General features: G+C 40.7%; 13 protein-coding genes and 1 long non-coding RNA gene across 21 annotated transcripts in view; 3 read left to right on the forward strand and 11 right to left on the reverse strand.

Moving 5' to 3' along the window:
* Positions 1-10,379: 10,379 nt before the first annotated feature.
* eefsec (eukaryotic elongation factor, selenocysteine-tRNA-specific) lies at positions 10,380-21,504 on the reverse strand. The gene is made up of 7 exons (XM_061070337.1): positions 20,736-21,504; positions 18,650-18,857; positions 18,108-18,204; positions 17,379-17,543; positions 15,600-16,244; positions 13,546-13,702; positions 10,380-11,239 (listed from the first exon to the last, which is right to left on the reverse strand). The coding sequence occupies exons 1-7, from the start codon at positions 21,022-21,024 to the stop codon at positions 11,058-11,060; spliced, it is 1,743 nt and encodes a 580-aa protein (XP_060926320.1). The 5' UTR covers positions 21,025-21,504; the 3' UTR covers positions 10,380-11,057.
* A 124-nt stretch (positions 21,505-21,628) lies between these two features.
* On the forward strand, positions 21,629-27,474 carry ruvbl1 (RuvB-like AAA ATPase 1). The gene is made up of 12 exons (XM_061069572.1): positions 21,629-21,691; positions 21,788-21,949; positions 22,768-22,854; positions 22,951-23,083; positions 24,094-24,245; positions 24,612-24,701; positions 25,343-25,492; positions 25,605-25,668; positions 26,177-26,375; positions 26,475-26,577; positions 26,656-26,747; positions 27,133-27,474. The coding sequence occupies exons 2-12, from the start codon at positions 21,809-21,811 to the stop codon at positions 27,290-27,292; spliced, it is 1,371 nt and encodes a 456-aa protein (XP_060925555.1). The 5' UTR covers positions 21,629-21,691; positions 21,788-21,808; the 3' UTR covers positions 27,293-27,474.
* A 47-nt stretch (positions 27,475-27,521) lies between these two features.
* Positions 27,522-29,168, reverse strand: mustn1a (musculoskeletal, embryonic nuclear protein 1a). The gene is made up of 3 exons (XM_061069573.1): positions 28,939-29,168; positions 28,718-28,847; positions 27,522-28,414 (listed from the first exon to the last, which is right to left on the reverse strand). The coding sequence occupies exons 1-3, from the start codon at positions 28,945-28,947 to the stop codon at positions 28,317-28,319; spliced, it is 237 nt and encodes a 78-aa protein (XP_060925556.1). The 5' UTR covers positions 28,948-29,168; the 3' UTR covers positions 27,522-28,316.
* Positions 29,169-30,410: 1,242 nt separating this feature from the next.
* Positions 30,411-34,556, reverse strand: rft1 (RFT1 homolog). Its single transcript, XM_061069959.1, has 10 exons — positions 34,331-34,556; positions 34,154-34,239; positions 33,932-34,054; positions 32,728-33,019; positions 32,515-32,649; positions 32,152-32,412; positions 31,928-32,072; positions 31,279-31,384; positions 30,948-31,197; positions 30,411-30,836 (listed from the first exon to the last, which is right to left on the reverse strand). Exons 1-10 carry the CDS (start codon positions 34,391-34,393, stop codon positions 30,672-30,674), a joined length of 1,626 nt encoding a protein of 541 aa, XP_060925942.1. The 5' UTR covers positions 34,394-34,556; the 3' UTR covers positions 30,411-30,671.
* Positions 34,557-35,396: 840 nt separating this feature from the next.
* prkcda (protein kinase C, delta a) lies at positions 35,397-48,389 on the reverse strand. The gene is made up of 18 exons (XM_061069341.1): positions 48,277-48,389; positions 44,992-45,121; positions 44,618-44,817; positions 44,465-44,531; positions 43,556-43,712; positions 43,111-43,142; positions 42,862-42,947; positions 42,255-42,384; positions 42,066-42,166; positions 41,619-41,712; positions 41,346-41,476; positions 40,495-40,668; positions 40,318-40,409; positions 38,131-38,193; positions 37,168-37,306; positions 36,878-37,066; positions 36,541-36,669; positions 35,397-36,422 (listed from the first exon to the last, which is right to left on the reverse strand). The coding sequence occupies exons 2-18, from the start codon at positions 45,098-45,100 to the stop codon at positions 36,264-36,266; spliced, it is 2,052 nt and encodes a 683-aa protein (XP_060925324.1). The 5' UTR covers positions 45,101-45,121; positions 48,277-48,389; the 3' UTR covers positions 35,397-36,263.
* Positions 48,390-53,898: 5,509 nt separating this feature from the next.
* On the reverse strand, positions 53,899-74,848 carry LOC133000216 (FYVE, RhoGEF and PH domain-containing protein 5-like). 7 transcript variants are annotated; one of them, XM_061070089.1, is made up of 21 exons: positions 74,756-74,848; positions 71,275-73,837; positions 67,543-67,696; positions 66,702-66,760; positions 66,579-66,609; positions 65,818-65,969; positions 65,478-65,634; positions 63,191-63,281; positions 63,030-63,080; positions 62,517-62,575; positions 61,715-61,786; positions 61,417-61,485; positions 58,772-58,855; positions 58,392-58,471; positions 58,147-58,243; positions 57,618-57,755; positions 57,357-57,459; positions 56,663-56,799; positions 56,437-56,535; positions 55,591-55,739; positions 53,899-54,969 (listed from the first exon to the last, which is right to left on the reverse strand). In XM_061070089.1, exons 1-21 carry the CDS (start codon positions 74,823-74,825, stop codon positions 54,933-54,935), a joined length of 4,452 nt encoding a protein of 1,483 aa, XP_060926072.1. In that variant the 5' UTR covers positions 74,826-74,848; the 3' UTR covers positions 53,899-54,932. The 7 variants fall into 7 exon arrangements, 6 of the variants coding, with proteins under 6 accessions (XP_060926072.1, XP_060926071.1, XP_060926073.1 ...); XM_061070088.1 differs by having other exon boundaries at positions 56,410-56,535; XM_061070090.1 differs by lacking the exon at positions 53,899-54,969 and having other exon boundaries at positions 55,667-56,097.
* Positions 74,849-89,285: 14,437 nt separating this feature from the next.
* On the reverse strand, positions 89,286-93,311 carry ccdc174 (coiled-coil domain containing 174). 2 transcript variants are annotated; one of them, XM_061069848.1, is made up of 11 exons: positions 93,202-93,311; positions 92,927-93,034; positions 92,729-92,829; positions 92,583-92,641; positions 92,337-92,487; positions 92,021-92,116; positions 91,758-91,894; positions 91,554-91,648; positions 91,105-91,252; positions 90,858-91,007; positions 89,286-90,484 (listed from the first exon to the last, which is right to left on the reverse strand). In XM_061069848.1, the coding sequence occupies exons 1-11, from the start codon at positions 93,241-93,243 to the stop codon at positions 89,862-89,864; spliced, it is 1,710 nt and encodes a 569-aa protein (XP_060925831.1). In that variant the 5' UTR covers positions 93,244-93,311; the 3' UTR covers positions 89,286-89,861. The 2 variants fall into 2 exon arrangements, with proteins under 2 accessions (XP_060925831.1, XP_060925830.1); XM_061069847.1 differs by having other exon boundaries at positions 90,858-91,010.
* A 1,794-nt stretch (positions 93,312-95,105) lies between these two features.
* On the forward strand, positions 95,106-96,069 carry ghrl (ghrelin/obestatin prepropeptide). Its single transcript, XM_061069235.1, has 4 exons — positions 95,106-95,219; positions 95,679-95,756; positions 95,833-95,944; positions 96,056-96,069. The coding sequence occupies exons 1-4, from the start codon at positions 95,106-95,108 to the stop codon at positions 96,067-96,069; spliced, it is 318 nt and encodes a 105-aa protein (XP_060925218.1).
* A 1,759-nt stretch (positions 96,070-97,828) lies between these two features.
* tatdn2 (TatD DNase domain containing 2) lies at positions 97,829-102,451 on the reverse strand. Its single transcript, XM_061068963.1, has 6 exons — positions 102,152-102,451; positions 101,677-102,054; positions 100,504-101,439; positions 100,221-100,348; positions 99,824-100,007; positions 97,829-97,969 (listed from the first exon to the last, which is right to left on the reverse strand). The coding sequence occupies exons 1-6, from the start codon at positions 102,449-102,451 to the stop codon at positions 97,829-97,831; spliced, it is 2,067 nt and encodes a 688-aa protein (XP_060924946.1).
* A 4,587-nt stretch (positions 102,452-107,038) lies between these two features.
* On the reverse strand, positions 107,039-110,090 carry vhl (von Hippel-Lindau tumor suppressor). The gene is made up of 3 exons (XM_061069413.1): positions 109,654-110,090; positions 109,140-109,262; positions 107,039-108,387 (listed from the first exon to the last, which is right to left on the reverse strand). Exons 1-3 carry the CDS (start codon positions 109,838-109,840, stop codon positions 108,194-108,196), a joined length of 504 nt encoding a protein of 167 aa, XP_060925396.1. The 5' UTR covers positions 109,841-110,090; the 3' UTR covers positions 107,039-108,193.
* Positions 110,091-111,210: 1,120 nt separating this feature from the next.
* On the forward strand, positions 111,211-112,459 carry LOC132999672 (vasopressin V2 receptor-like). Its single transcript, XM_061069412.1, has 2 exons — positions 111,211-112,033; positions 112,254-112,459. Exons 1-2 carry the CDS (start codon positions 111,211-111,213, stop codon positions 112,457-112,459), a joined length of 1,029 nt encoding a protein of 342 aa, XP_060925395.1.
* Positions 112,460-117,233: 4,774 nt separating this feature from the next.
* Positions 117,234-127,686, reverse strand: crbn (cereblon). Its single transcript, XM_061069561.1, has 11 exons — positions 127,603-127,686; positions 127,213-127,325; positions 126,583-126,785; positions 126,074-126,223; positions 124,676-124,838; positions 123,857-123,919; positions 123,661-123,745; positions 123,382-123,497; positions 121,982-122,046; positions 120,332-120,463; positions 117,234-119,361 (listed from the first exon to the last, which is right to left on the reverse strand). The coding sequence occupies exons 1-11, from the start codon at positions 127,673-127,675 to the stop codon at positions 119,172-119,174; spliced, it is 1,353 nt and encodes a 450-aa protein (XP_060925544.1). The 5' UTR covers positions 127,676-127,686; the 3' UTR covers positions 117,234-119,171.
* Positions 127,687-131,544: 3,858 nt separating this feature from the next.
* LOC132999681 (uncharacterized) lies at positions 131,545-133,276 on the reverse strand. Its single transcript, XR_009678158.1, has 4 exons — positions 133,234-133,276; positions 133,107-133,133; positions 132,631-132,653; positions 131,545-131,859 (listed from the first exon to the last, which is right to left on the reverse strand). It is a non-coding gene; the product is annotated as an uncharacterized LOC132999681 (long non-coding RNA).
* A 2,154-nt stretch (positions 133,277-135,430) lies between these two features.
* The window catches only part of pa2g4a (proliferation-associated 2G4, a), a 7,691-nt gene continuing 2,030 nt past the window's right edge, over positions 135,431-141,091 (reverse strand). Inside the window, exons 4-13 of the mRNA XM_061069040.1 lie at positions 139,536-139,605; positions 139,348-139,440; positions 138,840-138,903; positions 138,551-138,629; positions 138,336-138,414; positions 138,077-138,210; positions 137,716-137,810; positions 137,495-137,622; positions 137,348-137,401; positions 135,431-136,852 (exon numbers count right to left, since the gene is read on the reverse strand). Of these exons, the coding sequence (XP_060925023.1) occupies positions 136,793-136,852; positions 137,348-137,401; positions 137,495-137,622; positions 137,716-137,810; positions 138,077-138,210; positions 138,336-138,414; positions 138,551-138,629; positions 138,840-138,903; positions 139,348-139,440; positions 139,536-139,605 (856 nt within the window). The 3' untranslated portion in view covers positions 135,431-136,792. The remainder of the gene's footprint in view (positions 136,853-137,347; positions 137,402-137,494; positions 137,623-137,715; positions 137,811-138,076; positions 138,211-138,335; positions 138,415-138,550; positions 138,630-138,839; positions 138,904-139,347; positions 139,441-139,535; positions 139,606-141,091) is intronic.

Here is a 141,091-nt window from a genome sequence, read left to right on the forward strand (position 1 = left end):
GAAACATAGAAAACTGGCAGAGAGTCAATAAGAGATGGTGCATTTGTAAAAGTAAAAGTTCAAACTCCAAATTGTATATCTAATTTCTGTCAGATTAATACTAGTGTAAGCACAATTGGACATAGAATTAAAAAGTTTAAAAATAACTTTGCACATTTGTTAACTGATTATTACTGAAATTACTAATAATAACAAATGATGAACCAATAAAGAATGGAGAGAGAAAAAGCTGAGAGTTTTGTAAACAAATAAATCTTCATTTCATGTTGACATATTTAATAGAACAGCTGATTACACTTCACAAAACAACTAATCACTGTATATCTGTCATCTCATTTCAAAGAGATGCAGAAAAAAATGAATGCTGCAGTTTTTCCCATTCATTCGTCAATTGTATCTTTAAATGAAAGTCTTTGTTGTTACAGCCTAAACAAATACTGTATTTATGAATCAGTTACTGAAACTCATAGTTGAGTTTGAAAAAATGTACCACCAGTAACATTAAATATACTTTTTTTATTGTGCTTCGGCACTGTTACTTAAATTCTGTTTTCTCTTATTTGCTGTAACAAGTGAATTTCCCCGTTGTGTGGATAAAATAAAGAAATCTAATCTAATCTAATAAGCTAAAATTGATTGATATATTGCTTTAGCCAGTTGATCAACTTAGCTCCTACTTTTGTCTTACTTTAATAATTTTTTTCTAGATAATAATACTCTGTCTTAAATGACCCTCGAAGGCCACAAGGTGCAGCCTAAATCTCATGAAAAACCTTGTAAGGGGACCTTGGGTTGAGAATCTTTAGTCAATGTACTGTTTCCAAAATCAACCACTTGTATAAATCATAAATAACAAAGGACGTGTTTGTGTGTAATGATGTATCATAAATATGATTGCTGTTACTGAGAATTGCATCAGTGCCTTTTGCATCAATGGTATTTGTGTATATAAGCCCATGAATCGACACGACTCAGGAGCACTGATACGTCCTATGGAGTTGTAGTATAATGAACTGGTAATTTAATGCCCCTAAATACAGATGTGACATCATAGGAGAAAGAGGAAAAGGCGATTTTTATGTTTTGCGTTATCAGTCACTGCATCTGCCATTCACTGGGTCACCCTCCACTGGTCCCTGCTCCTCTGTTGTCTCTTCGCCGCTCGGTGCCTCCAATGATCTTATGCACACACACCTGACGATTACTATGCAGCGATGAAGCCGTGAAAAAGAGAAGCAAGGGACAGAACAAAAACAGCAGGAGAGAAAGGGCTGATGGGAATCTTCTCGGCACAGTAAACACCACATGCAATAATCTATCAGACCTTTGACAACATGAGGCAAGAGCGGAAAACAAAGGAAGAGAGGGAGAGACGACAGAGAAGATATAACCTTAACTGATTATATTGTCGATGAAAACATGTTCATAAAAGCAATAAAGCTTTACATAAATTGTCCATTTTATTTTAAATTAATTTAACTGCAGGCGATTCTTTACTGTTACTGGTGTGGCACCAGCTAAAGGTGTAATATTGTTTCAGAGAATGCTTATGCATGCATGTGTGTATACGTCAGTCAAGCTGGTTTCTAATTAAGAGTTGCTGTGCAAGGTTAGCGATTGTTGCTAAGGAGGAAAATCACTATCAGCCTGCCCATTTTCATATGAATGAGCTCCTTTAATTAAACCGAAGAGCTAATGAGAGCCTATATCAAAATAATAGAATGTCTTACCAGCATTGTACGAAGTGAACAAAAAAAACTAAAAGATGACATATAGGACGAAAAAGAGCTGAGGAGAGTGAGAGAGACGAGCGCCGTGAAAGGCAGGGAGATTAACTGGTTCTTAGCAGAAAACAGATATCTGTAGTCTTTGAACCTGTAATGTTATTTCTGTGCCGACAGAAGTTCAAAGAATCTGAGGGCCGAGATTGAGTTAGACTTTGGTGCACAAAAGGAACGAGCGGGAGAAAGAGAGAATAAATGTCGACTTGCATGTTCTAAGTCTGGTGTGTGTGTGTGTGTGTGTGTGTGTGTAAGAGAGCGAGAGAGACGCAAGAAGTAGATCTCAGATGAAAAGCAGAAAAATAACTCCATTGTTGTGAGTCTGTGTATTTGTGCGTGTGTGTGTGTGTGTGTGTTTGTCAGACGTGCACCACATATCCTTGTGTGCTTGCTATAATTTCTCCATTTGAAGGTTAATTAACGCTTGGAGTGAAAGCTACAGGACTGCGAATCAAAGACAGTAAACAGTCTTCCAGCTGCCTCGGGGGATTATTAGAAAAATAAATGAAAGCTGCACAAAACAATTAAAAATTATTTGAAATGTGAACTTTGAGAAGTAGTTTTCCCTCCACTTTTCTGTGATAACGTTACAGCGATCTGGAACATGTGAAAAAAACTTTGAACAAAAGAGCGTGAGCGGACCACCGCGAAAAAATCACAGCCCACAAACATGGAAGCTTCAACTGCAGTAAAGTATAAATTATGTTTTGTTTGCGTTTACATGATGAATCCATATGGTTGGTACAAACAAAATGAAGATATAACATGAACTGCATTTGTCATTTAAGCAGCAAACAAAAGATTATTGCAGCAGCCAGTGGCAAACGACAATAACAGTTAAAGCTCCTTGAAAGAAGCAGAGGAAGTTGGAAAGGGTGTGTGTGTGTGTGTTTGAGTATGTGAGTATATGTGTGTGTGTGTGTGTGTGTGTGTGTGTTGTTAGTGGTTTGCGAGGGCTCTGTATGTATTTGATTTGGGGCTGTGCCGTGTGCATGTCTTCACCCTCAATCTGGCAAACCAGAGGGATATGAGCTAATTAAGGAGGAAGACAACCAAAGGGGTAAAGAGGGAAGAAATCAAATTAAAGGCAGGAGGGGATTAGAGGCAGAGGCAAAGTACTTTCTGCTTTCTGCTGGAGTTCAGCTCAAACATTTGGAAACAGAGAGGACGAGACAAAGTGAAGAGAATGAAAAGTTCGAGGGACATTTGCCAAAAGTGATTTGGTTATTTCAGACCGCGATTACACCAAATGACCCCCCCCCCCCACACTCACACACACCACCACCACATTTTCATGTGTTCATTTATTGTCTTTCCGTCCATTTCTCTGCGTCTTTGTCTCTTTTCCCTCTCCCTACAGTTCCCTCGGAGGACCTGTCCCTGTCCCAGCCCTGCAGTTCCTATCTGATGGGCATCGCGCCACTGTTTTCATAAACACAGTTTTTGGAGGGCCAGCATACATACATAAACAGCAGCACCACAGGCTGCAGTGTCAGATCTCCTCTAAACCTCCGTCACTCACTCTGCTCTTCTAAAAGCCCCATCAGCCAGTGTTTGGGCCAGTCTGACAGTGCTGGGCTTTTCAGACGTGTCCCAGACAGAACCAGAGCCATGTTTGGGTCCCTCCCCCCCACAGGCACACAGCTCCGTGGCCCGTCAGAACGCCATTGTCCCCGCCTGTCAGTCCAGGATTAACTCTGTATACACACTGACCCATTACAGAACACACAGAGTCGACCTCAGGGCACAATAAATATCCCTTTAATCTGATAACCTCTCGCTTGCTTAAAAAAGTAAGTTATTTAGAGGCTTTTGAGGGTTTGAAATGCTACGTTAGCGGATTATTAAATCTGTAAACAGTTTTCACTGAAAGTTCAAGAGCCGTTAGTGGTTTCCTCAAACTAAGATTATGAGTTTCTTAATGTGCTTTTGGTTTTTTCTTTCGTACCAAAAATCCTCCACATGGAAGAGTAGTAGCAGTCATTTAAAGACATTTAAAAACGTATCCACAGTCTTAACAATAACAGACTACAATTATAGCAGTTCAGACTCCAGGGATACATGTTGTCGGATGACTGGTCGATCAATGATGCACCTAATGGAGATTATTAAAGATGAATAAATAAATAAACTCTGAAGGCGGTCATTTTACATTTAAGTGTCTTTTTGTTTGTTATTTACAGCTAAACATTTACTCACCTCCTTCACACCTTCCTGCACTGCTGAGTAAATAACTGTCTTAAGGTTTGGCAGGACGTGTTTTACCAAAATTTTTGATTTTAAGATTTATTTGCACCAACAACAGAGTTAGAAAACTCAAATACTGTACTTTTATAGTAAATTACACTTTTTTTGGTTCTAAATTTTAGTATTTAAATGTTATGCTACTTGATCATTCTACTCAAAAAAAATTCTGTGGCACATAATACTTTTACTTCCCTTTTGCTTGACTGACACTTCTTTAAAAATGGAAATTGTGCATAAAAACAACTTGAAAAAAAACACAAATATTTTAAATAATAAGTAGAGCAGAAAACTTGACTACACCTTCACCAGCTTCAACATCAAAATGCTACTTTTATGCATTAGTAACAATAACCTAATGAAAAGTATATAATAATATAGTTAATAGAGTACTTTTAATTTCAATAGTTTTAAGTAACTTTTGTTCATACTACTTGTGTACCTGTATTCTTGCACATTTTCAGTGCTATCAATCAATCAATCAAATTACATTTGCATAGCCCATATTCACAAATCACAATTTGTCTCATAGGGAGTTTGACATGGTGCAAAAATATTACTTTTTAAGAATTTTTATCTATAATATATTTCACAGCATTTGATTGATACTTGTTTATTTGAAGTCATACAAAGACATAAAATATAAAAAAATATATATAAATATGATATGAAAAAAATAAAGACACAGATGATTCCCATTTCAGACTCTAAGACATGTTACTGTTACACAGCTCCAAATCATCATCAACACTTTTTGGGCTAATGTGGACCGAAAAATCGAAGGGCTTTCAGACTGTGTGACACATAAGGAGTGAGTTAGGACTGGTCTCTTTGTTTAGTCCCATCATGTTTGGTGACTAATACAATAAACATCACATCTACCTCTAGGTCTCAGCGGGTCAAACAGACTCCCCAAGGCCCCCCCTTTTAGACATTTCATGAGATGGTATAACAAGCATGACGTCCCAAGAATAGATGACATGTTTTTGACATCTTTCACAAGGTTATGCAGAGTGGAAGTGGGTTTTCACATGACCCCACACATCACGTGACCCCACTGGGCGAGACGTTAGCTGATGAACCGGACCACCAGCTTTCAACCCTCCTCCTTGAAGCTTCAAGTCTCCCCAGCAGTAACACAATGCTCAAAAGGGAACAGCTTCAGGCCTTTCCTTCAAATTCATTACTGTGTTGTTTTAACATAATCAATGGGGATATTTCTGTGCCTACACAAGAGCTCAAACCAAAAAACTGTGGTTTAAAAACAGTTTTGATGATGGCAACAGTGGTGGCACAATATATAATGAAAGTTTGATTGACAAAAATGCTGATTTGGAGAGAGAGGTACCCTGGTTCCATCCCCCTGGCACCCTCAAGGGATAAGTGATATCTTATTTATATTTTTATAAAGGATGTCAACAGGTCCAGTACACCATGCAATATGTTGTCATGGATGTGTTGTTTTTTGCTTATTCACCATCTTTCCTCCTGATCTTGAACTGTGAACCAGCAAATGGCCTTTTATATGAAAATACAGCACATACACAAACACTCAGATAAGCATCCCTTAATCATTTAACCCCATCATTTAAAAAACAAATGTACTTAAAGCTAGTTATGGTTGGTAATTGTTTCTGAAAAAACGTTTACCTTATTTGTTTAAATGCTCTTTATGTCCAGATAACAGGCAATAAATAAAGTCGTCTGAATAGAAAAAAGAAAAACAGTATCTGAGGCTCTCGCAGAACTGATATAAAAACATCATCATTTCATTTTACTGAATAAGAGAACATATTATAATAGTTGCAGTCTAATTCAAGCATATGGTTTATTTCTTTGCTTAAGTACATTAATTGTTTGTTGTTTGGCTCTAAACGGACATGAACAGCAGAGAGGAGAGAGTAATATCATTCAAAAAGATGCATGTAAGAAGAATGAATAATGAAGGGAGGGTATTGGAGAAAAGCTAGTTTTTTCCTGTATTTACTTGAGTATTAACTGCAGTCCAGATGTGTTGAAGTGCTACTCTGCCCCCCCTCCTCTGTATGTAAGGTGAATGAGAGACAACATGACATGGGCAGGTGCACAGACTACTGGCTGACATATTTCAAGGTGACGCTGCAGGTGACCTCTGACCCGGACGACTTGGACTATGCACAGCTCAGCTTTAAATATCGACTGTTATTCTTCTGCCGTCAACCTTTCAATAACGTCCCTTCGTCCTGAGGTGACGCAGGAGGAGAGACGAGAGGATGACAGCGGAAAAAACAGTGTCAGGGTATGGAAACAGTATATCAATAGGTTGCCTTGTTGAGGTGCCAGCCCTCATTTGCATGTTTTTTTGACTGTGTAAATTAGACAGGAATAGATATGCAAACAACGCAGTGGTGATGGGAGAACAATGGTGGTTTTAAAAGCTTGTCTTTCATTAGGAAGTTCTGCTTAACCCGTGCAAAAGGTTTCAGATGGATCAGCTCATGATCCTGATTTGCAAATAAAGAAATTGGGTCCAGTATTGATGAGTTTTTATCTGTGGAAGTAAAAAAGTCACTAAGACTGAACAGTACATCAATAAAAATGGCTTTTATCTTTACATAAATATACTCAAGGTCTATATGGATTAATTGGGAAACGTTAACAGGGACCTTGCAGAAGAGAAGTCAATGTGGACTATAAAACATAATAGTAAAGATGGCGCTTAGTAGAGCTTTACGTACCGACCACTGTTGCAGATGGAGCACAACCCCATCCGTCATTCCCTGACGGCAGAAGTGTCTTTCAGCAGTTGTGCCGCTGCCGCACAGCAAATATTGTTCAGGAATGGTTTTAGGAACATCGAAAAGAGTTCAAGGTGTTGACCTGGCCCCCAAATTCCCAAGATCTCAATCTGACCGAGCATCAGTGGGATGTGCTGGAATAAGAGTTTGATCCACCGAGGCCCCCACGTCGCAACTTACAGGACTTAAAAAGATCTGATACTAATGTCTTGTGCCTGATAACACAGGACACGTTCAGAGGTCTTGTGGAGTCCATGTCTACACAATATTAGACAGATGGTTTGAATGTTGTGGCTTATTGCTGCAACATAAAAGCTGTGAATATACTGTCTTCTTTTATGTTAAATAAAAGAAGCTTGCACACAAAAAACAGGTAACGAAAAACAGGTTAGAGGTACGAGTACTGATGCACAATCCTGCAAACTACCAGACAAGTTAACAACAAACCAACACAGACAAAACCCTAATGTCTTTGGCAGAGGTATTTCAAATAGTTTCTGGTATTGCTCTGAAAAGAGGACATTTTGTTCTTTCATATCACAATTACTTGTACCTTAATGGGTTTGCCTTATGATGATACCAAAATTCAAACTGTTGTAGGAGCAGTGAAAGTGTTTGTAACCATACATTTACAAAAGCAGGCATAAATCATTTACAAAGGTTTCGAGACAAAATCAAAACAACTGCAAAAGACGTCCGCAGCTGATGGGGGATGGGGGGGGGGGCTGAAAAGCTGCTTCGGAAATGGACACGTTTAATGAAAGCAGCTTCGGTTGTATTAATTAAACAATGCCCATTTTTAATCATGACTAATTATATTTGTAGGCAAGGTTTGAGAGGATGGAGGGGGGAGGGAGGGTGATGGTATCTGTGTCTGTGCTCATTAGTGCTGTGGAGCTGTCTGGTGGCAACATACGACTTCTGTCATCAAACAATCAGTAATAAACATAACCTCTGTCCGGGTGATACTGTAACTACTGCGATCGCAGGACAGGTTGAAGCAACCCCTGAAAAAAGCAGCTTCATAATTTTGAAAAATATAAATACATTGTCAAACAATTAGAAATGGTCTGAAGCGAGCTATGAATATATTTCACCACGATAGCAGTCTAACCACCTCCCCACTGGTTAAACAGTTAATTAATGTTGCAGCCATTTATCAGTCAAATGGCTGCTAATTAGTCTTTTCAATCTCTTCTGCTTTGAAGCACATTTTAAACTCCGCTCCCTCTCCCTCCTCTTTTCGCCTCGTCAATAATCCAGCCACCATATTCTCTTCCCTCTGTGCTGTCCCAGGAAGAAAAGTTGTTGTGACTGCTTTCCCATGTCCGGTATTATTCCTGGTTGTAGACTGATGATGATGATTTATGTGTGTGTGTGATAAGCTGAGGTGAGAACACACTCCCAGCTGCAGTCACATAGCCTCCCTGTCTCCTCTTCTTGCCACAATCAGCTATGGCCCTAAAAGCGGATAATTCAATCCATCGAACCCTGCTCACCTAAGCTCAGAGGGGACTCTACGCACGCACACACACACACAACAGGATTAGCATGCATGTTAAAACAGTAGGGGAAACGTCCTGCAGATACACTCCTGTCTCTGTATTAGTGGAACGTGAGACGATCTTTATCAAGACAAGGAGGATGGGGGAACAAAAAACTTCTAAAAAGAAATAAAATTGATTCAGCAGTTTACAATTATAATTGAGGCATAATGCATTGTATTTTTTTGAATGGTTTAAAAAGCTGAAAGAAAACAATGGATTTTGACTTAGGTTTAGTTATGTATTAGTTTATATGGTTTCTATTTTATTTATATGTATATATATTTTATTAGAAAATATACATACAAATTTAAAGATTATATGTATAAAAATGTAAATTATCTCTAAAATTTTAAAATAAGAAACTTGGTGTTTATTCTTTCCAAAAACCTCTCACATCCATCTCAGCAATGACACAAATCTGGGCTTCATCATAACCAGCCTGTGTAATTATAACATTATGGCAAATATTGAGAACTCTAAAAGATGATTTCCATTATTGTCTAATTAGGAGACATCCGCGCAGTAACGAGAAAAAGGTTTTCAATAAAAACTAGAATGGATGGGGAATGAAAGAGGGGGTGGAGCGAGAAAGAGAAACTGGAGAGACTCAGGAGTAAAAAGCGACAGAGATTTTTTTTCTTGTCTGGTTTTCTATAAGAGGAAGGAGAGGAGATAAGACTAAAAGGACTGTCACTCAGAGGAACAATCCCTCCAGTGTCCCCTCTTGCTCCTGCTGCTCCTCCCTCCCTTTCTCTGTCCAATTTCCACAGATTCCTGCTGAGATAGTCGCTGTTCACAGGGACAGTTTGCTGACATCATCTGCTACATACCGAGTATCCTAAACTCTCACTGCACCGCCCCACCACACGTCTGTGACAGGACGGACACTGACAAACCCTGTGCAGAGCTCGATTATTCTAAAACATTATATTTATCTATGCCATTATTACCCTCAGCTAATAGGGGGTTAAGTGTTCACCCCTGCCCATTTGTTTGTTGGTTTATTGACTGTCGGCAGCTTACACAAAAAACTATTGAGCAGATTTCCACAAAACTTGGTGGAAGGAAAATTAACGTATTTCATTTTGGGACAGATCCGGATGAGGGAGCAAATCCAGGAATTTTTCATCACTCTCTTGACATTGTGTGCTAGGGCATTTTGCGAGGGCATTTATCTTGAGAAAAACAAATCAGGTATATTTAAGGAACTGATATCTATGAGTGTGCGCAATTTGGTGCTTGATTGAATTTAAGGCGACTGTTGAGCCATGGCTAAGGTATGCTCTCTACTGAGTGTCATTTAAAATGTATTTAAAATACAATTTCTGTAACGTAAACCCTAAAGCAGTTGTTTTCTGATGAGGGTCTGCGGAACCCTGGGAATCAGTGGCACTCACCAGTTTGTCCGTGATAAGATTCTACCTACAGCAGAAGGACCACTTCTTATGGATATTAGTAACTGCTGGGAGCGTATCTTTATCAAATAGGTTTTGAGCAAAGCAAAAGGAAATTATATGGTATAATATGTCTATTATACTGTACAGAATAATTGTCACCAGAGCAAAACAACCAGAGAAACCATCAGTTAGGGTCAGTATGCAAATGAAATGTATAGTAATTGCAATATATGTTTTCAAGGTCTCTTTCAATAAATATCTGCAGCAGCATGTTCTTCTCTTATTCGCATCAGGCACAGATTGTAAGATAAAATGTTGTAAGCAACTAATTATATATTTATTCATCAGTTATGAAATCAAATGCATATTTTGTTCTGTGCAACATCTGAAGAGAGTTAAAATGTCTACCACAGTTTTGTACAGTTGAGGTCATCTGTACATTTCAGGTACTTAAATAAGACAATATTTGTTAAATTGTTTAATAACAGTTAAGTGATGATCAAAATGTTTAATTCTGTGTTAATCAATTAACTGATCACTCAACTAACTGTTGCCGTAAAAAAAACTAGGACATAATTTGTGATTCCTAAGGACACAACTAATTGTCAGAGATAGAACAGTCAGAACTGGAGGTTCAGGATAGATCTGTGTTTATTTGTCAATGATTAGGATTCAATTCAAATCAAGGAACCGCTGATGCTATTCTAGGCTAAAATGCCGCTCTACAAAATACGATGAAAGAAAATAAAGTTAGAAGAAAAAAAACATTGAAATATGGAAACATTCTGAAATCACAGAGCAGTAGCCAATGCATCCAAACCTGAAACAGGACATTATCTGGAGTGACGCAGGCACTGAGGATGTAGATTTGAACGAAGTTATGATGCCAGAAAATGTGTTTAGGCCAATTAGGACTCAGCTAAAGTGGAAACATCCAGGGAAAAAAGTTTGCTGCTAATGAAAGGAATCGATTCAGACTCGTTCAACAAAGGGGAAAAACATTTTTGTGATACAAATCAAAAGCATCAGGTACAGAAGCTTCCACCCTTGTGATGGAAGCAAACTGGATTAAGTCCATCTCCATAAAGGAAGATAAAAACAACCACTGTTTCAAATCATTCAGCATTCCACAATCATTGCATTTCAGCAGACTGTCGCCAACTGCAGAAAATAGGCTAATTGAAGAAAGTTACCCAGCCCTGATGTCAAGGCCAGTATTCCCATCACCTCTACGTGACCTCTGAGGCCGTCTCTTTCTCTCCGTCTCCAGCACTGTGACACTGAGTCAGGCCCAAGTGTTCGCAACTGAAATCAGGACTGCATCATCTTTTTGTGGGGATCAAAGATATAACGTTTAAAATGTAAGTGGATGCCAACAGGCTGAGAATCTGCTTTCGACTCCTCTTCATTTCCTGGACTACCTTTGCTTCCACCTTTTCCTTTCTTCTTAGAGGTGGAGGATAACAGCTGCTTGGTTTCCGGGTGAAGACCCTCTGAGGAAAGGATAAACAGACGGTTCAAACAAAAGGGTAAAACATCTAAAAGAGAAAGAAAAACATTATATAAATAGATCCCTTTATGTAATAAATCCAGAGTATACTGTATGCTGTCCTAGACTGTGTGCAGCACTTAATCATCTCAGGGTGGGTGTATCTGATGCATGATAGAGATCTTTTCTTCCCTGTTATGTGTACAGTATTAGTGCTGGAGCCTGTTTGCTGCTCTGACCTCGAGATCAACTGATGTCTTCATCCTCCTGATGTAACTGATCAAAATAGCTCAGTTGCTTGTTGAGTCTTTGTCTTGTGGCTCGTGGCTTCTTCTGGTTCATCCTGACACGTGCACACCAACATGGTGTCTCCTCTATCTGCTTAAACTTCATTCTCAGTCATACTGAGCTGCTTCCTGTGAATGCTGAGTTTCTGTTCAGTGCACTTCATGCATGCACTATAAATTCTTCTGTGCCGTCATATCTGCACCTCTTTTGTATGTGCATGTTTTCAAGGATGAAATACTGTCTGGCTTTCACACCCGGAAGGTAAGAAATGTTCTGCATTCACTGCTTTACATGCTGCCTGTCTGACCTCACGTACAGCGGCGCCAGCATTATTCTCGTTATCTCTATGCCAATGTGAGGGTTGTTATGGTTGCAGCGCAGCCAGAAATCTCCTTGTGTTATCTGCGATCAGCTGAAAAACTTCCATTTACCACCACAAAGCACATTCATACACCCGAACTTAAATATTTTGTGTTCGCATGCAAGCGGCACTTTTCTCATGTTTTTCTTCAAATACGTTTGTAGGTATTTGACTCTGAAAACATGAAAACATCTACCACATCTACCATACAATAAAAACCCTGCACAGACCTAATGGGACGGGACTATCACTGAGGTCTAAAAATCAAGATAAGTGCACGTGAAGCATTAGGGATTTGACTGGTGGCCTCCTTATCAGGCGAGGTGGAACATTTCACCAAACTAAAACCAAACGCGAGTTAAGGGGCAAAAGAAATTGGGTCAGCAGTTGGAGGGTATATATTTTTGGGGGTGAATTATAACACCAGGTTTCCGACCACTTTAGAGTTTTCAGTGCTTAGACCAGATAAGAGTTTGTAGTTATGATAATCTTGTTGCCTTCTGTGCCCACAGAAAGATTGAAATACACTGAATGCGGGTTAATACAATTCTAAACACAGTGACTGGCTGCAGTGCTGCAGAGTTTTTTAACATCAGTCACTATCACAAAAGCTGTGAGTAGTTACTTATATGATTGCACATACAGTGAGAGATACAGTATATGATGGGAATTGGTAAAAAATCATCACAATAGATTCACATTAGACAAATTGCAAATATCTTGATGATCAATTCATTGTGTACTCTTTTTTCTTTATAAAATACTGACTACTCAACAACTACAGCTTTGTAAATGTCAATATTTGTTCCGCCACAATATCAACATTGACCACAATGTACTCGTTTTCAATTTATTTAGAATTTACAATGGGTAAAATATTGTTTCACTATAGAGCTATCTGCATTGCAATGATTCACTCAGCCCCTACTTGCCCCATTCTCTCTCTCAATCTTACATGACAAATGACAACAGATCCAATGTCATACAACGCTGCAGTTGGATTAGCCATCAGTAACCCTGGGAGAAATCCATGTTTTCATGTAAGATGAAGAACTGCAGCTGAAACTAGGAGGTCTGACCATCAGCATGGACAGTAAAAACACTATGGACCATAGCGAAAGCGGTAGCTCGGAGTTGGGCAGAGACGTGGTGAGCATCTTGGCAAACAGTGCTGAAAAAGTGTTGCACACCAAATCAGACATCTCTTGTGGGAAATGTAAAAACTATTTGGTTCATTATGAAAATGTGGCAGGGAAATTTAGAATATGGCAACTGGCCACAGTCAAAATAATGAATGGGGAGCTCAGCGTGCGAGTTTGAGTGTGCAAGTGTGAGGCAGTGAAGAGGATGTAGGTGAGGTTCTCTTTCTAAATGTTTTTGTTTTCTCATTCCCTCCCGGTGTGGAGCCGTGGGTTTGGAGCAACAGAAGGTAAAATAAACAGAGAACAGACTTCCCCCGGAACACGGGCAATCCCCAGAGGAATCCTGGGAATGTGGCTCAGGATTACCACATCCTGAAAACTGTCTGTAGAACCCCGAAAGACAAGGAGACGTATTCTGTGTTCTGGATGTGTGTGCTGATGAAGAGCGATACTTTCTACACCTTCCAGTGTCAAGCTACGGTCAGTGTCTACTTTTGAGATGCACCTGGGACTCCTTACCTTGTATCCGAATCTTGTACTTCCCGCTCTGTCCAAACCCACCCTCGATAACGCCGCTCTCGCCCGTCGACAGTGTGACCTTCAACCCCACAAAGAGCTGGAGGTTGGTCTCCTTCTTGAACAGGTTGCGGCCAATCACAGTGTAGTCATCACTCACCTGAGCACAAGAGAGTGGGAAAGAGGCTTATGAGCAAGGGACTTAATAAAAGACACAATAAAAACTACTGATGTGACAGAGGTTATATGTCCCCTCTGTCCATTTGTTTGTTGGTTGGTTTGTTTTGATTTCACAAAAACTACAGAACAGAGTCCCACAAAACTTGGTGGAAGGATATGACAAAGGCCAAGGAAAAAACTGTTACATTTGGATTAAGGATTTTTGGACGCTGTAAACAAAATGTTTTGTATTTCAGAGTCTATAATCGAATGATTATTTTGCACAAGTATTCCAATTATTTCACACAATCATTGATGGATCTTGATGAAAAAAAGAAATTCTGGGTTTATTTAGGGAGCTGATATCCATGAGTATGGGCAATTTTGGTGGTTATCCCAACAAAAGAGGACAGCTTTGCCTTGGTGGCAGAATACACACCACTGAGTGTCATTCTAGTTGAGTGTAACCACATCCGGATTTCTTTTAATTTGATCAGCTGGCTCCTTTCTGTGATGTCTATGTGTTGTGGGTTGCCATGATTTCACTCTGCTATCTTGGCTGGTTGAAGGAGAAGAGTTGATCATCTGTCCTGTGCCACACTGTTCGTCGGCGGTCACGTTATTTAAGAATCTCCGTCTAGCTCTCGCGTACGCTCTCCTTCATCCTCCTGCACATTTTACGCCATGTTTGTTTGTATTTCTTGCTTATCATCCATCACTAAGTCGATCTAACCTGCCACTAATATGATAAGAGGAGGGCACCACTCTGTCTCCTGCTCACCCCCCCCCCCCCACCGCCAGCCCTTTCACTGTCTTCGTCCTTTCCCTCATTCATTCTTGAACGTTTGACCCTGACTTCCCTCAAGCGTGACTGATGCTCTGATAAAGACAAAAATTACAGTTGCTATACACATCCAATAGACCGTATGAATTGTGACTGGATGAGAATGTCATATCTTAGCAATGCCAGTAATGTATTCTTTTACCGAAGATAATTCTTAAGTCTTGAAACATAACTGCCTTTTTCTGGAAGACGACAAATGCAACGTCACATGACCATGATCAGACCTCTCGCACGCACTCTTTTACTCCTGCGGCAGCGACTGGAGCTGTCAACAGCCTGAGGTGCTAACAGCAGGAAACTAGTTCACACTCTTGACCCCTAACCCGAATCTAACCCTGCACGAGGGTGCACACAGTTTAACTGTAGCACGCCAAAGGACATGAGTCATAACATCTTCCGGGCACATACAACCTAAAATACATACCGCAAGAGTTTTGGGATGGTGGTAACCTAAAAAAATTATTTAATCTGATGTTGAAGTCAATAAGAGAATGTAAGATATCGGTTTGAACTGGAATTAGGGATTTAGGGAAGAACATAACAGTTATAACACAAATACTAAAATCAAGATGGCATGTAAGTGAAAGAGAGGAGTGGAGGTAGAGAGGGAAAGATGCTGAGCCAGAGAGAGAGAGACCGAGTCAGGTTAACACAGTCATGTGGGTATTCCTGTGCCACTCAGGTGTGTCCAAACAGCGCCAGCAACTGACAGCTAGACAGGGATACTGGCGTCAGGCGGCCACCCACACACCTCAGTGTCTCATCACATGCGAAGGCATGCGTATGCAGCCTGCCTCAAACGCTGCTCATCAGGGCTGCATCTACATGCTTGTTTGTGTGTACGTGTCTGTTTATGAATATACAATAGGGGCTCTGTCTGACAGGCACGCTCCAGTGCCACCAGCAATGAGAAACATCCAAAGAACCAGAGGCAGAAGAAGAACAAGGTGATAGAGAGGGCAGAGGGGCAAGAACAACAATCAAGGGTGAGAGGAGAGGTTGATAATCATGAAACAGAACATTTTAAATATCAAACCACAGAGGATCCCCTTACCCTCTCCACCTGTCCCTCCTTGTGTTTGGTCTTGTAGATGTGCAGATGAGGCAGGGCAGTCTCTGCAAAGCTTTTATCTTCAAACCCCTGTAACAGACGGCCTTGGAAGGCTAACCGACATGCATTGGCATTGATGTCTCTGTCCAGCTTGGAGCCAATCACAAGGCAGAGGGAGGGACATGTGACAGGCCGCTCAAACTCTAACAAGGCCCATTGCTCTGGGTCAGTTCCTGAACTCGACTCTCCCTGACCTGTGACATACTCATCCTGGTAGAGGTACTGCTTGTCACAGGTGAAAGGAGTTTCAAGAGAGTGGGGCAGTGATGGAGGTGGATTAGTGTCGGCTGGAGACTCGGAGGCTCCTACAGGTGGCAGGCCAAAAAAGGTAACCTTCGCCATGACTGTCTCGTGACCCATGGTGATGTGGAACTTGGCACGGGTGGCAAGAGATCCCTTGAAGTAGCCTATCTTCCTGACAGAGATGACAGCTGCATAGAGTGTGTGCAGGGACCCTTGGGTGCACACCACGCCCCGCTCCAACAGTTTAGGGTCAAACTGTGTCACACACACGCCCACACGATCCCCCTGCATCGCCCCCGACACTGGCTTCCGAAACATCTGCACCGATTTGATCTTCTTGGTCACCTGATATCAGAGAGTGTAGAAATACAGAAATAACAGTGTAAGAAAAATTGAGACAAATAACAAACATCAATTTAAAACTAAATTTAACTAAACTAAACTACACACAGATGCAAAAGGAAGTAAAAACTTTATAAATACAGGGATTGGGCTGCTTTAAGTTTGTATTTATATCTTTTCATGCAATAAAACATATTGGTGGATTTTTTTATTTCATATTTCTTCAGGTCTCTTACTTTCACATTTAAAAGATGGACACTGAACCTGGAATACAGCATGAGATTAAATACAGATTAAAACATCACTTATTATTTCCACAGACATAATATTTAGGAAATAAAGGCTTAGGTCTTCTCTATAAAATATGCACATAAGTAAACAGCTCATCAGCTTGCAGTTCTTATTGAAACATAACAGAGGCTCTTTGTCAAAATATTGCATTTGTCATTATTGATGAATACAATCCCCTTTGAGGAGTTCAATTACTTTAAATTAATCAATTAATAAAGATCTCAGGGAAATTAAAATTATTCTCAATGGATTATTTCTTGGGGATACAAATGTGAAGGGTTTCTTCAAGTGAAAACTCACATTTACATCTCTTTGTTTATTAAATAAAACAAGTTTTAACAAAGTTTTTACTTTTATTTTTGTTTTTAAATCATAGTTGTTTCAGTAACTTGTACTGTAAATTAAATAGTATCCATTTATCAGTCTGCCTAGTAGTCAATCTATCTTTCTTTATATTTACTTCATCCTAGTATCTGTGGTTTTCTTCAACCGCACACAGAGCTAATCAACAATATTAGACCAGGCTGAGTCTTTGTCTTCCAACATTAAGACATTTGCTGCCCCCAAGAGGTGAACAGGATAACTGCAGACAAAACTGCAGACAAAACTGCTGCGCGTTACTGAAAGTTTCCATCTGTTCTATATTACCTACCCCCGGTCTCCTCATCCTCCTCTCACATTAAACTGACACATCCTCTGGACCCGCTCAGCCGACCCTCCCTCCGTCTGCCCACTTCCACTCAACTGAACTTCCGAACTTCTGTGGTTTCTACAAAAGCATTACCGGCTCTCAGGAATTTTTCTTTGTAAATATCAGAAGTTCTGAATTCCTGCCCGTCTAGATACCTTCAGTGCTGGGATTTCCACAGTGTCGTTGATGGCCAACGACCCTTGCAGGATGGTGCCGGTCATGACGGTTCCCTGACCACGGATGGAGAAGCAGTGGTCCACAGCCATCAGAAGGTCACCTGCAGGGTCTCTCTTAGGGAGGTACGTCTGTTTCTTCAGGAGCTGAGACAAACAAAAAAAAGAGAAGCAGACATTTTCACACACAATAATATGACTGCTGTCATAATATTGTAAGGACACAATTACTAAAATGTGAAACCAAATAAAAGAGAAGAGGTGATAATCATATCCATATTTATCCAGTACCAAGTCTGACTTTATGGTGGCTTCACAAACAACACCTAGTACACATTTCCTCCTGTTATTCGTGCAGTCATTTGAACAACCAAGGCAAATAAGAACAATAATTCTTCTACAGCAGTATACTTTGCGATGACATCAGTTTATTTATGTTTTGTCTGTTCTTAATTAGCAGATATTGAAAAAATTGACAAGAAAACACTGACTGATAAATCAGCCAGGATTAATGTGCAAATATATTGACATCAGCAATTACAAAACATTGTTATGCCAAAGATAACTGAGACATTTTGTGTTTATTATCACATCCAACCGAGAAACTGACAAGTTTATGGTTTTAATCGCAAATGTGTTAGTCTCGTTTTTATCGATCAAAAAAGGTGATCAACAAATTGCATTATATTCAAGTGCGTTTCAAGCCCTTACCTCTATTAACTGGGGCAATCCCTGTGGCTCCTCTGTGTCAGGGGCCTCTGGACCCCCGGGCTTTGCTGCCACAGCAATCACTGGACATTCCTTAAATCTGGCCAACAACAAAAAAATACATGAAGCTCCAATTACTTCATTCTTTGATGTTGAAATAATGATTTAAGCTGCTTTAAGTAAAATAAATGCAGAAATATAAAAAAGATAAAGGTGTGCCTAACAGACAGAGAATGAGTCAGAGAGTGAGTTGAATGAGTTAATTTTGAAGCAGAATAGAACCTGTGGCTCAGAAGGTTGAGCGGGTCATACATTCATTTAAAGGTCAATAGTTTGATCCCTGGATGCTTATGTCTGAGTGTCCTGAGGCAAGAATGCCAAATTTCTACCAATGCACCACTGGTATGTGATTGTTTGTGTGTTAGGAAAGCACCATGTATAGAACAAGCGCTGTATGCCACAAACTTCTTACCTGTTATGACCCGAATTTCACATCTCTACACTTATTCAATTATTTTACTTATTATACTTGATCAAATGCAGACCTTGTGGTCTCCAGTGTTTTGTGCAGTCTCTTGGTCATCTTCTCAATGGCGCTCTGTCTTTTGTTGGGTGGCAGGAGGTCAACCTTGTTCAGGACGACCACCATGCGAGGGCAGGTCAGCTCTCCTATCAGGAGACATTCTGCCGTCTGAGTCTGTATCCCCTTCACCACATCCACCACCAGCAACATCAGGTCAATGATTTGGGCACCTGGAGAAGACAGATAATAATGGAGAATATACCTGATTTTACAGTGATCTGAAGCACAATTACACAGTGATTTGCTGTTACAGACATTCATGCTTTTCTGTTGTGCTTCTACAAAAAGACGTCAAAACTCTACATAGTTTTAGTGAAGAGGCCATGAAGACTGCAACAGCAACACAAACAGGAACGGACACAGGCGCCCAAGAATAACAGTAGAACAAGAAGAGAAAATCAGGAGAGGGTTGCATGGAGGCATAGAGAGAGTAAAGGGCTAGAGGGTTGAAACCCGAGCTGAAGCTCACTTGGTTGTCTTTCCTTTCCCTAACTTTGGCTGTCTCTCTTTCCTGTGCTCCCCACTTTTCTCTCCTTCTATTTGGCTCTCTCTCCTTCCTGTGCTCTCCCCACTTGAGACAGGAGGGGAAGTTTAACACATACCCCCATCCAAACACTTTCCTTCCTCCCTAATCTACAGCATGTGCCACCCCACTGGCTCATATTTAGTATGATGGTTAGATGACACAGCAGCATTTAGTCTGCTGTAATATCAGGACCATTACTCCGATCAAAGTCTGCCCCCTGCACAGACTTAAGTTTTGAAAAAAGTGGGATCTTTTCTTTTTTTTATTATTTGCTCTTGAACCCCGCAACTCTTAACTTGTCCATGACATTATAAGGAGGATGCCTTCAGAGAGAGGACGCCCTCTGCTGGAGAGGTCAAAGTTGTGTGTAGTAGTAGTGAAAATAATGTATAAAGCTCCTTGTCAATATCACAAGGTATCAATGTATCATTTTCATTCTGAAGTGTTATAAACATACTGCTACGACAGAAACTTGGACTCAAGTTTGGTTTAATCGTGGAGAGTTCAAAATGCTTCTGCTCTCTTCAGGAACGTTTTCTGCCGCTGATGTCATCAATAAAAAACATTGTTCGAAAACATTCTACAACTTTGTTTACGCTCAATCGTTGTCATAGTAACTTGACATATTTTATAATTCCTTTGATCGAACGAATAGATCTAAGGAAGAACAAAGTACGTCAATATTTACCTTTGATGCCATAGAACGGACATTTTATTATGTGGTGCGCTACATTACTTCAACTATCAGGATATCAGCTATTACTACTTGGGTACCTGGAGGAAACCTGCAAACACTATTTGTAACAGGTCAATATATTTATTCATATTAATTAATAGTAAGAATGTAATAAATGAAATAGGTGTGTGTGTGGGTCGGCTGTGCGTGAAACAAACCTACGAATAATAAGTACATTCTCATGCATACCCCAGTACGTATAGATAATGGACCAAGCATCCATAATCTATACTTACTATCTATACTTTTGAGGGTCACAGAGGGAATGGAGCCAATGCCGGCTGACATTGGGTCAATTTAGAGTCTTAAGTTTATCTAACCTTATTCTGCATGTCTTTGGAGCTCTGAATGGTCTAAAGTCCAAAGGTGACAGCGCTTTCTCTGAACTATTCCTGTCCACCCGAACTTGTCCTACTGATAATTGTAAATCTAATTCAAACCCCTTTCATCTTTCAATTCACCCTGATCCTGTTAATATCCCTCTTTTTTCTTTATCATGCTTTCTTTCTTCGTGTTTATTTTTTGCACTGTTCTCTTGCACAGTTTTTACTTTCCTAATATACACACTTTCTGTTGTTTACCATGTTTGTAAAGCACTTAGGCTAAACTGGTTTATTAATATATCTGACTTGGCCTCCTCCTGTATGATCATCAAGCGGGATAGTGATCACAGACCCTGCCCGTGTGTGTCCCCACTCCTCACAATTAGCTCCCGATCCTTTGATCTACTGTCATCACAGTGACATGTGGCATGGAACAAACTCACACACAATTCCCAGCGCTCACCTCCGATGATGGTGCGGATGAGAGAGGCGTGTCCCGGACAGTCCACCAGGGTGAACTGCAGGCTGTCGTACTGCCCCTCGCTGGCCCGCAGCTGCTCGGGCAGATCCACCGTGAAGCAGGAGAAGCCCAGGTCCAGAGTGATGCCCCTCTCCCGGGACTGCGGGTTCTTGTCGAAGGCGGCCGTGGACGCGGTGCTGCTCAGCGCCCGGGCCAGCGACGTCTTCCCGCTGTCCACATGTCCGAGCACCCCGACGTTAAAGTTCAGCGTTTTAACCCCGGACTCTGACATGTTAACCCGAGGCTCGCGATGTCAGCTGTTCTGGCGTGTTTGTGTTTTTTCCTGAACTCTGACCTGGACCTTGAACTCAGCTCGGACGGAAGCCGGAGGCGGTGCTGGCTAGCTGTCAGCTAACTTTCCCCTCGTCAGCACCCGTCAGTTCAAACAGAAAACACACCGAGCAGCAAGCTATGCTAACTAGCTTAACTAGTGAACGGCTCACTAAATAACTCGACTTTACTTTGATGTGAACTACTTCCCCGTCGTCCGTCACTTCATCCCCCAGGGCAGCATGCTGAGGCGGGTCCTGTTTTTAGCAGTTAGCATAAGTTTTAAAAGAAAAGGAGAAAAGCCGTGTCTGTCAAAATGTCTCCTAGGTTAAAACTTAACACCGACGTGATAAGTAAAAACATCCGTCTTTAGGTTCGTCATCCATTCAGCGACATGTCCTCGCTGTCAAGTTTCCAGCAGTTTCTACCACGACAAAACGATTCAAAGCACAACCGGAAGTGAGAACGCTGGTGTACATGATTGACACCAAGCCTTAGCCAATGAACGCGTTGTACGGCTTCGCATGGTCCAATCATTTTGTCGGACGCTCTAAGTGGGCGGTGCATCGGGGTATCACTTCCGTGTATCTTCCCTAGTAACCCCACATGGAAACCGACTTCCCTGTGTTGTGAGTTTCGGCGCCGAGGTGCTGCTGTGAGACGTGATCTGAGACACACGAGCATTTCACCCACTTTAACCCCGTGTTGCATTCTTAACCCCACAGCTTTGAACAAGTGACACCACCATGAAGATCGAGGAGGTGAAGAGCACCACGAAGACCCAGCGGATCGCCTCCCACAGTCATGTCAAAGGACTCGGTTTGGACGAGGCCGGAAACGCTAAACCGACCGCGTGTGGTCTGGTCGGCCAGGAAGCTGCCAGAGAGGTACGGTCCATCTTTCAATGCACATGTGCTACTCTTGTACTGGTTCAGAAATGTCTCAATGAGGTGATGCGGGTTTTGCGTGGAAGTTCTAGCTCCATTCAGGGAGCACGATGCTACAGCATGCTAGCTTAGTTAGCACTGTGGTGTCGCTGTTTCCTGCTGAGGTCGGATGGTGAGTTGAAAGGAAAAGTTCACCCGGAACAGAAATCACTTAAATTCAGTGTTTATCAATACACTGTATATACTGGATTTCTGAATTTCAACCAGTCTGGTTTAGAGGATAAAATGTAAAACTGAATACAGAGACCAATGGATCTGTTTTTAAACAAATACACCCGTTTTCATTTCATTTAAACATGGGAATATTAGAATGCTATTTTTTTCTCTCACAACTACTTAATATGTACTTTCCAAAGGGAAAAGGGCCAAATTAAAAATCATCTACTATCCTATACTGAGTAAATCTTATATATTTAAAAAAGAGATTAGATTTAGTGTTTGTTTTTTGTCAATACTTGACATCTAAATATTAGCCAGGGGTTGCTTTAGTCGTCAAGGCATTCAAATGTACTCTGAGTTTGGAGCTCCTGCCACTGTCAAGCTTATAGATAACTCACCAGAAATAATTTGTCAATTAATTGATTACTACAACAGCAGAAATGTAGCCGGCATAGCAACTATTTTAGTCAGCTCAGTTAAGTATCCCACCACTGTTTCCAGACTTCCTCAGCTACTTGAATTAAAATTAGTTCCTGATGACATTTGTGACTATATGTCAATATATATAATAGCAATACAATTGTTGTGTCCCTCCCCAGGCTTGTGGCATCATTGTTGACCTCATTCGCTCAAAAAAGATGGCAGGACGGGCAGTGTTACTGGCGGGCCCACCTGGTACAGGAAAGGTGAGTAATGATTAACTAACAGGACAGAGGTAAAAGCCTCTATTTGTGCCTCTGATTGTGCTGTTTAAATACATTTTCTTCCTCCCCTTCCTTCAGACTGCTCTGGCCCTGGCTATAGCGCAGGACCTGGGAAACAAGGTTCCCTTCTGTCCTATGGTCGGCAGTGAGGTCTACTCATTTGAAATTAAGAAAACAGAAGTACTGATGGAAAACTTCAGGAGGGCCATTGGTGAGTGTCTCTTAACTAATCAATTTGACAGCAAATTTTGATTCCTAGTCCCCAAATAATTCACTATAATTGAGCTTGATATGGTTTTGATGGGTCCGGATTCATTCAAGTTTTTGGTTCTATTAAGCTTGTCTACTAGGTACCATTTTTAATTACTGGTAGTTGACATGATACCAAATTGCAACTAGAGAGGGCAAATAATAAAACAAAAGGAATCAGAGATAAAGAAACTGACAAAATCGTATAGTTTCCTTATGAGACCCTTTCTTTTTCTAGTATCCATGAAAAGTGTAATAGGAACAGTGTCTATGAAAAACAAAACAAAAAATAAATGTTCTCCTTTATATTTTCTTTTGGCAGAATAAGTTTTAGCACATACGTTTTAGCACATAAGCTTCCTCTGAATTTCTTTGGTTCTTGTATCTTTTGGGTGTAAAACATCCTAATGTGTTCAACTCAGTCCCTGAGGAGAAGTCATTGAGCAGAAAGTTGTGTCCTGCTCGCACCATCCTCATGAGCAGAAGGGCAACACTATAGTGGATTTGAGAAGGAAGGAAATGGGGGAGGGCTTTGCTGATGGCACCTGTCGCAGGGGAGGAAATGGAGCTTAGTCAGAGGGAGACGTGGTCATCAGCACCTTCACTCCTCCCCTTGAACACGATCTGCAGGCGGAGTGGCTTTCATTTGAAGGTTGTCATCACCTTGTCGATGAAGAGCACCGTGACGGACAGACCTTGCCTTAAGCAGCGATGCCTGCTCCCCCAGCATACAAACGACCGTCCACCTGCGTGCTGCTGTTACTCGGGCTGCTCGAAAGAGGATAGAATGTGATCATGTTACACAGAACGATGCCCAGAAATTTCATGGGCACGCGCACACGTGTTCTCTCTCTTTTAATAAAATAGACAGAGGGATGTGGCGGCTTAGTCGACACAGGAATATAAAGGCCAGATTGAGTTCTCACTCGGTACACTGCTTGTGTGTGTGACTGTAATGTCGCCCGCCCTCAGGACTGCGTATCAAAGAGACCAAGGAGGTATATGAGGGGGAGGTGACGGAGCTGAGCCCCTGTGAGACTGAGAATCCCATGGGCGGCTACGGGAAAACCATCAGCCACGTCATCATCGGTCTGAAGACGGGCAAAGGCACAAAGCAGCTCAAGGTCAGATTGAGAAATATAATTTTTTTTAATCTGCTTCATTAGTCCATGTTTAACTGCTGTTTGTAAAGCACCTCGACCTATGTTGTGTATTTACACAGTGTAGTAAAAATATAATTATGTAAAAACCGGTAGCCATGTTCATTTACTATGAATCAAATAATCTAGGTGCAAAAACACATTGTCTCTTCTTCCTCTTGTGTGTCCCAACAACTAATTTTGTTTATCCCAAGTCCTGTTTCTCTACCACTTGTTTGATTAGCCTGTGCTTTATCACAGAATGAGTATAACAGCTGATTTCTAGCTTTGTTGTTTTTTTGTTGATGAGGATCTGTAAGTGCCTTAAAGTCTCTTGTCTTATTTCCTCAGCTGGATCCTAGTATTTATGAGAGTCTACAGAAAGAGCGTGTGGAAGTGGGAGACGTCATCTACATTGAATCAAACAGTGGAGCTGTCAAGGTATCACTATATCACTTCCACTTGTTACTATCGCACAGTTGTTTTTTTATCATCAATTTTAGTTCATAAATTAAATATTTCACTAGAAGACTTGAAAGTCTTGGTTATGCCAAGGTTGAGTGATTTCTGTCCTGCCTGTCCTCTTCTGTCCTTCACGGTCCCGTTCTTTCATCTCTCTCAGTTCTGCATGAAAGCTCTGTTGCATTTTCAGCTGTGCTCTGAAATTAGCGTCTCTCATTCCTACGGCCCCCCGTGCCCCCTCTATCTCATCATCTCCCACAATGCCCCTTTACCAGCGGCGGTGCTTGTGGGCTATGTTGACAGGCCGCGATGACGGTTCCTTTAATCAGTGCAGGTGGGCTGAGGGGAAGGGGGGGGGGGGGGGCGCAGGTCGGCTCTCCTCAGAGGCCGGAGGAGGCGGACGGGGCGACACATTTGTTACTGTTGACAGCATCTCATGACCCGCCGCCTCAAAAGCCTTTCATCCCTCAGCAGGCTCTCTGTGCTGGCACCAGGTTCTCTCATACACCTGCTCTCCCTCCTCTCGTGTGTTGTCTTTGTTTCACTGCTGTTGAACAGTGGGTAGTTTGTTTCACTTTAAATTATAAACATACTTTGCTATTGCACTTCTTTCTTCGCAGAGACAAGGTCGTTGTGACACATTTGCGACAGAGTTTGATCTGGAGGCAGAGGAGTACGTGCCGCTGCCCAAAGGTGACGTCCACAAAAAGAAGGAGATCGTCCAAGACGTGACTCTGCACGACCTGGACATCGCAAATGCCAGACCCCAGGTACATAAACAGTAATGTTGTGTAGCGTCAAGTTAAAATCAGTGCAGCTGTTTATGTCCCACTGAGTTATCCCTCTACATCTTGAAAATAATTGTTCGTTATTCGATCCAAGGGAGGACAGGACATTCTCTCCATGATGGGACAACTGATGAAGCCAAAAAAGACAGAAATCACAGGTAGGAAAAAAATACATTAGTCACACACAATAGTTGGCAGGATCACACGTAAACTAATTAACCAATTTCCACTGAACGAGGAAGAGAGATGGGGCCGAGGATAAAACCATTACATTTTCGATATTTTAAGACCAATTTAGATCCATTGGAACATGTGGAAAAGAGCCACTTCTCACAATGTTAAGAAAAGTGAATATAAATCCTGGATCCACAATAAAAAGTAATGGTTTCTTCCTTGGGTAATGTCCCACCCCTTCACAACATTACACGAAAAACAATTGACAAGTTTTCGCATAATCCTGCTAAGTGACAAACAAACGCAGAACAAAACATAACCTCCTTGGAGAAGGTCTGATAAATGTTATCAGACCATTTCATTATTTTTTTATATTTCTACTGTTAGAACTTGACGACCATGTGTAGAATTGTAAGGCCATGGTGGGGGTACGTGCTCTGAGTGCCTCTTTTTTTAAATGAATGCTCTTCTATCTATTTTCCTGTTTTTTAGATAAGCTGCGTACTGAGATCAACAAGGTGGTGAATCGCTACATTGACCAGGGCGTAGCTGAGCTCGTACCCGGTGTGCTGTTCGTGGACGAGGTTCACATGCTGGACATCGAATGCTTCACCTACCTCCATAAAGCGCTCGAGAGCACCATCGCGCCCATAGTTGTGTTTGCCTCGAACAGGGGAAACTGTTTAATCAGGTAAGATGATGAGAAATCTACCTTCAACAGGAGATGAGAAAAGAAAAGTTTAGTACGATGTTAGATTTGTAGTATTAACAACCACGTGTTGTTCACCAGAGGGACAGAGGACATCAGCTCTCCACATGGGATCCCTCTGGACTTACTGGACAGAGTCATGATAATCCGCACCATGCTGTACACACCACAGGAGTTGAAGCAGGTGAGTGTGAGAGTCAGAGTTTCTCCATGTGTGATATCATGTCTGTGCGTGTGTCACTAATGCTGCTGTGGTTTGTAGATCGTCAAGATCCGTGCGCAGACTGAGGGCATCACCATTAGTGAGGAAGCACTTTCACACCTGGCAGAGATCGGCACAAAGACCACGCTCAGGTACAGACCAACATGTTGTCTGTGTGTCAGTGAAGAAAGAAGCAGCCTTACATTCATTGTTCAGGTTTTTTCCCAAAAAATATCAAGACCCATGAATTATTCTCTGAGGAATAATGGGAATTTTTTATATATATATATATATAGTTTTTTTTTTTTTTAATAGTTCAAACCGATAAAAAGGTTCATTCCTGTTATTTTCCTCATATGAAAAGTTTTGTCTCTCAGGTACCACAACATTTATTCACAGTTGGTAACAAAGGGAGAAAACCATTTACTTTGTAACATTACCCTGTGCTTTGTAACTCACCAGTGTAACTGAGGTTTTTAATGTCCAGTACACAAATAATAATTTTAGGACCTGAACATACTGAGTGTTTCCATGCAGGTACGCTGTGCAGCTGCTGACACCAGCCAGTCTGCTGGGCCGTGTTCAGGGGAAAGAGAGTGTGGAGAGGGAGCAGGTGGAGGAGATCAACGAGCTGTTCTACGACGCCAAGTCCTCCGCCAAAATCCTCCAAGACCAACATCACAAGTTTATGAAATAAAACTGGATTTCTTCTTCTTTTTGTCCTCCTTCAACACAGAGCTGTTTCTATCATGGTTCACTTTATTATTTGTTTTCCCATCGATCTCCACGTTTCATTAACTGTAACATTAGTTCTGTTCTAATACAATTTATCCATTGTTTGTTGATGGAAACATTTTTTGAATAAAAAGTAAAAACACATGGACTTTCTTTCAGATTTACTTTAAGTGGTACCTTTTTTATTTTTTTGTATTAATATGAATGTTCAAACGGATCAATAATATAGCACATGGAAGGTGTTGGGTTATTATCTTGTACTCTTATACACTAGGTGAAAAACATAAGAAACTACAACAAATCATAAATTAAAAAAATTTGTGTATTTATAGAAATTAGTTGAACATTCTACAGCAAAACTGTTTTAGTCAGGCTTTCCGCAGGGTCTTAAAAAGTCTAAAATCCATTGAATTTAAGCCCAAAAGTTAAATAAGTTAAAATTATGTTTGACTTATTAAATACATATAGATAGGTCTTGATTATGTGTTGTTCTTTTTCAACATGACAGATATGAGCAAACTAGTGAAACTACAAACAAGACCTTTGTTTTTCTAATCTCTAGATTTCTTTAGCAGTTGATTGTGGAAAAAAGTTTTGAGAAACTTTTTCTATATTAAATATTAACACAATCAATCTGGAGTATGAATTTATCTGAGTATATTATTACATAGACCACGTCTCCCTCTGCCATAAATTATAGATATTCTTCATATCTGTCACACACAACACAAATCTTAAATTTCATTCATTTTGGTTTTAAAAGCTCTTGAAAGGTCTTAAAGTTTAACTACTTGTAACCTATAGAAACCAGATAATAGCCAAAACACAAGCAGGACAAAGATAAACAAAGCCAGGCCACTAAAAAGATCTTTTAACACTATTATTCACAGACTGAAATGTAAATACAGCTGTAAATCAACTTATACCACCCCCCCCCCCCTCACATGGAACAGGTGTTGTCATCTCATGGTCAGAAAGTCCCTTAGCTACTTTTTGACCGGTCGGGCTGAACGTGTGTTCAAAACCGTCTCTGCTCCGGACCTCGCGCCACTGAACACAGAGGGAGCAGCTTTACCCACTTTGGCTGTGAAGGAGAGAGAAATAAACAATCATCATACTTCACTGTTAATGAGGCAGAGAGAAGTTGAGTCAGAGTGAGGATATGCTCTTTCTAAACACACACACTTAATTTCTCATCCCACAGCGTGAGACAGTGTGTTCTCTGTATATGGAGTGGAAACATCGTGAGAAACGCCCCCACACACAAACACACTGACAAGATTTAAGCCTAAAGCTCAACCATACATGATATAAGTTAGTTTCCTTTGGCCTCCATCTACAATAGTAGTGTCAAATTATTTGTGTGTGTGAGTGTGTGTGTCCTCACCGCACTCGTCCATTACTTCAAACGTCTTGCTCTTTGCTAGCTCACCACCGCCCAGTCTGCCCTTTGCCTCAGTCAGATCGTCTTCACTCACTTCAGGACGCTGCATTTGTTCATCCTCTTCCTGTCCTGGCTGGAGAAACAAGTCGAGAACACATCAGAGATTTCCATGTCAATTTCTGCATCAAATCCACAAGGAGTTATCTCCTCAAACAGTGACTTACCTGAGACATGATGGTTGAGAAGGTGAGAATATCCTGTTAAGTAAGGTTCCTCTCTCGTGTGAGCCGTTGCTATTTTCCTCCTGCACGTCCAGCTCGCATATACACACACAACCAGGAAGAGATTCTCCAGAGGACAATAAATCTGTTCCTAACACTAACAAATGACGTAACGACTGTTCAGAGTCCTCCCTCTCTCATTCTCTCTGCTTTTTGTCCTGCTTTGCTGTCTCCCCTGCTGCTACATTAGAAAATGACGAGCTCAATGCTGAGACTGGTGGCCACACATCCCCCCCACCACCCCCCGAGAACATCCCAGGGATGCAACAACGTGACACACGTCTCAGTCTGTGTATCCTCGTCCTCCCTCCTGCTGTCAAACCACTTTCTAATTGCACTGGTGACCTGAAAGCGACCTAACCAGGACGCAATGTTTAAAAGATATGACTTTGTCCTAAAACTTCCTTAAAAGAGCAGAGAGAGGAAAAGTATTTCCTTAAAATAAAGCCGCTCCCATGCTTTCCTGCTTGTTTCCTATAATTATGTAATGATTTGCCCGTGGGAACGAACAGAACCGAGGAAAGAACAACAAATAACCAGTGTTTCTCAGCAACATGTCAGTAAAGTGGTCACATTCAAACCACTCAGGTTCACATAGACTAAAAAGTTAATCAAAAACAGTGTTAAACCTGTGCATCACAAATTGTGTTCCTGTGTGACAATATTTATATAAATGGGAACGTTTTTACCAGGAAAAATTAAATAATAATAGTGTTGGAATGAATTAAGTTTTTGTGAAGTCCTTTGTGGTTTTCTAAATACAAGTAATCAATATTTATCAAAGAGGTTGATTTAAGACTTTTGAAGTTTATGTCAAGTGCGACAGATATAAAGGAATATCTGAGTCCTAGAATTACGTAAAGTAGTTAAGAGAGAAGTACCCTTGAAATGCCACTTTGTCTCAGTGACAGTATCCATCGTCTTTCCCACATCCAAGTCGAGTGAACTGAGATACACTATGACCAAGGCCTTTATAGACTCCATGTTGGTCTTCTTTGTAGATTCATTACGACATAGGAATATCTGTATATTTGAGAAAGAGCTACAATACAGAGTCTTTACAAACTACGCAGGCCGCCAAAACATTTCTCTATGACTAAAACTCACTTTAACACACATCGCAGGTAGCATCAAATGAACATTAACATAATTAAAACCTACCTACACATATTTATGACCTAGTGCGCAAAATGTTTAAACTTTTTAAGGCCTAAAATTCACAATATAAAATTTGAGACCCTGTGGAAACCCTGATTTTAAGATTTATTGTCATGCTATTTCTATTCAGATTTTATTGAAACCTGAAATTTACTAAAATAACAACAGGAACCTTCAAAACTGTGAAATCAAATATGACAAATGGTCGTCATTTGGTGTTGCAAAATGTCATACTTTTTAATTATAACCTAAAAAATATGAAAGACATTCAGCAGTTATGTTTGTTGGGACAAACTATCCCTGTAACAAATTCACAGGTTCAGTTGTATTAAAATACATTCATTCACAACAGGTTTCTTCATACGACACAGGAATGTTGCAGAGAAAATATCTCACTCACACACAAAGAGGTCCGTTTCCTGGTTGGGTTTCATTCACACAACCCGTGAATGTCAGTTAGTAGCTTTTGATCCGCTGTTTTTATCCGTGCAGACCTTTTCTTCCATTTTCAGTCAAGTTTACGAGTGTTTTTTTCTGTACTGGGGAAACAGCTGAGTCCTCACAAACTGAATCATCCGACTCTCCGTGAGAAGAACAGCTACAATCACGCAGAGTAGACTCACTGCACCAACTCCAATGTGGACCATCCTCGGTAACCAGCCGCTGTCACAGCAGAAAACACTCTGGAACCAAAGAGGAAGAGACGCTCAAGTTAGGGCCACTGATATCGGATCAGATTTTACAGGAACATTTCAAAAAAAGAAAGAAACTAAATAAGCACGTCGCTCTGATACCTCAGAAAATGCTGTGACACCTCCACTGACTGCCAGCGCCAGCAGCAGGAGTGGGGAGGGCAGGAGGCCTCGCAGTGGTTTCCACTGACTGGACTGGAAGTAGCGGTGTATGTAAAGCACACTGTGTAAAATGCGGAGGCCCATGTTGAGGCAGTTTGCAAGGATGAATCCAACAGCGCCGGCCCACCAGGTCAGCCAGTAGGACAAGAGGAGGAAAGACACAGACAGAGCCAGCATCACCAGGTTGTACCTGAGAACAAAACAAACTGTGTTAACCGACAGGTGATAAACTCTGCGAAGCCTCTATCTCTGTGTATTTTTACAGTCTTACTTGTCAACCTCTTTTTGGCTCATGGCAGCAAATACAAAACACTCTGTTATGCCATTCACAGCCAGCAGGAGGACGTAGGAGCTGTAGCACCGCAGCAAAGTAGGCCCTTCAACAAAGTTACAGATGAGACCGTTTAGGATATCAAACAATATAGAGCTTCATATCTTGTTGTGGGTTGTATCTTATGGAAGGTTATTGCATACAATTCAGATAAAAAGAAAAAATTCTGCTCTGTTTTTCTAAAATAATGACAGAGCTCAAAATCTAGTTTTAATGACAACTGAAGCCACAGGTTCTCTTTCATGTTTGGGAGGAGAGAGTGAGGTGAGGGGTATTCAGCTGCAATATGAAACTCCACCACTAGATGTCACTAAATTCTACACACCGACTATTTAAAGGGGATGGTGATCCTCCTCATCTCATACAAATCCCCTCCTGGGTTTTAGACATTGAAAGATGCTTGTGTCTTTAAGAAATACAGATGGCATTGTTGTTAGTTAGTTGGCTTTGCCTTAGGAATTGCTCAGGTGGGAAGTACAAAGAATTTGAACTGTCCAGTTAATTCAGAAAAGCAGAGCAGAATAGTGTCTTGTGAATGCATTTCCATAATATTTGGTTTCTCCTGGGATCCCAGTGTTAGTTCACTGACCTGCTCCACTGCTCAGCAGAGAGCCGCCATAAATGTCCAGAGCCAAGTGAGAGAATGCGTAGCCAAACACTGTGATAATCAGACCGATCACCAACACCAGCTTCAGCAGACACTCCAGGACGTCTGCTGCTATGGCAACGTCTTCCTGAGGAGGCAAGATGGAGTCAAATTTAGCAACCAGTTTCTCAGAAGAAGATACTTTTGTTTATTTCCAAAATTCCAACCTGTTTCTGACTTCTGACATCACGACCTCTCTCCAGCACTTTGGCAAAGAAGATGTAGAAGCTTTCCTCTATGGGCAAGAAGATGAAGCGCGCCACCATGGAGCCCAGATTGTTGACGATATCATAAACACCCTGGTCACCGAAGCTGAGGACGTTTAAAAATGTCATGACGTAGCGCTCGCCCTCCGTCAGGATCTGCTTCAGGAAGGACTGTTTGAAGAAGCTCCATGTGAGCCGGGCTAGAGTCCAGTCAATCAGCGCCTGCAAAAACATAATCAGTCTGTTATGACCAAGAGAGCAGCTTGAAACTTTTTAAAATCTATTTCAATTTGAGGATTCTTTTGACTTTGTGTGATAAACTACCTCTCCCTCCGCTCTACAGGGCAAGAGATCTCCGACACAGCTCAAAGGAAAACTCTTCTTCTCTGCTTCTTTAGAGCCCAGGAAACGAATAAAGTAAACACCATAGCACAGCACCAGGAATCCTGTGTACACCAACTGACAAAAGATTGAAATGATTACATGTGAAAGATCAATTGACTGTAATAATGAGAGAAACTTCAGCTGATTCCTTACATGAGCAGCAGAGAAGATGTAAAGCCCCCACTCAGGGGCCGACACCACCAGCGCCACGGTTACGCTGCACTTAGCGATCATCGCCAAACTCTCGGCGACCACCTTCAGGCGGACAAACATGTGAGCTTGAGCCAGGACCCAGAGCGGCTCAGCCAGCAGCTCCTGCACGCCTGACAGGGCAAACAGCACCACAGCAGGGCCGTAGTACGGGACGCTCTGGGGATCTGGGACCTCCAGGAGCCAGAGCCACACGCAGACCAGCAGGGACGCCCACAGCACACCGAGCGGCAGCCTGAGCGGAGAGAGAGGGAAAGACACACAGACAAACATCCAAGCTGAATACACAAGATGAATCAACGTCCATAACAGATGAGGAATCTCGAGCTGAATGCATTAATGACCATTCCATAACATCAGGCGTGGTGGATTGAGGGAAAACAAAAAGTAATTTTAGGAACATTTAGGAAAAAGCACAAAAACCTGCACTCGCCTGAGTTCCATTCCTTCTGTATCCAACATCTTGATGAATAACCGTATTGTTTCTTAAGATACTATGAAACCTCGATGAATATCACACCGATGTAACAAACGATAGACTCATACTTTGACCACTACTCAATTAGCATTTGGTCCTCCATTTAAGAGACAACTTCCTCCAATAGAATATGTGCGTCTTTCTTCTTCTTTTCAAAGTCCCGATGCTTATAATAATGGGCAATTTTACAATTTTGTTCTCACAATGGTCCAACGTTATTATCATAATGTTCCAACTTCATTTTTGCAATATTCCAACTTCATTCTTGTAGGGCTAAGGATAAGTGTACGGTTTAGTTTTTGTAAGATGCTTTATAAACTGAACTCACGTCAGCCACATCTTGATGAATAACCGTATTGTTTCTTGAGATACTGTGAAACCTTGATGAATATCACACATATGTAACAAATGATAGACTCATACTTTGACCACTACTCAATTAGCATTTGGTCCTCCATTTAAGAGACAACTTCCTCCAATAGAATATGTGTGTCTTTCTTCTTCTAATCAATTATTCAAAGTCCTGATGCTTATCATAATGGGCATTATTACGATTTCGTTCTCATAATGGTCCAACTTCATTTTTGCAATATTCCAACTTCATTATTGTAGGGATAAGGATACGTTTACTGTTTAGTTCTTGTAAGATGCTTTATAACCTGAACTCACGTCAGCCACAGCAGGTTGATCACTTGTCTCCAGCTGTGGTTGGTTCCTGATCCTCCACTCAGACATGCTCTCCTGAAGGCTTCTCTGGACAGGAACACTAATGTGGAGTACAGCAGTGTCAGCCTACACACACAGAGACACACACACACAGACACACACACACGCGTTAGAACAGCGGAGGCAGTGGAATGTGTCTGTGCTTCTTGTCTGGTTTCTCTTCACCTGACATTAACGACCCCGATCAGCTCTTTGGACACGAAGCGCAGGGTGAACGCGTTCAGCAGGAAGGTGAGCACACGGAACATCACCTGAGACCAGAGGAACGAGAGAAGACAACGTCAGCCATCACCTGACAGAGCTGAGTCAGCACGGTGCTGCAGCCCGGGCTCCATCATGTACCTGCAGCAACACATTGTAAGAGGCCAGCCGCGACGCGTTCTGCAGCACGTCCTCGGAGCTCATCGTGGACCTTCTACTGGGACTCTTACAGAGAGGTAATCAGACAAGATGGCCGCTGCGTTCTACGAAGTAAAATCATCATGGAGACAAACTGAGAAAACTGTCTTATTCTACTTTAAAACTCTTCTTCTTCTTCCAGACAACCGTGTGACAGCAGTGCTTCCACTTCCGTACACACTGAATAGAGCCACGTCACTAGCTGACGTCACAGAGCGTTCTGGCTGTCCTGCGTGAAGCCGCTAGAGGTCGCAGTCATCCTTCTGATAAGATTAACTACTACTACTACTACAACTACTACTACTACTACAACTACTACTACTACTTCGACTACAACTAATAAAACTTATAATAATAATAATAAAAATGGCATAGTTATAATCATCAAAAGTTATATGTATCTATATATCATCTGTCTATCATCTATCTATCTATGTATCCAGGTTAGGGAATTTACATATTTTGTAGGATGCAATCATATCATATTCAATTTTATTCTTATTTCTTTGTGGTTATTTATTGATATAATTAAATTTTTTGGATGGATTTGCAACTTAATAACTCTCACTGCTGTAGAAATGTGAAGTGCAGACACTGTTTGCCTGGGCACTGAAAAGACCCTTAAGTACATGATGATAATAATATCAACAATGATGAGTCCGCTTCTGCGCAGGATTCATTTAATTTTTTCATTTTTTTTTCATTTTGATTTAATATTTTTTATTTATTTATATATTTTTTTAAATTTACATAGTTTAAAATATTGTGCAATTAATAGTTGGTTGAAGTCCTGCTAATTTTAGGAGTTCAATATCTTGCCAGAGTGGGAATTCAACCGCCAACCTTCTAGTTGGAGAATGACCACTCTACCAACTGGGCCAATCAATCAAATTAAAACTTCCACCACAATAAATCCTGGTTTCACCTTGAAATGTACAGTTCTTTCATGAATTCGAAAGAAGTAGAGACAAGTGCAGGAATTCTAGAAGAAATACATCAGAGTTGGGAGTTGATGATTTTGTTTTTAATCAGATGTAAAAGATGGAGACAGTAAAAAAAGTACATCCTCAATTAACCAATATACATGTTACAACAACATACTGTACATATACATTTTCTTTATATACAGCCTTTTTCGTGACTTCCTGCTCATTGTTTACAGTCACGTACCATTACAAAATGTTCTGCACCCACTCAGTCTCCATCCACAGATGAGACATTTCCAAACAACAGAGAGCAGATGAGGCTCTGTTTACATTTGATCTTTACATGGCACTGTCAACCAGACAACCACAAGCTCTTTATCAAGACACGATTCATCCAGCAAGAAGGTGTTTCGAAGACAGGTAACATTCATTATTCAGCTAAAACAAACATGGACAAGGTTTTTGTTGGTCTGAGATTTCTTTACATGCAGTCGCCTCATTCACACGTTCTACATTTGAAGTATACAGTACAATTTATTCGTATGCGTTTCTTTCCCTCTTCATTATTTTTCCATCCCAGTCGAGTTGAACTGAGCAGTACCAGAAGGGAAACAGAATGGCTGCAGATAGCAGTGATGTCAAGTGGAATGTAAGGATTTCCAGCCTCCCGCCCTAAAATTATTATTATCATTATTATTATTATTTTTCGCAGAGGCCTTCACAACCTAGACAAATAATAAGCATGCACACAAATACATTGACATCAACATATACAGTACGAGGGCCAATTTCTACTCTTGTTATTTCTAAATGTACCTAAGGAGAATAGTTCGTGCTTAAAATAAGGTCACACGCACACAGACTGTGGAACATCTGATTAATCTGTGACAGATTAAGTGAACTGTCCCAGAAACCAGGAGAGATGTGACCTGAGTCTGACTTTAAAAGGGTCACTTTTCTAAAAGGTGCTCCATCTCGGGGTTGATGAATGAAAACCCAGCGAACGCCGACTGGTCCATGGAGTCGATGAAGTTCTTATCGCTGTGAGAGAGACGAGGCTTCTCACTGAGGAACTCCCGGTCAAAGTTGCTGCAGTCATTCGGGGCTTTCTGTAATCAACCACGTACAAGTGTCAGTTAAAAGGGGAAACATGTCCTCACAGGATTGCAGACGTATGCAAACAGAACCCACAATGTTCATGACGTGATTTGTGTGTTAGAGACGTACTATTTTGGGTTTGAAGGGGGGTTCAATCTCCCTATTCTCCAATGCCTGCCAGGTAAAGGCCTTGAAGAAGGGGTGTAAACGAACATTACCCACAATTCCGAGTCTGCGGGTGGGGTCTCTCTCGAACAACTGCAAGGAAACAGCTACAGTAAGTAAGGCGTGCATGGGCACAATTACAAAACAAACACAGGACAGAATTAACCCTGTCCAAAAGAAAAAAGTTCAATTTAAGAATCACACCAAAGCATATGATTCTTAAATTTTAACCATAAAATTATCAAACATGGAAATATGAAAGAGTCAGTGTCATACGACAGATGGAAGAGATGGTACAGACCTGCTCCATTAGGTCCTTGGCCTCCTTGTCGATCCAGCGGGGATAGTGGGGAGTATCCATGCGGATGGACTCAAACAACTCATCCTCATCGTCTCCGTGGAAAGGCGACTGGCCGACCAGCATCTCATACAGCAGCACCCCGAATGACCACCAGTCAACAGAGAATGAGTATTTCTGTCCCAACAGAATCTGTTGAAACATAATATTATGAATGAGAATCATGATACTTTTTAGTTTTTTTGGCATTGTTTTATTTCAGAAGAGCATCTCTAAATTGTAAAAAACGGTACCTCTGGAGCGATGTAGTCAGGAGTGCCACAGAACGTTGTGGCGCGGTTCTCTCCGAACACATTCTCCTTGCACATCCCGAAGTCAGCGATCTTAATGTGTCCCTCATAGTCCAGCATCACATTGTCTAACTTCAGATCTCTGGAAAAAAAAACAATCTACTGTGATTAGCTAGAAGAGAAACACGGATGATTTTGAACACAATAATAATTTGTGTCTGATCGGACTATTTTGTGTTTATCACAATAATTCAAAAGCAAAAACGCATTTCTAGATAATTAAATGTCTTTCCAAACCTAAAAAGAAACAAACTCAAAAGTCATGACAAATAATTTTTTTGACCATATCAATTCATTTGCATGATTTTTGACATTCATTTAAAATATCTTCGACCTAATTTAATTAAGTTAATTTTTTTAATTCTGGTAAGCTTACCTACAATAAATCATAATCATCAAAGTAAATATTTATTCCCCTAGGTAGATTTTCCCAAAATGTTGAAAAGATTATATATACGTATCTTACACTTGGATATGCAACTACAAACACTGTTCCTGAGTTTTCAGAGACAGATATATTTAATGCAAGAAATTAACAATTTGCAATCGGTCTTTAAAGAATCCATGTTTCATGGATTGTTGGACTACATCCACAGGGTTTTCTAACAGTCGACTGCATTATGACACAATCATAATGGCATTTTCAGGAAAAAAGTGTTAAAATGTGTGGGATTATCTAAGATAGCAAGTTTAGAAGCTCTGTAGGTTTGTTTTCACATCGTGCTTGCAAATAAACTGAAATCACAGGTCTTGTTGAAGATAGAAAAACCATTCAAACTAGTCAGTTGTGATTTAAATAGGAAAAAGTATTTCTAGTGTGTGTTAAACATGAAGAATTAGTAGTAGTGTCAATTAAGTGTACTGTATGTACAGCCCATCCTGATGTAGTTAGTATTTTGCTCTGACCTGTAGATGATCCCTTTGGAGTGTAAGAACTGGAGACCACAAATGATCTCAGCCGAGTAGAACCTGGGAAAACAAAGATAGAGGGGACAGCATTGATATTAACTACCCATCATCTTCGGTGGAAAGACACACGTCCTGCTCTGCAGCTATCTCACAAAAGAGCTGGTCGCTAAACAATGGTGTCACTGCAGACTAATTTCAATGTAGAGCTGAATTATTGAGGAGGACATTTGTATGGAGTAGGAGACAGATGAATAACACTTTCATAATGTGAAACCTGAGAGCTGCTCAGGGCTGGAGGGTTAGCCTATCACTGCCCGGCTCCTCTGGTCATCTGTCTCAGGTGAAACAACAGAGTCCAAAGGGCAGATAAGAGAAACTTCCGCTCTAACCCACTCACTGGTTATTCTCTGTAAATGACCAACCGCCAAGGACCATATAGACTGTCAGGTTTTATCTACTCATCATCTCTCACACATATACATGAACATGTCTAAACTTGCTCTACAAACAACCCTACAAACACTTCAAAAATGTAAAATGAAGTCTAAATATTGATTGTGTAAGTGAAGAATAATACATTTGGTCCTGCTGCATGTATCTGCATGCAGTTTGTGAGAAAGTAAACTATGTTACAGGGTTAACAGGTTATCAGCAGCTACTGGGTGAACAAGGCCCAGTAGCTGTTAACAAAGAGCACAGAGGCCACTCGCCCAAGAAAAACTGAATTCAGCAGTGTTTCCATTCCTCTGCTGCAGCTCGTGCAGCAAAACACAAATGTATTCATTAGATTCAAACATGTAGAAAACAAACATCTGAGATGGTAAATCAGCCCACGCTCACGGAGGGTAAATTATCCATCCAGGCTGAATACAAGTCACTGGGTGCCAACACCAGATCAGGTGTCAGTCAGTGTTTGTCAGGTAGAGAATTACTCCTGTTATCTCATGGGTCCAGGAGGTGGACACCAGTTTAACTACAGGAGATGTAACTAGACAACAAGGTCAGTGCCTAACCATAACATACACTAAGCATTGGATAGAGCAATGTAGTCCCAGTCTCAATAATATACAATCATTTTTCACTTCACTTTCCGTTCACAGTCACAGTCACTCAAAAATAAATCTTGCTTTCAGATTTTCTGCTATGAGTGAGGGAGGTATGTGCACATAGCACAATAAAATACTAATTAAGTAGACTGTTCATAAAGATGGACGACATGATGGCTCCATAAAGTGGAGGAAAGTCATCTTGTTCACTCCCCTGGTGGCTGGCTGCAGTATATATCGTAAACCCGGCCTCCTCCATGTTAGTGGATGGAACATAGACAAAAAAAGTGCATGTCAAATACATTTTGCTCAAAGATGATTTCTGTCATTTTAGGGAGGTTTTATCACACTGTTGTTCATGAGCAAATTTTCTAGGTACATTTGGTTTTAATTAGTTATGAACATAGAGTAAAAATACCTGATTGACAGCTGAGAGAAGCTGCTGATTAGTCGAGCGCATTAGTCTGTATACAGTCTCTGACTAATACAATGTGACGAAGATATTTCATAAAATAGGGCAAATCAGCTTTTGTAAATTTTCTTTCAAAACTGGCTCATTTCCAAACAAAACTATTTTGATTCTGCTTATTGCCCTCAAGCATGATTTATGTATCTAAGAGCACCTGTCTAAGAAGTGTTCCTTAGCATTCACCTATGTGTTGGTAAACAAGGAGATTTTTTAAATTTCAGTTGGCGGTTACACAGGCGCCACCAAGATTTCTACATAATTACACTTTCTTCAACTAGTGTGGTATTGTCTTTTGGTTTTCCCACAGAGTGATGAGGCGATAACTGATACAGCTGCGCACAAAGAATACACTAAGAGCTGCTCAGTCCTTACAAGGCCAGTTGGCTAGTGAGCAGCGGCTAATGGACGACATCCCAGCTCGAAGCCATCAGGGCTTAGTATATAATGTAAAAGGAAAAAGAAACTTAATGGGAGAGAGACAAAGAGAGTGACAAAGGGAGAGAGTAAACATAGGGTCCTCTTTACGAGTTTCTGCTTTCCATCATTGATTCTGTATGTGAGTCTCTACATAGCAACATGGACATGTAAGTGTTGTAGAACGATGGCAGGTTGTGTGTGTTCTCCTCAGAGATTGTGTATCGTCAAATCTGTGGGACAGGTGTGACTCACGAGGCTCTGTAGAGCTCAAAGCGCCCTTTCTCCTGAATGTGAAACATCAAGTCTCCTCCGTTCAGGTACTCCATCACAAAGAACAGATGCTCCTGTGGACAAGTTTCACTTCAGTATTGATGACATGATCACAACTAATTATGTTGAGAGAAATTTGACCTAAGGAGTTAAGACTACCTTTGTCTGGAAGGTGGAGTAGAGGTGGGTGAGGAAGGGGTTGTCCCAGGCTAAAGCCAAGACTCTCTTCTCCACCATAGTGCACTCCACATCATCATCCATCAGCACTACGTCTTTCTTCAGGGCTTTCACAGCAAAGTACTCTCCACGACCCTTCAGCTCTGCTAGGAGAACCTGAGAGTAGAGTAAATAGTAAAGGATGTAATCATACTTGAGGCTTTACTGTTTTCTGCAGAAATATAAATTCATCTTTAAAGTACAGAAACAAATGATTGTATTTCATATGAATTTATATTGAATTTTAGTACATTATTATGATGTTGCTGCTCTTTCCAGTACAACTGCTTGTTGATTGATACGGTTAATTGATCGCTCGAAACTGCTGCTAACAGTGTTTATCTTTTCACTGTGTTAAGGTCTGTTCAGGTGAACAGCAATTTGGATTGGGTGTAATTACTGGGTAGCTGCTGTCCTCAAATGAAGTCTGTTTCAGGTGCCTGCAGCTCACAGTTTGATCAAACACTTAGGTACAATCTATGTAGTTGTTGTTATTGTTTCTATTTGTTATATACTACAAAACAAAAACCTTCAATTTAATCTACTTAGCAAAATAAGAGTACAATACAATACAAAACCTAAAGCAACAAACAATCAAATCAAATTCAATATGTTAAATGCAGCCATGACATGCAGCCAGTGTTCTCGCTGACAGGACTCACTTCTGTGTGACTCACTTACTCGCCCTGACTCACCATTCGTCTACATGATCTCACAATTACATTCACACTGCCATGGTACAATACAATGCCATAACAATAAAGGCTTCATATGTGTATTTCCATTTCCGGTACCTTGCCAAAGCTGCCTTTTCCCAAAACCTTGTGGAAGATGAAGTTGTCCACGTTGATTTGTGTCAGGTGGGTGATACGAGACTTAGAACGAGGACTAGACCCCTCCCACAGTCTGCCATAGGGGGATGGGTCTAATGGACAAACAAATGACCAAACATTGAATTTACTCATTCACATAATCATCCTAAAAATTTTACTTTTTCACATATTATTCTGTGAGTGTTATAATCCGGACCAAGCAAATAGTGCTTACATGCACATACACTCACTAACCATTGATATCCAGTCCAGAAAGTTTGTTAACTTCATCATAGATTCCAACATCTGTCTGATCAGTCTCTGGATCCGAACGACGAGTGGACGATTTCTGATGGAATACAGACAAAAAATAGGCATGAAACAGACTGACATTTTCCAACCATCCTTACTCATCTAGCTGTGTGTGTCGATACAATGAGAGCACATCCTGTCAGATTCTTCTTTTGAACATTAATTATGTGACTGTCCCACAAAACTATAGCCATTTGGTTTTTAAACCAGGGGCCTATAAACAGAGAGGAGAGCTGGAAGTTGCACAAAGAGCTGGTCCTTAAACACACCAGGACAGGAGGCTCAGGTTCCCGTCGTGGTCAGGTGTCACACCGAACAATTCGGGAGTGGGTGTTTTCAGGTGATACTCAGTTTGATGATTACAATGTGTGTCTGTCTCCAGGAACTTACCTGGCTGACTTGTGTTAGAGCTTCAGCTAGTAGTTTCTGGTTGATACCACAAAGGTTGGCAACTTTATCCTGACACTTGTGATGAACATTCATGCCACAATCTGCAAAAACAATTAAAAATAAAGTCAGTTAAAGACCAAACTAAACCGCTAACATCCCGATGATTACACAATCACATCTGCAATGTACCTTCACACTTCAGGCCTTGTTTGACGATACCCCACAGCAGACTTCCACAATGGTCGCAGAATGTGGGACTCATGTAGTTGTGATTCTTGAAACGGTGCGGCATGTCAATTTTGAAACGCTCCTTCTGGAACTGCGTGAAAAAACAGAAGTCATCCTCTCGATGAATGAACGATAATCCTTATATCTGGGAAAACCTCTCAGTTTTTCTCATCTTTTTTCCTTTTTGTCTTCTTCTTCCCTCTTTGAGTTTACACTGCCGCTGAATGTAAAGTTACTTGTTTTTTTTTCTCCCAGGTTCGACCCCACTCTGATTTAAACTGCCTCTCCCACTGTGTGGGTGTGTGTACTCAATCATTCAGTTGGTCTTTGATTGCTTTTATCCTCCAATATTGATGATCATTGAAAATAGAGTGGACCCTAACTGTTATTTTCCATCAGACTCTGACCGAGCAGCACATTCCATTTCATTTAAATAACCATCTTATATGTTGTTGAGGAAAGATTCTTTACAACATCACAGACTGGAGTGAGAAAAGCCCACACACTAAAGTGACATATGGACAACGCTAACAGAACATGGTGTGCTGCAGAAATGTGTGTTACGTACCACAGTGTCCCGACTGTTGGCAGCAGTGCCGGTACATCTGCCGATAATTTTATCTATGCATTTCTTGTGGATGGCTGCATTGCATTCTGATGAAGAAAAAAGATTTGTTGGATTCTGTATCTGAGCCTATCTTGTACACCGGCAATGATAATAAAAATAACCAAAAGGTATTTTTGAGGCAAATATTAGTTATATTACACTTCAATTACAGCACGATGCATCAGAGTTTATAAATTATTGCACACTTACGTCTGCATTTATAGCCTTGTTTGTTGAGTCCCCTGTGAGAGACAGAGAGACACAACTCATTCTTTGATCTTGTAAATGGTTTTCTGATTAATCCTTGTGATAATGAACAGCTGGAGGTCAACCATGCAGATTTGTGTATATGTTTCCTTTCCTGTGAGTTCTTCAAAGCACATTAGTGGAGATATGCAGCCCTCCAGGGAGAACTAACTATATCATTGGAACAGACAAACATTGCAACTTAAAGGAAAAGTTGACCTAGCTGGTCAAATAGGTCATCAAACACACTTTGAAAAATATCTGCCTTTTCAGAGAGTGTGCTGGAAAATTCTGAAACACCTTCTAATCTCTCATCTAATGGTTTAGCTTATCTGATCAGTAGTTTGTGATTTCTCCTTAAGCTGCCCTGAACATTTGTTTATGGGGCTGAAAGGTGGGACTCACTAACCAGACAAACTCTCTGCACACGGAGCAGAAAGTGGGCTGTCTGAAGAATGTGGCGATGAACTCGTGGTTCTTGATGAAGTGGATCTTGGCCTGCTTGATGGCCCCACGTCTGCGGTTAAGAGTAGGAGCGTCTTCCTCCTTCCCAGCCTGTTTACCCTCTTCAAGATACACAGAGAAACACAACTCATTAATCCCACGACACTGCAAAGGAAAAAAACGTGCTGTTTGTTTATGTAAGATATATAAATCAATAGTCTTAATGTTAATCTATGAGGGCAAACTATTGCTGATGTGAATGGCGGCAGTGATGGGAAGGAAAAACACTGGTTGGATAGCCTGTGAATCAATGTATGGAGTGAACTGAAAGGAAGGAAAACTACAGACTATAAATCAGACTAGTTGCGGACCAAGTTACAGCTCAAGAACATATTCTTCCCCATATGCACTCACACTTCTACTATTTTAACAATCACTGGTTGTGGTGGTGGTGGTGGTGGGGAATTACATCAACTCAAAGTTTCTCATTTAGGTTATTTCACATGACGTTTTCACTACACAAGTGGAGTTTCAGTCCCTGTGAAACAATCAGAATTAAGAGAAACACTTGGTGTGCGGTGTAGTGGTTTGACTGTTTCCATGAAACTGGCAATTTACCTTACACCCACAGAGAGCTGATAAAGTAGACCAGCTTATGTTAAACTCTTTAAGAGACTTTTTTTTTTCAAACTATAACTTCTAACCTCTTTGTCATGAATATCAATCGGTAGTGACTTGAAACCACAGTCTTTTTAACAGTATATAGTTAGTACATGACGGTAGTAGCTATGGAAAATCATATAGATATAGATTAAAGAAAGACGTCCAAGAAAGAAAGAGCGAAGAATAGAAGAAAGAGGATAGGTTATTTCACCTGATTCCATTCCCTCCAGAAAATACTGCACTGCCATCATCACTTTCCCAGAAGGATGGAGGTCCACCTGAGTTAAACACACAGACAGTTACAAACAGACAGTCTGAGATATTGATCTGTAAAAAAAACAGATCATAATTTGTAATGTCATACCCAGAATTCAGCACGGCCGTTGGCTTTCTTGCAGCGCTCGGCGAGGACGGACACGCCGACGGAGACCTCAGCCAGCGGCTCCTCTGCTGTCTTCATCAGCAGCACCTCCAGCACACGACCCTCGTAGATGTGCGCATCAAAACTGGCCTTCCAAGCCGGGTACATTGTGGGTTTCCGCTGAACCAGAGTCTTACCTCGCTCTAGGAAAAGAGAGAGAGAGAGAGAGACAAAAAGAAAAATGTTTAGTCCAGTGGATTATTATTTTTATTAAGATTAGAATTCATACAGTGCAGGAAATATTGCAGGAGGTAAAGTTTAGGAAGGAAAACGTGTGTGAAACACAGAGCAGTGTAGACTGTGAAGGAGTTTCTCACCAGTTGTTACGGCTTCCTTCATCTTGATTGCACAGAACAGAGGGTCTGCCAGAGGGGGCAGGACGCCCAAATCGTACGAGTTAAAGGTGACCCTCAAGAAAGGAGCCATGGTGACAGGTCCTAGGATCACCTGCTCCCAGAGACAGACAAACCCAGTGTTACCATGGGGACTTTTGTCTATTATAATATGTAATTTGCACACATAGATATAGATATCCATTGTTATATTAAATACATATACACAGTTGTATATTCTCACGCAGGTGGCTCATATTCAAGCGGAACGAAATTTGACCCCGGCTCCACCATGACACTGTGTGTTTACTTTCATACTTTGGCCCTGTTCATAACTGACATGAACATGCGTGATCTGAGCACAAGAGCAGCCACTATACACCTGACATTAGATAGAATCTCAAGTGGCCACTTAAAATCTCACTGCGCTGCTCGAAATGGAGAGAGGGAGAGAGAGAGAGAGAGAGAGAGAGAGAGAGAGAGAGAGAGAGAGAGAGAGAGAGAGAGAGAGAGGAGAGCGAGAGAGAGGAAGGAGAGAGAAACCAAATCAATGCATTGTGCACAGCTCTACACTGCCACACGGTTTTACTCTTTCGAGATAACAAAAAAAAAAAATAAAGAAAAGCAATAGCCTGACAGGCACTCAGTGTTAATATTGTGGCGGGCTGCTAATAAAAAATCAATACATCGGAAACTTAGAGATGTTTAAAAATATTTTTGGTCCATTATGAAACATTATGATCCAGGACACACGAGTGTTCAACCAGCTAAAATAATGAAGCCGCATTCGTCCCAAACCACCTCCAAATGTGCCGGATCTGAAAAGTGTCCTTGGTGCATTCACACATGTGCTCAAAGCTGTCCACTTGTGATCAGGTCCAAGTGACAGACTTTAATATCAGGTATGAACAGGACATTTAAATAAGTCACACCCACATGGAGCATTTGTACAGATCTGACAACAACACCTGTTTTTGTATGGAGGGCGGGTTTCTTGTCTCTGATTCCAAAGCTGGTTGTTTGGAGTAAAAGATAGTATCTTTTGAATTTTCCGTATGTATTTTGTATTTCATGACAAATTACATAACTGTGTTGTGTTCATGCAGCGTACTGGTTTTCTGTGAGTTAGTGCCAGCGAGCTTATGTACAGGCAGAGCCACAATCTTAACACCAGTTTCTACATAGTATGCAAGAGGTGACGCCCGTCAGTCCATGAGTTGGCAGGAGCTTCAGTCACACCCATGCTGCTCTTCAAGTTCCTCACCTCTAGGTATAAAATACCAACAGAAATGTGCCAACGTCATACTTGTGGCTCGCTAACTTGCTTGGTTCCTGGTTAGTGTGTATTTCTTTTTTCACGGTGTAGATTCTGTGAGGTTGCAGCAGCAGCAGCAGAGGTGTTTGTCTGTACCTACGAGAGCAGAGCGAGTCTCGACATGTCTCTCATCCAGATACAAGCATGAAGCGCTCTGCAGAAGGCCCGGCTGCTTTTTACAATCCTTAACCCATTATCCACACTGAGGCCATAAGAGTAAAACACAGAGAAAACAAACATGGAGGGAGAAAAAGATTAATAATAATGTTCCCACGGTTGATGCTTGTGGGAACTGTGGTCCAGGGTTTTAGGAGTTAATCAATAGCAAGCACACTGTGTGATAGAGGGCGGTGGTGATTGATTTCCTAGCAAACTGCTCATGTGCAGTTTCGATTAGTCCCAACTGTAAATTCAGTGGATACATCTCTTGCACCAGTACTAACAGACTTCATTTTTATACCCCACTTCCTGTATTAATGAGCAACACATTGTGTGTTTGTTATCTGTAGTAGCAAGTATATTTACTAAGGCTAATTAAATATACTATACTATTACACCTGCAATCTGGGCGAAGACAAGGTACAATGACCAAAAAAGCTCTGTATCTGCATGTTTGAGATTGTGTTTGAATACCACATTAAAAAAAAGGAGATAAGTCACTGAAATAGCAGTAGCTTGAGTGCAATTTAAAATCATAATAAAATGAGGAGAGTGAGACCTCACACCAAGACAGGAAGAAAAAGAGTGGAAATGTTCAGATCAGATCCTAATTTCTGCCGATACTGCTGAAAATTCAGGGTTGACTACCGACAAGTACGCAAGTCTATGGACCAATTTGACACTACCTCTTAGTGTCACCCGGATAAAACTGCAAGTTCCTTTTTACGAAATCACTTCTTCTTTGCCAAGTTTAGTTTTTTAAAATAAGATGTTTCCGGTTGTGCAGCATTAGCCAGAGCTAGTCGACAAGTCAGCAATCAGGCAATTCTGATTGCTGACTTCCAATTGGAGCTATACAAAAGGAAGTAATTGTTCTGTATATTTTGATTTATATACTTGTGTTCCTTTTTCCATTGTGATTGTCCAACTATTTAACAAATCAAATGCATGTAAAACCACTTCAGAGTCCTCACACGAAGCTGTCTGAGTTACACACACACACACACACATGGTCACAGCTCTTAACACTCTAACTAGCTTTGACAGGATCAGTCAGTGCATTTGATTTCTCTTTCTCTCTCTGAAGGATGTGGTCGACTGTCAGTTGGCAGAGGAGCAGATGTCACAGACTCACACCACAGTGAGCAGTCACACTCTCTCTCACACACACACACGCACATACAGTATGTCTAACGCTTTACCATTAATATCAGAAAACACGACTCCCCTCTGTTAGCTGCCCGGACCTGCCCACATTCCTGCCGCTGCCGCCTCTTTCCTCTCGGTGGAACAACTCACTACGTGACCCGGGAGATTCTGGGACCTGAGCAGGAATTCCCCCCCCACACACACACACAGCTGCTGTCACACACCCGCAGTGATCACACAGGATCCTCGGTGGCTGTCGTTGCATAAAGCTGGTGGCCATTACAAATCCTCTGTCCTCCCGCAGTGGTGACAGGTCACAGATTCCGACTCACCATTTTTAATTCAAGTGCCTTTAAAAACGAGCCAGCGGTGTTTTCAAAAAAAGTTGTTTTAATGTAAAGCGACGAATGTGGCTTTAATTAACACGTAAAAGTTGCTAATGTAAGTCAACGCTCATGTTTGAGTAATATTTAGCTCACGTTAGCGCCGCTGGTGGCGTAAAACAACACACAAGTTACAGTGTGTTCATCACAGAAGAAGAAGATGGTTTGACGGAAACCTTCACAACCTTTTTTAGCAACTTTTTGCAAACTCCAACGTGAGAATCCAGCTTTCAGACACAGATAGAAACAGTAATGGCAGCTCACCTCGTCCAGCAGCTGCGGTGCGAGGTGTGTGATCACCGCAGCTCGAAGGAAAAGTTGCTCTTTAGCTTCCTCTCCTTCTCTTCGCTCATTTATTCCGACGATTGAGGAAGTGAGGTGCCTCTCTCTCTCTCTCTCTCTCTCTCTCTCTCTCTCTCTCTCTCTCTCTCTGTCGCTGAGGTTCTCTCTCTCTCACACACACACACACACACACACTGAGCCTCGCTTCTCTATTTCTCTCTCTCTCTCTCTCTCTCTCTGAGGATCTTTCTCTGTCGCTGAGGTTCTTTCTCACTCACATACACATTACACACACACACACACACACACACACACACTGAGCCTTGCTCTCTCTCTCTCTCTCTCTCTCTCTCTGAGGATCTCACTCACACACACACACACACTGAGCCTCGCTCTCTCTCTATTTTTCTCTCTCTCGTTCTTGCTGAGGCTCTCTCTCTTTCACATACACACTGAGTCTCTCTCTCTCTCTCTCTCTCTCTCTCTCTCTCTCTCTCTCTCTCTCTCTCTCTCTCTCTCTCTCTCTCTCCCTCTCTCTCTCTCTTTACAGGCGTGACGTTTACCAGGTGTACACACACTTACTCACACACAAATACACACACACCAGCTGTCCTATTTTGAATAGAGAGCCTGCCAATTATCATAATGCACGATCTGGACAGTTGTCCACTTGTTATGCACACACACGCACACACGCACACACACACACACACATACACACACACACACGCACGCGCACACGCACACACACACACGCTGCAGCCTAATACGTCTTTTTCCATTCACATGTCAGTGTGTGTTAATCACTGCAGACCTGTTTATCACCTGAGCTGGAGGGAAACTACCGACATGGTTGAATGAATACAAGTGTTACAATGACAATCATACAGCAGTGTTGTGAGTCACAGAAACTGGATTTATTTCTTTTTTTTACCTCTGACAATTTCTTTTTCCTCATGAATACAATTACTCCTTTTGTTCTCAAATACTGTGATATCAGATCAGACACCATTGCTAGTTCCTCTCATCAGGGGTCAGGGGTGAATCTACACCTCTGATGCTCAAAATTAACTTGGGGTGGCCACTTCGATTCCAGGGGTGGCCTGATCCTGTGAAACATTTTCTGTCATTCAAGTTTTGGTATTTTAGCCTCTCTGTTAAGTTTCCCTGTTAGCTGAAAGTCATAGCGACATATGGTGATGACCTATATTTCTGGGGTTTGCTTTGTGTATCTGGGCTCCACAAATGTCCAAACTGACAGGAGTTGTTTTGTCAGAAGACACAGCGATCGTCTCCAAAGCGATTCACGGTCTCTCCATCATATATATCCCAACGCAGACATCACTGGACTCCGCCGGTAACACATGTATATCTGCATTGCTGCTGAGAGTGCCCTAGATTGCTGTAGCTTAGTCTCATATGTGGGGGAAGATTTTCTTTTTTCTTTTTTTTTTTTCCACATTTGTGTGGAATGGGGGTGGGGTCACGTGGCTGGAAGGCTGCGGGGGCAGTTTTGAGGTTTGAGCTAAGGTTTGCTGCCGGTGAGGAGGTGGCAGATTTTTCCTCCTGCAGCCAAGAGGATCTGTTCTTGTTCTAAACTAAGAACAAGCACCTTAAACTTGTCCTTATAATGCATGCCTGTATTCACACACCCCCATACCCCGCCCCCTCACTCACACACGTGCACACACACTCACACAGTCGTGTCTCCATGACTTTGGAGGATTTAACATTGATTTCCTGGAGACTCACTCTAACCTTAACCTTAACTTAACCTAATAAGGAAGACAAGTCCCCATAATTGACTGTGTTTAAACCAATTTGGTCCCCACAACATGAGTAATACCTGAACAATAGGTTTGCACAGATATCCTCATTAGGACTTTACACTGATTTCCATTCGTTTTCAACAGCCAAAGAAAGCCTTATCCCTAACCTAAACCTTACCACGATTCACATCTCACCCCTAAACTTATCCAGGACCTCAGGAATGATGATTTGCCTCATTAGAGCCGAGCTTTGGTCCCCATGTGGTCTAAGGGTCCTGACAAGGTCAGTGTTTATGCTAGAAAAGGTCTTTAAAAGGTAGAAAGAACAAGTATACACACACACACACACACACACACACACACACACACACATACAGACATCTGTGTGCAAACCTCATTCATGCCAACTGAGCTATTCTCATCTTGATGACACAAATGAAATATTGACTGAAGTGAACAAAGCTCTAAATAAAGAAAGCAGCAGAGAATTGCAGGGTGAGTCATAATTTAGTGTTTAGTTGAAGTTTACAAGTCTCTGAAACTGCATGTGCTGCTGTGAGTTCAAGTTAAGTGAAACTTGCCGGGAGCAGACGGAAGGGCACAGGTGTGTCAGTGTTCTCCCTCTCTGCCGAGGACTTATATAACAGGCAGATTTTGACTCACGGCAGACACAGGAAGTCTATAGCATAGACCAGCCTCATGTGAGCATGTGGGTCTATGTGTGTGCGTACTAGAGACCTCATTGCTCACTGACTCCTCTCTGACTCTGACAGACACTCATTCAAGGTCCAAGCAAGCCTCCCCTTCTGTTCTTCCTGGAGCAAACACCCACACCCACACACATTTATCCTGTCATTTTCCACCTGAGGGATGTATAGGTTGTAGAACAGGCGGATGTTAAATTTAGCAAGAAGTGAGAGGGCAATGCAGAAACCTATTTGCATGGAGTCGAAGCATTCAGCTGTATGTCTTTGCCATGCACGGTCGGGGATATTGAAAACATTTGAAGGTCAAATTGTAGTGAATTGATACAATCTGTGAATTTTATGAAGGTTGTGACCACGCCCAAGTTTCCCAAGATAAATCAAAAACATAGCAATGATTAAAATCTAAGAAAAATACACTTAAATGTGAAATATTGATTTTTTTAAATATTATCTGGGCCCCTAGATAATGTTAATTAGCCGATAAGGAGAGATCACTTGTTTGTTGACTAAAGACCCAACTAATTATATCAGCACTATGTTCCTAACCTGTGATTAAGGGTCATACAAGTACACATTGCTTCATTGTAGAGGGTTTCAAGCCTAAAATAGGGATGAAAATTCCACAAAATTCAAAACTGTCCTTTGTTTATACTTTATAGCACTAAGGCTTCAAACGTAAAAGCAAAATATGCTAAAATAGGCAGATTAAGGAACATGAATCTTACTGAACACAAGCAGCTATGGAGGAGGGTAAGATACAGGTGGGAAGATTGATGTTGCTCTACCAGCATGTTAGCTCAAAGGCATAAAAATCCACCATCACGTTTTAACCTAATTGTAAAGTTATATCTGTATACAAAAACAGCAGTGTTAAAACCAGAAATGCATATTTAATGTGTTTATATGTTTGGTTTAAGTTAATTTCCTATACTGGAGTCTTCACTGGTTGCTTGGCAACTGCTACCAGAAAAAAGAATGAGGCCTTCGAACCATAATGCGCTATATATAAATGAAGGCCTTCTTTTTTTACTTCAATTTATGTCTGGATTATGTATTTTACTTTGAAGTACTGTAGTGGGGGGGTGCATGTTGTCAATGATTGCTGTTTATCCACTTTTTCATGCTAAGCTAAGCTAACTGGCTGCTGGCTACAGGTTTAATGTAATCGTCATATTTTAAGTTTGGCAGGATAACAAAAAAACATATTCTATACTTTTCCATTCTATTCTTTACCTTTAAGTATATAAGGACAAATAAAACAACATTCTGACTGTTTTGGCAAAAAGAGTTTGACAGAGTTTGACTCCCCCGGTGACAAGTACCAGACCTGCGGACCTACATTTCTCCTTGTTCCTCTGCAGACATGTGTTGCAGGAGAATGGAAAACACGATGCAGACTCCATGTTAAGGCAAGGGAGATAATAAATGTTCAGTCAGGTGCAGGGTGTGCTGAAGGCTGTGTTTTTTTCCTTCCCGCTGAGGGAGAGTGGGCTATTTAAAGCTTTAGGGGAGGTGGAATAGGTGTAACATTGACTTGGCAGTGTGGGCTGCAAAGAGTTTGCAAAGTGGGACATTAGAGTGTGACCTGCTATTCTTCCACCCTCTCCACAACATATTTTTCCGTCTCCCTCTCCCCATCTCCGAGGGGTGCAGGGAATCAGGAGGAAAGGCGCAGACCCAGAACTGTCGAGCCAATGTCAAGTTGACACACCTGTTTTCACAGCGCTCTCTCTCTCTCTCTCTCTCTCTCTCTCTCTCTCTCTCTCTCTCTCTCTCTCTCTCTCTCTCTCTCTCTCTCATGTTTTTTGGTATGTTTATTTAAATCTCCAGGTATTATGTAATGAAATCTTCCCATTTGTCTTGAGGATCTGCTGCCCACACAACACTGCAAAAAGATGAGAAGCCTCACTGTTGTTACTCACGACATCGTGCATTGGCTTCTCGTGCTGAAAGTGTGAGTCAGTCATTAAAAAGTTCACACAACTCTGCTGTCAGAGCATCTTGGGTTAAAGAAAAAGAAAAGGCCATAGGTGAGCTCAGGTAATGCTTCACCTCCTCAGTCGTTAATGAGTCTCGAGGCTGTGCACATGTAACAGTGCTGAATGCATTCGACCTTATTGAGTAGGCTGGGTGTTTATGATTGATTATTTGCTTCTCTCTGCATTGTTCCTGCCCGCGGCAATATGGAAGTAAGCTCTGATTATGACACTGTTGCTGCCCCACTGTAAAGGAGAAAAAAAAGCCTCCACCATTCGTCCCACTGCAATTGCTCATTGCATTTCATTACTTGTTGTTTTAATTAATTAGCACAGAGCATCAATAAAAGTGTGACTGGATATTCTTGTTTTAGCCCGGTTTATTCTTTAGCGATCCCGTTTCTTGCTTCATTGGTGAAAGGGAATAACAAGCACAAGAAAATACCATTTGAAATAAATATAAACTTACAGGTACTTGAAGTGATTGAAGACAAAATTAAGTCATAAAATAAGGTTAATCCAGTGGAAGTTTGCAGTATATACAGGAAGTTCGTGGTGATAAATGCTGTAATTGTGTTTTAAGCAACAGCAGTAAAGGCAAAAAAAACACGACATAGATGGTAAACTCAACAGAGGGAGAGAGAGCAGAGAATTGGGGCTAGAGCGGGAGAAGAGAGTGATGGATGTTCTGGCCTCTATGTAGGACGAAACGTCTGCAACTTTTCAGGAGCCCCAGAAAGAAAACTTCCCTGCCTGATATTATTCTGGGTCAGGACGCCCCAGGGGGAGATGAGAAGCAGAACAGTCCTGGCCTTTCTCTGGCCACACTGGGCTGCGTATCACTGCATCCCTGGTGTCTTCCAGAGCAGCTCAGAGTGTGCTCTAATACGCTCGCCAGCAGTTTCATCTGCACGGGCCACACATGCACTACATGCCAACACAGACAGCATGCGCTCACATAGCAGGAGCTACAAGCAGAGTGCAAACAGTTTGGCAGCATAGTGGGGGAGTGTTTCCTATTTTAATGTATAAGCACCGAGCTCCATCAGCAAGGACACATGCTACAGGAAGTCAATTACAGCCTCCTGTACAGCCATTTGTCCCGTCTAGAGGACACGAGGAGGATCAAGAGGAAACACAGACACAGACGGCTTCCATCAGTACAGCTTCCTTTACTTGATTTTGAAATAATAGTGTTAGAAATATACAGTACAAAGTCCAGGACAGAGATTCTGCACGTCAGTGAAATCAGTGATCAGGGCAACAAATCTTTGCACAACAGGACACAGCATCTTTATACAAATATGAATTTATGATATACTTGTCATAGGTTGTTAAATCTAAAAAGATATATGTAACCCGTGTAATACTGTACTACCCAACAGAAGAGCATGTTATGTAAATTAAGTAATTTAAGTACAGTGGCTCTAGTTTCTGGCCTCTATCACTTTTCCAGGTTCATTCCTCTTTATGTAAGTGCAAAAAAAGCAGAGAAACTATTCACTGGCAGCACCGTCTCCAACAATACAGAGATACACACACTTCTATACATATAAAAACATAGTAGTTCTTTGATTCAGCCTGTGCTTCAAAGAATTAGTCATAGAAATGCATACAATAACGAAAAAAATGAAACGAAGGCATAACTAATACATTTTTGAAACTGAAAATCAGGGTGTTCCAGATTCAGGCATTTCTGAGTGAGGTTGAAAATATTTGTGTTTTTTTATACACATCCCTGAAAACAACAGTAAATTGACTGTGAATCTTACTGAAAACATTTGTTTGTACAATGTCTTGAAATATTGGATATCTTGAAAAACAGTGGAGATCATAGAATATATATAATTTATTTTCCAAAAATCCCCAATCCATTGATTTGGGGGAATGTTGGTGATGACGTACAGGTCCCATGGATGTAATGTTCCACACTGGCAGGTATCTGGGCCATCGGCTCTCGTGGCTCTCAGCATCGCACCTGCTGTAACAGCAGCTGACAAAGTAGGTGAACGTGTACCCGCACAAAGAACAAAATGTCTTCCATTCATCAGTCAAGCCAAGAAAGTTACAGCTTCCAGACATAATCAAATACAGTTTTTTTAATCCCCTATCCAGCAATTTTGATGACAGGAGTATGTAGCAGAAGAAAGATGTTTTTTTCCAGTGACTTGCGAGAGTAGCTGATCCTATAAAACTGTGGCCTCCTCCATGGCATTGACCCACCTGTATGAGGAGCAGAGTTTAAATTAGGAACAAGTTACAGCAGCAGCCTCAAGTTTTATAAACGTGTCATTTCAGACTGGGTCACCTTGAAACTACCAATCCTGTTGCCTGTTACCACAGCATACAACATCATTCTCAGGCATGTGGCCTTTATTGACAGGTCATTAAGTGGGAAATGGGGAGAGAGGATTTGGGACTAACAGATGGTGCCAGGTGAACTATAGCAGGTGTACCACCATCATCAACTGAGCTATTATTATATATTACTCCCAAAAAATTTTTTAATGAGTATATCATGTGCAGTGGTTAGCACTGACGCCTCACAGCAAGATTGTTAGCGGGTCGAATCCTGGTTCACTGTCTTTCTGTGTGGAATTTGCATGCTCCCCATTATCTCCACCTCACCATATGTGTGTGAGTGATGGAGTCTGTGCCTGGATGTCAAACTCTATCTATTTTCTGCTGCTGTAATAAACATTTAAAACATAAGTTATATGACTACACTGCAACAATCATACTGTTAGAGTGAGACAGTGTTTCCCAAATGAAGTTCCACTAATGCCTTTAAATTGTCATTGATAGACATGTTGTAATGAGCTCTCAGTCAGGCATGCGTCTCACCTCTCTGCTGTGTAGTTGTCCTCAGCCTTAAAGGTGTAGTACAAAGTGTGTTTGTGGTAAAGCTGAAAGACGTTGGCCTCCTCTTCGTGTCTGTCCGGCAGCTTCACTGTAAAACCTAACAGAGGCAAACTCTCTGATGCTACTTTCTCCTGCAGATACAAAAAATCAATTAGGAAAAATGAAGTGTATTAAAAGATATAAGGATGTAACTGTTTTTGCTGTTTTACTTATTTTTTGTTGAGTGGTGGCTACAACTAAAACTACAGCTGATGTCTCCTCACTATGTTTAGTGCGTTTGAGTGACCTAGAATGAACTGGTATGAACTGAATTTCAGAAAATCCCAGAAAAACTGAGTCCTGACATTTTCCAGAGTTTGCCTTTCACATATGAAGAACACAGCAGGACACTGTTTGGGTCAGATGCCTTCACAATGACAGGAGCATTTCCGGAACTTAGGGCTGGCGTCGTGGTCGAGCCAGTAGGAGGCAGGACATGACGTTTGAATTCTGCTGCAGAAAGCAAGTGTTACTAAAAAAATAATTAGTAACAGCTCTAGGATCTCATTGTTTTTCTAAAGATGCAAACCTGTATGCCTCCTCTTTTTAATACTGAGATATTTGTTTTCTTCCAGTTTTGCAATTGCCACACGTTAGAAACATCAACACATCAAATGGAATTTCCAGACATTTTCCTGCTATATTCTCACATGGGCTCTCCTGGACATTTGCGGTCTCCCATACAGTTTCAGGAAAATGTCCAGATTTCAGTGCATGTGTGAAAGCAGAGTAGGTTAAAGGGGAGTGCATGTTTCCCCTCACCTCTTGAGCTCGATAGGTGTAAAGCACCTTGTCTTTTAGAAGGAACCACAGTCTCTTCCAGTTCCGCTTGCTCTTCTTGCTGCGCTGTAGAGTGCCACTAACGGAGCCTTCCTCCGACACTGTCACCTGCACAACAGGAGCACTGTTACTCACCAACACACAACAGAGTTCACATTCACATCACAGCATCAACTGTTCATCAATCTGCAGTCTGCGGTGAACACAGCTCCTTCACAGAGAGAGAAGGTTGTACCTGGTTGAAGGAGACAGTGCCTTTCCGATGCCTCCAGATGTTGGGTGGATGAATGTTTTGGAACACAGCAGAGATAGGACGACTGGAGCGGTTTGCCCGAGGGCTGCCTTTACCTGTCAATGCAGACACATCTACACCTGCAGAGGCAGACAACTTCATATCAGCCAAAACACAGGACAGGTACAAAAGTACAGCACCCACACTGACAGACTCCAGAGCATGGAGAGTTAACTGTCTGAACTTTACTGCACCAAAGGCTACATCCATTTTTGTGGAACAGTGGAAACGAAACAGTATGTATTCATGAACATCCATCCATCCATTCATTATCTGAATCGCTATTATACTTGAAGGGTCACAGGGAGCATCAAGACTAGAAAAGCGTTGTATAAAGATTCACATTCACACTTATGGTCAATTTAGAATCTAATTAATTTAACCCCAATCTGCATGTCTTTGGACTGTGGGAGGAAGCTGGAGAAAATCCATGCAGGCACATACTCCCTCTTTTGGTTATAAGAAGAATAGCAACACTAACATTTGGGTGCTCACATGGAGCCTGGGTGTCAAAATGATTGTTTAAAGTTAAAAAGAGTTTCCTGTTTCTCGCTCTGAGTCTGGATCAAGTAGTAGTGAGTTTGGTTTTCCTGATTTAAATGACAAATTTAGCACCAAATTAGTATAATTTCCCCACCTCTCTTCTTTAGCTCATTGTAGCAGTGATCACACACTTTAGCCATGCGGTCCTTCATGTATTTCAGTGGATATCTGTTCCTGGAGCAGCTTCGACAGACAATCTGCAAAATCCAGGCACCACAGGAAAAATGAAAACATCCAGCACACTCAGTGCTCTGGTCAAAGGCAAATTTGCTGTATCCTGACTATATATGATATAATAAGTAATAATAATATCAAAGTATCACAGAACACTGTGTTGTTATTGCGTGTGACTCACTCTCCCACAGCCGTGACAGTGATGTCTACGAAGAGTGAGGCTGAAATCTGCCGTGCAGTTCATACACATCATCACTTGAGAGACTGGAACAAGTGTGGGAGCTTTCTCTCCGAGAGACAGATGCAGACGATCTCTGGCCTGAAACACACATTAATCAATTTGAAACCCCTGCCCCTAGTTTCTCATTTCGCTGTAAAATGAATGAGAACCAGTGACTGCATAGACGGCGGGAACCATTCAGAGAAGCATCATGTTGATGATATGGTTGCATCATGTAACATCAGTTAGCATTAGAATACAGTGTTGATGAGTCAGTGTGCACCATATTGACAAGTTTTGCATCATTGCCGACGCAGCCACACTTCTCTAGAGGAACACATGGTCTAACATGTGGTCGGCACAATGCTCTTGTGAAAGTGCATTGGTTTTAACCACCTGTATTAAATGTGTTGGTTAAAGTTACATATCCATGGAGAATGTGGGTTTATAAAGCCAACAGGCATAGTTCAGGCATAAAGAGTTAACTCACTTCTCCTGAGCAGCTGTTGAAGGCAGCAGATCCTCTTGTGTGTTCGCTGACAGTGCGGCTCAGAGTGTAAAACCAGTCCTCTCTTTCAATGAAAGAACTGCACAATGCACAAATAAATTCAATACAATATCATTACAGAGTTGATTTTACATATTATAAACACCAAATTTGAAAAAAAATTGTAACAGTCACTGATGATCAGCAATCTTGCACCTTACAAGTTATTACCCGTCATTTAAACCCACCTTGCAGACAAAGTGATGGAGATGTCTGTTCCTTCAATCTTCAGTGCATTTTGGACACTCTCTACGATGGGTTTACTGACCTGGGTAAGTAATCAGTTTAATATCACATCAAAAGTCAGAAGACAAAATAAGAGAGAAAGAGAGCAAAAAGCAAAGGACATAACTGAGGATCAAACTATTTTTTCTTTTCCATTTTCTGTTATTTGTTGTTAGCACCATTTCACCATATCCACAATAACAAGGAATACAACCTTCATGATTCACTGTTACAAATATTTCCAGTTTGTATATCTGCTGTAAATGCATTTTCAACCCCTGAGATCCCACTGTTAGAAATAAGAGAGATGACGACAGGTGGGGATTTGATGAAAGACTCTGACCTTTAACCCGGTGAGAGGCAGTGTGTTCTTCAGTCTGTATTTCCCATCCTGCTGAGGGTAGGTGTACAGCAACACGTCGTTCATCTGACAACAGATTTAACTTGAATCACTCACTGTGCATCTGAGGAATATTCAAGTCATTTTTAAAAGCAGATGTGTGGATCTATTTAAAGGATAAAATAAATCAGCTGCCCAGATTTCCTCATTCATATATGTACAGCTTTTCTCCAGTAGATGGCAGTGTAGGCGCACACACGCACACACACTCACTTACACTTAGGAGGTTAAACACAAAGTTCAAATTGGTTATTACTTTGGTTTGTTTGTCAGCATTAATACACAACAACTACTGAGCAGATTTTCCATAAAACTTGGTAGAAGGATGTGATATGAGCCAAGAAAGAATCCATTATAGTTTGGCACAGACCCGGACAAAGGGGTTGAGCAGACCTTTTTCTTTTTTCTTCTGCAATGCAGTTGGCTTTTCTATGAGGCTTGATAGAATTCAAGGGGACTGTTAGACTTTGGTGGAAGTACAGTTTGTGCTTAACAGTGTCAGTCTAACTGATACTTCACTTGGATGTTTGAGCTTCCTGCAGGATGCTGTAGAGTGAAGTAGAGTTTGATGCAAGAAGGCTGTTTGGATCAGGGAAAGTTTTTCACGTGAGTTTAAAATGTATATGTTCAAGTGGTATCTTGTAGGAGTTGTATATGTGTAGTGGGATATTGCAGGTATTCAACCTCTGTGGGTCTGTACCTATATTGAGAGTCATTATGTTATAACACCCCCCCATACACACACATGTTCACTTGTACAGGTCCTGAAGATACCATGACTTGGATGACTGAGAACAGATTCAAGTGGGATCTATGACGTCACAGCTAGTTGCCAGTCGTCGCCCAATAGGCAACCACGATAACAAGTGTTGATATGGAAACCTGCAGCCTCTAGTGTGTGTCCACTGGGGACAGACAATTCACTGAAGTAGGATATAAGTCAAAATCAGTGGTTTTTATTATTTATCCGAGCAGATCATTTGTATATGGCTTAAAATGTGACTGAAGGGGAGATACGCGGTTTAAACCCCTGACTTAAATTTTTACGATCATACATGACTGAGATAGTTGAGTAAATAGATATCAAATTGCATCATTAACCTCTGTATTATCTTTTTCCCAGTGTATCATTTTACTCACTGTCCCTGTGTGTTTTAGTACCTGCTTCAGGAGACAGCCAGCTCCTGCACACTTGTTTTACTATGCCGTCTCCAACATTAATAACAGATAAAAACACGTGATCAGCAGCTGGTTGGGTAAACTTGCAGGATAGAAAGTTACGCAGCGATGATAACCGACATTCCTCCAGCAGAGACATTTACGAGCATTTTTAGTGTCAAGCCCAGATCACAAATTTCAAAGACGCCACAGGAGGGAGAGGTGGTGTGCTTTGATGATGCTCTATGGGTAATTTGCAAAGGCGTTTTATCTTTCCAATCTTTTTTTTTTAATCTCTCTTGATTACAATATTTTAGTGGCATCTCTTAACTTAAACAGTCTGTTGCTTTGGTTCACTCACTATCAACTGTCGCTTTGGTGAAATTCACTACGTGGTGTTGACCTGGCGGTGAAGAATGACCTCAATTATCCTCAGATTGTCACTTCGTTTTCATTTACAACTATATTTAGACTTAATTTATAAGATAGGTCATTTTATATTATTTCAGGTGGACATTTAAGGATTAACAGATTATCCAATACAGCAATTCTGGGTCATTTACAGTATTTACGCTGTTGATTGTTGAGCAATATGCGCACTGTCCAAAAGAGAAGGATCTGCGTCTCCTTCCTCCACATGTTGCTTGACTCCTGATTAGGCCCAGATCAGACCTGGTATTAACATCTGTCTCGGGTCAGTTGATCATAATAAGTCACAATCGAAAACTCTCTGTTTTCAGCTCACACCTGGAATTAGTGTCTCCACGTGTCCACTTGTGACCAGATCTCACTTCGCCTCTCCATATGCAAATACACACATTTATAATTTCTCTTCTTGCAAAGGCTTGATAATGTTTTTTAGCAGTTAGACTATAAAAATATCAGTGTGTATGTGTGTGTGTGTTTGTGGGTTTATGTGTGTGTTGGTGTGTGTGTGTGTGTGTGTGTGTGTGTGTGTGTGTGTGTGTGTGTGTGTGTGTGTGTGTGTGTGTGTGTGTGTGTGTGTGTGTGTGTGTGTTGGTGTGAAAAGGAAAGGGAGGGAGAGCTGGAGGTCACGAGGGGTCGTGTGCAATTCTATGAGATAAGATTTTAGTCATCATGAGGAGATCAACCAAGAGGGATGTTGATGTCACGTCTACGCGGGCCCTTGAATTCAAACGATCTTAGTGAGCTGAAAGCACTGTACATAGATGCTGAAGATACATTGGACTAATATTAGCTGATAGATGTACATGGACTGTATAGTTTATAAGGAGCTGCTGTTGACCTTCACTGTGCTGTCAGTAAAGACCTGGCTCAGGAAGTGAGCATTCACAAACATCCTGTGAGGAACCTCTGCTCTAAACAGCTCCGTCTGGACCCAGAAACATAAAAAATAATCTAACAGGTATCTCTTAACTTAAGTAATAAAAACAGGAAGAAGCATTTACCAAAAACAGATGCCTGGGCTGTTGACACTTCCTGCTGACCTTCATCAGAGGGCCCTCCTTCACAAAGACCTGACAACAACAAAAAAGAAAACACAGGGTTAAATCAAACTGAACATTTCGGGTTGTCTGATCATGACACATACAGGACGTCTGCAGTTATTAACGTTGTTTTAATTCCCAGCCGGGTGGGGATTCCCGGCTGAGTGACTGAGTAAAGGCCAACACAGGGGTGGTGCAGGGCAGACAGGGTGGGCTGGGCGAGCTTCAGACAGAAACAATGCTGTTATCAGAGTCGTACCCTGCCAGGCTGCAGCAGGTCGCGCTGGCCGTGAACACTGTACTCGATGTTGACCAGACGCAGCAAGTTCTCCTGTGGAACAAAAAGAGAAAAGAAGAGGAAGACAGGGAAGAGGATTAGGATGCCAAGATAACAGAAATGATGAAAAAGCATAAGCAGTCAGACTTTTTGTTTCTGCTTGGCTGTTTTCATTCCATATGCAGGCATGTAACTCTAAATACTGTAACTGTGGCCACCCAATAACAAATTTAAAGCAAGAGTTACCACACTGCAATTGTCTATCAGTACAGTTTCAGTCTACATATATTTTATTCTGACTTGACCTTTGACCTTTAACCACTGAATACGAATCAGTTAATCTATGAATGGGACAGATGGACGAACAACTCGAAAACATATTGCCTCCAGCAGCTGGCTATCACCGGTGTGGAGGCATAAAAAGTTACGAGAACACCAATTTCATCAGGGTTCATCCTCTGAGGACCATGCCTGTGAGCACCAACTGATTTACTTCAGTTCTGACAAGAAGTGAAAAAGCATGGTGTGGTTATTTCTGTTTCTGCAATGGTAAAGGCTGTAACAACTAATTTCTTTCATGAAAAGAGAAGACTATAACTGAATTTAAAGTGACTTTGGGCAAAGAAGATCCAAAAGGGGTCCAGTTTGAAGAGATATAAATAATTAGATTCTTGTGACAGAGACAACTCATTCCATTGAAAGTACTAGGTTTTGTGGATTTCGCAGATATGTTACATTTCTTTTCTGGATTCAAGGCTTTCAAATGGCAACACATGATACTCACCCCATGTTTTAAACTGTCGTTTACTTGATCCTCAATGTCAGACACTATCGCCACAGCCGCTGAACAAGAGAAACACAGACAGAGAAATCAGTTCATGTTACACAAGGGGTCAGAGTCACATTGAATATTCATAATTCATAAGATGGTTCTTATTCCTCGCGTCTGTGTCAAAAGTCACCAAACCTAAAAGACAGAGTGAGTCAAGAGTGTGGATGTGACTGCATGTCTGGACTCGGGTGGCTCTCTAATCAAAGATACAGTCAGAGATAGTGTTGCTGCAACTTGCCTTCTCATGAATTACACATTGCAGCCCTCACACAGAAGAGGGCTGGAATAGCTTCCTGGTGGGTTACCACCACAGACAAAGAAATCTAAATTGGCTCTCTCATGGCCATCTCTCCATGCCAAATGAGCACATATAAATTCCCTGTAAACACACAGCGACAAACAGAGGCCGGTAATGCTCTCCTGTTGCGACACAGAGCAGCTGAGGCTGCTGTTTGTTTACGGTACCTTGGGTGTCTTCATACTCCTTGGAATCAGGGGAGAGGTTGTTCAGGTAATCTGTGAGAGGGGTGAAATAAATTAATTCCTCCTAAGAGACCAGAATCAAACCACTATAGGAGAACTTTATTCTTATTCAGAGGAGACCTGTGCGGTTCATTAATCCTCACCAGTGAGGAGCATCCGATACTGAGCAACTCGCACGATGACCTGCAGGAGCTGCTGTTTGAGAGAAACCTTTTCCCCAACTGGACTCTGCTGCTGAGACATGAAGAAAAAACAAATTCAACCTTTTCGCTGTTCATTCAGGACTCATTCACTGTAGAAGTTCTCATGAAGGAAAACAAATTCACATCTGATTCATAAAACAGTCAAGTGTTGTTTAAAAAGTTTACAGAGAAAATCAAAGTTCCAATGAGGAGTAAATTATACAACACTGGACCATTGAGCAAAACCACCAATCATATTAATGAATGAGGCTGCTGGTCAGCACAGTGCTTTTCAGAATGAGTGTTTATGTGTGTGTGGGCATGTGTTACTTGTATTACTGTTGTGGGGACACAGTCACATTGATAGATTAACATTAGATGTAGATATGAGGGTTTTCTCCCAAGTGATTACAGTTCATTCTGAGGGACTTCTGCTGCTGCTCTTTGTAAAACAATGGATATCCATCGTGTATACATACTTATACATATGTGCATGTGTGTGTATATTTGTATATATATATTTTTTATCTTATTATTGAGATGAATTGATTGTTTAATCTTAATTTCATTTTCAGTTTTCACATTTCATTCTAAGCCACATATGTAAATTTCATGATCGTGACAGAGGAAAGGTCAAGAAATCCTGATTCATCCTTCTTCCTCATTTCATGACAATCAGTTTAATATTCATAGAGATATTTTAGTTTGGACCAGAGCCATGAACCGACCGCGAGGCTGACATCGTCCTCCACAGAGCCACACCGCGCATGTAATGAAATGTAATGTAATGATGTAGCTGCACTGGTATAGAAATGGAGAGTGCCTCGGAGAATCCAAGGATTTATTAAACACAGAGAAATCTGCCCAGCTCTGCAAAGACTTCCTGCAAACTCATCTCCTCAGTGGTCTATAAAATGAGGGGAAATTATAGCAAAGTCCTTCATCGATAAATAGGAGGAATGCATATGGCACGACTGGATTTCCTTCCACAATCCAAATAGATTATTTTAAAGAGTGGTACATGCACCACTGATGACCGTCAGGCTCTGTATTAAGCAACTGGCTGGGCACTGTTGATTGTACATAGAGTAGTGAACCGATGCAGAAATGTCCCTGTTGAATGTTTAAGCATTTCATATAATAACATCTTTTAAGCTTTACAACCTAAATCTATCAACTTAATATCTTCTCTACGAACGTCTGAGGCAGACTGGTTTGAAAAACGATTAATTCAATTGAGGCTAATTATAACTCCTCACTAAAGTGCACAGAAAAGCTTCTGGGAAAAGAATCCCTTTTAATATTCCCCTGTTTTTAAAAACATGTTCAGTGGTGTTTCATTGTTGTTCTGAGTGGCTCATGCCAAACATATTTGTTCCTCACAAAAAATACATAAAGTTTATATTTTTCCTTTGAGGGTGATGACTGTTACACTTAACATCCAAGAACGCAGTATAGTTCTTACATTAAATTAAATTACTACTTCATTTAGCCCCACACGTGAGCTTTTGTTAAGGTTTGGATCTCTTGCTTTAAGTGTCCCCACCTCACAGACACACACATATACACACATACACCAAGCACACTTTGCCATTATCATCCCAGCTCTTGCAAAACCTGCACTTCATCTTTGTCAGTGCACATAACAAACACACACACACACACACACGCACACACACACACACAAATACACTGAACCCTGCAGATTAAAGATAATGTGCAGAGATAAGAAAGATAAAGATCAAATATCAAAGATTGGCTCTGAATGTTGTCTCTGTTGAAGTACTCTCATTATTCCCATTGGGCATGTTTTCTTCTTTTCATGCAGGCTCATTCCAAATTGTATTTTCTTACAGACTACCAATCAAGGGCAACACTGCAACGAGAGGACGAGGAGGAGAAGAGCTGAGGACGACCAAGATGAAGAGCATATGAAGACTTTATGTGATGTAAAAATACTTTGTGTATATGTATGTTCCAGACATTTAAGATTAATTGATACATAAATCACATGTTGTTCAAAATTCATAGCTGTAACTTTGTGGTGAATAAAGAAAGATAAGTTTCACATTGCTTGCATCAGAGAAGATTTCCTTCTCAAAACGTTCTGACCTCTTTAATACATGTGTGAATACTTAAAAAATAATAAATTAGAATTGTTTTATATATAAAATATTGTTTTTTATGGCCTGCATTGTGTTGCATTACAGTTTAATGTTTAGTGTTAGTGAGTTGCTATCAGTCTGACCTCAAACTGGTGAACAATCGCAGCAAAGCAAGGTGAAGTCCGGCAGCTGTCCTCCAGCAGGTTCATACTCCGGTCGTAGTGTCCGATGTAGGTGGTAAAAACCAAGAACTCTGCTTTTCTAGACAGGAAGATGTCAGCGATCCTCTGGCTCTCCTCCCTGAGCGGAGAAACAGTCATAGCAGTCAAAGCAGAATATAGCAGTGATATTTATGTGTGCTCCCTATGGAACCATGAAAGAAAGATGGGGGGGGGGGGGGGTTCCTTTGACTTGTTTCATATGGCTGCATGGATGTGTGCCAGTATTCCTTATTTCAGCAGCAGTGTACATGTGCCTTCTCACCAGTGTCGGATTCGGTTCTCCAGCTCGGTGAGGATTCGGCGGTGCAGGGTGTAAACGTCCGGCAGCTCGTTGAGAATCTCTCGAAGTCTCTCGTCCTCCACCACAGGTTCGCCCTCGTCACCCACAGCCGCCCCCACCGCTTCCCGAAAGTCCTGGCACATAGGACGGGAAGGTCACGTCTTATCTCCTACGTTCAAATCGTACTAAACTTACTGTTTCACTTAAGTCTGCATTTTCCTCCCTCCCACTGCAACTGAACAACGAGATAATATCTGATATCTGACAGCAGGGTGTACATGAGCTATTATATCAAGGAATCCCTTTGAGCTGACACTGGTTTAATCCACACACCAGACTGAGAGTGACTCTAGGTAGGGAAGTGAGAGGGCAGCACTTGTTCCTGTCTTCATTACCTGTGATAAGGTGCCCTTGATAAAGGCATTGACTGCCACAGTAGAGCTGCTCAGGGGCCAAAAGATCAGACTATGTTTGTTATGTGCAACTTAGCACTTGCACTTTGCACTCAAGCTATGACCATGCACATAAGTGGACATGCTCAGTGAACAGAAAAACAACATAAACAGTATTTAATCAAAGTTAAAATTAAGAATTGCAAATGAATAAATGTAATATGCATTAACTAAACAGATGTTAATATGTAAGATCTGTTACTGTCTTACTGTTTGGAGCCTCACAAAGAAACTAAGAAAATATCTGGACACACATATTACCTGAGTAAATCAAAATGAAAAATAACTCACTTCCTGAAGAAGCTTGAGGGCTTTCACGTGCCTGTGAAGAGAAACATTTCCACTATTCGTCAAGAACATTATTATTTTTGACAGAGAGGTAGATATGTGTGAAAGGGGAATGAGTTAACTTACAATCTCTCTGTATCCACCAGTTCTTTCGCTACGTAAAAGGCTCTGGATCGTCCGTCAGCCTGTAAACAATCGCATTATTAATTTGTAATAAGCCCAGGGTCAGGAGGAGCTGAAGCTGGCCCTCTCCACATCTTCTCTAAGCAGCAATCAAACTTCTAAATAACGAGGACAGTGTTGAAGTCGCGCATTAACCTCCATTAACCCACATTAAAATCCTGGCCTGTGAAAGCAGTCGCCCAACCTGAGAAACACTTCGCTTTGTTTTATTTGGTTGAATTCTGGTCTCTAAATATGTCTTAATTTCTAGCGTAATGAAAAAGGTGATATCATGTCTTCATAAGTTCTGGTACAAAACAAAACCGATTAAACTGCATTTTAAAGGATGGAGAGGGAGTATAGAAGACTTAAAGGTTGAGATATTCTAAAGTTATTACTCAGTGATTAAGATAATTATAATATTAGAATCAAAGCGATCAATCAATCAATCAGAATTAATTTGACCAGGACATATTCACAAATCACTATTTGTCTCATAGGTCTTAACAAGGTCCTCTGTCCTTAACCCTCAACAACAGGAAGGATAAACAACCCAAAACAACCTATTATTAACAGGGGGAAAAGAAACACAGAGTTCACGTTAGGGGACTCTTTCTCCTCCAATATTAGATGGCGGCAAGCAGTGTTTCAAAACCCTATCCCGTCTTCACCCTGCTGTGAGTCGATCCAGGCAGGATATTACAATTTTATTTAGAAATACACACAACACATGTCACAACTATTTTATGCATTAATATTATTTGTAACCTTGACACAAGCTCAGCTCCCATTTCCAAGAACTAACCTGTCTGTTATAATTGCTGTCTGTGCCTCCATCTTCCTCCTCAGAGGTGCGGCCCTGCTCCTCCTCACCCGCTGTCTCCCCCCCGACATCACCCACTGAACCAGTCTGTGGACTGACGGCCACCGAGCACACGTTGTAGGCTTCTGTGTAGGCACTGTGGGGAGAACCACAGGGGAAATACAGTGGACACACAGTTGATATATATCAATGATATTTACTGTGACAGTTTGCATATAATCACATTTACACATCTACACTTACTAATGCAGTAAGTAGAAAGCAATAACTAAAATCAATGAGGGTCAAGCAACAAAAATGTTTCATAAGCTGGCTGAGAACTGTGACATTGATCCTCTATTGGGATAATGTCTCCCGGCCTTTTCTTTAATCCTTTTTAAGGGGCTTAGGGAGATGTGACAGTTTCCAGTATTTCACAAGACAAAATGAATAATTACAAGATGTGTGAAAAAATAAATCAACAAATATTGTGTAAGAGAAAAATATTCTTTCTCTTATGCCTTCACTCATCTTGTGTCCCCTCAGATTTATCTTGGAACCACTTTGGGGGGTCTTGTTTCACATGTTGGGAAACACTGGCCTGGTCTGAAAGATTGACTTTCTGTTTCATCATAAATTTGTTGTAGAATCTATAATCTTTATTAACTGTCAAGTAAAGTAGATGGAATTCATTTAAACCTCAAAGTCATTTTAAGGTCCTTTGAAAAATCATTATAATAAAAGTACAGCATTCAGTATTAGCAGCAAATATAAATTGATAAAGTATTACAGAAACCAATAAAGTCATCATGAAAGGCCTACGGTGACAACTGATCCCAAGATTCTCTTCTGCAGGGAGCCCAAATGAATATGCTAATGTGCAGCTCAGCAGGGAGCGTACGCAGCGCAAATAAAAAAACGTCCTTAAGTTACAGTAGTGTTGCAGAAGACCTCTATGTGACCAATTGCCTTGACTGTGATCCCGCCACGTTTCCCTCCCAGCAGCAATGGACTGAATCCCACTGAGATGCAAATTAGCTGCATATGAAGGATATATTTGGGCCGTTCAGATCTCTGCATCGCACACATTAAAGCAGCATGGCCCATTACTGCTCATAGGGTCTTACTCCGGATGAGATACCAGGGATGCTTGAACTACAAACTGCATGTTTCTATATAAGGCTTTTATATCACTGGCACTGTCTCCGTCACGTCTCACTGTCCTGCCATGTTGTTCGAAGGCTCAAGGCAATGGGGATGAATTACAGAAGGAGATTTAAAAATGGATTATTTTTCTGTTTGCCTCCGGTTCCTTTTGAGCCAACAGTACAGTGAAAAGAGTGATGGGGCAAATTTGCAAACGATCAAACTACGTGCTAATATTATCCCTTCAGGCTATCGCAAAGCTATATCTTTTAGTCTTATCAATTCAAATTTTAGCAAAATAAAGTTTCATAAACATCCGTTGGACTGATATTGCTTTTCTGTGATTACATTCTCTTCTTTCAGAAAACCATTTTTCTACAACTTGCTTCTGTTTAGTGCTAGCTCCGAAAACCTGGGCACATATAATGTGAAACTTGTGCAACTGTTTGTGATTGAAAAGCAGGACATAAAACTCTTATTTGCTCAAATGTACGTTAACAGTGGTACGTGGCATCTTTTTCATGTTCAGATTTAAAGGACTCATGTCCAATTTGTTATTTGGAGTCATTGTTGTTCTGAAAGAGGGTTTCTTTTCATCTGAGCTCTCTAGCTAACACCTGAAAGGTTAACTTGACTTGTATTGGACCGAATCATATTTCCTTCTACCTTGACTAAAGCCTCAGTTCTGGCTGAAAACATCATAACACAACCATCATGTTTCATCACTGATTTCATCTGGTGCTCGTTTAGTGATTGAGTTCCATATTCAACCTTGGTCTCATCAGATTGTAACATCATTTTTCAATGTGGTCTGGGGAGAATGGATTTTTTTCCCTTGCAAAGTTAAGCCATTCTTGGATATGTTTTTACATGAGACCAGGCTTATCTCATCCCTCCATAGACCAAACAAGCAGTATAAAGACTATGAGAGATGGTTGTCACATTTAGGGAGCAGCCGGTACTCTCCAGAAATTCCTGCAGCTCTTTTAATGTTGCTTTATGCCTCTATGCAACCTCCCTGGCCCGTCTCCTACTTCTTTTCTTAATTTGGGTGGACGTCCTGTTCATGGTATCATAACTGTTGTTCAGTATTCTCTTCAATTGTTGATGATACAGTTCATGCTTTGAAGGTACAGCAGGGTGCAACAAGAAGATGTCATGAAATCCCTACAGGAACAGCTGTGGCCTGCTTTATATAGTGAGTTAATCTGAGTCACGTTACTTCATAGCAGGTGTGCACAAACTTCTGTTTAACATGAGTGTGATTGTGATTGTTTGATTTTGAATTCAGTTGTAAGTTATAGGTTTTTCCTTTCAGTTTGTTTTTTACAAGTCACAAAAAAAGTTCTGGATTTACTCATCTTGTTTTTATCATAAAACCAGATTTTTACTGAAAAGCTAATCGTACGGTTTTGCACACACACCATGATGGTGAGCACGATGAGAAGGAACCACTGCAGTGTACAACTGCTGACTACAGAACAAGCTGAGCAGATTGTATCTCAGCTTGTTGTTCTTCACTGGCGAGAGAAGAGCAATGACTCCTAAATGCTCTGACTATTAATCATCCTGAGCAGCCTGTATGATATGGGAACACACCAACAGGAATGCAGGGGAGGGGGGGGGGGGTGGGTTAATGTCAGCACAGCACGGCTGATCATACCAACAAATATCACCACAGCACACTAACAAGAAGCTCCACCAACAGCAGCAACACAACAAGCTGGTTCTGCACCGAAGCAGATGATTTATGAATTAACCCACCCTGTGCTTAACTCAGACCTGAGGGGTCCACCACCACCATCCCAAGTGTTTCCTCCTCCTCCACCAGCCAACATGCCCCAACAACACAGGGATACATCACAGCTGGGGGTTTGCTGATCTCACGGCAATGAAAAGGGGAAGCTACTGTACAGCACTTTCCTGTAAATCTGATCACCACAACCCTGCAGGCCGTGATCACAGCGTCAGGGGACTCAACGTTATAAACAGTTATAAATCTTCCTCCCCAGGGGCATTGTTAAACCCACACAGTCGACGTAATAAAAAAAAAGACCAGTGCTTGGTGTAAAAGGTGGTAAGGATCACTAACATTATGTCCAGCAGGATCACACATGAACACACACTTGAACAAAGGCTATGGATGGTTGGTTAGTCCACCGGAGTGGGTGCATGAACCCTTAGGAATCATGCCAGTTGAATGATTCCTAAGGGTTCGCTTAAGTTATAACGGTTTTTTTTTGCAACAAACCAATCTTCATCCCACACTGCTTTAAAAGCCAGGTGTGCTTGCACCTTGGTGGATTGCCAATGTATGGCAGATTTGCCAGGTAGTAATCCATATAGGTGCATCACTATTACGACTATATTATTTTTCTATTTTGATAGTGTACCTAAAAATACCCAAAGACCAGATTTTTGTAGGTCAAATGCACATTTACCTGCCAATTCTTCTAGACAGCAAAGCGCCAACAATGCACCTGACCACACCTTATTTTAGAACCAACCTGCCCATGAGTGCTCAGATAAGTGTAACGACGTGGCCAGTGGATTTGTACCGCACTAGGGCCGATATTCTTGTTCACATACCTTTCCGTTTCCTCTTCAGGTGACTGAGTTCTGCTCTTAAACCCCGGGAGGCTGCTCATATCCACATAACCGTCCGTGTCATTGGCAGACGACAGCACTCGATTGGAGGCTGGACGGTCAAAGAAGTCTGTGAAAGGTCCCCGTGGAATAGTCCTCCGCTGTGAGACCTGGACGTTCTCATAGTCTGAGCTGACGGCAGGAACATTCTCATAGTCTGAGGTATCTGTGTTGGGGAAGGAGATGGAGCGCGGCTTGGTCAGGGGAAGAGGTATGAAAGGTACACGGGAGCGGTCCTCAAAGGACTCAACTCGGATCACGCTGCGATTGAGGAATGCCACAGCGCTGCCTTTTCTTATGCTTTCGTTGTAGAGCAAGAAGTTGGAGGCCGGCTCAATTGAAACTTGATGTCTACTAGCAGAGTGTGAGTTGAGCTCCTGAGACCTACTTAAGCTGTGTCTATCTAAATCCAGCAGTCTGCTGGGCGTGTGGTGGCTGGACTCTGCTGAGGACTTGGAGGAGGACGAACTGACATCCACCACAGACTTGCTCTCTTTCCGCCTAAACTTGAGCATCAGGAAGCGCTTAATGGAGGATTTCTTTTTCCTGTTTTTCTCTGACGAGTCTCCCTCGATGAAAAGTGAGGGGGTACTCTTTGTGATGGGCCGCTTGGTGATGTAGGCCAGTTCAAATGGCGGAGGAATATCTACCACAGATGTTGGAGTGGACAGGCCACTGCATGACAGTGGTGAGCATCTGGAGAAGCTTCCAGAAGAACAAATGGCTCCTCTCTGTCTGTGAGGCTCTTCTTGTGCCTCCGTGGAGAGGGAGCGAGGGTACAAGGACAAATAGTGGGGTTTGGAATAGCTATTGTGCCGCACTGAGTTTAACACAGGGCTGCTGCTCAGAGCAGGTTGTCCGAATCCACTCATGTAGGGGCTCGGAACATACTGCATTCCCACCTCAGCCACGTTGTTATTAATATGGTGTGACATTGAGCGAATTTGTATCCTTTTGGCCTTTCTATCCAATGGAAAGATATTTCCATTGCCTGCACTGTGCCCCGGCTCCTCGTAAACATGATCATCAATGATGTCCTGCTCCGTATCAGTAGTGTCATCCAGAAATGGGACGATGTGACCGTCCAAGTCATCATCGTCTCTAAAGACGTCGGAGTCGCTCGGGGACAGGAGCTGGCTTACGGAGAGAGAAGAGGTCAGAGAAGAGTCAGTGTTCGTTGGCACTGAGATGGACACCAGCCTGAATCTCGGCTGGTAGTCCAAATCATTCAAGAAGGCCTCTGTTGTATGAGCTTGGTGCTCTTCAGTTTTGAAAGACTGCCATTTCTGACATGGTCTTCTCACCTTGTTCTTCTCTCCCTTTTCACAGCCGTATCCATCACTGTTAATCATTTTCACGTAATTCTCAAAAGATACACATTCGATTTGTCCATTTTTCACCGTTTCCTCATAATTCCCAGCTGATACAGAACAAAACTTCTGAGGTGTTTGTGGACTACCGACGTTGTTATTTCTTGCCATCTTCTCTCTGTTAATAATGTCATTTGAAGAAACATAATAGGGCTCTTCCATTGAATCCTCCTCTAAGGCAACGTGTCTCTTTGCTGTTTCACAGAAGTATTTCTGGTCTTCAGGGATAAAGTCATAAAAACTAATGTTCTGTAGGTTTTCGCCTTTTTCCTTCATTTTACAGCCACACCGCAACTTGAGGATGTTGCAAGTGATGCCACAATCTGAAACCAATTCCTCCTCTCTCTCCTCTGCATCTGTCAGGACATCTTGTTGTGTATCAGTGTCCTTCATGTTTTCGTTGATGGGGAAACCAGGTTCATCTGTGAGCGACTCAGTTAAATCATCTGCTGTACAGTCGCCTGCTTCAGCCTCCTTGATTCTGAGCTTTTCCTGCCTCTTCTTCATGTCTCGAATTACAGCAGAAGAGCCTCCCACCTCCTCATCAATGCTATTAACGGAAATATCTCCCACTGAGAGGCCATCTGTGTCAGCAAGCGCCTCACCTGCATCACACCCTTCAGTGTCCATGTCCTCCGTTAGGTCTGCGTCAATCATTTCCACAACCTCCTTAGGGTCAGCCGTGAGTTCAGCACTGACCCACAGTGTTTCCAGGGAGTCCGGCTCCTCTGTTAACGCACTGTCGGTTAATCTCCAATCCTCATCCATCTTCTGAATCACGTCTTTTTCCATTTCCTTTTCTTCCTCTGTCACCTCTCCGTCCTCCAGCCCTCGTGACACATTCTGCAAATCCTTAAGTGGTGATTTTAGGACAGTGGCGTTAAATTGTTCCTGTGCTGTAATCCCTCCGTTTAGACCATTCTGCATCTTGTGCTCTTCATCAGCCTCGCCGTCTGAAGCTAGTAAGCTGCCATTACTGCATACTCCTAGGTTGCCATTAATCTCTGGTGTGAGTTTAGGTTTCGGGGCGATAGTAGGTTTGGGACCCCTGGGTGCAGACATGAGAGGGGAGGGCAGCTTCAGGTTGGCGTGACAAACAAATCTTGTCGTCTGAGCAACAGAAGGCTTGGTGCAGTCTGGGAGAACAACAGGAAAGGGAAACTGTAAGATTATGAGCTTTAAAATAGCAAACAGGTCATTTGTATTGTGTCCCTGTGACCTAAAACTGCACAAAGATTCCCTCTTCACGTGTAAATATATTTCAAGCTGATCAGTTTTTGCAACCAACTGTACAGACCATGCAAGTCTACTGAAAGCTTCCTTAGTTAACATTTAAAAGCCGCTCATAATAAAAAAAAATGCTCCATAAAGATAAAGGTAATAGAATAGAAGAATGGCATCTATTCTTTCTAATAGAATACAAAAAAATCGAAGGGATTTCCCTGACTCACTTCCTGTGATTCAAAGGAGAGAAACCCCTCTCTTGCTGCTGCTGCTGCTTTTAGAGTGTTCTTGTAAAAGCAGAATATAATGACAAAAACATAACCTGTAGCCTATTGTGTGTATAATACATTGAATTGATAACATATAATCATTTGCAGCGAGGAACCTGGAATGAGGCTAATCAAGCATGACCAGCGAATTACTCTCACCCACCAAACCTATAAAACACATACTCCATGTAGACTGCAGTGCAGCCGGATGAGAATTCCAGTGGTTTGAGTTTTTACACCTAAAATTTGTTATTTTTAGTTTTGCTTAACCACAGTGGAATGGTATAAAGTCGACAACCACTACTCTGATAAGCACAATAATCTCTATAATCACTGAGTTTCACTGCTTCATATATATTGTTGCCTCCACTGGATTCACCATCTATCCACAGGAATGTAGGAGATACGAAGTAAATCAGAGAAAGATGAAAGATCTAAAACTCGGTGCTCTCTGTCAATCCTCTCTGTTGAACTCACGCAAAAAAGCTTCACGTTAACTATCACATCCACAGTGAAAATAAGCTTTTAAAACCTCCCGTCTTCTCTCAATAAATGTCTCACCTGTGTTCATCTTGTCGGAGAAGCGAGCAGCTCCAACATCTCGCTCCAGAGTAGCAGCTGCGATCCGCATCAAGTGAAAGAGCGGAGCGCGCAGCAAACTCTGTCCAACTGTCCACACACACACACACACACACACACACACACACACACACACACACACACACACACACACACACACACACGCACACGCACACGCACACGCACACACAGTGAGGGAGAGAGAGAGAGAGAGTCTGAACAGCTCCCTCTTCCTCTGAGAGAGACGCTGCTCAGCTGATCGCTGTGCGTCCGGGACGCGACTGGAAACCAAATGGAAAGACGCTCGACCCCCCCCCCCCCCCCCCCCTCAGCCCCCCATCACGCCACAGGACCCTCCTCACACAGCAGTGGCTCCAGTCCAGACTCCAGTGATGCAGATGTTTACATCAGCATGCAAGTGAATTTAAAGGCTGATTAGTGTTTTTAAGACCTGTTTCTTGGGTTGTTGCTCTGTCGGATCCATTGTGAACATGACATCTCAAAAACACCGAGAGGGAAATTCTTCAGATTTTGTACAAACGTACAACTGATTCCATTTCGTTGATTGAAGGTGAAAAGTCAAGGTCGCTATGATGACACAAAACACTTTTTCCGGCCTAGTAAATGCAGTATCTCAGGAACACCTTGAGTTAATTTATTCATATTTGTTCACTTTAACTCAAAGGTGACGCCTGGAGATACAGTTTACACAAATATTGATTTAGAGTCAAGGATTAGCTGATTGGATTTGGGTGGTCATAGGTCAAGGTCAAAATGGATTCACAAAACAAGTTTTTACCTCTTGAAACTCAAGACTGCTCTCCTTTGACAAGATGTAAGATGACCTTCAAAGTGTCTGAAACTTTTCAGACTGAAACTTCACTGTTTGGAGGAGGGATGGCTGTTATTCTAGTTCTATATGGTGCCGTAGTCCTATAGGACTCTATAGTGCAATCACAAACATCACAGCAGAATTCTAACAATAAAAGCATGTCGATAAGAACTTTTCTTGCTTTACACATAACAACAGCTTAAAAGATTGTAACCAAATGCCTTCATTGATCATATATAGATCGTTTACTAATGCTTGATTTATCAGTCGTAAGACATGAATGACCTTTGGGGTTGCCAGGTTGTGAAGTTTAATACAAATATCTAAGTCTAAGTGCAGATAAATTACATTTTTAACATTTACATTTGACAAGTGGAGGCTTATCAGAAAGTGAAAGGCCCATGAAAGGGATAAGCAACAGACAAGCAGATTTTCGCAACCAGGCAACCCAAACGTTGTTCTTATTAGTAGTTTATAGCTTCTCTATAAAGTATTGGCAAATTCTTTATCAACCAATAATGAAGTCATACAATTTAAAACCCCCTAACAGACAGAGCCTAATGAGGACTTAGTTCTAAAGTATGTTGTTTCACCTTAAAATAACACCATTAGTTCCATTAAACCAGCCCTTCCCAGTGTTAGAGGCTGTAATTGCATCAAGTTATAATCAGGTGAAAACAATGTATTCTCAGATCTTAGTTGGTATAAAGCCACATTTCTCAGTATTCCCCTTCACGTCTGATTAAAAACCAGTCTGTATCTGCGATCTTAAATCAACTCTCCTGCATTGATAAACTTGTTTTCCTGCACACCCATCTGACGGTCTGATTGGTGTACAACAAGCTCCGTTCTACATAACAGGAAACTGCTCTCCCTGTTTCCTGCTCAGCCCAGCCTCACATCCTCAGCAGCTCATGGACATCATGCTCACATTTAACCCCTCTGTGAGTTAGCTGTGACTCACAGGCAGTGAAGTAAGAAGGGCTATTTATACTCTTGAATTGTGGTCAGCTGGGATAAGATTTATTTCAGTAAAAAATGTCTCTGCTATGTATCACATCTACAAACAGCAGCATAAAAATGGGGAGTGGCTCTGTGGAGGCTCGTTATACAGAAGTGAGAATAAAAAAAGTTGAATCCTGGCTGCTTTGACGCCACAGCCAACACACATCTAGTTTTTATTTGGTGCCATCCATGGACTGACCTCACAGGCCATGACACAAGAATATGATGTGATGTCATCCTCCTAGCATAGTACAATATAAAGTGTTTTTATTGGAGCTTATCATTGTTAAACAGCTCACTACACTAAACAGGCTCTCTCTGGAAAACTGAAGAACCATGTTCAGTCTTCTTCTGTTGAGGCTGTACAACAGGTTGATGAAAGTCTCTTTTTTACTTCTTAGTTGAAGGTTGAAAATCCATCCACAGCTGCAAAAGAAAATCTTACACACATTATTCCAACTCGAACGCGGAGTTGAACACACAATTGTTGAATTTTCTTATTGATTCAATGGGAGGATGAGGGTGATCCACAGCATGAGAATAAAGATATATAACAAACATGGCCGCTATGAAACCATGCTGTGTGTGTGTGTCTGGTGTCTCCTCATTCTCCCACACACAATATAATGGATAAAGCACAAGGCTGCTCAAAACAAATATGTTGACAAATCCCATGTGAAGACCAGAACAATGTTGGTTTGTCTCACAAAGCTTTACGACTTGTTGTCTGGGTCATTGGGACCTCCCTGCCGACCCTGCCGTCCCTGCCCTCCCTTCAGGACTCGTACTTCATAAGAACTAGGGAGTGGGCCGAGAAATAACCAAAGGATCCCTCACACCCTGCATACAATAGAAAAAAAATGTAGGTAATTTTCTTGCTGTCTACTGTACTTTTGTTTGTATCTTGAGTGTTAGTTTTTACTTGTCACTAGACAAAAACCAGGCCACTGCATTTTGTATTAAATCAGAATCAGAATCCGAAAGGATTTATTGCCAAGTAGGTTTACACCTACCTGGAATTTTCTTTGGTAAAAAGGTGCATACATTTAACATAAAGCATAAAAACACAATAAGTACTTCACGTAAGAAAGAAATAACTGTATATAAAACAAATATATATACAAGACATAAAAGTTAAATAAAGAACATAAAAGTTAAATAAACAGGTGAAATGCTGTAATTTGGGTCCATGATAAAAACACAATTGGTTCGGGTGCCAATGTTTCCAGTGATGAAGGAGGATGCCACACTGTGCAGTGTGTATTTCATAGTTTATGGGCAACAATGGAGCTCTGTGGCACAGAGGAATAGGCCAGAGTGTTCTGGCTATGGATACTAACAAAGAATATGTTATAGGATCAGTTAGTCGTTGGTTTTGGTCTCTTTTGAAGGGATCTGTAGACTTACATGTGTGCAGATTCTTTCAAGCTGCAATGCAAAGGTTTGTGTCCCTCTTCAAATCAAAACGAATGTGTGTATGTGTTGGTGTTCAACACATACACATACAATACAATGGATAAATCGCCCTTTTCCTTATGTGGAGCCCTCAGGTTGTTTGGTGTATAAGAGATCCAGGTCAGATGCGTGCAGCCATGATGTATGGGCTGTGTACACAAACAGTATTGAACAATCCCTGTATGCTTTTAGATTAGAAAAACAATTACGTGCAGTGTGAACTCGGAGGTTCATCTCTGTCTGCGCGTCTCCTCTTTGCGTCAGGCAAGGAAACAGTGCGTCTCCTCCTCTCTCCTGCTCTGAGGTGAAACAATAAGACTGGGGCTTGAAAAGGAACTCCATCTTGATATACTCCTTCCTGTTTTCAAGTCTTTCAGCGAAACTGGAGCAGGGAGGGCGTAGGCACCGAAATTAAAGGATAATTCCATTTATTTTCAACATGGGCCCCACAGTCCTTTGTTTTGTGAACATTGCAGGTTGGTATGGTTCTGGAAAAAATGCCACTGTTGGCACCAATAAAACTGTTGACTTGTAAGTCTATTCATTTATTGATTGTCCATATTCAAATTATGTTTACCCGAAAGCTTAATGACCCTTAGACACATTTTATAAAATAAGAATAAAATAACAAAAAGGAATGGAGAGGATATTAGTTAACAACCCTTTCTACATTTTATTTTTACGGACATCCACTGACAAACACTTCTACAGAAAAATAAACAGATGCATATTTGTGTGTCCTTGGAAAGTATTGTTACCCTGAGTTGACTTTGGCAAAACTCTGAATCCTGTAAAGTTTCGAGTTTGTGAACCAACGGGACGTAGGAACAAACTCTGGTGTCATGGCGGCCTAATTTTAGCTCCGCTTCACAACGTGACGAGGAAGAAAACACAGCTGGAGGGTTGTTTTTGTTCTTGTGTGAGAACTCTGTGACACGTTGACAATGGGAATAGGTTTACCAAGGAAAACTGTAAAGAAAAACAAAATTTATGACTCAGAAATATCCTCTATTGTCAAATCTATCTTCATAAAGCACTTGTGGTTAATGATATTTTTTTTGTCCAGATATTTTAAATCACAACATTATTTACATTGATAGGAACCAATAACAGTTAATTCACTACAATAAACAACACACTACAGGCTCACAAACATTTGTATAGTACCGAATTTCTTTAAGCGAATACGATTATATAATATATTATATTATATTTTATTATCTTTCATATATTACCAGTCAAGCTTACAGACTTACCAGTGCATTCAATACAAGTAAACTGGTTTATTATTGGTCTCTGCTGAGGAACTCAATAGTATGATGCTCATTAAAGGTCAGATTTATTCATTGGCTTTTTACTTTTAGCTAATTTATCACTATAGAGTAGTGACAGCTATTAACCTTGAAATTAACAATACGTCCATCAGGTTCTTGCCATGAAACAATAAGTCTCATGAGCATATTTATGTGAATCCTGATCACACGCCACACCGGATTAACCTGGACTAACCCTCTGTCATGAGTCTTAATGTGTGTATTCAATAATGTGCCACTGTGTGTGTATTTATATTTACCTGACAATACAGCGATGTCTGGGTGATGGACATACAGTCACTGGGATTCCTTGTTCAGCAATCCTGATGCTAATATATGACAAAAGGATTTGATATGACATTGTCACATATTCAATCACTTCACGAGATAAAAACATTTAATTTGAAGATAAAATAAGATAATCCTTTTTTAGTCCCTCAACTGGGAAATGGGCTGTGCAGCAAGGGAATAGTGAAAATAAGAACCATCAGTAAAAAAGCTATAGATAAGAAAATGTGAAATATAAGCGTAAGAAATATAAAAACTAACATATATATATATAATGTAAACAGAATATGTAAAATGTAAAAAAAAGAATTGCACATTGAAATATATTTAGATTGCACTCGAGAGTGGAACCAATGCAAAGTTTAAATGAGATGGCACCAGAGGCTGATGTGGGCTAAATCTGTTTTCTTGACTAATCAGAGAGATTTATTTTACTTATAAATGTGTATATAATCCTTGAAGCCTGTTAGTTGACAGGAAGTAGATCAAATACTCCACGTTCCCCCTGATCGTTTCGTTAGTGGTTTATATTAATGTCTGTGGACAAACTGTTGTGTTTAAACCACGATGCTTCCTTTAGTTTGGCAAACTGTCTTTTAAGTTTCATTAATAATGAAGAGAAATGCAGCTGGGATAGAGTCCGTTTTTTTAGTGGCGTCATTAATCATCTGCTGAAGGACACATTGAGATGCAACTAGCCCCTTAACGGACCCTGGATCTAACAATCAATACTGCCCATGTGATGCCGGAGCAAGCGAGAGTGACATTGCCTCCGCTGCCAAGAAACAATACTTCCTCCATTTGCCGCATCTTATTAAGGCAAAGACAGCGACTGTCACGTCCGACCATCAAACTCACCTCATTGACCTGATCTGACAATTTTAAGATCTTACTTATTATTCAACTGCTGCTCCCAGAAGTCTCCCACATACGATTTAGACTTTATTGGGTCATGTTGTGAGAACAGTACTCTGTAGGCTGTAAGACAGAAATACATCAAAAGTATTTTTTGGAAAACCAAGGTAGAAACAGAAAGCTAGAACTTAATAGAGAGGAGAGATGCCTTAGTTTTAAAGTGACTCTCTGGAATGAATCCTTTAGATCTCGAAACATGCCACATTTATAAATTAGATAATCAATAGGATTATTTTATTAACTAAGAAACCTTTTTTTATTAAAGAGGCATTTTGTTGCTGATGACTGACCTGATGAATTCTGGACATAAATGTGCTGTTGGATATTGGACGTTATACAGACTTGAAATCAAAGTCAACACAGAAGGATCTGCCTGTTTATCTGTATCGGCTTCTCAATTTGATACGGTCAGGCCCCAACCCGCCACAAAATTTCATAGAAATCAGTTTGAGTAATCCTACAGACAGACAGACAAACAAGCGACAATGAAAACATAAGCTCTTTAGGGAGTTGGACACTACTTCAACCCACAGCCTTGACTAAACCTGAGCTACATAGTTCCCCGAGCTGGAGGACCACACTCCTGGGGTCTATCATCTGAAAACACAGTTGGAGACACTGGATAGTTCAGAATTAGCTTGATCCAAAGCACAGGGAGGAGAAGAATTAGAGATGAACTCGTCTGAAAGCCCAGCTGAAGGAGTCTCAGTTGCTTGATCTGAAGAGGAGACATAAAGGGATCTGACACATTTTTTTAGAACTGAAGAGAAAGCACTAGAGGAGCCCGCCGCCATACTCACGTGGCGTGAAGAAAACATCAAGGCTGCTGCAGAGAGAATTGTAGGGCGAGAGCTCAATGTAAAGTTGTAACAGGAAGAGGTGACATTTACCATGAAGGTCATCCAACCGGTTTCCTGTAACACAGAGAACAGCAGCAGAGCAGTGAGCACAGGCTGCACAGAAGGTGGAGATGGTAACACGGGGACCACGGCAATAGAGCGGCCAACCAAAGACAACTGCTGAAAAGGTCAAGAGCCTAAGAGGAGCAGCTACCAAGTCCAGGAAGGTGTTGATGAATATGAAAAGCAGTAGCAGGAACAGAACGAGAAGAGGCCGTTCACAACAACAGTTCATTGATGAGGTTCAGGTTTTCAATTTGTTGAAGGACTTTTTTTTGAAGACTTTTTTTTCTTGAAAAGAGTTGACCAATTTTGTAATTTATGCTCCCATTCAAAGGTAAATGGATGATAAAGCGTGGTATTCATTGGGGCGTACTGTGGGATCGACAGCTAGAACCGATCAATGTAGGTTGCAGGTGGAGTGGGCATGCAGTGTTCTCAAGCTGTCAGTCATTATCGTGACCTCAGGCCCTCGACACACACTTGCCACAGCCACCTACCCACACACACATACAAATATTATATGCACATTGCCCGAGGGCAACATGTAGCCCCGCAACCCGCAGCCCATATCACTTTGAAATTATATTCATTATTTTATAATTCTGTGAGAGGGAACGATCATCAGATACAGTCGTAAAATAATGTTATAACAACACATGATTTAATCTGCTAGTTTACAAGACATTCAAACTATTTTTTATAATGATATTTACACCAATACATTAAAAACAAATATACTTACAATCACTTTGGCCTTGCCTTATTCGGTCATTGGTTACTTCTGGTTTTAAAGCAAGATAGCGATGGCTAAAATGCAACACAAGACTTGAGCTGCATGAGCTGTAGATTTGCAACATGGTGGATAATGTGTCGTATGTCACTCGCCACCTTGTTCTGCAGATTGTAATTCCACCGTTATACAACTAAGGATGGGGTCACACATATAGGCGTACTCTGGTTGATTTGCCTCCTTCGGCATAAAATCTCCATAATATTAAATTAAAACATGTACATGTATTTTTTATAACTATAAGATTAAAAATGTAAAGGAAAATATTAAAATCAACATTGGCCGAGTGAAAGCTTCGATCTTTATGTGAATCCTTTACTGGATTCGTAAAACTCTAATATGAAGCAACGCCAGAACTCTGAAGTGGAGCATAAACCTTAATGTCAAACGCTGCTTGTAGGACTATTTGCTGCATGTGTTAATTGCAGGTGGAGAAGAAGGAACACTGGCTGGTTTAGAGGAGGCAGAGAGTGAGAGCTGACTGCCAATGAGTCCACGGCTCCTTCCCTTTTCTCTCCCTTTCTCTCTTTCACACCCGCAGAATTTATGAGGCCATTACAAGTGTGCATGCAGTGTCAACAGTGCCAAGCTAATATCTTTATCCAACGCTGTGCAGGGGTCGGCTGTCAGACGACACATGCACCGCCCAGGAGACAAACGTCTCTCCAAGCGAACACTTGCAACATTTAACATGTCTCTGCATCTCTTACACATTTACTGTTTTCACAAATGTGGCCAGCAACTTAAATAATGAATCCAACACACTTGTTCTGAATCAATCTGTGCATTAAGAGAGATGTGTTAAAACCAATTCGGTGCACCTTCATATACACAGGGCTGGGTGTTGAAGCAGATATAAAACAGATTTGTAATCTTGTTTCCTTGTTCTTCAAAACGTTGCCAGCTTTAAATGATTTACAAACTTTGTACATTTCTGCTGATGTTATTCAAGCTAATTTCATATTTTCAACAAATCATATGAAATGAAACATGGGATATAAAAACTCTGTATTCCCTGAGTACTTTCACTGAAAGTACATTTTGGTAATAATACAAGTACATTTACCTGTAGGATTTTGAATGTAGAAGATTTACTTGTAATGTAGCATTTTTATCTCTGCAGAGGAGGTTATATTTTTTTATCAGCGTTTCTTTGTCAAAAACTACTGAACACTTTAGAATAAGGTTTGCACATCCAGATCAAGGGGTGGATTCAGGAATCTTTTCTCACTTTCTCTAACACTACAAAATGTGCGTTTGTTCGAAAAAAAAGGTTTGTCCCCAAAGAGACGCAGTGTCCGTGCAGCAGCAGCAGCGGTGCTGGTGGTATCTCCTGATATGTGAAAGGCTACACCACAGACTGTGGCAAGTGACACATATGAGTGTGAAACCTGGTGCAGTTTCATTGAATTGAACTGTTGGGCCTTGGTGGAGGTATACTCTCTACTGCTGTGCTATATTGTTATTATAATAATGTATCTTTTACAAAAGGATGAGAATACTTCTTCAACAATTGTCAGTCACTACAAAGAACAACAAGTTTCCCATAGGTGGTGGACCACAGTGAAGGTCTACAGGCAGAAGAATAACTCATACTGTAAATCAGGCTTTAGCTAAACAGAATAGTAGTTAATAAAATCTGTTTATATTGGTCTGTAATTTAATTAATCAGCAATGAGAATTGAAGCATATATCCAGTCTTATTCTTTGATATTGGAGGATGTCTGCTCATTTTCTTGAAAAAAAAAAAAAAAAAGTAATAATTGTTATAAGTAATAATAATAAGTAACATTCTGTATTAGGTCAGGACCTAAACCCAGGTGTTATAGCTGCACTACAACTGAAAAATATCAATAGAAACCTCCACCCAGTTCTAACAATGTGTGGTCAACAGAGAGGAAAGGTGTTATTTACAACATAAACTCAGACATCCCAGCGTAGTGAGTCTGAACAGCAGCCAAACGCTGTCATTAGAGACTCCACGGGGTCTTTGTCCCTCTTCCTCTGATCCATCTGCTGCAGGGGGACACAGTGCAGCAGGCCTGCCATCAACTCCCTGCACCAGTCTGTTTTACATGTGGCTGGTTGACACAAACGCAGCAGGGGCGGCATTAAGGCCGGGTGGCAGGAGTGGCTCAGCGGCTGTGGCAGCTTTCGCTCTCGTTACGCACACGCCAGCTCATTACAGCTCACCGTGGGATGATGCTGAAAGAAGGGACCCAGGCCTCCATCTGAAGCACATTGTTTCACAGTGTGGAGGTGGCGTTGCACGCCGGGCAGCAGACGCTATTCACCGATGGACCATTAAAGGAGCCTCCAGCAGCAGATCAGGGCTGTCATTGAGCAGTGTGAGGCAATATTGTGTTGTAATTGTCTGCGCTATGGACGCTGCTCTCACCTCTGAAAGTTTGACTTAAGACTTAAGATTTAAGATTTATTTTCACCTTTACCTTTCCTAATGAATTCAGTGTTTAAAATGACCACTTCTAATTTAGTGAGGCTTTTAGGGGACATCTTTTACTCATTTTAACAAAGTGTAGTGGAAGCAGCATGAGTTTTTATAGCAGTAATAGAAGCAGCATGAAGAAATCACAGCAGTTAAAGTAGGACCAGAGGTAAAACAAGAGGAAGACGGCGGCTTCTCTCCTTGTACCTAAAGGGTCATCCTAGATTTCTCGCATTGTGAGAAGTTGCACAAGCAAGACTATGACAACGGCCATGTTTAATACTATAACACAGGAGCATGCAACCAAAGAAATGGCCACACGTTGATCATCTTTCATCTGGGACAGCCCAAAGTCTCCCAGTGTGAATCCAGCATTAGACCTAAAATGAAAACTGCAGTCTCTCTTCAAGTCTATATTAGAAATTCACTGTTTTCACAAGTTCTCATTATCCTAACCTTCCCTTCTAGTTTTCTAAATTTATCTGTTGCCTCAATATGGTAGATTTTACTGATGGAGTCTTAATGACCTATTATCTCTAATGACCTATTATCTTTACACCCTTCAGTTGCTTTAATGTTAATGTCGGTAATTTAAAGAAGAATCTGATCATAAAGGTTTAAAACGCTGTCTCTTCAGGCAGTTTTTTGTCTCTATAGCTGCCGTCTAAAATTGCACTGGTCTTCTGTTGACTAAACCCTCCAATCTCAAGGCTTCATCCAGCTCAGTGAACTTGTACTCGTACCATCCACCCTGGGTTTGACAATTTACGAGTTTGATTCTCGCTCCCAGTCTGTGAGTTCAGTCCCCTGTTGGGTCATTGAAGCTCCGCATCATAAAACCGCACCGAGGATTAAAAACCTCTTACAGATGAGTGTGTTGTCTGAGCTCGCTCGCACCACATCTGAGCCCCACTGGAGTAAAGCCAGGGGTAAATTGTGAGGAGATTCTCTGTAAGACCTGTGGGATGTTTCAGTACAGAGCAAAGAGACTTCAGGAAGTTACTGCTCAGAGCGAGGTAATAATCAGGTACATAACCCCCCAATAAAACGGTGAAATTTGCTTTCTAGACTTTGGGTTTTGTTCAGACAAACAAACAAGAGATGTTGTTTGGCACGTTCTGTTCGTATAGAGTCAAACAAACTCTTTCTTGTCTTTATAGCTTTATATTTAACAGACATACATGAGAGTTGCATTCAAATTATAAACTAACTTTAAACATGAAAGAGAATTAGTGTTGACTTAAACGTTCCGTTTAAGTCAAAGAATCATCAATTCATTTGTTACTGAAAAAGTCCACAAACACCACTTTGTCCTTAAAATTGCAATGAATTTTAAGAAGGTAAATCAAGCTTTAGGTATTTAATGTGATTAACCTCATTGTTGCATCTCAAATGATCCAGGTAATTCTTCCATAGTTACTTCTGCCAAGGATGGTTATGATTTTCATCTGGTTGTGGGTGTTGGCTTTTTTAAAGGGTGGGAGATTACCCGAGGAAGAACCCATTACATTTTAGAGAGGATGTGGGGCAGATCCAGAATTTATTTTCTGCCACGGCGAGATGGGCTCATCGCCATTTCATGTTTGCCTTCCATTCCACTATAGCTGCCCCCCCCGATCAGGGACCTGCAGTGACATAAAGACAACATTGATTTCCAGGTCAGGTCTAAAGGATTCAACTCAACCTTACTCATAAAAGCTCCATTGGCCCTTGTGCTGCAGCAGCTTTATGGCTTGCACTATGAGCAATATCAACAATAAACACCTACATGAAGTACCCTCAACTAAATCCTACTACATTGGATCGGAAGCTGCTTCCACGTGCTGAAGGTAATTTATTTTATTTTCTATTATGAAAACAGGAGGTTTCTGTTTCCTTGACCACAGCAGGATTAAACTGCCACGACTCGATTCAGAGCTCATTCCTCAGTGGAGCGGATCCCTGAGAGGAGGACGTACCTGTCAATGAGCCACACCCCCTCCCGTCACTAATACGGGATTAGACCCGTGAGTCAGCAAATCAGATTAAAATGAGAGGATGTACACTTTTCTCCAGTCTGTTATTTATTTGTGCTGTAATAAACGAACACAAAATACAAAAAAACACTCTAAATGCTATATAGTCACAACTTGTGTCTACCAGCAGCTCTGTGAGGCTGTATACTAGAAGCTGCCAACATCAGCATGCTCCCATGTTCACAGTAAGATTATTGCTAAAAAGCTGAATGTTTAGAGGGTAGGTTTATAATAATATTATTTGTTTATAGAGCACTTTTCAAAATTGAGAGTAATGCTTCACAAGGCAGCAATAAAAAACAAAACGTCATAAAATCTGCAGAATTAAGAGACAATATTTATTAAAGTTCCACAGACATTTAAAAGAAAATTGAAGACTCTCTGAAGAAAGGAAATTACTGAGTCAGCTGATCTGAATTCCTCGAGCAGATCCTTCCAGAGCCTCGGGACCCTGACTGCAAAAGCTCTGTCCCCCTCTGCTTATTTTTGGTCTTTTACCATATTTGGTCATAAACTAAAGTATCAAGCAAATAAACATTTACACGGGATCATGAAAAAAGGGAAAAGTTAGAGGATCATGGAAGTTAGGACAACTTCTCCTGTGGGGACATGATACAGTACATAGCGTTCAAATGGACAAATATAAATGGGGCATCTGTAGGAAATTTTACGCCACTTCATCCAACAGGAGTCGAGATATTTCAGACTGGACCAAAATACTTGACCCATCGACTGATATAAAATAAATAAAATCAGGCTGCTGAATTATTCTGCTGGTAAATTCATTAAACAGGGGTTTTCTATATTGTTATGAGGGTTGCAGTCTGTGCTGCATTATGTATTCATCTAAGAGCATCTTTAAACTATCACTGTGTGAGCTCCTGTCACTGTATCATCATCTCATCTCCCCAGGCAGCAAAGTCACTCAGGCAGAAAATTCATTTCTGCAATGAAAATATCATACTACATAACACTTAAACCGCTTAAACACGCAGTGTACTTCAATACGTACACACCCATTTTCCAAGAGAGGTGGTGGAGGTCCTTGTGCAGAAGCTATTTGACTTTGGTCTCTCCCACTCTGAGTGCACTGGTCTAACTTAAGGCCGCAGGAACAAAGAGGGGAAAAAACAGCGTTTAAAGTCACAGTGGGGTCAACACGACACAACACCAGGAAGAGAAAAACCTCTTCATACAGTAGATGCCCAGAACACACAATGGGCCAAACCACCTCTTCTCCCGCCTGATGGTGGGAACACGAGCCAGGAATTCAGGCCAAATACATAATTAAAAGGGTGATGAGGTGATCTGATGTCTGATCTGTGGATAAATTGTTGATCCAGTTTGTAATAGAATCAAACTACCGCTTAATCACATGGTTCCTGTGGAGCAGCGGAAGCCAGAGGTCAGAGCCAGACGCCTTTTTACAGTTACATGTCCTCTCTCCATATTACACAGGGATCATTTAACAGATGCTCAGGAACGGTGAGGTCATATTTGAACTGTGAAGTTAGGGTTGGGGGCTTGCAGGCAAGAGCAAATGTATCTATATCCTGCATGAACTCACTAAACGTGATAGGACAGTCTCACGTTAGACTGACTTGAGACTCAATACACACAGAGAAAATAGGGAGAATCATGAGTTGTTTTTACTGGGGATGTGTTGCAGGACAGAGGCAGGAGGTGGTCGATGCAGAACACCAGGGAGCAGCAGTCGAGGTTCACTTCAGGATACTAATGGCTTAAGTTTGAGCAAAACAGTGTCCTTGCACCTAGTTCACAGAAAAATACATTTCTGAAACTTAAAGCACTCACACCTACACAACTGCCTTTTCACAGCTGTCAGGACTAAACAAAGACAGTTTGAGAAATATAGGGCAACATAGGTTTTGAATTTGTAAAAAAAAAAAAAAAAGAGTAAAACTTCAGGAAGTTGAAAAATCAATAAATTACTTGATGAGTTTACTTAAGTATTTTGGTATTAAATTAATCAGCCCTTTCAAGAAAATGCCAAAACATCCATCACTCCAGCTTCTCAGTTATGAAGCTGCTGTTTTACTCTCTACTGTGACCATAAAGGGAAAATTGTTTGGATTCAGAATAACTGTAGCAACAAATTTAGTCATCTAAAGCCATTAACTTGGACTCTGATCATCCTGGAACTATGATGTGCAACTTTGTATTTTCTGAAATAAAGATGAATTATTTCATGGAGGAAATAATCAGCAGGTTCATCAATAATAAAAATGGTTGCGAGCTGCAGCTCAAGAATTATTCCCTCCCTCTTCAAGTTCAGATAATCAGTGTTGATCACAACCAGTCTGACCGGTCAGAGGTTTTCTCCCCATTAAGGTGTACAGCGTCATCTGGTGGACATTTCCATACTGCAACTCAGTGCTAAGGTTTCAATAAACTTCCATCTTTTAACCACACAATTTCATACCCTCTTATATGCAAAAACTTCATGAAGCTTTCTATGTAAATCCTAAACTTTCGAAATCTAAAATTCACCGAATTTTTTAGTGACAAAAAAAACACAAAGACAATGCAATTTAAATTCCTGTTATTTATTAAATGCAAGAATCAGTTGTGCAAACAGAACAGTTCTCAATTGACACCTGGTGTTTGAACGATTTGAGGGAATTTGTGGCCTTCACCAATTATCTTCAAAGAACATTTGGCGTGTCCAGATGGTCTCACACTGACCCGTCATCACAGGGCTAAACAATGTTGTTTGTTTCAAGGATTCCAGTGAATGAAATTGAACTCTACATACGATAACAAAATTGATTCAATTAAAAATATCTATAATAAGCTTGATATACAACGGATATTCTGTTTATCGTATCATCATGGTTTGCCGATTCACTGAGAGATCTCTGTAGATTTCTGTATTTATATTGCCATACTTGGTCACAGCAGTTAATATGATAAAGTTGTTATTGTCTCACTCCTCTGGTTGCCTCAGGACCTTTGTGCAGGTTGATGTCTAGCATCATCCTCTAGCATCCGACAGTGTGACACTAGGCTGCAATATTCTTTTGACAAGAATAAGAAAAAGGCCAAAACTAAACAGCAGTATTATTTACAAATCCTTATACGAATCAACTACACAGCAAACGTCAGGTCACATAGTGTTCCTGTAGAAAGACAACATGTCATCCAGACTCTCAGAAGAGAGCCCCGGAGGAGGCGGCTCAGCCTGGCTGTGCTGTGAGGGCACGGGGGGCTGCTGAGCCTGGCTCTGAGGCTGAGGCGGATACTGGGGGACATACTGGGGTGGAAATTGGGGAGGAAACTGGGGTGGATACTGGGGTGGATACTGGGAGGGGTAGTGAGGAGGTAAGTGAGGTGGACCGGCAAACTGGGCAGGATGAGTAGGAGGAAATGGAGGATAAAATGGAGGAGGAGGAGCATACTGGGGATTGAAAAGAGGAGCAGACACAGGGGCTGAAACAACAGGGAGCTGTGAGGGTGGTGGCTGTGCTGTGGTCCGTGGTGGTGAAGTAGGGGGATCATTTTGTTGAGGTTGAGAAGCAGCAGTTTCAGGCCGAGGTTTTGGTTTTTCTTGACTCTCAGAGATTTCTCCGTGGCCCGTTGACCACTTGAAGGACATTTGGGATTTAGTCTCCTGAGTTTTATTCTTCCATGGTGCATGTATTTTCCGATCAGAGACATATGCAGAGGGAGGAGCAAAGTCTGACTCTCGCTCATCCCGGCGTTTGCTTTTCCATTCGCTAAACATAAACTCTGCAAGAAAAAACAGACAAAAACAGCTGTTAAGGAACCAAATATTTAGATCGTGTGCAGATGTTAAAGACAGGCGAGTAAAAACATCTTCAGATACCTAAAATCAAACATGGTTATCGTTATATAATGACTTAGTCATTTTGGACACAGGAAGAAAATGGAAATCAGTCATTATTAATATTATCTGTTTTAGTAAGGTAAACTTTAAGTTCACCGCTTTTACATCGGTCTAAATATCTGAAAAGTAAAAGTCCTACTGGTGCAAGACACTCACTCACTTGATTCAACCCCTGGTTCCAACATACTCCCTCATATTCTGATGTAAGCTGATGATCAGCAATTTAAAAATGCACATCTATGTAATCGCTGTTACCTTTGCCTCTGTCCCATTCTCTGACATGAGGAACTCCTGGTTTAGAGTCCTTCCTTTCCTGGATCTCAACGTCCACCCTCTTCACAGTACTGACCTCAGGACAGTCCTCTGGTGGCGGCGGGGATCCCATCAATTTACTTTCGTCTTCCTCTGCTGGGGGACAAGAATTTACACTAATGCTTTAATATCATTGATGAAATCATCAGTATATAGTAAACAAGGTGACTCACATAGGGTGGATTCTTACCTTCTTTCTCCTCGTCTCCGTCGTCTTCTTCAGTGCCATCAAGCTTGTTCTTCTTCATCTTCCTCTGCCTTACTTTGGCCAATCTGGCCTGTAGGATGGCCTGCCTCTTCCCCTTCAGTCGTTCTCTTTTATTCCGCTGCTCTGTTGTCTAAAGAACAGGACAGATGCAAGAGAGAAACGATATAGATGAAGCAATTTTTTGCAAGCACACCTAGTTTATAGGGGGATGAGAGATGGGCCTTTGATTGGATTAGTACAGGTAATGCTAAACACACCCATGATTGATTGAAAGGCTAAATACAACACCTTTGAACCATGCACCATGCCACATTGAACTTTTTTGCCATTTATCTAGCACCAGTGAATGGGACTTGTGGACTTGTGCCATGTGATATAAACCATGATCAACACTATAGAACCCGGTATGTGTCAGGAGATCAGGAGCTCACCTGGTCTCTGAGCATGTCCAGAGTATCTCTCTGCTTTCTGCGATGCTCTCTATCCTGAGAAAACGCAAAGTATCCAACACCAAGCTCTCGAGCCTCTGAGATGAACAAACACACAGAATTTTTATATACTTTTTTTTTATAACAGCAAAAAAAACGTAATTTCAACTAAAAGTAGAAAGATTCTGAAAATGTTTTGATAGAAACCTTGTGCTCGGATATCCTCGTAGTGGATTGGTCCAACAGGCCTCTTCATAGCCTCCTCTTCCTCCCTCTCCCACTCCTGCCTCTGCAGCTCTCGACGCATGTCCTCTGAGAGTAAAGTCTTCTCAGATGAGGATGTCCTACGTGGAATAATTATACCCGCTAAGAATTGCAATGGTCAACATGACAACGATCTAGTCTTCTATGTTTATAAAAGTTTGCCTGTAACTTAAAAGTGTTACTCATTTGTGGAATTCTTAATTTACCCTTTTCCTTTACGGTCATGGTCCATTTTGTTAAAATCGGGCAGGTCTTTCTTCATGCATCTTCGAGATCGGCCCCAAGCATCCTCAAAGTCCACCCTTCAGAAAATCAACACATTAGAAAAACAGTGTGCTAACATGCAGCCAGACTTATGCTTTCCTGATGAATACAGTTTAATAACTATTATTTAGGCTGTTGACACTTTGAGAAGGATTTGTAGTAGAGATTTTGCTAATAAGATTGATGTTTATTACTTGAAGCAACATGAAAACAAACTACACATTTCCAAATGCAAACCCATAAAGATTAAGACATTACCATTCCTCATCTGGGTTTTCAGGAGCAGGTATAGGTGTGGTGTTGTCTTCCTCTTCATCTCTCTCCCTGTTCATCTGTGCGAATGTTTCTCTCTTTTGGTCAATAATCTTCTGCGTGAAATCAACCAGGAACAGACCCTCTGTTTCTTCATCTGAGATGATATGACACAGAAAGTTAAGCATGGCACAAGGGCACATTTTGTAACGCAACCGAATATCGGGAGAGTTTGATTTAAACTTTGCCGACCTGGAAAGTCTCCTTTTGTCATCTGCTCGTAGAGTTTGGCCTTCTCCTCCAACTTGCGCCTGTAGCGAGAGCAGGGATGAGGAGTGAGACGTTTTATTCATTCCAGTGTCATGGCAGTAAATCCTCTGTTAATGTGTTGAACTCACCTCGATGTGTCCAGAGTTTTCTGCTCCTCGTCCAGCTGCTCTGCATCTTTCTCAGCCCGAGCGGACACACCCGGGTTGGGTTTGCTCCAGACATTCGGTTTCTACACAGGAGGATCAGGACAATATGTGCTGATTACGGTACTGTTTTCTGTCTGAGATTAAACGAGTGAAAGGTCAGATATAACACACACACTGTACCTTCACGTTGGATTTAGATTTCGATCCAGCTCCAGCATGGTCCTGCCCGAGCTTGTCATGTTTGAATTGTTCCTGCTTCCTGTACAGCTCAGCTTTCAGGTCCACTAACTGTAGGAAACACAACATCAGCGATTATAGGCAGAAAACAACCTGGAACTGTTTTGACACAACTCTGCTAATGGTTTAGCCGGGTAGCTAACGTTAGCTTTGATATAGTTAAACGTCACACAGCCAAACAGAGTCCGACATTTTAATTGTAACTGTAGGAAACTCACCGAAGAAGCCGTCACGTTGAACGCTTTCTTCTTTTTGTCCATAGTTATGATTTCTTCTCCACCTTAATCTCCAGGCTACTGTTGTGTTAGCCTCACTCACTTCTTCGTTGGTGTAGCTTCCGCTGGCGAAATGTGGTCTATGCGCCAACTAGTGGCGTCACTCGTGTACTACAGCACCGTCTCTCTGAGATGGTATTATCCAGTGGTGTATAAAGTACTTTAAAGCCATACTTGAGTAAAAGTACAGATATCTTACCTGAAAGTGACTTTGGTAAAAGTAGAAGTCACCCGTCAGAAAATGACTTGAGTTAAAGTATTAGAGTAGCTCATATTAAAAGTACTTAAGTATCAAAAGTATCTGGTGTTGAAATGTAGCAAAAGTACCAAAATTAAAAATGCAAAGTGCTTTTTATAGTAGGTCTATACAGACACAAAACAACCCAAAATGTTTCTCTGACTGAACTGACTGAAAAATTATAACAATATGAATATAATGTATAATTTTACAAATTTGTAACCCTAGATGAGAGAGAGTGAGAGAGAGAGCTGCGCCAACCTCCGCTGCTCAAGTAACGAGCCAGTTTGAGAATGTAAGAAGTAGAAAGAACAGATATATTCAAATGTAACGAGTAAAAGTAAAAAGTCGTCAGGAAAAGAAGTACTCAAGTAAAGTACAGATATGTGAAAAATCTACTGAAGTACAGTAACAAAGTATTTCTACTTCGTTACTTCCCACCACTGGTATTATCCCGGAGGGAGAAAACAGCAGCACAATCCAAGACTCACTAGTTCCAGTGTTTATGTCTGAGAAAAAAAACAAATGTGTGTAAACAAATGTGTAGAATTTTTTTTCATATTTGTACCTTATGATCTCAGTGGTTCAGCCTCCATCTCTCATACAGGACGTCTCCTCAGCTGATGTACCACAACTATGACCTCCAGCAGAGGTCTGGAGTCATGAAATCAAGGTCATCATCAGCTCCAGTTAAGATCCTCTGACCTGCATCATTGTGCAGCATCTACAAAGGAAAGCCTGTATGATAAATGATCTGTAGCAGGGAATCAAACTATCAACCTTCTGGTCAGTGGACGACCCGCTGATCCACCGCCGCCCCCTCATATGCCTCAGTGTAAATTCAAATGGTAAGTATCTACTCTGATAGAATTTCTCATCCTATAATCTTTGTGATTTTATGAATTCATAACAATGATTTATAAAGGGCGTTTATTTGCTATAAAAGGAGCTGATGATACTTCCACTGAAAGCAAATCCTTCAATAAACATTATTTATATCCAGGTCCCATGTGGAATTATTTGTTATACAAGTAAACCATGTGTGAATAACTAAAACTGTGTCAAAAAGAAGCTTTAACTGGTAACTGAGGAGCGCTGAGAAGAGAACTGCAAAGTTCTGCTGTAGCTTTGTTTCTATTTATTTCAGAAATGTAAATGCTTCCCATAAGCTGTGGTGTAACTGTGTTGACATAAGTTGCAGTGTTCACACTGAACAAACACTATTGGTGATTGGTATCAGTCCATTAAGTAATAGACAAGTTCTTAAATATTCTCGTACACATGCAGAATAGACTAGATCTCTGTGACTGCAATGCTATTACCCTCATTACCCAACTGAATATAATATGATTAGCAGGTCAACAGAGAAATGTCCACTTTGTTATCAATTCAAACATTTGAACAGTCTAATGCGTCCTAGACATGACAGCACAAGTATCTGTTAACATTCTGTTTAATGCATTTTAAATCTGCACGAGGGGGATGAAAGTCGGGCTATAAAAGGAGAACTACAGGTGTCAGTGTCAGATTTAGAGCAGCAGATTTGATTTGAAATCTTTTAACGCTCTATGTTGCTTCATCATTTTGCAGCGGAGACTCTGGTTCCACCATGTTTTTGAAAAGAAACACCCAGCTGCTGGTTTTGCTACTCTGCTCTCTGACCTTGTGGTGCAAGTCCACCAGCGCAGGCTCCAGTTTCCTCAGCCCGTCACACAAACCTCCGGTAAGATGCTTTCTGGGGCTCATTATGAAACAACAGCTAAAAATAGATCAGTGAATCCTCCCATGAGCTTCACTGTCAACATTACTCAATATACCACAATGGAAGACTTGTTATTTGTTTCAAAATGTCTGACCTTCCAGATATAGATATTTTACTTATTCAGTTTTCAGCCTTACAACGTAGCAAGGGTATCTAAACTCCTGCCGCTGAATCCACTCTTTGTATTACAGCAAGTTTCAAAATAGGATCTGTTAATGAGTAAATCTGTGCTGAGAATGGTGTTATGACTAAAATATATTGTTTTCTATCATTTCATGGATGTGATTCTAAATTTGTCAGCTGGAGTCAAAAGCTTTGATATGGATAGTGCAATCATAGCTAGGAAAATACAGTGACTGCATTCTGTTCTCCAGTGAAGCTGAATTGGTTACAATCATGATATATCTGGTTTAAACACAGAACAAGGGGAAACCTCCGAGAGCCGGCCGCCAAATAACAGAGGAGCAGAGTCAACCCACTGAGGACCACCACATCACGGTGAGTGGAAAGCATAACACTTGTGACAACAGCACAGCACCGAAAATCATCCCTGTGTCTTTCTGCTCTTAAGCAGGTGAGTGCCCCGTTTGAAATTGGCATCACCATGACACCAGAGGACTTTGAGGAGTACGGCGTGTTGGTGCAGGAGATCGTTCAGCGCCTGCTGGGAAACACGGAGGCAGCAGGTACACACACAACCCCCTCTGTAGTTGTGCTTCCCTGGACCAATGCATAGGAAGATAATGAAACTTACAATTTTAAATGTTATTTTTAACTATTGTCTCTTTTTGTTTCAGAGAGACCATCTTAACTTTAAATATTATGGACAAGATTGGCTGATTTACCTTTTTATTTCTTTAAGTTTCTACTTAGATAGTGATCATTAAAATAATAGTAAAAATGTCAGTTGCCTTAAAACATTGTTTCTCACACTGTTGGTAGTTAATCTGTACAATTAACCGATGTTCATCAAGTGAATCTATGAGTAAGTCTATTTCAGAGCTTTCAACCACATCTCAGTGCCACCATTAGTCGGAGATCGTTGTTAAAAATAAGTTAATATCAATTATAATTGATATATATACAACTTGAGGTTTAATTAATTTGTCAAACTATGGTTCTCATACATAAACTTAGGTCACCACCGTATATTTTATTTTCAAAACTCACCCGGGATTAGCAGATTACTCGTATTCATACCTATATGATTCAGTACAGAATATAACATAAATAAGTCTTTGTCTTCAGAGACTGACATGTGGTGATAAAAATAAAGCATCAACTGACATTTCGATTCCGTTTCATATCTGAGAAGGTCGAGGTTATGGGTGAAATGAGGAATCAGAAAGAGATGGAAGAACAGATTGGTTTGTTTTTTCCCTTTTAATCAGGACACACAATTGACACAGGCTTCTAGGCCACAGATGTTGTGATAAACCGTTGTATTATGCTGCATTCAGAAATAAAAACAAAGAACATTCATCCACTTTCAGATTGAACTGCATCTTTGAATGAAAACTCTCTCGTTGACTAAGTTTAACTGCATTCTGAGGGTGGCAACCTTTTACCAAGCACAGAGGGAAAAGTTGTTGTTTTATTACTGTTGAGAACATTGAATTACTCCCAGAACAAGTCTGCAAAGCTTCCTGTTTGAATCTCAGGAAGTCGGTCAAACAACAACACACACATTGATAAGCACTGATATAGAACCGAGAATAAAGTGGGCTCTGTCCTAAAAGCTGAAAAGAACCTAAAACACCTGGAAAAAGAGGCTTTCATTGGCAACCCGGTATAAAGAGGAACATGTTTGTTTAACACATCCCTCTTGTTAGGCCAGAAACACACGAGAGCTCTATTCATCTTTCATTAATCCGCAGATGGGAAACTGGAACTGACACGCACAAGGAGCCTGGGTGACACATTGTCAAAATAAAAAGCACTCAAACCAAATGTGAGAGGCAAACACTGTGGAAAAAGCAGGCTAATGGACCAGTCTCACCACCTCGACCTGTCTTCAGTAACACATCAGCTTGGCCCAAGGAAAGAATAACACATGTTCACTGTGTTTTAGAATATAAGACAACATGGTGAATCTTATCTTTACTCTTTTCATTCCACATGGTCAACTGCTCTTAAATCAGTATTTATAAAATAAATAAAAATAAAATGCAATGAAAGCATTAAGGATTGAAGGCCTTTAATGTATCTGCACTGCATCAAATCAAACTACGCCGAGAGCAGATAACTCAAACATACATGCACATTTCAACAAGGCAGAGCAACACACGGAGAACACAAATTAAAACAAGAACTTCTTATTAATTAATTTCTTCAATGAACAACCACAAAATATAATCAGATAAACAATAATGTACAGTATCTCTGTCAGACACGTTCAGGCATTTTTAGTTTGTTTGTTTTGTGAAATATTCAGACTGCTTCTCAACACAGCAACATCTCTCTATCAGAGGATTTATAAATCGTGAACAAAAATCCACATAAAAACTGTTTATGTGTCACAAACCAGCTGCAGAGCCTCTTATTTCTATCTGGTCCATCGTGTCTGATGATCAGATCCCGTACAGCTGAGTGGTGTTGTTTCGGACCGTGGAGAGGACGGTGGCCATGTCTTCTCCCTTCAACAGGCTCAGCTCCTGCAGAGTGTGGATGCCCATTCCAGGATGTGAAAACCGACAGACAGCTTTACTCACCTGTTAACATTGAGACACACTCATATGTATGCAGTCATAATTTACTCCCCACTTTAAATGTACCAGTGGTGTTAATTCATACCAGAGGTTTTTGGTTAATAGGTGGCAACAGTTGAATTTATTTTTATTATATCAATATATCTTGTCTCTATCCCTTCTTGGTATTGTGAAAGAATATTAAAACGATCAAAGGCTACAACTAAAACCAAGACTAATGCTCCATCACTGTGTGTCTGACGTGGTGCTCTGCAGCACAGGTGCCCCTCAGGGTACGGTGCTCTCCCCTTTCCTCTTCACCCTCTACACCTCCGACTTCACCCACAACACCACCCACTGCCACATCCAGAAGTTCTCAGATGACACAGCCATCGTTGGATGTGTTCCTGAGGGGAATGACCTGGAGTACAGGGCGGTCATCACAGACTTCGTCAGCTGGAGTGAGCTCAACCAGCTTCAGCTGAACACCAGCAAGACGAAGGAGATGATCGTGAACTTCCGGAAAAAAGCATCCAACTTAACACCAGTGAACATCCAGGGATTGGACATAGAGGTGGTGGAGAACTACAAATTCCTGGGTGTTCACCTCAACAACAAACTGGACTGGTCCGACAACACACATGCCCTCTATAAGAAGGGCCAGAGCCGCCTCCACCTGCTGAGGAGGCTGAGGTCCTTCGGAGTGTGCAGGGCTCTCCTCAGGACTTTTTATGACTCTGTGGTGGCTTCAGCAATCTTCTACGCTGTGGTCTGCTGGAGGGGGGGTAGCACGGACAGAGACAGGAGCAGGCTCAACAGACTGATAAGAAGAGCGAGCTCTGTCCTGGACTGTCCTCTGGACTCCATTGAGGAAGTGGGGGACAGAAGGATGTTAGCCAAGCTGGCGTCCATCATGGGCAACACCTCTCACCCCCTTCATGACAATGTGGGGTCCCTGAGCAGCTCCTTCAGCAGCAGACTGTTACACCCACGGTGTAAGAAGGAGAGGTTCCGCAGGTCCTTCATCCCGGCTGCAGTCAGGCTCTACAACACCAGCACCACCTGATAATGTTGTAGTCCCTGTCTATTATCTTTATCTCCACTCAACCTCTCACCATAGCTGTATTTGTATTTTTATTTTTCTTATTTATTTTTTATTTTTTTACTCAGATCACTACTATTCACAATAATATTCAACACTTTACATCTATATTTATATCATGGTCACTTATAATGGTTACATTGCAATATTTATATTTTCCTTTATACTATCTTGTAGTATTATTTATATTATGGTCACTTACTTTTAATTATTTTTTCTGTATCATGGTCACTACTGTTGCAATATTAATTATAATACTTTTGTTTTCATTACAATAACACTTACATCACTCCACTTTCTCCCCAGTACCTGCTTTTGCACAGTGTCTGTTTTGCAGGTTGTTTTTGTTTTCTGTATATTTTTACTCTCATTATGTGTAGTTTAGTAGTGTATATATTTTGATCTTTCTTTTTTATTGTTGCTTCGGCACTGTTATTTAAATTCTGTTTTTCTCTTTTTGCTGTAACAAGTGAATTTCCCCGTTGTGTGGATAAATAAAGAAATCTAATCTAATCTAAATGTCTTTAATGACGTTAGTAGCATCTAATGACAAAAAGATTTACAATATGTTTTAAATCGCACAAGAGAAACATTGATCCTTGAAATACAGCTATAAATCACAATACATCAATATCACAGTCAAAGTGATTTAATTTGATGAAATTAAATAATTTACAGTTATATAATATTATAATAAAAACAGTTGGGAAAAATAAAAATGATCAATGACACTGAAGCAGTGTTTTGGTTTTTCTAGGGCCTTAATTTATACAGACCTGTCTTGGCAGGAAGTAAGGTGCATCGGTCTCCAGCACAATGCGGTCCAGAGGGATCCGGCGGACAGCGTTTCGGGCCTCGGTGGCACTGGAGTACGTGATCAAGGCTGTGAAGCCCACGTATAAGTTGGGGAACTCTGTCAGGAAGGGCTCGATCACTGGATAACTGTTTGTGAAGCAGTGTCTGGAAACAACACGTGGAGTCAAGAGAGAAAATTCTCTCATGAAATGTTCAACAGCTAAAGTTATATATTATATTATTATATATATATATATTATTATTATTATTATATATTTGATTCTATAAGGGGGAGGAGTATACATTTAAATAGAACAAAAAATAATGATATATGTACAATGAAATGAGAATAACAAGTCTATTTTCCACAGCACACACCTGTGAATTTTATGATCTCTGGGAACACACTTCTTCATGATGACCAGTAGATCGTCATCTGCGTCTCTGCAGTGGATCACCAGCGGCTTCTTCATGGCCACGGCCAAACGCAGCTGACGCTCAAACACCTTCTCAGAGAAGCAGAGAAACAAATCAAGACGCAAAAATCATTATTGTACAAAGTAATTATTCCATTAAACACAATACAGGTCAGAGTACTTCAAAATTACAATACATAACCATCTAGGTCAACATAAACTGTTTATGTCAATTTAGTACACACCTCTTTTTGCGTGGAGGTGTTAGTTGAGTTTTTGTGCGAGTAGTCCAGCCCCATCTCACCAAATGCCACAGCTTTTGGATGTCGCATAGCCATCAGGATGTTGCGTTCTTGGACACTTGAGTATTCATTGGCAAAGTGGGGGTGGCACCCAAATGCCCCCCATACCATGTCTTCCTTCAGCAAACCCTCCCACAGGGCCTGTTTCACCGTGACCCGAGGGTGGCAGAAGTCGGCAATACAGCCTCTGTACTCTGAAGGAAAGCTGCTCTGGTACAGCCTTCGGAAACTGCTGAACGGTCCGCGGAAGCCAAGTTTTCCATAGAGCATGTCTATGTGGCAGTGTGTGTCTATGAAACCAACCTGATTGTCCAGGTTTGGGGAACTGGTCCACACAGATTCTGCCCCCAGGGAAAATCGTCTCTTGGGAGTGCCACCATGAGTAAAAGAGTAGGGGGGGTAATGAATGTTAGAACCAGCCTCTGACTGCCTGCGTGTCGTTGGTCTTGAGTGAGGTTTGGATATTCTTGTATTTGAGATGAGTGGTAGAGCAAAGGGTTCATCCATGTTGCAGGAGCGGAAAGTCTCAGTCTTTGAAGGGCCAGTGTTTGGTGGCTGCAGCTGCTTAGGAGAGATAAAAACTGTCCTCTGCGGTGATGAGAAAGTCTCAATGTCCTCAGTAGCTGCAATGGTTTCATGAGGTGACATAAAGGGGAAAGGGGACACAGTAGATCCCCGAAGATAAACCGAAGGACTCGGGCATTGTTGGTCATCAGAAGAGCCCTCCTGATGAGTCATGAAACAACACGAGATATATTCCAGAGCAGGGAGGGGTGAGATCCAACCACCTTCTGGCTCACTTTCTGTAGTGGTCTCGACAAATATAGAGTCCTGAGCAACAAACCTCCCAGGTGAGTCCTCTCCTTCCAGGATAACACGCTGTAAAACATAAAGAAATAGTGGAAAACATTACAAACCAGAACGGCACTCAGTAGAGCCATCAGTCGCCTTAAATTCAATCAAGCTGCATCAAAGGCTACAGACGTCTCTTAAACTTACCTGCTTTATTCTTAAATCAAGATCCATGAATTAAATATTGAAACAAATATTTTTGTCAGTAAATGATCAAAACAAAGCTATAAGAAAAGACAGGCTACTGAGTGTTGGATGACTTACCCGTTCATTTGTTTTCAGATCAGAGTTGTCACCTTCGGTCTCTGTGTCCTCCCACATCTCAGGGGACCAGTTGTCTTTGGATTTTGCGCAGCTAATATCAACGACAATTCTGTCAAGTGATGCCGGACTCTGCACTTCAGTCTTCACCGGTGAAGGCACAAGTGGCAAAGACACTTCAGTCTTTGGGATGTTAGGAGGGCTGCGTCTTGCATTTGTGCCGTCGAGAGCAGCTAGCATTGCCTTCCTGTAGATGACCTTTGATCCCTCTTGGGAGGTCCTCTCCCTCTTCTTCAGGATGAATGAGTGTGATGGAGATGGTGACACCTGCTGGTCGTCTGTGGATTTCAGCTGCTTGGGTGAGTTGCCCACAGGTTTTTGCTGCTGGTTTATGTGCGACAAGACAAATTTTGAACATTATGCATTAGAAAGCACATAGGAGTTAATGGGTAGAGCAACATCTCAAGTAAAGATTTACCTTTCTAGTAGTGAATGTCTCGAGATTTCTTCTGGACAGCTTCCTCAGCTTTTCTTTTCCCACAGAGGGAACACTTTTTTCCAGCACCTCTGCTTTTCTCTTGGGTGTGCTCAGACATAGTGCTTTAAAGGCTGCAGGTCCTGGAGAGTCACTGTGGGATGAAGTGTTTGAATCTTCATCTGGTGACATGTTCCTGCGCGATGGTGTGACTGAGCCAGCTCCTCTCCTCTCAAGATGTGCGGGTGAGCTGGCTGCTTTTTGTCGCCACTTGATCGTCAACTTCTTTCTGTTACTGTCCATGTTTATGTTCCTAATTAGATACAACAATAAAATGAATTAACAGTTCTGTGTGATCAGCAGGCATTTCCTGTAAGACTGTGCATTTGCTGATTTTGTTAGTGTTCACAATCTGCAGCATCTGTAACTTTTGTTGATCATCATGTGTCCGGCTTTATTTCCTAATCCATAAAGCCTTAAAACACCAATATTTGTATTAAACGACCATGGCTACAGGGTTGTTCCGTGTCAAATCATCACACCTTTAGTCCACACCATCACAGATTTAGATAAAAATCTGGATTGCACCCATGTTAGATTTCTTTGAGCAGACTATCTCGAGGCGTGGGAACCCATCAATAGTTCCTACTTTTTGCATGTCCCTGAGCATGCACTGATGACTATCTGCTGTTCCACAACATTGGAAGGAGTTACTGATGTGATGACGAAACTTCCTTGAAGTCTTGATGACATTACAGGCTAATATTCACCAACTTCAATAATTGTAAGATATAGTTGTAGAGGCTGTTTTTGCTCCAGAGAGAGGGTTGGATTAAACTCTTCTTTAGTAGCAGACAATGACAAACAGAAAACATCTCACACATCTGAACCAGATCAAATATGCGTTTTACCTCTTCACTGTGCTTATATTGATACATTATTAATAATAGTCTTTTTTTCTATCGGTCAAATTTGTTTTATAAAGGTTATTGTTGTATTGCCCAGGCCTAGAAGGCCCCCTACGCTCCACAGCATAGGATAAGCCCCGGGCTGTTTTATGAGATGAGCACCACAATGGAGTCAATCCATTTTAAAATAAAATTTAAACGCAAAACAGTTAAACTTTGGGTCTGAGATGCAGCAGAACATTAGTCTGACACACCGGTGACAAACGAGACCTTTAGCTTTAGCTGAGCATCTCTACTCCAGCCAATCACCTAGCTAGCTGCTAGCATTAGCCGCTTTTCCACGTGCTCCAAAAAGCAGCTCAGGGAGTAATTACCGGAGTTGGCCCATGTCAGGTGCGTTATGGAGACTTTACACGTATTTCTCACACGCACACGTCACTAGTTCGGTCTCTACATGGATATAAGGAGCAGATGGTGATGAAGAGTAGTGGAGTTACCTCTCAGGTGCAGCAGGTGCGTCACAGTGACGAAGAGGAGCTTCCTGACGGTGGATCAGTCCACGCGTCTCTGTCTCTGGAGCCTCAACAACTTGAGCTGATTCAGTTTCTGAACAAAACCAACACAGGAAAACCTGTCTTGGATTGATTCAAAAATGTATGGAAGACCATACGTCCCAATTGAATAAATAGATAAACACAAAGCTAACTAAATAAAGAAATAGATAGTTTGTCCTGTGAGTCTGTCCGAATCCATCAGAATTAATTTATTGAGATATAAAGTGAAATATAAAGTAAAATAGTCAGACACTTTTACATCAACTACAATTGATGCCTAACTGAAGTACTGAGCATATTGATGTGAGTGTTTACAATATTACAGTTTAATCACAACTTGGGTTATGTCCTGCTCTTTCAGAAATGATTTGATTGAAGATGCTCATGGTTTTTAGTTTTTTTAAATCATTCTTGCCCATTATATCATATTTATTGTGTATCTGAGTCCTGCGTCATCACGTCCATCTGGTGGTGACAATTCAAAAATGTTGTTATTTTTCACATGATCCAAGTCAGCAAATAATCCGTCATGGTGGCATCAATAAAATAGAATTCAAATTCGGGTAGAATCAGAAAAGGCTCTCCAATGACAGTTTATTTTAACAAATTATTTAAAAGAGATCAGTAACACACATGAACTAGTGGCCCATCATGCCCTATATACCAAAAGCTACACAGTCTATAATAATAATAATAATAATAGGAATAAATTAATTTCTGCAGGAAAATAATCTTGCAACTCAAGGTGATTGGTCAGACACTGTATGCTCCCATTGATCTGGTCATTGTTTTTAGCAAACAGTCGTTAAACCACACAATTTATATGTAAATAATTGTAAACACATTATTGCAGGGACTCTTTTTGGACTCAGGGAATTTTTGTACAGGTTTATTCTTTCAAACTGACAACAAGCAAATCACTCTTCAGAAAGCAAAAACTGCATCTTGACAGATTTTGAACTGTGTTCATCTTTGGTAAAGTGGAGATAATAACCTCAGAGTGGAATCATCTGGTGCATTTAAGTCATTCAAGCAAATCTAGACAGAAAATGTAAAGAAACTGAGTGACCCTCATCAGAGTTTTGGTAATCCCAAAAAGGTCTTGTAGGCACCGAAGCTGTATCCTTTACCTGTAAAGAAGGAATAAAGATGTATCTGTGTTCTGACCATTGAACAACGTTACACTATTGAATAGATTTGCATTGTACGGAACAATGCAAGATGCATAATTTTATAAACACTGCTTGTGACACACGTTCAGAAGTCTAAAATCTATTTTGTGAAATACAGAGCATGGTGATTATTACATATATAATGTAGATGCATCAGATTTTGATCATGACAGTCAATCACTATGCACACTCCTAAATAAGTATAATCGTAAAATACAAAGGTCCTGCTGTTCACAAAAATGTACCAAGTTTGACAGGAGGACAGAGTGAGGAGGGATGTCTGAGCCTCTTTTAACTGTAAGTGTTAAACCTTGAGTGTACAGGGGGAATGCTGAGCAGACGAATCAGGATTACGGTATGTATGGGTCTCACCCCCATATGAATATGTACGTCACGCATTCACCTATAGGTGATACACGCTCTGTACATCTGACACATTGCAGTCAATGCTTGGATCATCACTCACAAGCTGGAGCCTTCCTCTCCACGGTCCAGTAGCAGAATCCCATCCTGGCTCGGTTATTGAACACGTTCCTGTACTGGGGCATGTTTTGAGGTGAGCTTTTTTTATGGTTGATGCCTACAGAAGAACATGCGTTAGTGAAAACGTGCAGGGAAGCAAATAAAACAGAAATATTTAGACTCTTGTAAATGTGGTACCTACCGTAGGCTCGCACTGTGGAGGGGATGTGAACAAGAGCTCCCGGTTCGTCCCGAGTCAGAGCTGGTAACAGGCTGCTGGGGGTGTTGTTTGATTCATACACTAGGGTATATAATAAAACCAATGTAAAGACAAATGTTCCTTTCTAACATGCCGTCTATCCAGAGCTCTGTTTGTACTGGGCTCCAGTTTGATTTGATTACCTCCACCAAGAAGGTTATGTTTTTCACGCCTGATCATTAAATTGTTAAATTTATCAGCAGAATTATAGAAAAACTACCGAATGGATTTTAAAGAAACTTAGTAAATGCATGGGATATGGGCAGAGATAAAAAGGCATAATGGTTTGATGAAGATTGAGACAAAGAGGTGGAATTGTTTTATCACTTTCTTTAACATTGTGAATAGGGCTTTTTTTTTATACATTTGCATCAGTTTCCCAGGGAATAATTCATGGATCTTGATGAAAACAATCCTATGTATTTAGAGGACTGATATCTATGGGTCTGAGTAAATTGGGTTGATTGAATTTAAGGGGACTGGCCTTGGTGGAGGTTTGTGCTCTACTGTGTCTGTTAATAGGATAATTTCTACAAACCTGTGTCCTTCAGCAAGGCAGCTGGGACTGATGTGAGACAACCTGGTATCTATAGGTGGGGATAACATCACATAGTATCACATGAATTCAAAGTAGTTTGTGTTTTTGTTATTAATAAATATTGAGAGTTGAGTCCATACGTAGGAAATGTTTTTTTCTTCAATTTATCTTACCATTGTTTTCATTATGCTCCAGTGATCTGTCTGGAGATGTGGAAACATCACTGGGTGACTCCTTGGCCAGAAAGTCAAACTGCAGTTAAAAAGACAAGGATCATTAGCATCAGTTAGCCTCAGTTCACTCTGTTGAACTTAGTCACATCATCCATAAACACTGGATCTATAAACGTGTGTGAGACAGTGAACAAAGACTTACTGCTCTCGTCTGAAATGACTCGAGTCCCATGTTTTCTTCTTTTCCTGCATGTTCTTATTAATACTGCACTCGGTTCCCGTCGTCTCACACAAACACAAACAAAGATGGGTTTTGTTACGTTGTCGCTTAGCAACACGTTTGGCCACAGTACCCCTGCTGTGATAACCCGGAGAACTTTGTGTGCTTGATATCAGTGAATTACAAAGATTACAGCAAAGATATAAAAATCGATTTCTGGTTTTAGACATCACTAATCTATTTCTAAATCATAAAACAGCGGATACATTGATAAAACACACTTCTAAATATTCAACTAAGCCAGCTTGGGTATCTAATAATATTTTGTGTGTAGTCAATTCAATTTCAGTTTTATTTGTATATCGCAAATCATTATATACATTATCTCAAACCTACAGTGATAGAGCGCTTTGGAAACTGTTGAGGCAGAAAACTCCCTCATTTGCTGGAAATAACCTCAAGCAGAACCAGATTCAATGAGAGCGACCATCTGCCTCGACCAGTTGTGGTGAGCAGAGAAAAGTCGAAGTCAGAGTCAGGCTCTGGTCATTCGACTAACGTTTTAACTGTGTTCCTGTATCTTTCACAAAATAAACAGATGCAATAGTTTTTCAATGTTTTAATCAACTCTAAGAAATGATCTCAGTTTCATGATTTGGTTTTAAGGGTTGAGCAAGTCACTAAATATAAATACTCTGCACAGCATGTGCCCACCAGTATATATTTCATTTATACACAAATAAACAATTTAAGTCTCCATAGAAGAACAATAGAGGAAAAGGAACACAAAGTAGACAAAAACTAAAATATAAGCGACAGTGATTCACAGCGAAATCTTTAAAACTTGAAGACAATTTATCACATTTTTTTTCCATAGGAAATTAGCTGCAGTACAACATTGAAGAAGAGACTCACCACATTCATTTAAAGTGTAATGGCTAAATATTTTTTCTCTTTACAGCTCAGATAACCAAATAACGTGTTTTCTAGGGGGAGTTTTGAAGTAAGCTGGTATAACCAGTCACCCCCTATAAGAATAATACAGCCTCTAAACATTTGAGATACCCTGGTCAGCATGACAATGGGTGCAACAAAAGGGGGGTATTTGGATGTACAAAACTTTAAGAACCAATAAGAATGAGGTCAGTGAAGTACAGTACAAACAGGAGTGGAGCTCTTGGTCAAACAGGTGGTCCACACTCACATAATCCTGACAACATCTGTGTGGGTGGACGGAAGGGGGAGTTTCACCAATTACTTTCTATTCTCCCTAAATTGTGAACAAAGACTCACCTCTATTTGATTGATTCCATGAAAAAATATTCTTGTAAATTAAATAGGATTTTTGTTTAAGGAGTTAAGGTAAGACAATATGCAAGTATATGGCAATATAAAGTAGAGCAGAACACAGAAAGATGGCAAGAAATTCCCCATTTCTATAGTGGTCATTTAGAAATAAACATTTAAATCCTTACACAACATATTGGAGAACAAACAGTGCTCTCCCACAGAGGACACTGTCGTCACTTTATATACAAGCTCCACTTACTGAGAGGAAAAAGCTATTTATAGTTTATCGCTAATGAGGAAGACTTTTGCTAAAGCCACTGAGTGAAGATGACAAACAGGCAGCCGATCAAACAAAGTCTAATTTAAAAAAAATATATCCATTTTAGCTCGTTTTTTATTTTGACTTTCCGATTACGTTTAATATTGATTTGCTGCCCAAAAGTAAACAATGTCCGTCCAGTTTCCTGTCTCATTCCTCCTGGCCTTGGATCCTCTCCAGTAGATGCTGCTCTACTCGCTGGTTCATGCGGTGCAGGTCTTTCCGCACACTGGGTCGATCTTCCAGTTCTTCATGGAGACACCGCGCTATTTCCAACCTCCTGTAGTCTTCTGGTCGCACGAGGCGCCGAATCACCTGAACAGCACGATCCTTGAGGCTGTAAACTGTATAAACCAATCACATTTTTGCAATATGTCAGGTAAAGATCTCTTTTCGTACATTTCCTTGCAAATTACTGAATAAAAAAAGTGTCACAGAGGAACTTAGTGCAATACAGTAAATCAAATGTCATTTGTTCATAGAAATATGGCAGGATTACAAATAATTTTAAATAACCATGTTTGGTTTCAATCACCACAATGCACAGGGACAGGCTTCATAATTTATACACAGTCTTTCATCTTCCATACTGCACTCTTACAGTAACTGGTCACTACAGCACCTGACTCGCTGTGTTTCATTTAGGTAGAATCCCTTTTCAATACTGTATTTTATTTGAGGTAACTATGATATAGTTTCTATTTAAATTACATTTTAAGATGAATGACAACCTTTTTCTTTCTTTGCCAACTGACAGGCAGAACATACGCTTGTTTTTTTTCTGCATTACAAATGTATCAGAAGGATTCAGAGAAAACCTTTCACAGCAAGATTATCCTATGTACCTGAGTTTACGTAACAGATTTCTGGAGCTTTTTAACATTTGTAATGTTTCCAACCCCACAAGCCAAATGCCCTTCGCCTTTTTTTTCTTTTAGTGTGTCCTAAGACAATTCTAGGTAGAACTACATGTACCTGCATGAGAAGATAAACTGTATTTACCTCATTCCTAAGTGTGCTTAGACACACTTTAAGGTGGAATTGTCTTATTATCCAGACGATTCCTAATATTTTAAGGTCATTTGGTTAATCTCACCTGGTAGAGTGATGTTAGCAAATGTAGCATCTCCCCCCTCGGCTGGCTTAGGAAGGAACAGCTCTTTGCTGTTCACCCTCAGTGGATCACCTGTCTCTGCATCTCTGAACATCCACGGGTGACCTGGAGGAACATGCACGAAGGACATTAAAAAAGATCATGCACAGCTCACTGGTGATGTCACTTCACTAACAACAGGCAAATGGATTATTTAAACTCCAATTCAAAACATCAACTGTTGAATTAAGTGGACTGATTGGTGACTTTGTTGGTTATATTAGTGTTTTTGCTTCTGAGAAAACACCCTGAGACATCTGAACAGACTTCATCTTGGGGAGTAACATGTCCATGTCCACAAATCAAGATGGGGTGATATATTAATGGTGCTTCTGCTGTGGTCTTGGCTCTTTAATAAAAACACCAACAGTCCCTATACGAGCTGTCACTGTTCTAGGAGACGCAGCTCAAATGCACAGTTATTCAAACACTTGTGATGGTGGAGAAGCTGCTTTACCAACAAACGTGGACATCCTCCGTCCGGTCCCGGGCTGTAGGTCATCGTAGCTCTGCGCATGGCCCTGGTAATCGATCCACAGCGGGCGGACCACACGGGCCGTGCGGTTGCAGAACACGGCGCTGATTTGAATCCGTGTGTTCAGGGATCGAACCAGCGGCAGAGTGTGATCCCCTTCCTCAGGCATCAGTGGCTCCTTCACCGCTGAACCAGTGCAGCGAGATTAGCCCTTAAGCTAACGTTGGCTAGCAGCTAGCTAACGAGATATGCATAGACGAAGACTGTGTTCGACCGCGGAAGTTGACGGATTTATCAGAAAAGTCAAACAAAGTCGTTTGGGTCGTTTATAAAACCAGTAAACTGTGACGTCTTCATGATAGCACCGCAGCAAAAGTCTCCACTTCTCCTCAACTACTTGTTTACATTCTCTCTTCCGGTTAGACATGGGACGTCAAACTATTCTGTGCTGTGATTGGCCGAGAAAGGCATGACGACATCGGGACTGGACATGGTCTCAGACAATTGAATATATAAAGATATGTACAGTCTATATATTTCCCAATTAATAAGGCAATGTTATCGATAATTAATACATTCATTAGATATTCATCCATTAATCCTGCATATGGAAATATAAATTTTTACTATATGTTTACAACAGATTTTCGCATAGAAAAAATTGTCCATTGGTGAAAAAGAAATTACCTTTTCTGATAATAATAATTAAGGCTTTGTAGATTATTATTCCCTATACAAAACCTGCAGTATGACATGTTATTGGGTGTAATAAAAAATGTTAATATTATACTGCCAATTTAATTAAAAGTAGTCAAAATGATCCCGACGTATACCTACAACTGTATTAAGTTGGCACCTTCCAATAGGGAAATATAATATGTAATAGCTTCACTGATGGTGGTCATTCCATTGCATAACTTTTAATTATTAAGTGATAATACTATATATAACAGAATGCAGTACTTGTAATAGAATGTATAATTGTATTAAGGAATCCCATCTGTGAATACTCATAGTAGGTCTTAGTGGTGCTGAAAAATCGTTTGTTTATGAGTCTGGAGCTTTCAGGAATGTCACTTGAGCACATTGACAGGCTTTGGGTTATTTTACATCTGTAATAAAAGAAACGTCAGACTTTGAATTCCAACTCTTCACGGTACATGGAAGCTCCACCCAGTGTCATCCTCACATAAAACCCAGGGGCACAGCTGGAGAGACCTTTCAGAGCCAGACCACCCTCCTCTCCAGAGTCTCAACCTGCTCAACAACAAGTTACTCTCAACTGTAGGTGGACATTTTATTAATCTAAAGGTGGGTAGAAATAAAATACCTAGGTGACCAAAGCTTTTTAAGTATGTTGATTGGCTCTCTAAGTTACTTTACATCAGAATCAAAAAAGTGTCATTCATTATTGAACACTTGTGTATGATCTTTTGGAACCGTGTCAGATCTCCAGGTAACGGATCTATTTGTTCTTCAGTTCCCTCGGAGGGTCTCGGTCCTCTGGCAGCTCTGATCTGTCCCCCCCACCCGGGCACGATGTGTCCTCTGAATGACAGCGGCTCTGTGCAGGACCTGCCGCGGGACGAGGGCTTGGCCGTGGTGGAGATCGCTCTGCTCAGCGTCATCTTCGTCTGCGCCTCCATCCTCAACACCTCGGTGCTCGTCGGCCTCTGGAGACAACGCAAGCAGATGTCCCGGATGCGCGTCTTCGTGTTCCACCTGTGCCTCGCGGACATGGTGGTCGCCTTCTTCCAGGTGTGTCCCCAGCTCATGTGGGACATCACGGACAGATTCGTGGGGCCCGACCTGGTGTGCCGCCTGGTGAAGTACCTGCAGGTCCTGGGCATGTTCTCGTCCACCTACATGATCGTGGTGATGACGGTGGACAGATACCAAGCTGTGTGCAAGCCGATGGTGAAGTTCCAGCGCTCCCGGACGAGACTGAACATCCCGGTGTGCGTGGCTTGGGGCGTCTCTCTGCTGGGCAGCCTGCCGCAGGTCTTCATCTTCTCACAGGTCGAGGTGGCTCCCGGGGTGTTCGACTGCTGGGCGAACTTCGTCCAGCCGTGGGGACTGCAGACTTACGTCACCTGGACCACGCTGGTCATTTTTGTTTTACCCGTCATCACGATTGTTTTTTGCCAAGTGCGCATCTGCCAGGCCATCCAGATCAACCTGTACCAGAAGATCCAGCGGCTCGGTGTTCCATCCAGAGCCAGCAGCGTGGCCGGGATGTCCAGAGCCAGAGTCAAGACGCTGAAGATGACAGTGTTTATCGTGCTGGCTTATATCGTCTGCTGGGCTCCCTTCTTCACCGTCCAGCTCTGGTCCGCCTGGGACACACATGCCCCAAAAGAAAGTAAGTCATTAAATGATTCGGACTGGTTTCTCAGTTTCATTGTTTTTGATTGTGTCATTTGCTTTGGGGGATCTTCCTGACCCTTGTTAACAGTAAAGTTGGGGCCCCGGCGCGCTCTCATGTGTGCGTAATTACGCGCAAAATCCCCGACTCTTTAATAAGTATCAAATTGTTCTTCTTTGCAACGTTGTGACACTTTGCGGTTCTCCTCTTCTTCCAGATGCGATTTTCACCATCCTGATGTTGCTGGCCAGTCTGAACAGCTGCGCGAACCCCGTCATCTACCTGGTGTTCAGCGACCAGATTCCCAAAAGGCTGGTCACACTCATGTGTCCGCGAGAGTCCACCGGCGATTCAATGCAGGACGAGGCGACGCTGGTCAGCACATTGTACATGAGCTTCAAAAATGTCTCCGAGCCCAAATAAGGACAACAAGTCTAGAAAAGGGGGGGAAAGTCCTGCATTGAAACGTGTAGGTCCTGCAGAGCATCTGAACTCCCTGTGTTCTTCTGAACTGGAAATGTGAGGACAGGACGAAATTAGTCTCTCTGGGTCTTTGACATGTAAAGATGGTTTGTCATTGAAGTAGTCCCCAAAAGACAGAATTGGGCTCTTCATGAATGAAAACTGTGCTCCAGGTGTTGGAGGTTGACAGAATTCAAAAGCAAGTTGGACACTGAGGTTCTGTTCATCCTTCTTTGTCTTGTAGCGTGAATCAAGTTAAGACGTTGACAGATCTTTTGCTGTGTAAAAATATTCTTTGCATTTGAGAGAAGCTCAATAAACACTTTCATCTTCACACAGATTCAGTCAATGAGTAAAGTATGAAGAATCTAGGTGTGTCTTAGTGTTTTGTTATTTTATGTCTATGCAAATCTGGCCTTCTTTGCATGAGTGGAATTAAGAGCAAATACCAGTTTATACACTACAGGACTTTAAAAAATACCACAGTCCTTTGAGTTGAGTTCAAATAAGTAAAAATTTAAATGAAGTTAGTTTCTTAAAAAAACAACAGTGTTTTTTTTTATTAATATAAGATAATAAATACAAGGTCATTGTTTAAAGTTTGAAACACAGAATGTGTCTGCCTCAAACAAGCTGTAAAATAAGAACTGTGTGTTTAAAAAGCTGTGAACTACATTTGTCACTTGGATAAATATTTTGTCTCTCTTAAAAGAACACGAGGTCGCCCACTGAGTGATGGCATTTGTACAATATGGTTTATGCTATAACCCCAACAAAAGAAAGCAAATGTGTAGTAAAATCATATTCTCACTAATGCATCGTCTCATTTACTTGTGTTTAAAAAGATTCCAAAAGTCTGAGACCACATTCACATGAATGAGAAAGTGGCCTCAGCATTTTGGCCCTCAACGTATATATTGTATATAAATGATGTACATGTATATAGACCATTTGTTTATATGTCAAAGTGAGAGATTATGACAATAACATTCAAAGACTGTTCAGCAAACTGGTTGTTTGCAACAGGACACCTGAGCTTCATCTGTAATATATTCACTTAAAAAATGATTTTCTTCATCTTATCATTGTTACGTATGGAAAAGATACTAGCCAGACTCAAGCCTGGTGTAAATGGTATGTGCTATAGCTGCTTGACAACCCTGAGACTAAGCATGATGGTGTTACACAACATGTCCTGTTTCACTTCAGCCACATCTTGGTGAGTATACAGCTCAGAGTAAAAAGGTTTTATCAAAGTAAAACATTTTGATTCTGATTTCAGTCAAACCTGAAATCAGCCAATGAGAAACATTTTCTTTCTGCCATTATTTTGTAGAATTGGGAAACGAAAGCTCTGTAATTAGATCAGACTAGAGGCAAATCATTTGTCAAAGCGATAGAGTGAATAATTCCAACAGTGGAAGTGAGCAGAACAAATGGAAAGGTTTGTGTTAGTTTTACTGAGGCAGATTCAGTCTACATATTTTACTCTGTGCTTTTCATGATTATTATTGATCAAATATAAAAATAATCAGCCGCATGATAACAGCATTGTAAGAGGAATCCTTTAATCCACATGCAAGCCACAGCTCATATGGTTTTAGCACTAAACTGGTAAACACGGGTAAATCATTTAAGTTGTTACACCAGCAGGTTTCTGTCAGTGTAAGTGATGAACAAAGTTTCTGCTGATGAAGAGGAGTCCACCAACATCTGGCAAAATCTAATCTGCCTCCTGCTGCTTGGACATTGATCAGCAGAAGAAGTGCTGTCGTAAATAAAATGAAGTCAAGCCTTTCAGTGTTTCACTCTAGCTTTTCTGAATGATTATCTCTTTTCTCCAGTATTATATTATATATCATTTAATTCCACATGTCAACCATTGGGTGTTTCTCAGATTTCTGGATGGTAGTGAGGATATAGATTTCACACTTCTCCTTCATTCTATCTGACTATTCTATAAAAACATTTTTGAGAAAACTAAGTAAAGTGAAAAGCTTAAAAAATGATGTTAAAGTTGAGTCACTGAAATTATTTCCTGAAACGTTTGTGTTGTCTACTGCCACTGTTTACTCTTGTCTTCACCAAACAGAGAGAGGAACAGACTCGGCCATAAACAGCCTGTTGTGCTCATCCCCTTATCAGACCACATATGGGTCTGATGAGGACTGATCAACCTAAATACTTTCCACTGTTCCTGACGGCACTAATGAATGTAATTATAGTTAATGCCAGCAGAGAACATGAAAAGACATGAGTGTATGTGTATGTGTTAGAATCAACAAACATCTTAATTGACTACAAGCCACGTCATCCCTGTTTCAAGTACTTCTCTGGATTAGATCCTGCTTCAGAGAAAATTAGCCAATAAGCAGCCATTTAACATTGGCTGCTACAATTACCTGATTTCTGCTAATAATGTTCCAGCAGATCTATAGATAGCTCGTTCCTTCGTAACTTATAGAAATTATTCAACTCAGCCTCAGGTCCAATTACTCGGAAGCCCACCCTCCTTAAAAAGATTCAAAGATGAGTAATTTTTCACAGGCAGAAGGAAATATGATTACTTCTAATGACAGAGAGAAGAGAGCACACAACTCAAAGACTATTGTTCAGGATCCTTTCACTAATTTGATGTAAACTGTGTCCTCATCAGAGAAAAATATACATTTTACACTGTAACACAACATTGAAATATAGGTCCAGGATCAAACAAAGACAGTTGTTTAACTGTATTTATACATAGACATCTTCAGTTGTGATTAAACCGATAAGGACATTGCATAAGCCAGAATAATTGTATTTAAATAAGAAATAATTAACTAGGCAGTTTTTGCAACATGAACACTGATTGTAATTGAATATAAAAGAGAACAATGTGTGCTTGCATCACTTAAACATGCAAAACAAACTCCTCCTCAGGTCCACAGTGAAGCAACTGACAGCATCATCTGATAGAGTTTACATAAAAGAAACATTATAGAAGATTTCTACGAGTTTCTACGAGTAAATGAAAGGAGGCAGAGATGGGTACCTGGAAAAGGGAAGTTGCTAATAAAAATAGCTTTAACAAGAAGATGTGCTGGGGCTGACCGTGAGCCATGAGGAGAGCAATGGTTCAACATCGTTTAGGAATTGAATCCATGGTAAAACTGTCAGATCAGATAAAGGAGACTTTTGACAGGAAATAAGAAGAGGGGATGATTTAAATAAAGCATGATTCAACCTTGAAACTCAAATGGTCCTGAGTAGAGCGCTTAGCTCCACCAAGGCCTAACAGTACCCTTAAATCCAACCAAGCTGCATAAAATGTAGACTCTTATTTACTGGTTCTTGCTTCTCCAGTGTGAGGATTTGCTGCTGTTACAAGTAGTTTGAAGGCCTCACTTCAGGCTCTTGGAAACTCAATATTAGTTAAGGAATAACTATGAGTTAACGTGATGACAGTAAAGTTGTTTTTCAAAATAACAGACTAGCAAACTCATTTCCGGGAGTAGTTGTTCAAGGTGAAGCACAGATTTAACAGACAATTCAACACATTACAAACAGTCGCATAAAGCAAAAAAACGATACATAATGATTTCTGATGCCAAAAACAATTATCAAGGACACCAAGCTGATCTGAGAGATGAGAAATCATGTTGCATGCATGTGTTCATGAGCCACAACTATTACTAGAAATGTTTTTGTCGGAGGGATCCTCACGCCCGAGTCATCAGTGAAGCCCAGTGGGCAACGTGTCTCCTCTCCAGCTCTCGGGGGCTCATTAGACCCTCGCTGTGCCTACATACAAAGATTCTCCATCCACGTGTATGTGCATGAGAGATGATTACAATTCAAACATATGCAGACATAAGAAAGCCCACAAACACAAGAAGACACACGTGCAATTAGACATCATAGAACCTTTGACCTACTTGTCAAATGGAAATGATTTATCTCGACACGCACACACACATCCACTTTTCTTCAGTCTTTGTGAGGACCCTCTTTACCTCAACCAATCAGGTTATTAGATTTCCATGCAACTTGGTGGAGGATGGAACACGGGCTATTAAATGGTAAATGGTTTTTGTATTTATATAGCGCTTTTCTAGTCTTCATGGCCACATGAAGCTCTTTACAGCACAGTTTTACATGAACCCATTCACACACACATTCATACAGTGCATCTATTAGCAGCACTTTGTTATTATATGAAAGAACTCATCTGGACAAAGGCGCAGATTTAAGATTTCTTTTCACATTCTTTTGCAAGACATTGTTAAAGGTTTCTTAGAGAATAATTCATGGATTAAGATAAAAAAAAATCGGGCATTTTTATGGGACTGAAATTTATGAGATCCAAATAAAGATCTAGATCTTGTGAACTGAATAGTTTCATAAGGGAGCTGTTGGGTTAGTTTTGGAGGCGTTCTAGATAAATGGGCTTTATCAATGCATGCAATATGGTGGCCTGTCAGCCTCGGTGGAGATATGTCCTTTCTGAGCGCCCTTCAAGTTGACATACAATATTCCCCTATATTCCCTTAGCATAACCTTAACCAGCACAACTAAATACCCCAACCTTTATGCTAACTGTAATCTGAGCCTTCAAAGCAAAGATCCGCCAAAATGTCCTTACATTGCCGTCCCTGTAACCGAAACCGGCTTCAGACCAGTCACATGTTTTAATGTTGTGTCTGATCCGTGTACACAACATCTCTGGTGACAAACACATGAGAATGAGAACAGGTTCACAGGATAATAACTGGATGTTTATTTCATTCTGTGGTACAGGGGGTGTAATGGAAGAACAAGCAGAGCCTTTATTTGGAACCACACCACTGATTGATTTCTTCAGTGAAGCATTTCATTGTTGGGATGAATGAAAGTCTGACAGCCTGGCAAACACAGAACTAGTGATATGACAAGAGAATTTGACCAAAAGAGATGTTACACAAGATTCTATGAATGATTCTTTTGGTGAAAACTCTTCTTAATGATTAGGTGATATGACATCAAACTTGAGAAGTAAATGTTTGAACAAGATTTCTTAATTTTTTTTAATTTAAGTATTTTTTTAAGAAGCTCACTTTTTTAGATTTCTGAGGTACTACCACAAGAATATAAGGATCAATGAAAAGATTCAACAAAACCAATAAATTCTCATTTGTTTTCCTTTAAAGGACAGTTTGACATTTGCTTTGACAGAGAAAGTTAGATGATAACTTTACAGCAAGGAGCCACTTAAGTTTTTATATTCATCTTAAATATATAAGTGGTACCGATCGTCTCATCTAATTCTCTTTGCTTGGGGCAAAAATCCTAAAACATTTCATTAGACAGAACAACACCTTCAGATTCCAGGTGTTTTCTCATTGAGTTCAAGTCAACTGCTTACTGACAACAAGAGTTAAGTCCAACATGTGAGATTTGGGAAATAAGAGTCAGTTTTCTACAAACAGTAGAACAGCAGTTATATTACCCAACCAATGCTATAATTGCCTCTTATTTACATTTACACTTATACAAACGTGAGCCAGCGCCTTAGGATATTATCCCAAGTAAGATCCTGAATCTTGTGAGACTATGAAACAAAGACAAAACTGAAAAAACATGAAATTAAATCAGAAGTCTCATCATCATTGTGCCATTTTTAATCTTTCACTCAAGCTTGCGTTCCGCTGCCTTATCACATTTGTCAGAAGACACTGAGCTGGAGCGTAGGCACAGCTTTCTAATCTGCCACACACAATGAACAAACTACAATAAAGAAGGCTCGTCTCACTCTGTCCTCATTAGCTCTGACCTTTACAAAAAGAAAACAGTCTGCCAGGAGACGTCTTAAAAATTTCACCTGTGCAAACAAGGATGACGCATTTGACTCCTGACTCGCATCATCTGACACGAAAATGGCCGTGAATACAAAAAACACACCAATTATATCAAGTATGTTACACACTATCATCATTTTCACCTCAGTGTTTTTGTTTATTACACAAAACTGGTGTGACAATAAATAAAACTCTCCACACATGAATGATGGACGTTAAATCTGTTTCCGATTTTCTTGCATACAAAAATACATCCGATATAATTCCGATATTCAAAATTTCTCCTATCGTGTTCGATCTACACTGACATGAGGGCACTTTCATTCAGACAGTTTCCTCCACTGACCAACAGCAGCCGAAATGACAAAAAACACATCTGATAAGCCGCAAAGCGATCGGACTGCTAAGTGGATTTACTGTTTGGGGAGGTTGTCTAACGCAGCTTACCTGTCGATGATGATCTCAACTACAGACAGTTACACCCTCCATTATAGAGATTTGAGGGGAAATGAAACATTAAGCATAGCCTTTGTGTTTGTATGTGCGTGTGTTGTAAATACCAAGAAAATGGCTAAAAGTGGAGCTGCATGCTGGGATGTCACAGCGTATAGAATCAGTCTTTCCATTTCCGTCTCACTTAATCACAGCGCATAGTGTCGTCGCACCACTGCCTTCTCATTTAAGAACCTTTTAGAACAATCATCGCCTCCATCCTGGCCGACAGACCTTTTCACTAATATGATGGATTTGCTGCCAGGGGTGACAGGAGTGATGCATTGATTACTAATGGTAATCGCAGCTATAGAGAGCGGCTGAAGATCCAGACTTGATGAGGAGGCGGGTTTCCTGGACTGACGTCACAGAGTGAAGAGGCGAGAGCTGCCCCTCCCCTCCTCCTCCTCGCCCTCCACCTGGGGGATGCGGGGAAGCATTGCAGAGCGGGTCAGACCCCAGAATCGAGGCGGAGACAAGTCCTTCTTGGTGGCAGTGAACTTCCAGCCCATGTGAGAGCTGCAAGTCCGGCACTGAGCGATAGTCCAGGCGTACCTGACGGCAGAAGAACAGGGCAACATATGTCACAATCGTCTACAGATATGATTCAAGAAATCAGTGTAATGATTCCTGAAATCCCCGTCTGTATGTGACTCACAAGTCTTGAGAACTTCTCATCTCATGCAGGAATCACAAACTCACATGTAAAGTGAGCTCAGAGAAACGTTTATAATAAATATGAAAACAGCTTCTGCACATGAAGGTCAAACACCTTTGTGAAGTAACAAACATTTGCCACTGATCAAAACCTACAGTATGTGCATCAAAAGCTTTAATTCACATTTCATGGATATATTTTTCATTACGAATCCTCAATGCCATCTTTGATGATAAGTATTTTATAAATACAACAGCCAACTTATGTCAGAGTGCACCAGGATCCCAGCGTCCTAATAAATGAAAATGTATAATAGCAATAGATCAACATATTGATCAATGCAGATCAATTTAATTCTCTTATCATAAACCAAATATTCCACTGATCAGCATCTTGTCAGGTTCTCTTGAAATGTATATTTTAATTACTTTCCAATCATGAGAGAATACTAATCTTCACACATGTGCAACTGCATTATTAAAAGGAACTAAAACTAGATGTCATTTTATTAGATCAATAGTCATATTTGATAGTTTGACAATAACCTTGGACCACAAACAAAAAGGAACAGATGTTCCATCAAAAATAAACGACATTACTGTTCATGATAAAACACAGTGATGCCAAAGACTTTGAATTTCAGGCAGTGGGCAACATCAGAATGGATTAAAGCTGGACCTTCAATGCAATGTGTCAGAGGCAGTGAGGTCTCACTCAAGTCTCATTTAAGAGGACACATTTACAAAAGCACTGATAATCACAGTGACAGGTCTGAGTCATTCAATGTACTTTGTGTGTTATGTGTTGTATTATTCACAAGTCTGGGTGGGGGAAGAGAGCTTAATGGCATTAGTACGGCAGAGTTACCCTGGAAACCAGCTGTGCAGTGTGGATGGCCTGCCAACCAGGTTGAGGTTGTTGGCTTTGTAGACAGTCAGGGTTTCATGGACGTAGCCGTGAGGGTTGACGTACGCCGCCATGGGGCCGTACAGAGACAAGCTGCAGAGAGAGGAGAGGCAGGTGGAGGATGTCAGCAGCAGCAGTTACCATTTTATTAAACAGCTTAGCCAAAAAGGAAATATCAGAACGATCCAATGAGACGGAACGGAGACTTCATAAAAAGGTATCAAACTCAGTAGGAAATGCCAAAATCGAAATTTTACATCTGCATCCACTGTAAACCAAGAATTCAATACATAGACAATAAACTTGTGCATTATTCAAATCCACAAAACAAGTAAACAGGGTTATTTTAAGATGCAACATACAGTGCCAAGGTAAATATGTGCATTAAGTGTGTATGATGAAAAACTGTAAACTGATGTTACATTTCAGTCATTAGCACTAATGTCAGAATAAGTATTGTGTAGTTTCAGTTTTGCAATTGAAAGTACAGAAATCATTTGATGTTATACAGCCTGGGATGTTTTTATGGTATGCTGTATATAAGCTATAATCAATATTGTAAAATTAACAATGACTGTGTAATGTAGCGTGTCACTGATAAATCAAAGTAAAATCGTCACATGCACAGATTCTTCTGCGCTACAGAGAGTCTTTAGTGTCTTTGTTTTGTTTCTGTGTTGCTGCACATTACTTGTCTGGGTGGAACGAGCTTCGATAAAGACACAGTACATTCTCTAAGTAGAGACTTGGTCACTGGAGGACAAGATATTTTTGGTGGAGACCAAAAACAGAGCTAGACGGAGTAAACAAATCTCAAACTTGAAGAGCGCTCGGAGAGCACTTTCTCCACCTATGCAACGTCATACTAAAGACTGGATTGTTGTACAGTCAGCAGCAGAAACTTTACTTTAAGTCATTTTCTCCAGGAGTCTTTTACTTTAGTCCAGTTGAAGTGTGGGTCCCTAATGGAAAATTCATTACCCCTTAAATATTATATATGTATTGTCATTATTCAGAGGTAGTGTGCTTTGAAAGAATAATAACATTTCTAATATCTTCCTCAGAAACCATATTCAACACAGAATCACTCACTGAGATTATCTGGATGAAACTGTGAACTGCAGAAACAGCTCAGGTGTTTTTCTATTAATAAAAATGCTAAAAGGTCAAATGCACTGAAAAGTCAAGGTTTCTGTCTTTGAGCAAAAATAAAGTAAAGATGTACAACTCCTTGATTGCAAATACTTCAGGGAAAGACCTTTGTGAATGCAGGAGTATAAAATGTGGCATCATGTTATACTTTTGACGTTATTACAGAATTAAATGACTTCCTGTTTGATGTGAGAGGGCTGTCAGAGCTGATTATTAGACAATATAAGCAGTACTGGCTTTTTAGCCCTCTGTTTTGGTAACCTGCCAGATGGAAGAAGTTGGGACACCGTCAAGTGTAATATCACCGATGATTATTTACTTATTTCAAACAAAATGTCAAGTCTCTTGAAGCTTTTGTTAACACTGTTCTGAGAGGAATTCGGACAAATTAACCTACAGCATATCACAATACTGACGTAGGAGCTTTGAAGCAAAAACAAAAAAAACAATGTTCCTCACCTGAAGATCTCGTTTTTGGTGGTGATTTCTGTGTCCTGGCACTGCTTACAGCACAGGGACGTGCACTGAGGAGGAGATAATAAAGGGAAGTGTTTACAGGATATACAGATGTCAAATTGTTCTCACTGAGGATCCTAGTAACCAATCAGACAGTTAGCTGGGCGACATGAGGTCAGATCTTCAGTGGGACCAAGGAGCAGAGCAGACGATGGGCAGACACACATCCAGCGACAGCTTTACTGCTTCTGGTAATGCTACCATGGTACTTTGTGTTTGGAGCTTGTGTCTCACTCTCTTAACGTCTGTGATTAGGTTACAGTGAGACTGGCCTTCTTCACAGGGAAATATTTGTCATTTCTGTCATTATAGAATCCAAAGTTAAATCATACCGAGAGTTCAATGTAAAATAATTTCTTTGATTGATAAATGTTTATGATCCCTGGCAAAAAAAATCTGATTCCACTTCAGCTACATACCATTGTGAAATCTGTGTTTCAAGTACCTGTCGGTTATTGTACATCTATAATGCAATATTATTTATGCCTGAAGTAAAACCTGTTTTAACCTTCTCTTTCATGATGAAGACCACATGACACCTCTCACCCTTGTTTTAACAAACATGCCCAACTAGGGCGGGAAAGTTTTGATCTAATGATGGCACAAGAGGAAAGGTTAACAAAGGTTATTATGATTCATTATGGGGCTGACAAATGGCAATCAATCCAGTTGTTGTCTAAATATTTCAGTGTGCACCACAGTGATGGATTGAGGATGCAGTCCCAGGGCAACTGTGGCTGAAAAGAACCTGTATCTGCCCTGACACACAGGACTGAGTGAAACCAGCACGACAGAGGCCAGACTGCATTGTACTGTTTATATTGAAATGTGGATGTTAGCGGAGAGGAGAGGAAGGAAAGATAAAGTAAGAACAGCTTCTTTAATCTGGATCCAACTCACCGTCACATTGGAATTTCAGACAACACATGGATATAGTCACTATGCACAGTATAGACTTTACTGTAGGATCTGACTGCTGAGGAATTAGATGTTGATAATGACTCTGATGTATATTGTGCGTGGACTATTTGTCTTTTAAAATGTATTGTTACAGGAATTAATCAAACTCTCTTTACTTATCTCGAACTTAAGAATGTAGACACTCTTTTGGTTGTGAAGGTCAACTGAGTGTCAACACACTTGTCCCCTCCCGTCACTCATGGTTATATAAACCGGAGAACATCAGAGGCAGAAACAGATACACTCAAAACAACACAGACTCTTACAGCACAAATCAAACCAAGAGGGAAACGATAGCTGAGGCTGCAGGGTAAAAACAAGACTCAAAGTTTGGTGTGTTGGAGCAGGGTTGAGGGGGGGGTCACCTGGGACGTTTTCCTTACCCGGTCCATGATGTCCAGTTCACAGCGGAGTCTCTGGATGGCACTGCCTATCTTCAACAGCTGGAGTCGCAGAGCATCGTCTATGGGCAGGCAGGCCGCCACTCTGTAGGAGAAGTCTGACAGAAAACAGGTAGGAGTGAGAGAAGGAGGGATGAAAGAAAAGAAAGCACAAAGAACAGAAACAAAGAGGCAAGCGTGTGAGTGGACACGTGTGTGTGTGTGTGTGTGTGTTTGTATACATCTGTGATCCATCTGTAATAAAAAAGAACAGAGGCTGACCTACGGCGTTTCTAGGGAGGGAATCATCCTTCAGATTCTCGTCCCATTCGTGGAGATGTTTCTTCACTCTGTTCATGAGCGACTCCTGTGAGGTGGAACACAAAAGCCAGAAATCAACGTGGTTTACATTGGCAGGCGTGTGGTGTTTGTGTACCGAGGAAATTCCAGGGCGTGAACATGGGGCTGATTAACTCACAGAGTCATAGAGTGCATAGACCCAGGGCGGCCACGGCGTCAGACTGGCACAGTGAAACTTCCTCTGTAATGAACAACAGTCGAACCATTAGTCAAGTCAATCTGATCTGATTCTTACTGAAGGACCCAACATTCGGTTTCCTTGCCTTGCTTTCTCGCTATTACTGACATGTATGACATGGTCAAAGTATGTGGACAGACCATAGTAACATATGTATGCGTGCCATGGTTAAACTGAAGAAGGAGGTGGCCTTTTTCTGCTGCCAAAAAGAACAAAAAGGACACTAAAACGTTATGTTATGCTTTAAGATATCAAATAATTGCAACAAACAAACTTCTATACAAATATATATGTATAGATATAAATATTAGATATAAATGTACTTTTTGAAGTTAATTTTGGCAAATAATTTAGTAAATTTGTCCTGCACGTTGACACCACTTTAACTTTGTGTATCTGTTTTTGTTTAAAGTCTGACAATCAATCAATTGTTTAGGATGCTAAATCATTTGATGATTTGCTAATTTCCCTTATTTTACATTATAGTGATATGATTATCTTTGGCTTTACAATGACGGTCAAACAAAACAAGACATTAGAAGATGTCAACATGGATTCTGAGACTTGGGATGGACTATTAATTGAAAAAAAATATTTGAAGAGAAATACGATAGATGATAGTTATGGTTATTGTTATGATTGCCTTATATTTTACTAGGACAGTTAAGATTCTCAGTTTTTGGTTCAGAAGTGTACAATAGCAAAAAACATGTTTCTTACGATTGCTGTACAGTTCTGATGTGCGTTTGTGTGTCTGACCTGTTGATATTTAGTCCACCAGCACTGGGACTTTTTGCAGCTCTGGGTTGCGGGTTTGGAAGAAGGGTGCATGTGGAGCCTGGTGAGGGGCGCGAGCTGCACGGCAGACAGGGGATCTGGAAGGATTCGCTCCGGAAGGATCTGTACTTTGGCTTGTCTGATCCTGGAGGAGAAAAACAGAAGGAGATGATGACAAGAGGCTGTGGAACAACAGAGAGGGAGGGAGGGAAATGTGAAATGGCACAGAGAAGTCAGATGAAAGTGAGGAGATGAGAAATTGATTAAACAACTGGTTGCTGGCTGGAAGATATCTGGTGTATGACAGGATGTTTGTAAATGTGAGGTGATCATAAAAAGGTGCGGGTTGTACTTTTTCTCAGCATGAAGAAGTTTTCCCTCACGTCATCATCCCAAATGCTATCGGCACTGTATGTCTTATGGTCTGATATTTATCTATTTTCTTTTCAAGAGTATTTAGCAACATTAATTTTTAAAATAAATAAAGTAATCTGTAGAATTGTCTTTTGCATTCAAGACATGGTGTCATGGTATAATTTATATTTATCCTGTTTGGCAGTGAAATGCGATTAAAAAAAATCTAATAAATATAGGAAATATCACTACACAGTGGCCACCACAGCAGCTTGCATTTGATGAGTGTTATCTTGAAATCTACACTTATTAACGTGGCTTGCAGGACAACAAGAGGTCAACAGGATTATGTCCAGCCATTTGTGAGGTTTATAGAATAACAACTACATAAAGACGGAAATGAGGATTCTGTTTTATGGGGGAAAAGATGTAACAATTTCCTGTGCAGTGGAAGATGTACACACGCATGATCTATAGTATGACTACAACAATTGAATAAGCAGCTAAATTAGCTATTTATTGCTGTGTGGCATTTTATTGCAACACATTGATTCAAAGAACAATAAAACCCTTCAAAAGAATGAACATAAACTCATCTTTAAGGAACAACTATAAATCTGATCTAAAACTCAAACGTGCATGTTGAATAACATGTGAATGTGAATAAGAGCTGTACAAATAAATACAAGTGGTTGAGACTGGCTGATCCCTTCTTCACTGTTTAAGGCGATATGAGGAGTTAGTGTGCCCTCTAGAGGTGAAGCAGGGGACCACTGTTTTTGAGTAATTCAGAACCTGAAAGTCTAGTCGTTACACGGAGCGCCACACAATGGCTGATTAAAACACACCTTACAGTGTAGTTTGTAATCCAGAAAACAGCTGACTCCCTGACAAACAATTACTATGAAAGCCTGCATGACTCTGAGTCCTGAAGACTATTGTGAGAACCGAGGCACAATGTTTGTCTTTATTCAGCGACGTGTACATTTCATAAGAGTCCTGGTTTATGGGGCCAATTCAACTTACCCATCTGCTTGAGTTCTTATCTCATGGACCTTGAACCTCTGCCTCCCCACAGCTTTCACTTTGACTGTTTCAATGCCGTACTCCTGCTCCTCCCGGTATGCATAGATTTCAGCTGTCGTCCCAAACTCTGGATCAAGGTCACTTGCATCACTGCAGGAATAGACATAAAACAATGCCATTAAAATTAGACAGCACTACATGTTTAGCATTGCACTGTATGAAGGGAGTTAGACAGATGTGGGTATTTACCCTTTACCAGGTTTTCTGTTTAAATTGTGATCATTTCTGGGCTGAAGCAGAGTGACCCCTGACGACAGCTCTAGGTCTTTAAATAAGCTTCACCAAGTGTCACAGAATGTTCATCATGACTCGTAAACAACATTTTGTGTGTGGTATATCAGTGGTACGTCCATTTAACATATAATAATACAAAAATGTGCCATCCATCAGATGAATCCAGTCAGACATCAACATCAATGTTCTGCAGAGGGAATTCCATAAACCTGTACCTGTGTGCGAGCACAGCAAATGTGCGGTCTTTCTGGATGACGCTCCTCATCATGCTGACCTCCTGTGGCCTGAAGAGCTGAAGAGGAAGCGTCTGTCCCGGCACCAGCATCACAGCCGTGTGTGGCAGCACAGGGATGGTCTGACAGCTGTCCTCATCGTGGACTGTGCGGCCGTGAAACTCCTCCATGTCTGCACCCAGATACTGTCCAGGCAGGGGTCATAGTCAGCACAACACAACATGACCACAAGATGACCACAACAGATGCGGAGGACTTACAACACAGCTCTGTGAAGGCTTTAAAAAACACTGGAAAGGTGTTTGGTGGCCCTGGAGTACAAATCCCAACATCATTACACAACAACAAATCACAGTAAGGGTAAGGGGGAAAGGAAAACGCTGACAAAGCATGTTCTTATTTGCCATTTTGTGTTCTTACTTTTTGTTGAGTTTCCTAAATTAGTGTTTTTTTATCTACCGTTGTGTTTTCTAATTTGTTATTGTGTTTTCTTATTGCTGTTGTGCTTTGTGATTTGTTGTCTCTTGCACTTCAGGGCCACCATAGAAGTTGCCCATGTGTGGTATTGAATATGTAGAAAGTCATGACACGTTGACCTGTGGCATCACTCACAGCATGGGATGTGGGAAGACTTTGATCGAAGGTGATGATGTTGGGCTTCTCTGCCTCCTCACTGTCTCGGTCTTCAGTCTCCATGCCATCTTCCTCCTCCTCTTCATCGTTGTCTGTCATAGCACAAAGACACAAGATGCTGTCAGAGAGGATAGTTAGCTCCCTGGGTGTCTGCTCACTAACACCACAGTGGCAGCTTCATCAGCTCAACAAATCAAAGGGACGCTCTTAGATGAAGGGAAAGCGAAAGCAGTGGTTTCAGTCAGGATGAGATCTCTGCACAGTGGCCTACTGAGCAGCCATGCTACGTCAGCTAGCCGCTAGCCGGGGAGCAGATCAACTCTCTGCAGGTGAAGCGACGAGCGGAGTTTCTGTGAGTGGAACTGTCACCTGGTAAGAGTTGTAGCTGGTTTCCCATGTTGTCGTTGATGTTGTCTTCGCCTCCAGCCCTCTCGTCAGCCATATCCCTGTGTTTACAATACAGACACTTCTTCTTCTGAGGCCTCCTCGGTGAGCTGCGGTTCCACAGCGCCCCCTCTCGGTTAGAGAGAATCAGCTGCGCCAGAAGAAGACTAGAATAGAAATCAATAAATCGACACGCCCAAAAAATAACAAATGTCCAAGTACTGAGATTATCCCTAGAAGAATAAATGATAATTATATAAAATATGATCAAGGAAGTAAAATTGATGTGCAGCAGACAAGCAGATGAGTCAAACGTAAATCTATACACATATCCATTGTACATGTGCATTTCAAATGTAGGTTATAAACCACCTGTCAAACTCCTGTTGAGAAAAACTCCTGGGTTGTACTTTTCCTTTTATGTAAAACATTATTAAACTGTTACCACATTTCAGAAGCAAATAATTTACTTGTTACTCCAGAACTGATAACCATAGTTATAATTGCATGTGAGTGTCTTAAATATCATGATAAAAGTTCAACTATATTATAGGTTGGGCTATAACCAAAATGTGGATGCTTATATGCATTTCTTTCAAAATATACATTGATTCACTAAGCGAAAATTATCTAAAAGTTAACTGAACACGATCATAATATAATATCTCAAAAGTCCAATACAAGCTTAAGTTATCTCCTTCTGACAGACACTATTACAGTTTGTATATAATATGCCATTCAGTTCATAATTCGACTTGTACAGAGGGATGTGGTTTTTTACAAACAAACCGCTCCTCATGGAGGACAGGAGACCTCTGATTGGCTGTTGTCTTTTTGACTCTGCCTTTGATGCTGATGAAGCTTAAGACAGTTTATTATTGCACTCTGACCTTGTGTGAGGTAAGTCATGTCTCCCTCTCTTGAACTCAGTATTTATCCAGCATGCTAACCGCTACAATTCAGGCTTATAATTCAAGTTTGAAATGATGCTACAGTAAAATATGAAGCTGCTGTTGTTACCTGCTGCTGTTAAATGCTGATAATGTGCTGGTTTCTGTGCTGGTTGTTATGAAATGTATTTATTAAAATGGGATAATCCCATTGAGTTGCACCAACTGGTTTTCAAAATGGTTGCTTTAATAAAAAATGTAGGAACATTGTTGAAAGCTTGTTATGTTTTCTGCTGCTTATATTGATTCCTGTGGTATTTATGTCATTTAATGTTGATATTTAAATGAATGAGTATTGATATCGTGATGCTAACTCTCAGGGCCGGCCCTGGCAATGTTGGCACCCTAGGCGAGATTTCAAATTGGTGGCCCCCAACACACATGCAAACTGTCATGCATCCACAATAACTTTTGGACTGTATACAGATGCACACACAGGCAGACAAAATTGTAGGCCAAAAAAAACAATAAAAATATATAAAGTCTGAAATCAGCTGTACTGATAGCATATCATGTCCTGTCGAAAAAAATAAACATTAAAGATGTCCACAATCGGGGTGATTCTTACCTCTATATTGTTCTTTCTTCTCCGCCTCTACTTTGCGGTGCTTTCTGAATTGTGCACCTGATCATTTATTATTTTTTTGATTCATCTTTGACTCTAACTGAAGTCTGTCACCGCAGCATGTCTGTTCTCACAGGGAGCCCATCCAGGAGGATGTTTTAGATGATGGCTTGCTCACATTTCGTAATTCATACTTGGCCTCCAGAAAGTTGGTACATGGGCACAAGTGATAGGAATCCCAAGCTGTTTTTCAAGACATAGCACACCTACACTTTCACAAGTGTATGTTTTATTAAAACTATTTCAGATAATTGAATGTCTACTGATGCATGTTGAAATGATTTAATTCTTTGCTTTGGGTTTTAAGCTATGTTATGATCAAGGTGTAAACAGAGAAGTTTGAGAAGGAAATTTTCTTCTTCTAATATTAATGGTTTATCTAAATTCTTCTAATAGACCTGTAGTTTATATACTTGACGGTTTCTTATGTTCGAGGTAGGTCTCTTAACATCTCATTTGTTTTGAATACACAAGTATCCACCATCGCTACAACTTAAATTAAATTAAATTAAATGAATAAAAAAATTTAAAAATAAAAAACTTTTAAAAAACCTGCGCACAATTCCTGGGTTTCTGCGCATGATGTGCGCAATGGGCTTCTGCACAGGATGTGCGCGCCAGTTTTAAAAAAAAATGTTTTTTAAATTTAATTTATTCACATTTGTTTTTAAATATTTAATTTGAAATGGTTATGGTTCATTTTTGTTATTAAATTTACATATTATTAGATATTGTGCAATGAATAGGTGGTTGAAGTCCTGCCAACACAACGGCCTGCCAAACTTACCCATGAGTTCGTACCCAGCTCCTGTGTCCACTGGTGTCCTGGTTCCACCCATGGCAGCGTAGTGGCGTGGGGCTGGCTCATCCCTGCGGCCCAGGGAGCGCAGTTCTCTGCGCTGGTTCAGGGGTAAAAGATGCTGGTCTTCACAGGTGACTGATCTACGCAAGCCTTGCTTTAATGTCCCAGTGTCACTGATGTTAGAATCTTTTGATGACTTAGATGTAAAGATGAAAGATTTATACGATCTGAAGAGAGAAAAGAGTGTTTTTGACCTGAACTGATATATTAGTCTGGTATAGTGATAGCGATAGCACCACCTACTGCCAAAAGGAGGTAAGCCTCGTTTTAAAACTAAATTCAATTTAGATAACATTTTCCCTATGGGGTCTAACTTGATGGGATGGACTGTTATGTGTGATTAGCTTTTACATTTATTGGTACTTTTACAAAATGGAAGGTTTCATGGATTTTAGTAGAATGTAAAATCTTTTTTACATTCTAGTGTTTTACCTAATATGCTAAGAGTGTTAGATTTATTTCTCTTCTCTATTTCGTTGAATTATTTAATGAGCGGTTTGTTTGTATCAACCACATCCCTCTTTACAAATCGAATTACGAACTTAATGGCATATTATATACAAACTGTTTTTTTCCTAACCACTCTCCCCACACACACAATCTCTCACTAGATCTGACCTCGAACTATACTCATCATGAACTCTTAATGGAAGCTTCTTTCATATGTTTATTTAATTGACGGTTAATTGTTCTGATTTGGAAATGAATTTGTTTGCCATTTACTACTGGAAATTTGGTCAATGAGTTATGTTTAATCATACCCATTTGATTTGAATGTTAACTTGATTGCAAAACTTAATTGAATATATATTGATTAACCAAATTGATTGCAATTTATTTTTCTTTGATGCCTTCTGTAGTTAGGTAAATAAGCTATCTGGTTTAATTTGCTTATTTACTGGTTGTCATTTTTGACAGTTGAAGCCCCGTCTGGCACCCAACTCTTATTTTCAGTTAAGAAAACCTAAGCTACAGGTTTATTATAATGCTTTTGTTTATGTAGTGGACCAGTGAAAATACCTAACGCTTATGCGGTTGCTATTAAGGACCCTAATAAAAATTGGTTTGTTAGAAAAGTCCTAAACTTAGACATCCCGAGTGTTGGTCTTGGTAAATTACTGAAGCTAGGATGACAGCAGAATGGGTGTGGCGTCTGCAACATGTGATGTCCAACATCCCTCAAACCAAATGGTTATTGATCCACCCATGCAGTGCTGAGCTTTGCTTTAATGCAGAATCCTGCACCATTAGGAGACAACTGTGATTTATGTTCCCTGCATAGCTAGATGTGATTTGTGCAGTCTAACAATCAGTGCTTCAGGATTCGACCAAACATAACCTGTCATCTCTGCTCAGCACAAATCGTAATGAGGTTTAGTAAATACTTACATTGACACTAAAATGTGAGCTAAAGCTTAGAACACTTCCCTCTACTTTGTTTAAAGAACCTAAAGTGATAGTAATATTAAAGATAATAGGCTGAAACAGGGTAAACTTTTAAACAGTGTTGATTTATTGTTCAAAACACCACATGACAGTTGTTGGCAAACAGTATGTGTAATGGTCCATGAACATTGCAGCTGCCGTTCTGATGTTGCAAAACCGGTCCAGCGTCTTTGCCGTCTTCCAGTCAGACATCCATGAGTGGTGCTGTCCTCTGAAAACAGGGTTGGGCCTTGCGTCACTGGTTGCAGCTCCACAGTCCACACGTGTCAGTCGTCTGGAGGGGCTCGGACGGGATCACAGCTGCAGCGATGAGGGCTTACTTAGACCTCTGCCTCATCTTCCTCCTTTTACGCTTCAGTCTGGTGAAAAGAAAGCACAGCAGTCAGCACAATGTACAAAGGTTTCCTGGAACCCAACCCTAGTCCATTGTAGAGCACATCAGGACAGCACATCACAGGTCCTTTATACTTTTACATGTTGGCAGCTATAATCTGATAATGTAGGCTGAATCCCAACTGAGTAATTATTGCAAATACAAGTTGTGATTGGAAAGATGTGCATTAATTTAGACAAAGCTTCTGTATCACACTGATGACAAGCTATATATTTAACTGTAGACAAATTGTGTTAAGACCTTTTCTCAAACTGAAGCTAATTGATGAACCAAATGCAGGCTGCTTAATTATTAATCATTTAATGAACATAATGCGAGCCTCTTAATCAGTCAGACTAAGGCCATGCTCGTATGATCCTGCCTTCCTTTTCCAGTACAGGACAGACATTAAAGCACATGTCATACACATGTAATGTCCAATCAACTGTTCATCTTAGTTAAAGGAATAAAACTGATGGCACCAGTGAGTTTTAACACAGCACTAGAACTAAACTATAATACTACTGCTACTGTAGAGCAGTCATTATATTAGTGTAAATTCCAGCTGTAGCCAGTATAACACTATATTGGATTGGTCAAGATGGTGATGTTGAGAGCAACATAAAATGTTCAACCAAAGATTGTCTATCGGGATGATCAATGAGATATTCCTAATCAGGCCGAGTACTTTTCAAATATCATAAAAATGACTAGAAACGAGGTTGTCAACATAACTGAGTGGATCATTGATTCTTACCTGCGCATACGCTTCTTCCTCCACTAGAAGACAAAAAGAGACAAGTATTAATGTGAAATCAAGATGCAAACCATGTGTCCCCCTCCCACAGACACAGCATGTGACTGTGCTGCAGACAGAAGCAGCACATCGATCTTACATCAGTAATAGAAGGCCTGTTTGTTAATATCCACAAAACATGGACGATGGAAGTAGCTGCATGTGATAAAGGGCGCAGCGCTGCAGACACCGCAGCGTGCAGCACCGAGGGCCTGTGGTAGCATTAGCATTACTCAGCACATGGTATAGTACTGTTAGCTGCTGACGCTAATATAAATACTGATGTTAAAACACTGGAGGAGAGACTGAGCAGACATGTAAAGAGAAGAGTAAAGTTAACGAGGTAACAGCAGGGTTCTTAGATATGTTAGCTTGTTAGCTAGCAGGGTCGACTGCAGCGGGAAAAGGAAACCAACAAACTACAAACTCCATCTTACCTTAGCTCTCATCGTGTGGAGAAGATTCTGTGGAGATAAACACAAGAAGATTAGTAAGAACTGCGGATGATTAATAAAAAGTAGAGATTCGTTTGGATTGTATCAGAGGAGAAATGTTGCTGCGTACCTCGAAGCGAGGAGAGCATGGAAAGAGGATGTGACGAAGGAGGAGGGCGGTATTTATAAGGAATGGGGCGTCAGCTATCACACGTGAATCATGGGAAATGTAGTTCAAATGGGCAGACGAGCGTATTGGCCGCTCAAGTAAAAGTAAAAGTTCTGAAGTGAAATGTTACCTGAAGAAATGTTTTGAAATAAAGTGTTATCTCCCATTTGCATGCAAGTAAAAGTACCAATATATGTAAAAACTAAACACACATAACGGTCCACCCCACAAAGTTAGATCCCATAGTGAAAACTTTATCTAGAGTGAATTTAGTTTTAAAACGAGGCTTACCTCCTTTGGCAGTGGGTGGTGCTATCGCTATACTAGACTTATAGGTCAGTTCCGGTCAAAAACACTCTTTTCTCTCTTCAAATTGTATAAATCTTTCAACTTTACATCTAAGACATCAAAGGATTCAAACATCACTGACACTGTGACATCAAAGCAAACTGACAAACGTTGCTTAATGAATCCTTATACAGCTCATTTGAGCCTTAAATACTGTAGTTAGAGTTAGCATCACGCTTTCAATAGTAATTTATTTAAAGAGCAACATTAAATGACATCAATATCCCAGGAATCAATATAAGCAGCAGAAAACATAATGAGCCGTCAACAATGTTCCCACATTTGTTATGAAAGCAACCATCCTTTTGAAAACCAGTTGGTGCAACTCAATGGGTTTATCCCATTTGAATAAATACATGTCACAACAACCACCACAGAAACCAGCACATTATCAGCATTAAACAGCAGCAGGTAACAACAGCAGCTTCATATTTTACTGTAGCATCATTTCAAACTTGAATTATAAACCTGAATTGTAGAGGTTAGCATGCTGGATAAATACAGAGGGAGACATGACTTACCTCACACAAGGTCAGAGTGCAATAAGAAACTGCCTTAAGCTTCAGCAGCATCAGAGGCAGAGTCAAAAAGACAACAGCCAATCAGAGGTCTCCTGTCGAAGGTATCCATTCAGATTCTTCCTGTTGTCCCAAACCCAGTGGAATTATGATGGAATTCAAATTCAAATCAACTTCAAAGTCAAATTTTTGCATCTGGTTGCTATGGTGATGAAAACACCAACTGATGAAGGAAGTTTTCACAATAATTTACTTGAGTAAATTTACTCTAACTCATTAAGATACTTTCATGACTACATTCGATTTACATTTATAATAATAATATTTTAAGAATAATGTTAATTATTTATGTTTAAAACACTTGTAGTAGATTTTGTCTGTGTGTGTAAAATAATCCTTTTTAGTCCTTAGTCCCATTCACCCTTTGTGACATTTGACAGCATTAAAAATACCATAATGTCTTATTTTTAGCTTGACATCTGATCACTTTTCCTATAGTTACACAAAATACGCAAAAAGCTTGTGTATTTGTATTTGCGACCAAAATTGTAGGAGGAAACAGAACAAATAATATGTAATGCATGACATAACATATTGTCATTCATTGCCTAGTGTGGAATGCAGTATAATGCACACAATACAAATCCTGCAGAATGTTATGTGTAATGCACAAATCATTCTAATAAAAATATAGGGTTAGGGTTTGATTTTTACATGTATCATCAGCAAAACAGTTAAAATAACTATGAAAAACTAACTGATGACAAGGTTATTTAATGTTACTATTATTGTATTATTGTCATAATTAATACATAAATAAAACCAATTGTAAAAAAACTAAGAAAAATTGTCTTGTGTTGCTGTGTTGTGTTGTTGTGAGCACTAGCACACTAAACCATTCACACTGATGTGTTTAACTCCAACACTGTGTTAATTGATCAGAGCCATGAATCCTGTATCTATATTCAGAAAGACATACACAGGTAGATGTTATCTTACTTGTAATATTTATATAAGATAAGATAAAACATATTTCCAAATATTTACATCATTAAAATATTTTGGACAAACCATTATCTTCACATCCCGCTCTTCTTTGTACAATGATTGTCTGCTGGTCCAGGAGTTTGTTTTTCTTCTACCTTCACTGTCCCCATAACTCGCTTACAGATACTGTTCTCCATTACATTTTAAATCTTAAATCCTTATTGTTTGAACATAAAAAGGAAGCAGTCTTGATATTTTGGTTCAAGTATTCTAGATTTTGACAAAGACCTTCACAGAAAACAAACAACCTATGAAAATGTTTTTATTTCATTCGATGTAAAGTTCCATCAACCACTGACCAAACAAAGCAGAATTTCACTTTTCTTGACACCTTGAACTGTTGACAAACCCAACTCAACACAGTCACTGTTCTTTAGATGAAGCTCCGACCTTAGAGGATTTGTCACTGGTCCAGCTTAGCTTCTGTTCTCAGGTGTCACAATATGAATGATGTATCACAAATAGAAAAGGCTCTCAAAACTGGAACTTGAAGGTTTCTACCTTTTCATAAAGTTAAAGGGAAATGGCAGTAAACGTAGCATATTATTCCTGTAAGTCAAAAATCATGACAATTGTGTGTGTGTGTGTGTGTGTTTTTTTTACAGTTAAATATTCTAGTCTTCTGCTCGGGTTATTACCTTAAAAACATCTAGTGACTAAAACTTTTAGTTTCATCAAAACATGTCATCAGGTCATGATGATAGAAGGGTAAATGTAATCCCTCACTACAACTAACTCTGTAGCAAAACAAACTTGTGTAATACATTCCTTTTCAATGTTGAGTTACATTTATGGAGTTGCCGTTGTTCATCATCGGGACAAATTCACGATTCAACCCTTTACTGCATGGTGTGATCAAGACAAATTTAGATTAAGACACATATGAAATGCTTTTGGTCTTTAACAATGTAATATCATCCTTACTGATTCACACACAAAAGTATGTGAATCGTTTAACCTCCAATAAAACATAAGATCAAGTATAATTTTAAATTATTGTTTGAAAAACATACAAATAAAAATAACTTTGTTGCCAATGGAAAAGCACATGCAGTACTTCAGTTGAAATGTCACATTGAAGAAACAGTGAGTCCCTCGTGAACTCAGACAAACAGATGTCTTGACAATGAGATAACAAATATGACACCATTATCTATTAACTAACCTTTTACTCAGTTTGGTGTCAATAACACAAACTCCCATAAAAACACTGGGGAAGCTTCGGTTTTACTGAAAACTAAATGTCTTCTGCAAATAGTTCAAACATGAAGAGAACCAAGACATTTTTAAATTTACAAAACCTGGCTCAATTTACACATTTATCATTTGGCAACATGTCAATTCTAAATGATTTGCAAATAGTCTTTAATTCCTGTTTAAATTAGGCGAGAATGCATCATGTTTTTCTTCAATGCTGCAAAGGGTTAAACATGTCGTCCACGCAAGATCCTTCAATACCAACATTTTTCATGAATTCCTCAGTTTAATTGGTGTAATTAACACTAGGGGGAATGACTGACAGACAGTGTGGAGCAGTTTGTTGTGTCTTCTCTTGCTTCTCTGTGTGGTCTTGCATGTGTTGAAAGGCAGTGTGTAATTAGTACAATTTATCCTGCTGCTTCGGTGTCAGCTGGCTGACCAGTTGCATTTTCTGCCGTCTTTGAAGCCTGTAAGACGTGGAAAAAGATCAGAAACAGATCAATTAATTGAGGTAGTGTTAACCCCTTTTTCCACAGGTCAAAAAAACACGTAACATTTGGCTTTTGTCTGCCAAAGGAATGGATACAATCTACAGTCGCTCCCAGGTCAAATGACTGTAGTAAAGACTAGTTTAACCTGCTCCTGCTATCAGTGATGGAAAGTTGGCACCCGTGTGAATGTTCTAATTTGGCAAGACAGCGACAGGAGAGAGTGCCTCAGTTGTCAGTGCTTTGGTGACATCGAATTCTCTACTGACTATGGGATAAGGAGTCACTCTTTTTTACTCTCGTTTGAAAACCCTGCGTATACTCGCTAATTTTGGTTTAAAATAGGAGTGTGTAGGTTCTGCAGCTGGAAGAAACACTTCAGTGGGTTAACGGTAAAACAGCAAGATTTCATGGTACACACATGAGGCCTGTGAGCTCTGGATCACTCCAGCAGCGATTCAAATAACAACTCACCTTCTTTTTCTTTTTCTTCTGTGTTCTACGGCTTGCAGAGCTCTGTAGTAAAGTCTATGGAAAAGAAGAGACATTTCAGAATAAAATGTTTTAATTTCAGTTTGTGATGAAGGAGCTGCAGGTAGAGCCAGTCATTCACAGTCTCACCCTCAGCTCTGGGTCCTGAACTTCATGCTCTGACTTGTAGGACTCTGGATTGAAGGGTCCGTTGGTGATTCTGTGAGGCCCGTTGGCCATGAGCAGCACTGTGAATTTAAACTGAGCTACAATCTCTCCTGATAGAAAAAGACGCAGAAAGACAGAGGTGGTGAATAAAAAGAGAGGACAAATAATGTAAAATAGGAAGGTGCTGTTGAAAAAAGGCTCACCCTCTTTCTCGTGCAGTACACTGAAGGGCTGTAACAACTCATGTTTGGCACACTCCATCACACCCAGACGGGCTTTAGCCTCATCCTCAAATGCCCTGATGGAAAATGTATGGTGGCATTAACTAAGAGCTTGAAACCAAAATGTTCCACCGGTTGTAAATCTACAGAAAACTTCAGGAGGGGGTGAATTAGGTATAGCTGCGTTCAGACATGCACTGAACTCCGGTGATATTCCATACTTTCTCTGGAGAAAGTTCATGTGTGAAGGCAAATGTCAGAGTGACAGCTTCCAGATTAGATCAGTCATACACGTTGAGGACTGCAGGTCAAGTCTGAAAATGGATAAGTGCGGTGTTCGTACCGGAGAGTGAAAGGCATGGCATCAAAGCGTCTTTCCACTTCACTGAAAAACGTTCGGGAGGTTTTCATCTTCAAGCCGTACTGCTTACTGGGGTCCCGCTTGTAAATGGTGGTCCTCAGACCTCCATCTCTGGCCTGGATGTAAATAACAAGACAGTAAAAACAATAAATGTCAATTCTTTACACCAAAGAACTTTTTGGCTACAGAGGAAATATGCACTTTCAACAGCACAGGCAAAAAGAAACAAGGGGACACTGACCTTCCCTTCTCCAGTGCTGATCAAAACGTCAACAGCAAAAACTTCATGTACCTCAAACTCCGCCTTCTCGTGGTCTTTCCTGAAAATTCATAAAAAGCACTTTGTCAATAAAAGCAATTCAAATTATAAACTGAGTTTTAGCATTTATTACAATTCATAACACCCACAGAATGCTTTAGATTTCTCCTCCTTGACTGAAATGTGACTCAATGTACCTTTGCTGGTCTGACGGATTTTGGATTATGGTCTTCTCTCCATCAATGACATGTTGTTTCAGCTGATGAGACAGCATCCCTTTGAAAACACAAAGGCAGGCAGAGAAAAAATGTAATCAAAATTGGGGAAAGTGAACAGACATACCTGTAAAGTGTTACAGTCATCATTTATCTTCCTATTAAGTAAACACATCCATTGAGATTCAAGAAGTAACATTAGGGAAAAGCCTAATTCAAACATTAACTCAAGATTTTCAAAGAGGGAGACAAATTTTTAACATTCACTTACCCTCAATAGGTGAGCATTTGAACGACTGAGCAATCTTATTCCAGGCTTCTGTCACCTGAGTGTTCTGACAAAGAAAAAAATATCATTAAGTCAACAAGCAAAACGTAGATTTAACTGACCAATTAAAATACAAGAACCTAAGATCGAGCATGCAGACTAAAGAAAGACTCATTCTGGCTTGTATTTGAAACCATATCCAAAACACTGGATGAGCTGCAGTGTATTACATGACAGATCTGCTCAAAAAGAGGATTTCAACAAACAAACACACATTGCCCGAGTTTTAAGACCCATCAAAAGCCACTGTAGTTTGTCATCTCTGCAAAAAATACTAAACAGATTTCTAATAAACTTGCTGGAGGGATGGGGCAGGCCAGGTCCTTTTTTTCTTTTAGAACAAGAACTAGGTTCATGTGAAGGATTGCTCGGCGGAGGTATGTGTTCTACTGATTTCTAGTCAAGCTTGTGTTGGTGAAGACTGTGACGACTCCGAGGTGGTTAAATCTACCTTGTTACCGGGTTTAACCAGGCGCAGAGCTGCTTCTGCACAGAGATGAGCCGCTGTGACTACGTCAGCTTTACGTCCTGTGATGGGGTTCTCCTGCAGAAATAAAACAGTGAGGAGGACATAAAAGCGAGTTCAAACAAGAATACACAAGTATATATATATTAAAAAAAGAAGAAGAATAAACTTACCTTACTGGCTCCAACAACAAAGCTGTGAGCTACGTTGGCAATGAAGCCATCGACATGAACCCCCAGATCTCTACATAAAATAAGACGAAAAGAGGATAGAGTATGAAGTTACGCTAAAACAAAAGTTAACTGATCATGTGTCAAATTATTCCACTTATAACTCCTATCCAGTCAATATTATGTTGATGCAGGGGCCAATCAAATCAACTTTGAATGGACAAAATATCAACTATGTTGCACTTTGGAAAATTAAACTAATAAAAAACTGAACATAACAGAAGGTCACACAAAAATAAATCAATATCATCCGTTATGATCATTAAACGGCGGATATAATCCAAGGTGAATTTCATTTTGACCGTACATCAGCTGGAACACAGTGAAGGAATTGTGATTCAAGGGAGCAGTACTTCAGACGACAGTAAGTTGAACAGACATGGCCAGACAGTTAGGATATGAAGGAAACATACAAACCTAGTGTGCGTAACCACATCCCCATGAAGCATTACACACACTTAAAATCTACATGTAGCACAGAGGACATTACAGGCGACAAAGACATTGGTGGCAATACAACAACTGAGATGAGCTGACTTTCTTTTTCGAAGCACAGCATCGGATTAGAAAAATCTGATAAAAGGGGATTTGGCAGATGGATGACCATCAAAACTCAAATTAAACATATCACTCAGAAGACATGAAAAACACCTGACCTAAAAACATCAAATTTGTCGTTTGCCACACAGGACAGACAGGAAGACAAGCAATTAAGCAAAGTTCACAGAACATGGTTTTCAGTTTCATAACTCGTTGACAAAAGCGCTCGATCTGCAGCCAGGAATCGCTACGTGTGAACGATTAGAGAACAATCGCAGATGTCGGAGTCTGCTACAATTCCAGCCAATCAGAGCACAGGAGAGGGTTAAGGGGATGAAGGTACGGGTCATGCACAGTGGGGGGCTGAAATCGATCAATAACCATGCATCTAATGGATAGGGTAACACTAACTCAACATGGCTTAAATTAACTGGATCGGGTTGGGACAGAAAAATGCATCACGAGTCGCTCTGCATTCTTTACATTTGTGATGACCATTGAAATGTTTCACCTCCTCCAACAGAAGGAACAGGAGGATTCACCACGACACTTCTCATGAGTGCTTGAGTGATCAAACGTGATTTGGAGACCAGACCTACTAGTCAAGAGGCTTCTCCTGGGGAAAGATTGTGTAGTGTGTGACTAGGGTTGTAAAGGAGAGGGAAAATATATTAGCATGCTGATTGAGGATTGTTCATCTGTTCATCTAGCCTATTTCCATTCATTTATCCATCAATTGGAAAATATTTTTACAGACGATTCCAATTGTTTGGCTAACTATTTATATCTCTGGCATTGCATTAGTGTTTTTTTACAAACTTTTTTCTCATCTTATTCTACAGAACAATGCCACGTGCACTTTCTCATGTGTGGAGGCATTTCACCCCATCCAATGTAGAAGGAAAGGCTGTGTACATTTGCAAATACTGTGCAAAGACCTATGTTAAGAATGACAAATC

This window comes from Limanda limanda, chromosome 4 (genome assembly GCF_963576545.1).
Source record: "Limanda limanda chromosome 4, fLimLim1.1, whole genome shotgun sequence".
NCBI lineage: Eukaryota > Metazoa > Chordata > Actinopteri > Pleuronectiformes > Pleuronectidae > Limanda > Limanda limanda.

Coding starts and splice junctions, on each gene's coding strand:
- vhl (XM_061069413.1), bottom strand. CDS start 109,840: ATGCCTGAGGAAGGGGATCACACTCTGCCGCTGGTTCGATCCCTGAAC. Junction 109,263..109,653: donor GAGGATGTCCACGTTTGTTG/GTAAAGCAGCTT, acceptor ATGTTCCTCCAG/GTCACCCGTGGATGTTCAGA. Junction 108,388..109,139: donor TGCTAACATCACTCTACCAG/GTGAGATTAACC, acceptor TGGTTTATACAG/TTTACAGCCTCAAGGATCGT.
- LOC133000216 (XM_061070086.1), bottom strand. CDS start 74,825: ATGCGGATCGCAGCTGCTACTCTGGAGCGAGATGTTGGAGCTGCTCGC. Junction 66,761..67,542: donor ACAGCAATTATAACAGACAG/GTTAGTTCTTGG, acceptor GATTGTTTACAG/GCTGACGGACGATCCAGAGC. Junction 57,460..57,617: donor ACTGTCACGGCTGTGGGAGA/GTGAGTCACACG, acceptor TGGATTTTGCAG/ATTGTCTGTCGAAGCTGCTC.
- crbn (XM_061069561.1), bottom strand. CDS start 127,675: ATGGCTGACGAGAGGGCTGGAGGCGAAGACAACATCAACGACAACATG. Junction 127,326..127,602: donor CCAGCTACAACTCTTACCAG/GTGACAGTTCCA, acceptor GTGCTATGACAG/ACAACGATGAAGAGGAGGAG. Junction 123,498..123,660: donor CCTCCCTAGAAACGCCGTAG/GTCAGCCTCTGT, acceptor GTTTTCTGTCAG/ACTTCTCCTACAGAGTGGCG.
- LOC132999672 (XM_061069412.1), top strand. CDS start 111,211: ATGTGTCCTCTGAATGACAGCGGCTCTGTGCAGGACCTGCCGCGGGAC. Junction 112,034..112,253: donor CACACATGCCCCAAAAGAAA/GTAAGTCATTAA, acceptor CTCTTCTTCCAG/ATGCGATTTTCACCATCCTG.
- mustn1a (XM_061069573.1), bottom strand. Junction 28,415..28,717: donor TGAAGTAATGGACGAGTGCG/GTGAGGACACAC, acceptor TCTCCTTCACAG/CCAAAGTGGGTAAAGCTGCT.
- ruvbl1 (XM_061069572.1), top strand. CDS start 21,809: ATGAAGATCGAGGAGGTGAAGAGCACCACGAAGACCCAGCGGATCGCC. Junction 21,950..22,767: donor GCCAGGAAGCTGCCAGAGAG/GTACGGTCCATC, acceptor GTCCCTCCCCAG/GCTTGTGGCATCATTGTTGA. Junction 25,493..25,604: donor TCGCAAATGCCAGACCCCAG/GTACATAAACAG, acceptor ATTCGATCCAAG/GGAGGACAGGACATTCTCTC.
- tatdn2 (XM_061068963.1), bottom strand. CDS start 102,451: ATGGACAGTAACAGAAAGAAGTTGACGATCAAGTGGCGACAAAAAGCA. Junction 101,440..101,676: donor ATCTGAAAACAAATGAACGG/GTAAGTCATCCA, acceptor TATGTTTTACAG/CGTGTTATCCTGGAAGGAGA. Junction 100,349..100,503: donor ACACCTCCACGCAAAAAGAG/GTGTGTACTAAA, acceptor TTCTCTGAGAAG/GTGTTTGAGCGTCAGCTGCG.
- ghrl (XM_061069235.1), top strand. CDS start 95,106: ATGTTTTTGAAAAGAAACACCCAGCTGCTGGTTTTGCTACTCTGCTCT. Junction 95,220..95,678: donor GCCCGTCACACAAACCTCCG/GTAAGATGCTTT, acceptor GTTTAAACACAG/AACAAGGGGAAACCTCCGAG. Junction 95,757..95,832: donor CTGAGGACCACCACATCACG/GTGAGTGGAAAG, acceptor GCTCTTAAGCAG/GTGAGTGCCCCGTTTGAAAT.
- rft1 (XM_061069959.1), bottom strand. CDS start 34,393: ATGAGCTCCGAGGACGTGCTGCAGAACGCGTCGCGGCTGGCCTCTTAC. Junction 34,055..34,153: donor ATCGGGGTCGTTAATGTCAG/GTGAAGAGAAAC, acceptor CTGTGTGTGTAG/GCTGACACTGCTGTACTCCA. Junction 32,413..32,514: donor CCTGTAGAGCGGAGGGAGAG/GTAGTTTATCAC, acceptor ATGTTTTTGCAG/GCGCTGATTGACTGGACTCT.
- prkcda (XM_061069341.1), bottom strand. CDS start 45,100: ATGGCTCCTTTCTTGAGGGTCACCTTTAACTCGTACGATTTGGGCGTC. Junction 41,477..41,618: donor TTCTGGACTGGATATCAATG/GTTAGTGAGTGT, acceptor TTTGTCCATTAG/ACCCATCCCCCTATGGCAGA. Junction 36,670..36,877: donor CCAAGGACCTAATGGAGCAG/GTCTGTACCATC, acceptor GTTTCCTTGCAG/TTGTTCGAGAGAGACCCCAC.
- eefsec (XM_061070337.1), bottom strand. CDS start 21,024: ATGTCAGAGTCCGGGGTTAAAACGCTGAACTTTAACGTCGGGGTGCTC. Junction 17,544..18,107: donor GATTGCCCCAGTTAATAGAG/GTAAGGGCTTGA, acceptor TGTTTGTCTCAG/CTCCTGAAGAAACAGACGTA. Junction 16,245..17,378: donor TGGAAATCCCAGCACTGAAG/GTATCTAGACGG, acceptor CTCTGATATCAG/GTGACCAAGAAGATCAAATC.
- ccdc174 (XM_061069847.1), bottom strand. CDS start 93,243: ATGGACAAAAAGAAGAAAGCGTTCAACGTGACGGCTTCTTCG. Junction 92,830..92,926: donor AATCTAAATCCAACGTGAAG/GTACAGTGTGTG, acceptor CCTCCTGTGTAG/AAACCGAATGTCTGGAGCAA. Junction 91,253..91,553: donor TGGACATGCTCAGAGACCAG/GTGAGCTCCTGA, acceptor CCTGTTCTTTAG/ACAACAGAGCAGCGGAATAA.